Here is a 144179-nt window from a genome sequence, read left to right on the forward strand (position 1 = left end):
AGCAAGAGCAGAACTGGAATGTTTAGGCTCATGAAGAAATGTTGATCAATAATGGAATATCAGCTTACAGATCTGTAATTGCTTTTATTCTTTCCTTCCTGTTAGAAATGTGCAGTCCCAGAGCTGGTTATTCTAAATGGAAAGGGGGTTCAGATTCACACATGTTGGGCTAGTAAACTAAATGCTGTCAAAATTGTCTTAACTTATATTTTATCGGTTGTTGCATATAGATATACTTGTGTAAGGACAAACCAAATAAAACACTGCATCCAGTTTACATGTGGAAGGACTAACCATAAGGTAATGTTTTCTTCAGGTCCGACTTGTAGGAAAAAAATGACCTTGCTAATGATTCTGCATGTAAACACTTTTCCACTGTGCTCCCAACCTTCTATCTCATCCTTATTAAATATCCAGCTATCTCATCCCCTCCCACATGACCTGCTTCAGTTCCACTTTGCAGACATCCCTGAAATCTTAACCATCATTATATTGATATTGACTCAGCTAGCCCTTTCAGCCTGCAGAAGTATGTCCCATCTTCTCTGTTATCATCTGTTAATTTTTCCTGTCCTCTTCTCTTCTACATGTTCTGCTTTTGTCATCAGTACATCTGTGTGGGGATTAATAATCACCATGATCAATACCCTCATTTTTTTCACCCAGATTCAAAAATTATGTAAGTAAAAGCCATGTGAAGCAACAATGCTAAGTACAGCCTTGAAACTCTAAAGCTACCCACTGCCATAATACAGCTCCCAAATCAAATATTAAGAAAACCATTGTCACATCTCTAATGATTATTTCCTAAAAGCTGCACATTAAAAACACAAGTTACAGCAGTACTTCATGCTTGAAAACTATTACTGAAACAATTCACATCAGAGAGAGGCTTATTTTACTAAGAAATGTCACTACTGCACGATTTCTGGACACAGATTGCCTTCACTCATTTGGTAATTAAATGGTTAATCTATCTGGCTGTGTTACCCTTTCTCCTTGTATATAAATATTAATCAAGGCATTCAAATTGTTTCCAAAAGTAGCACATTCAATTACCAATTTTATATGTTTCATTCTGTTTCTTCTGTAAATCTTTTCCAAATGTTTTTTGTGAACTTCTGTTCATGCTTTTTGGCCTATAAAGGGTCTGTGTACTTGGTCACCTACCCTGTTAACTAACTCACTAAAACTTTCTCGAACACTACAGAATGACACGCTTGTGATTCCTAAGGACGGAAAGGACTTTTGCCTGTATTGTACTCCAGCTTTGGCGTACAGATATGAGCAGTGAACGCAGAGCAAAAAGGAGATGAAATTATGTTACTTATGGGGTGGCAGTATATAGCTGCTCAGGAACTACAGTAAGTCTTATAAAGCAGGTAGAATAATTACTGAATATTAACTTATCAAATGAAATGAATATGTATTTAAAAACAAATGTCTCTCACTCTCTCCTTTTTGGTTATATAATGTTTGGGAAAACTGTTGGTAAACCAATGATAGCTTCAGTTATATTCTGTAAAATAAATAGCACAGCAATGGATCACATTGTTTAAATTCTTTGAATGTTGCAACTACCCCACCTTAAACTCTGATGTGAAACATGATAGTTATTACCACACTGCATCTTCTCAGACCACCCAGCTGTCTGCAGAGGCAGAGACTTTGTGATTTGGTTATTCCGATATGTATATCAACAATGCTTTAAGAAAATGAGCACGGAAACAGTCTGACCACAGTGAGGTACAATCAGTTAGGCCACCTCATTAGTGCATGTCTAGGTTCTCAGGCTGAGATCTGTGAAAAAAGAGATTGCTGAGAATTGACTACTGTTTTTATGCAGTCTGTTATTTAAAGTAAATATTTCAGTGGCAATATAGCTAGAATTTCAGTCAGAAAACTATGATGTGTCACATGAAGTGAGAATTTTAATAAGACATGGACCAGAACTCATTGCGTACTAGACATAAATAACCTGTGCATCTTTTAATGGTATTGCAAATGAGTTTTAAAACTTAAGCATTTTCTTTAGGGTACAGACACCATTGCCAACATATATATTTATTCTTACGTGTTCAGTGCAGGTGTGTGTCACTTAATGTCCAGGATATGTTCTGTGCAGTAGGACATTAGGCAACTAGGATGTTATATGAACATCATACAGTATACTATACTGTACAGGTGTATTGTACTGTACTGTTCTACTTCTACTGACTAAATAGTCAATATTCTTTATTGTATTTCAACTAATAGCATACTGTACTGTTGTAGTGTATATAGCTATGTAATAAAAGGGTTATGTAATGTGCATAATATACACAATATACGTACAGTAATACACAATACTGAGTACACATAGTACAGGTATACACTACTTACTTTGGAGCTTGCATGGATAATGTAGTGTTGGGTGAGTATATGTACACGATAATGAACTTACTGTACACTACAGTAAATTAAATTAACCTAAGTTTGTAGACTTTGTTGTTTGTATTTTTTTTACATTTTTTATGTTTTTTCTTTTAACCTTTCTTATACAGTATCACACACTTTAAACTTTCTTATATCACACACAGGTTACGCAGGATCAGGATCATCCACATCGTCATCACTGTCATCCACTTGCACATTTTGTCCCACTGGAATGGTCTCATGTTCGACTATCTGCATGGATCCATCACCACCAAAAATGTCAATATCACCTTCTGCAATGCCTTAAGGACCTGGCTGAGGCTCTTCTTGGGCAGGTGTTTGCTTCTTCAGGAATATATCCAATGTGGCTTGTTTACTTTGCTTCTTTTTTCCTTTTTTCTTCATAGATTTCTTTCTATGCAGCAAATGCAGCATGGGAATTTCTCTCCATCAGTGAAAAGCATTCAGTGTCTGGGTCCATGTCTTCTGCACGCTAAAGCAAATTATCTAGGTCTGCAAAAGATGTTGCTACTCCTTTCACAATGAATCTTTTTTTATCCTGTTCTTTTTCCTTTTCCCTTGCCTCTTCTTCAGCTATATGGCTCTGTTCCAGCTCCAGCAACTCCTCATTTGTTGATCCTTCAGGAACCACTTCTATGTCTTCAACATCCACCTCCAGGCGAAGGTTGTTTGCCATCTCAACAACAGCTTTATTCATCCTTGCAACCTCCTTATCCATAGCAAATCCTTCAAAGACATGGATAAACCCCTTCAAAGTCTTCTTCCAGATGCCATTCATGCATTCTTTGGTGGCATCCTCCCAAGCCCAAGCAAGGTTCTTGATGCAGTAGCAGATGTTGTATTCCTTCCAGAAATGTACCAGTGTCTTGGCAGTACCTTCATTAACTGCATCAATAGCCTGAGCAAAGGTTCTCCTCAGGTAGTAGGCCTTAAAAGCAGCAATAACCACTTGATCCATTGGTTGGGTTAAAGAAGATGTGTTTAGAGGGAGAAACACCACTTTGATATTGGGACTGAGGTCACCAATAAAAGGAGGATATCCTGTAGTATTGTCAGCAGTCGTTAAGATTTTGAAAGGTATACATTTTCTAGACAGTACTTCTTCATTTCAGTGGTATAACAATTCAAAAGGGCTTCCTGGAAGAGTTGTCAGGTCATTCATAACTTCCTATTGCTTCTATAGTACACAGGTAAAGTGTGCTTATTGATGTTCTTGAAAGCCCTGGTGTTTTTCCTGTGCCAGATCACAAATGATTTCAATTTGTAGTCTGCAACATTGCCTCATAACAAAACTGTTAACCTGTCCTTAAAAGCCTTAAAACCTGGCATTGTCTTGGCCTTCTAATGGATGAATGTCCTTTCAGGCATACATTTCCAGAATAGGGAGGTTTCATCCATATTGAAGATGTGCTGGGGACATATTCACTCCCTACGATAAGCTTATCCAGAACTTCCACAGATTCCTCCACAGGCTTCACATCAACACTCACAGACCCACCACTCACTTTCACATTATGTTCTGAAAAACTCTGAAGTGTTTAAACCACCCAAAGCTAGTACTAAACTCAACATCAGAGTCTGGTCCTGCTTTTTCTTTAAGCATCTGGAACAAGCTTTGTACCTTGGCAGTGATCTTTATGATGCTGCAGGGGATATGGTTCTAAGTCTCGTCCTCAATCCATGTCATTAAGAATTTCTTCATATCAGATGTAGGCCCTTTTCACATTTTAGCTAACCTTGTAGTTTTCAGTGGAGCAGATCCTTTCACAGCTTGGGTCACTTTTTCTTTGTTTTTCAGGATGGTCATGATTGTCGAGTGAGACATGCCTAAATCACAAGCAATAATATTCACTTATTTTCCACCTTCATGTTGTTTATGTTTCTAAATCAATAATCCTCTTTTGCCTCTTGTTGGCATCACAAGGACCAGTTTTGGTATTTTTGTGGGCCGTGATGCACTTGACCTGGATGCATATGCAGATGGATGTTGTGCGGAAGGACGTTAAGTGAAGCACACCTGTACATTGTAAATTTATTTCTTATTTACTGATTTAAGTTTTGTTGAGCAGTTTAGTTTCTCTTGGTTTGGGGCTCATTTTCAGAGGAAATCTGATGTGGTATTTATACTGACTAGGGGAGATTTGGGCAGGACACTAAGGAAATGTCTAAGATATTATAGCAAAGGCATTTTATGTGGATGGTGGAAACATTTAAAAAATTTAAATGTGCATAAAAAGTAGACAAAGGAAATTGTGGAATGAGAAGATTTTTATGGAGACTGTTGTTGAATAAACTACCCAATAAAAGTCAAATGAGACAGAAAAAATATGAATAGAAAATGTAAGTAGAAAGAAAATAAAGACAGTGAATAGAAAGAGACTGGAGAGCATGCCTTTATACACTATATGAGCATAAAACGTTTCTGGGGATGGACAGCAAATAAGATTAATGAAAAAATAGGTATACATATGAGTACATGGACAGTGCAAACTATTGTGATGGACATTGGTGGAAACAGAATTACAATAGGATGCATTTAATTTTTGTAGAGAGAGAGAGAGAGACGTAGTGTTGTTTTATATAATGAGATTTGCAATATCCAGTAAATGTTAAAAGTATTATATTGATTTAAACTATTTTCTTTTGAGAGTTCAAAGGGATTTTATATACTTAAATATGTAAATGTATATATATATATATATATATATATATATATATATATATATATATAAATTATCCAATTATTTCTTCAGTAATTGCTGTGCAATCTTTTTCATCCGCCTGAGTTATCACCCGCTCAAGCAGGCTGGCTCTTGATTTAATGTTTCATCCAAAGGACATCATCTAAGGAATGCATTGCCCCCTTATGCTGTGCTAGAGTGTCAGCAGTGGAAAAGGAATCAAAGCATTTCTTTTGAAATTAGAACTCATGGTATTCTAATATGCTAGCTTCAAAAGCAAGTGTGCTACTTGTGCCACTGAAACCTTGTGACTGGAAATGACATGCACATTCTTTACATATGAACTGGTTGTCCTGGTTGTCAGAAGTATACCTATTACTGTTAAAAGTAATACGATTCAGGGATAACAGACCACCATAACACCAGCAATGTTTCTAAATAAACTATATGAAAATCCAGAGTAAATTCTTCCAGCCCTAGGCAGCTCTGGTGAAATATGGAGTCTAAACTCTGACTGTGGCCCAGGCAACCTTAGTTTAATTAGCAGGTTGAGTATCTGTTGAATATGACATGAAGAAGATGAGCGTGTCTATCCTGGAGGGGGGAGGCGATGGATCAGGACATCAGAATGCCTAGAATCCTTTGGAAGAGAATAGGGATGCAGAAAGATGGTTCTGGGATATGTGTTTGCTGTATTAAGCCACCAGTGCAGTAGCCTTCAATGTGGTTGTATGGGAGAATGCAGTCACATGGGGGAAGGCATAGTGATCCCTTGTGGTGTTGTGAGTTGCATGTCCTCCACCCAGGGGTGTGGTTATGGTCATATTGACGATGCTTTCAATGCTGGGATGGCAGCAAGTGCACAAGCTCTTGCATGGCCTCCTGGGTGATGACTCTTCCAGACAGCTCTCACCTCTGTACTGGGGATACCTAAATATGGGGAAATTAATGGGATCTACTCCCATGAGGAGAGGCTTGATGGCTGGGAGACATGTTGGGAAAAAGATATAAAAACAATTGTTCTGTCCCAAAGGAATATGTCGTAATCATGTAGGGCACGAATAATTAAAAAATAATGACTGTGTTTGCTGTGAATTTGGTATAGTCACTGTACTACTAGTGCATGACATGTTATGCCATTATTTTTCTGACATAACTCTTTTGCTAGGAATTTAGTTTCTAAGAACTTTGTTATCATTGCTAAAGACATCACACAATAATGCTAAAATAATAATAATGTTAAAATGTATGTTGTGGTGTGACTCTGTCCCACAGATTCCTGGATGTTGTGTCTAGAGATTGCAGTGAAAGGAGTCTTTTTCAGCTTGCTGCAGGAAGATCTGACCATGACTGACCATGCTTCAGGATACCTGTCAGTATTACAGGAGGGTCTGACCATGCCTATATGTGCTACAGGACAGTTTGATCATGATTAGCAGCATACAGGGAGAGGGGGGGGACCTCATCTTGCTTATCTGAGCTACAGCATGGTCTAACCATACTGGTATTACTGCAGGATGGTCTGATCATGCCTGGCAGTAAATCATGAGAGCCTGACCATGCCTGGAAGTAACACAGGTTGGTCTGACCATTCCTAGCAGCAATACATGGAGGTCTAACCATGCCCAACAGTAATGCAGAAGGGTTTTACCATGCCTTGGAGTAATACATGATAGTCTAACCATTTCTAGTAGCAGTACACAAAGGTCTGACCATGCCTAGCAGTAATACCATGCCTGAGAGTAATACAGGAGGGTCTGACCTTGCCTGGCAGTAGTAGAGGAGGGTCTGACCATGCCTCACAGTAACACAAGAGGATCTGACCATGCCTGGCAGTAGAGTAGCAGAACTTGGTCATGCCTGTCAGTGCTGCAGGAAAGTTTGACCCTGCCTCATGTAGGAAGGTCTGACCATGTGTGGTAGTATTGTAGGAGGGACTGAATATGCATATTTGTGCTGCATATGGGTCTGGCCATGCCTCCATAAATTGCAGGAGAGTATGATGATACCCACCAGTATGTTGTTTCTCTATATTGTAGAAAGGTCCAGATGTTCATCATTCACACTACCTCAGTGGTATATGGGTTCTATGCCTGCCCAAACCCACAGTGTCAGCTTTCCAGAGCTCAGAATTCCTTTGTCTGAGTCTGTGTGATAGGGGATTGGCTAAGTCCCTCCCATTGGGGATGCCTAACCCCTGTTGCAGAAAGTTAGTTATTCAGTCTTTTAGTGCCAGATGTAAGACTCACACAGATGAATCTCCCCAGCAGCCTGCATGGGTAGATTACAGCTTCCAGACTCAGATAATATCCCTTTGAGAACTTCCCTTCCTCTTTGTTATTATAGAGTTTTGATTTCTTTCTGTTTCACTAAAATATATATATATATATATATATATATATATATATATATATGTGTGTGTGTGTGTGTGTGCCAGTTAACATTATATTTTATTATTATTGCTATTTACGACTACTATTAATTCCTCTGGGAATTCTAACTTACTGTTGTGTTACATGCATACTTAACACTGTTTATCTGCAGTTATGGAGCTTTTCTAAAGTTTTTATAAGCTGCAGTGGAAAACTGAAGTTCTGTGCTGTCAGTTGAACATGCTTACTTATGCTGTTCTAAAATATTTCAGTTTTATTTAAGGGCATATATTTGATTTTGGTCTGTATTTACACTATTTGGACAAGTGAATTTTACTTGGTACTGTGACTGTGTGTTAGACCTTCCGCAGTGGTGCAGCGGTAGCGTTGTAGCCTCACAGCAAGAGGTTCTCCCGTTCGATTCTCGGCTGGAGTGCGGGGAGTGCCTTCTGTGTGGAGTCTGCATGTCCTCCCCGCGGTTGGGCCGGCGTTCGAAAGACATGCGTAAATGGGCGTGCCTTCGTCGAAGGTTGAACGTCGAGCTGGCACCTCGGCGTTCGTGAAAATCTACTGCCAATAATTAGCGGACCGGAGTTCCGCTGTGGCGACCCCTAACCGGGAAAAGCCGAAAGACAACAACAACAACTGTGACTGTGTTGTTGTTTACTACACTGTGCAGGTTGTAGAAAAAGGCTTAACACAAGTTAAACTGTTTCTGTTATATTTTATGTAATTTAAACCTATTTAATGTCTGGGAACATAGTTTATGTTGTCTATTATTGCTGCCCTTAGTCATCCCTTAATAGTCTTACTGTATTATCCGGTCTGGTGTTTTCACCCCTGACTTGATAAATCCTGAGACAGTTATCTCCCATCAAATCCACTTGCACCTAAAAAAAAAAAAAATCAACAAAAACATGCTTTAGCCTACAGTTTATAAATATGTTGTTGCTTAAAGCCAGCCTGCAAACCACTTACCTTTTTCCCTGTCACACTCTGGTGTCAAGCATATCCTCTGGGAGTGTTCTAGTACCTGGTTCAGGTAAGAAAGAACAAAACCCTTTAGGTGCAGGAAATGAATGGAGTAAGAGATCCCTTGCCAGACATAATATTCTCTCTCCAGATATTTTGTCCTCTAATGTAGTTCATAGTAAGAACAAAAAGAAACTTCTCTACATGACAGACAGTCAGGTTATTACCATGTATAGGGCTGATGTGGTTTCCTTAGATGAGTGTTTTACAGTCAGCTAATCTCACAGACTATGATCCTATTCAGAATGATTACGGGGTTAGCTTCTCTAGAGATCAGTCTATGATGGCAGATTTTGATGGGGACTCTGATACAGACAGTAGTGAACATTGAGTTCGCCCTACCTTGATTCTTTGGAATGTGAATAGGTTCAAATACCCAAGCAAGTGTTCACCTTTCCACAGATGGTAACTACGTTTAGAGATGTATTTGGAAGCAATCTGGAGCTACACCAGAGATTGGTAGAGGTTATGATCTTATTTAGACTGAGATTTCAAATGTTTTGGTTTTCCTCTTCTGTTACCAGCTTTGAAAGATGTCTATAAAACTGTATGTAAAACCCCTTTAACTGGTGATCTATTTGCTAAAAAAACAAAAGGCTATGAGAATAGACAAGGTGTACTCTGATCTCTTTGCTCCTTATCAGCTGACCAAACCGAAGTTTTTCCAGCTGCCAACTCTAATAATTGAGCCTGGCCTTCTTCTAATCCTACGCCGCTGTTTAAAATTGGCAAGTGGTTAGAATCTCAGGGAAAAAGGTTGGCTCAGACTAGTAATTTAGTTTTTAGAATTTTAAATTATCAGGGCTTTATATGTACATTTATTTTGCAATGTGCTTAAAGTTTAGATTATCTAGTTGTATATTTGCCCACAGAACAGAAGTGTCATATGACTGAGATTGTTTCTAATGTGACTCAGGTTTCAAAGCATGCATTGAGGAGTGTTTTGGAAGGTGTGGACACAATTTCTAGATATGCAGTCACTTTTTTTGTATTGAAAACCTATGCTTGGTTACATAGCCAGAATTCTTCTGAGGATTTAAAGAAATTATATTTTGAATCCTCCTTTAAGTTCTGAATTTGTATTTGCTTGGTCCTGCTGCTACCCAGATTCTCAAACAATGGGCTGATAGAGTTAAATTGGTGCACGGGGTATCTAAAATGTTTCATATTCTCATGTTCTTCCTAACAAGGTATCCGACTTCAAAGGACGGAAAAAACAAAAATCCCACCCTAACAAGAGTCAGGGTACCTCAAGGAAACAGCAGGAGGGTAATGCTTCCAAACCACATAAAAGAGGTTATTTTTTCAAAAACTATCATTCCCCTGTTTAAAAATGTTTATGTCAGGATTCATGGCATCATGTCCCTTCATTCTGTCCCTCCTCCCTTTCCCCTTCCTCCAGGCTTTCACTTAATCCAGCAGCCTGGTCACAAAATAATCTCAGACAAGTGAATGCTGAGAATAATTTAGTGAAAATGCTCTTAGCAGTGGACAGAAAATCCTCCCCTCTTAGGGGGAAAGTCCCCCTTCACCCCACTAGCTCAGTCATATCTGCTCTCTCTGGTTCTCCTTCACATGTTTCAAACACAGGTTATAGAACCAGCTCTTGCATCACAAAAAGAAAAAGGTTTTACTCCAGAATATTTTTGGTATCCAAAAATGAGCTATCATGTAGACCTATGTTAGATTTGTCATACCTAAATATCTTTTTGAAATGACCCAAATTCAAAATACTCATCCTGTAGACAGTCCTACCCCTTCTTCCAGACCACTGCTTTATAATGACTTGACATCTGAAGGACGCTAATTATTGCATTTCAATTGTCCCCAGTTTCAAGCTGAACCTATAAAAGTCTTGTCTCACACCCTCACAAAGAATTATCTTCTTGGGGTGTAAGATGGATGCAGAAGAAAGTATGGCTTTTCTATTAGAAGACAAAGTCCTGACTTTTCAGAACATTTTCAGGGATTTTTCTCCTCAAGAAGCTGCCTTCACAAGAGAGTTTCTGAAAATTCTAGGTCACATGGCATCAGTGATCTTTATGGCACCACTGGCCAGTCTCCACTTGAGAAAGCTTCATTAGCACTTAAAAATTTGTTAGACCTAGTACCTACATCCCTTGGAGTTAATGTACAAGTACTGGATTTTCTGAAGTGAGAATTACAGTGGTGGAGGGATCACATGCTTCTCAATGCAGACCTAGCCTTTTCCCACCATATCCCAGGTCATTTAGTCCAGACGGACTTGTCAGATTTTGCATGGGGAGCTGTGTCCAGGGGAGTTCAAGTCCAAGGTAAATGAAGTCATTCAGACTCTACAAAGCACATAAATGTCAAAGAAATGTTCTTCACTGCTTATAGTATCCAGGTCCCTTTTTATTGGTCACAGACAACACTATAGTTATGTGGTACAAAGTCATTTCTTCTTTGTCTGTTGCCTGTTGGCAGTGATGGACCTGGTTGCTATCCTTACAGCATTCTCTAGCACATCAGGTCTCATACATCCCATCAGAGCAAAACACAGTGACAGACAGATCAGTCAGATCCTAAATGGACCCTCACTAGTGGAAACTCAAGTCAGCGGTCTTGCTGGCTTTGGTTCATATGTGGAGAACACTTCAAATAGATCTGTTTGCCTCACTTCAGAAAAGGCAATTGGAAAAATTCTGTTTGAGACATCCTTGCAGCCATGCTTGGAGGACAGCGGCACCTCTTTCTCTTAGACAGGAATGTTCCTTTATGCATTTCCACTCTTTTCATTGATACCCAATGTATTTTTGAAGATTCAGAAAGAATTACCAAGGTCCATTTTGGTGATCTCATTTTTGCCCAGGGAAAGTTGGTTCTTTCTTTTCATGGAATTGGCCAAGGGCAATTACTGCAAACTTTGTCACACTCTGTATCCGCTCACACAATGTCAGGTGTGACTGGTACACACCATCTTAGAACAATTGCTGCTTACAGCCTGGATGATTCTATCATGATACCTTTTAGACACTTGTTCCATGAGGATGTACAACAGGTATTGAAGGAGGCAAGAAAACCTGCAACTAGAAAATCTTATGTTTACGAGGTTTTTTAGGTGGTGCCTAACTGATATCAGAGGGCCCGGTATGGTGTCTTTCCTTCTGGTTTTGAAATATTTTTGTGAGCTACTCAATAATGGCTTATCTTATACATCTATAGAGGTGCTTCTTGTGGCTGTCCCACCTTGTCTGCCCATGGATCCTCCTCTTTCATCTCTTTTTGTGGTCAAACATTTTATGAGAGGAGTGTTGCATTTGAGACCATCTTGGAAGCAAATACCTCCCCTTGGGATCTCAACTTTGTTCTTGAAAAAGTGACCTTTTCTCCTTTAGACATTTGAAGTTCATCACTTGGAAAACTATTTTGCTTATTGCTCTGAAATCTGCAGGGTGAGTCTGAGCTGCAAGCTCTCATGATACACCAACATTATCTGATTTTCCAAAAGGACATGGTTGTTTCATGCACTAATCCATCTTTCCTTGCCAAAAGTTGTTTCTGAATATACCCTGAGTCAAGCTATCAGTCTCATAGTTTTCTTTCTGTATTCTAAAAACATGGGAGAGAGGATTCTATGTGCCTTGGATATGCACAGGTAGCTCATGTAATACATTGACAGAACAAAGTCCTTCAGGAAAGCTGAACAGCTGTTTATTTCCTATTCTGGGGCCAAGAAGGGTCAACTGTCTCTAAAAAATTATTGCTTATTGGCTGTCCTCTGCTGTTATTTTTTTGTTAACTCCACCATGGTAAATCTATTCCAGGGAAGGATAAGGCACATTCCACCAGAGCCTTATCTGCTTATCAAGCATATTGGAAAGGAGTGGACTATAGAGGCATTCTAGATGTAGCAACCTAGTTCTCTCATGATACCTTTTCAAGACACTACAGACTAGATTGTTTCTCAAGTTCTAGAGTATACTTTGTGAGGACCATTCTCCAGGGGCTCCTAGATCTTTATCATTCACTCCTCCCAGGTAGGGTAAGCTTTGGGAGTCTACCCATAGGCCACTGAGACAGGGTAAATGATAAACATAGTACTTTGCATAAGTCCTACTTACCTGTAACAGTAGATGTTCAAATTTCACACTGCTTCAGAAGCAGCACCCATCCACCATCGCCCTTATTTTGTATATAGTTTGATGGTTTCCAACCCTGTTGTTTTGTTGGTTATCTTTGGTTGTTTGTGCTGGTGTTTTCTGGCTGTGAATTGGTTGGTTTCAGACAATTCTTGCTTTTGGTTCTTCTTGGTTCTTCGTACTTAGCACTAAAAGCCTGAATAACTGACTTTCTGTGACAAGGGTTAGGCTTCCCTGATGGTAGGGGCTTAGCCAATCCCCTATCACAAGGAGTCAGAGGATATAAATCTGAGCTCTGGAAATCTGCCAGAGTGTGTGTCTGTGCTGGTACAGAACCTATATGCCACTGAGGCATGTGAAATTTAAATAACTACTGTTACAGGTGAGTAGGACATACAAAACTGTCATTTTGTCTGATAGTACTATGGAAATGTATGACCATGCCTTTCTTTGCTGGCAGTGGGTCTGACCATGCCTAGCAGTAATGCAGAAGTGGCTTACCATGCCTGCCTGTGCTGCAGCAAGCATGTCTGTGCTGTAGTTGGCTTCTTCTGCCTGATTGTACACTAGGAGAGTCCTGTCATATTTAGTTGTACTGCAGGAGAGCCCAACTGTATTTTCAGATAGGTTTCAACATGATTAACAGTTACAAGAAGGTTCAGCCCTGTCTGGCTGCAATCCAGCCAGATCCAAGCATTTTGGCTGTTTTGCAGAATGGTCCAATTATGCTTTGCTATCCTGCAGTTGGAGCCATCTATACCTGGCTGTGCTGCATGCTCCATGAGGGTATAACTATAAGTGACTGATGTACAATGGTCTAACAGTGTCTGAGTGCAGCAAGTCCTTATGATACAGAAGTATCTGTCACAATTGAAATGGGTCCATGGACTAGCTCACTTCCCAACTTATCAAACAAATAAGTATATAATGTCATCTGTTCAAGTATCAGTCTCTGCTCCTTCAGTTTCAGTTCTTCCATCTGTCTGAACAAAGCAGTTCTCGTGAGTTCAGTGAAAAAGGAAAAGACTCTAAGTACCACAGAAAAGCCTCCTCATACACTCGAGTTAAGCAAGTTTTTGAAGCACTTTGTACAATTAGGTTATCCAGAATACAGAGATGGATTTGTTTTCTTGGAGCTGGAAACAAAGTTAAAGTGGATGCCCACTAGTACAAAGTAAGACAAAGAACAATGAAGCCACTTTGCAATTTTACTTGTAAAAGTACCACAAGATGGAAGATAGGTAAGCAGACATGATTGCTACTTGGTCCTTGACTTCAATAATGAAAATTTAATTTAAAATTAAACCTTGGCTCCATAGTGCAGAGGGATAGAATCCTTAGTGCAAGCTAGGAGACAAGGGTTCAGTTAGCGGTCCCATCTCTAGATAAGCTGAGCATGGAGAAAGAGGAATGAAAGGGTCACCCCTCCCAAAGGTGGAGTGGGAAGGATAGTAGGTGCTCTGGGAGCACATAAGGAAGTTCAGTTTCTCTGTTGGAGACAAGGGAAAACACTTCCTGTTCTTGTGAGGGTGGGGCTATCTGTTGGCAAAATGCCTTGCAGATGTGAAGGATTTCCTCACTACAAATCCCCCTTTAGCACCACCAGCCAAAGATGTGTGGGAGAATGTAGGACTAAAAGAAAAAAAGTGTACAACTTAGAACCAAGATCTCAGACTGTTTCCAAATGACTGAGCCATTTTCAAATCCACTTCTGGTGTAGAATCCATCCAGCAAGAGCTTAAACTTATAAATATCTGGTTATTGAAATTGGGCTTAAATTAAATGCTAAAACATATAATATTGTTGCATTTGTTAAACAACCTCTGTCCTTTGTCATATAGTATGGACACTAGCCCACTTCAAAATGAAAATGTAGTTACAGACCTAGGAATCTGGTTTGAAAATTTTCTCTTCTTTGAAAACCATGTAGCAACAATTGCCAGGAAGTCCTGTTTGGAGTAGCTTATCACCAAAGAAGTATCCTCCAAATAAATCGTAAGAAGTTAGTGCACCCATTTGTTCAGAACTCGTAAGCTAATTGTAGAATTCAGTGCCCCTTTACAATGTACCTCACCAGACAAATCATATAGTTGGAAGGACCCCAGAGGTGCCTAACAAAGAAGATCACAGGTTTAAAACCCCTAAACTGTGAGAGAAGACTAGAAGCACAGTCTCTCTTTTCTGTGTTTTACAGACTCCTCTGAGGAGACCTATTCTCTGCCTTTCATGCAATGAGAGATCCAGTGGTCCAGGATCTCTTGTACGTTCACAAGTTCAAACAGTTCCAGTAATATCAGCACAGGGGATCTAAACCTGCTTCAGTTGATTAGTAAAACAAGGTGGAGACAGATTGATTTCTCAGTGTCTACCCTACCTCTGGAATAAACTCCATCTGTACACTAAGCAGTGTGGTATGGTGTGATAGATGGACCCTGGATAACTGGATGGATATTCCTAAATTCATCCTGGGCTTGGCTGGCCAGGCCCTCCTTGACAGAGACAGTATAGTACAGAGTGGGATCTGGCAAGAAGTGGTGGTTGTAAGATTTAGTTGCCTTGAATTTCCTATGATGTTGTTCAGTATACATTGAACGTACACGTGATGTGTATTAGAAAAGAGAATACAACTGAACAATTTTCATATAGTATACCACAATAAACTCAATATAAGTAATTCAACTGACTGAATCTGTTCTTTAGAGTTGAAGATTTTGTTTCATTCACTGATCGGAAGAAGGTTGGCTGCTGTGCATGAAAAATCTGTACCATAAACCATAGAAAGAAAACTAGCAACCAACATTTTCTTTTTGTTGCTCATCAGCAAACTAAACATGAAATATATATCAGACCTTATATCTTTAACTCCCACCAGAATGCTTACTGTTCCATTGAAAGTTTTCCATGTTTACTGATTAAATCAAGTCATTGCACTAACCACTCCTGTATATCTAAACGTTTCATCATTTCATTTCCCCACAAAAAGCTCGCAACAAAATAAGTATATCTCTTATATTTTGCACACTTGGTTTGGTATCATACATAGCACTACAAACGTAAAATGTGGCATGCTAACATTTGCAAAACTACAGTGTTCCAAACACTTCAGAGTAAGTTTTGTTTATATTGTGTACTTAGATCACCCAGTCATTTGATTTCTAGCCACATATTCCTATTAAAATGAACCAGTTCTCACTTATAAAAATGTTTACCTTTAGAATTTTTTCCCTAGTACCATTTAAATGAAAGAGCCAGGATACTCAGTCTATATGTTATAGTAGCTTTACTCATTTAGTTAATTATTAACAGCTGACTTGCTGTTTGAATCATTTCCATCCTACTTTGTAATACAACTAGTATTTTAATCGATCTCAGTAACTTTAAGAATTTCATTGGAGGTTTTCTTGCAGTGGGTCTCAGAATTCCTTTATTCATTCCTTCATGCACTTGAATCTTATGGATATATTATTCACTATCTTGCAATAACAAACTTTATAAAAGACACATACAACTAGACAGAAAGAAGCATTATTTTCAAAAGAAATGCAACTATATCACTGTTACCTGACAACACATGTAAAACCCATAAGCATCAGACTTGCAATTGTTTTATCATGCAAATAAAAAACAAAATATAATAAATGCAGACTTCAAAAGGAACTATATTACAGCATTAGTAGTTAAAGATGTGTGGTCAAAACTGATTAAGAGAAAATCACATACAAAACTTTGGACTTTTTTTAAACAAGAAACATCTTTATTAAATTATGACTTATGACATATGCAATCATGCATTTATATCAATGAAAACAAACCATATTGACATTTTTAGTTGCAAACATTATACACCATGTATAACATATCCAATCATTGTTAGTGAAAATAAATGGAGGTGCAATATGACCACATGTTGGATACTGGCAGTTGAAATTTGATTTTGGCTCAGGTGGTGTTTTGAATGACATTAGTCATATGTGGCATGCTTAGAATTTCTCAGAATAAATTTATGTATTGAAAATCTGTACTATATGTTGTGAAGGTATTAGTGTTTATATGGGGTCAGAATCCAAAAGAATCAGGGAAGCATTCAATGATCATCTACCTTCCTATGATACTAGCCTGATCCTAGTTTTCAAATCTTCATATCATAGCAGGAGGCAAAGTCTACTTTTTAAAGACTTCTGATGCTACACCAGAATTTCCTCTCTCTAGACAGAATGCTATGCCATATACAGATAATATAATTCAGAAACATTATTTCTTAATCCTATTACATGTACATGACATAGTCTGACTCTTCATGAGTACACTGTGCAGTCCCTGATGATCCCCAAATTTGCCCAACCCTATAATGCCTCCAGTATGCCAGCCAGTATACTGCATATGCAACAGTCAAGTCCCGTCATGTATGTAGTATTAGTGCTGACACAGAATGGGTGTTATGCTGTAAGTTAGACAACCAGTCCACAGTGCATGTCTGTCCTTAGAAACCTATTCTGTTTATCCCCTGTGTCGACAGGGGATGACTGAAACTATGGCTCATGTGCATGACTATCACAGAACAGGGGATAACTGATACAGTAACACTATGTCTCATGTGCATGACTATCACAGAACAGGGGATAACTGATACAGTAACACTATGGCTCATGTGCATGACTATCACAGAACAGGGAATAACTGATACAGTAACACTATGGCTCATGTGCATGACTATCACAGAACAGGGGATAACTGATACAGTAACACTATGGCTCATGTGCATGACTATCACAGAACAGGGAATAACTGATACAGTAACACTATGGCTCATGTGCATGACTATCACAGAACAGGGGATAACTGATACAGTAACACTATGGCTCATGTGCATGACTATCACAGAACAGGGGATAACTGATACAGTAACACTATGGCTCATGTGCATGACTATCAGAACACATCCACAAGTTCAGGACAATTCTACCTGTATACTGTTAAAGCATATGGGCTTTCCATTCATATAATGCCTGCTGTTACATTGCCAGGATACAGATGAAGTTATAATAACTTCAGCATACTTTTAACTTGGCCACCTAAGAATGACTGCAGAATTGCAAATAAGGCTCTTCAATTCATAAGCCTGTGCGGCTTGATATAGATTTATAAAGTTGATAAAGATGCTGTAATAGCAATGGCATAGCTAAAAACTACAGCCAAAATCCTTTTATTTTTATCTTTTAAATGAAATCTAAAATAAGTTCTGGTATTCCTTTCATTTCAATGTAAACGCAGCACAACATTTAATACCCTATTCCATGATGTTATTCTCATGACATCACAGAGAATGGTGCAACATTCTTCTTTACTTTTTATTCATTATCCAAGTATAATGTAACAGGTATACAGAATGCACAATTTTCTGCATTGCAATGTTATACTAGCATTTTTAAATAAAAATGAGTTTTAATAGTGGTAAGCATTTGGATTTTCTACAATTTCTGTATGAGAAAATTCTTGCCTACTATAAAACACTCCATGTCTTCCTGAGACAAACAAGTTTAACATGGAGTCATAAAATACTGCCACTCATCTAACAAATGCTTTAATTTTGTATAAATATGTCTTGTAGACTGTATTTATGTGACATAAAAATTGGCTTTAGGTATCCCACAGACACAGATATAACATGACCATCTTCACTGCCAACAACCACTGTGCAGGGACAGATTCTGATTATCAGAGGTTCATCTGGGAAGATAAGGGAAGCACTCTACTGAAAGTTCTTTTCCTGGGAAAGAAGCAGGAAGAAAGTTTGGTTCTGACTAACTGTTGCTGTAAGGCCAGCAGTTTAGCAAACATTAACAGCAGAAATGACACTGTTGTATATAAACTGTATACAAATCTTGTTAATGCCACTGTGTACTATACCTCACAACCAAGAAAAGTGAAAATAATGTTCACATCCACTGCTAGGCACCTCAAACAACTAGTATGTTTGTAGGCAGACCTTTTCGAGCCAATAAAGGAAATTCCAGATGAACAGTTATGTAGACTGAAATGGGGCTTTGATGGCCTGATGTACTGCCAGATTATATTAGAAATGGAAGGATAAAAAGACAATATATGGCTATATTATGTGCCTTCACAGAACACATCCACAACCTCAGGACAATTCTACCTGTATACTATTATTATTTTATAATCAGAAGTGGAATTGTAATATCTGTTCATGTTTCTGGTGCTGTGTTTAAAGTTTTATTTTTCTTTATTGTTGGTGCTAAATATATCGAGAAAGATTTTTCCTCCCAAAAGATATATTTTAGACTTATTAATGGGCTAAAATGATTAGAAATTGAATCCTAGATTTAATCAACAGGCAGAGTACCAACAGTATTTGTCTGATGTGTAAGTGCCAACAGACACATGAGAATGACAGTACTTAATGGGTGATGCCTGCTCCGTGTTCATATGGGTACCCTTAGTAGTGTTAGTACAGAATTAGAAGTAATAACCTTTAACTAGACTGATTTAATACTGGCATTCTGTAAGATGCTACTACAGGAAATAAGTAAATAAGATTTACTCTTTTTGGACAGATGTGATTGTGACCTGTGCACAGTAATGTCCACGCACATTTATTTCTGTCAAATGATGATGGTCTGAGAGTGTTCAGTGCTAATGCTCTGGTTATGCACACAGGCAGATGTAGACAGGGATGGCTAGGTATAGTGCAGAATCCTTTCAAAGAATAGATGTTTATCAGAGCTAAGGGCATGTTGTTTGTCTTTAACAGGGAAGACATTATATGTCTGATGGCAGCAATAATAAGAACAGCAACAAATAAATAAACAAAGGTCATTTTTTCCTAAACAAGTCAACTGTAAAAGTGAGCATTTTTGGAGAAAATGCTAGTCTCATTTATGGAGCACAAAGTAAATGTTATAAGCTCAGAATAATCAGCAGTAAAAATGAACACATAAGGCTGCACATTCTTATAAGAACTGCACTGATGAGTAGAAGAGACTTCAAATATCTCTGTGCTGAAGTCATGAAATGGTACCGAAATGGTACTGAAACTCAATGACTTCACTTTGAGAAATGCTGCTTTTGAAAATAAAGCTGAAATAATATTAACTTACTCAAACTAAGGTCTATTAAAACAGTATAATAATGATCTCTGGCTTGATGGCAGACAGAAAGCTTATTTAATTCCATTTATTTATTTATTTTGTTAACTCTGGCAGAACACTGATCCAGTTGGACCTTTTTCATGTTTAGTCTATTGTTACAAGTCATAGATAAAATAGCAGACACTTCATCTGGCTGGCATCAAAATAACATACATGTCACCTTTTGCATTGTCCCCGTTACTCCAACACAGTAGTGTTGTCTCCTGCTCCCCCTGTTTTAACACTATTATTATCAGGACCAGATCAAAGGAACATTTGAACAGTCTTTTTTAGGGTTCAGTCATTTTGCTGACTGACAAAACTTTTGTCTATTTACTCATATGAAACATTTAAATCAACTGAAAAACAGGCCTGAAAAGCAAACTGTCAGATCCCAAGTGTGATACTAAATTATAATAGTGAGATAGGGTATCCCCCAATTTACAAAAAACTGGGATTTTGTAAGATAGCTAAATTGACTCCTGCTAAAGAACTCTATTGGAAGAAGGCCCTTGAATGGCAAAGCTAATAATGAAAGTTTCATAGCACATGGAAAAATACTAAAAAGTAAGATATAGATTGCCTAGAAACCTTAGAGAGACATAAAACTTTACTTTCCACGATTTATATTTTGCAGTGATTTCTCTCTCTTCTCCCATACCCAAAAACTTTAAACTCTGGTATCTGTAAATGATTCCTCCTGCCATTTTTCATTATCAGCAGTGTCTCAGTACCGTTTATCTGAAGGCTGATTCCCCTGCTCCCATGAATTTGGGGTGTTCCTCAATTCATGGTACACATCCCTATCAAAATGCCAGGTTTTATGATATAAAAAATGAGACCACAATAAATAATTTCAAAACTTTTCCACCTTTAATGTAACCTATAACCTGTACAATTCAATTGAAAAACAAACAAATTTGTTAGGGGAAAAATATAAAAAATAAAAAACGTACAATATGCTGGTTGCATAAGTGTGCACACCCTTAAACTAATACTTTGTTGTGTGTGAACACCCTTAGACTAATACTTTGTTGAAGCACCTTTTGATTTAATTACAGCATTCAGTCTTCTTGGGTACACACTTGCCATCAATTAAAGAGACTCTGATTAACCCGAAATAGAGTCCAGCTGTCCTAGTAGGATTTTCCTGAAGTTTACTCAGTTGCCTTCTACAGCAAAAGCCATGGTTCACAGAGAGCTTACAAAGCATCAAAGGATCTCATTGTTTAAAGGTATCAGTCAGGAGAAGGGTACAAAAAAATTTCCACAGCATTGGATATACCATGGAACACAGTGAAGAAAGTCATCAAAAAGTGGAGAGAAAATATAGGACAACAGTTATGTTGCAAAGGACTGGACATCCCTCCAAAATTGATGAAAAGACAAGACGAAAACTGGTCAGGGAGGCTGCTAAGAGACCTACAGCAATACTGAAGGAGCTGCAGGAATTTCTGGCAAGTACTGGTTGTGTACTACATGTGACAAAAGTCTCCCGTAGTCTCCATATGTCTGGACTATGGGATAGGGCTGCAAGACGGAAGCCTTTTCTTACACAGAAAAACATCCAGGCTTGGCTAAAATTTGCAAAACAATACATTGTCTCCCAAAAGCATGTGGGAAAATGTGTTATGGTCTGATGAGACCAAGGTTGAACTTTTTGGCTACAATTCCAAAAGGTACGTTTGGCGCAAAAACAACACTTCACATCACCAAAAGAACACCATCCCCACGGTGAAGCATGGTGGTGGCAGTATCATGCTTTGGGGTTGCTTTTCTTCAACTGGAACTGGGGCTTTAGTCAAGGTGGAGGGAATTATGAACAGTTCCAAATACCAGTCACTTTTGGCCCAAAATCTTCAGATGTCTGCTAGAAAGCTGAAGATGAAGAGGAATTTCATATTTCAACACGGCAGTGACCCCAAGCATACATCCAAATCGATTTGGAGAGCTTTTGCAAGGAAGATTGGGCAAATATTGCCAAGTCAAGATGTGCCATGCTGATAGACTCCTACCCAAGAAGACTGAGTGCTGTAATTAAATCAAAAGGTGCTTCAACAAAGTATTAGTCTAAGGGTGTGCACACATAAGAAAGTATTAGTTTAAGGGTGTGCACACTTATGCAACCAGCATATTGTACGCTTTTTATTTTTTATATTTTCCCCCAACTGGTTTGTTTGTTTTTCAATTGAATTGTGCAGGTTATACGTCAAATTAAAGGTGGGAAAAGTTTTGAAATGATTTATTGTGGTCTCATTGTTTTATATCACAAAAACCTGGCATTTTAACAGGGGTGTGTAAACTTTTTATATCCACTGTATATATACTAACTGTCAGTTTATGCTACCTCAGAGCAATGGAAAAGCTGGTTTTGCTGAAAAAAAAACCCAGTGTAGCATAACATCAGGCTTGATATATTTAGTATATGGGGGGGACACAACTCCCCTGACCAGAATGCAGGGAATGCAGACCTTTTCAAAATATTTAATGCTTTTGTTAAAATTACTTCCTGTATTTTCTGTATTACTTTGAATAGTCATTTTTTTATTTAATTATTTTCTATTGTGTGGATTTGACTCTGGATTAATTTTGTAAGTTATTTATGTCTCAGGTACTCATGTCCACACACACACACACGTAGTTATATTACTATATAATAAAAAATTGAAGTGTGTGTGTGTGTGGTTTTGTGTGTGTGTGTGTGTGTGTGTGTGTGTGTGTGTGTGTGTGTGTGTGTGTGTGTGTGTGTGTGTGTGTGTGTGTGTGTGCTATAAATTCAATGTTCACCACACTGGCAGAATGAGTTGTGATACTGAGATCAAATCTACTGAGATATATGGGGGAGGGTATTCTATAAATTCTAACTATTGGGAGAAGAAAAAAAGAGACAGAGACTTGGGTTACTACTATTAAAATTCTGTTTGTAGAAGGTCACAGCATTTAAAAAATATGGACATTACAAAAGCATACAAAGTGCAATTTAAAATGAAGTTAACTTATTCAGAATTATGCAGCTCTACTTCGGGATGTACGGAATGATGAAATAGTTCAATTCCTGCTGGGCTATGCAAGGCATGGTTACAGCTGACATGGTACTTGCTCTTCCATAAGAGTGTTGGTCTGAAACAACGTCGAGTTGACAGGTGCAGGCCAATCTGAAAAAAAAAATAATAATAATTAGCTTTGATTGTTGGTGATCAGTACCTGATCAGCAAATGACCTTCCAATTCTTATAAGGAAATATAAATGAAAATTCACTCCTCAGTTATGACTTTGGTATGCTGTCTTTGTGACCTCAGCTACAGATATTGCATAAGTGTGACACTAGAAAATGACAGATTTTCCATCTAGTTTACATCTTCATACTGGTAACACTATGGGATCCACAATAAGTTCTTAGAAAATAAAGCACCCCTCCAAACAATCCACCTGATAAAACCTGATAAAAACTTCCTGAAAACATATCTACCAAGAGAAAAGGGTAGGAAAAAAATTTTTTTCTGCAGGGCAAGTTCCTCCTGCACCTCCTATATAGGGGATTTTGCCCCCTCTTCCTGTAAGTACTAACTCCACAATCACCAAAATATCAGGGGAACGAAAAAATCACTCACCAAGGGTGAAACGTGAATCACACAACCACAATCCTTGCTATGTGCAGAAGATATTCTGATAGCTGGATTTCAGGGACTTCTCTTCTGGCAGTATTCTTGCAGTCATTTATACTTTGACCTCATGTTGGTATTCCAACACAGTATTGCTTCTGTTTGGGTCATCAGAACTGTGTACAGTGTTCCTGCTCTGACCTGACCATTGACCAGTAGAGGGGTAAGATTACCCCTCTACTCCTTCAACTGATTATTCTCGGGATGCATCCCGGCATCTTGTTTGCACTTACCACAGCCTTCTCACTCAGGGATTGATGGCTTATTACTGTACTGACTGGGACTCTCAAGATTTTCCTTTTGGTTAATGGTGCCTTGTATGTCATCCTCCCTAGCCTATATTAATTTCTGAAATCCTTGTTCCCTTGGAGTAAGGCTTTGTACTTGTAATATTTAACATCTGCCACTTCTAAGCAAACCTAGGTGGTCTTCTGAGGTCCTTCTGAGAGCTCTTCTTCTCCCTCTAACATCATCCACGTAATTCTGGTATCATCCACTAACAGATTGATTGTGTTTTGCATACCTTTGGTGAAATACTAATATCTCAAACAGTATGAGGACCACGAACAAGTGCTTTGAGACTCCATTAGCTCCTTCTCTATTTCCTGACAGTGATTCATTTACCACCACCTGTTTCATTTGCTTTACCAATACTTTCATTCATTATCTTTTTCATATTCTTAGCTGTTTGTAGTCAACAAATTCATGTTTTTTTGCAAAGGCTAGTGTGTATCACATCCTCGGAGTTTCCACTGTCCAGTTCCAGGGTTATCCACTCATAAAACTGGATAAGAATGTATTTACAGGTAAAGATCCTTATAACCCAAGGTTGTATAGACCAATTCCGTTCTTAAACCATAACTATAAGACTTTTCTGCTGATTTTAGCTGAAAGAATAGCACAAATTCTTCCAGGCATGATTCAAAGAGACTAAAATGGATTTATAAAAGGGAGACAGACATCTGACATTTTATTGGTCAACTTAATACATGCTGAAGCAGAAAGGACAGGAAAGGCATTGATGATGCTGGGGTTAGACACAAAAATTTTTTGATCAGGTAGGCTGGGACTATTTATGGATGATCCTTAAGAAAATGAGATTCCCTCAGAATGAATTCAACCATTAGAAAATTTATATAGGGGATCCAAGTCAAGAATTAAGATTAATGGGAGGGCAATGCAAACATTAAAATAGGAAGAGGTACCAAACAGAGATGCCCTCTCTTTCCACTTCTGTTTTGCCCTGTATCTAGAGCTCCTGGCCATCAAAATCAGACAAACCACCCTAATGGCATAGCCACAAGCTGTGATCCAATATAAGTTAGCTGTGTTTGCAGATGATGTAATATTTTTTTTCTCATTGACCCAGACAAAGACTTATCTACTTTATTTGAGATTTTGAGGCAATTCCAGGTGGTAGTGGAATATAAGATAAATGGAGATAAGTCTAATGCTATGTGTATAAATTATAAATCCTCATTTCAACTGGTGCAGCAAAATTATGGTGACAGCATAGCATGAGATACCTAAGCATATGGATCATGGGACAAGTACAAGATTCCCCAATGGAAACTTGCAGGAGATACATAATAACATAAAACGTATTATAAAAAGGTGGGAAGTGACTAAAATGGGGATACATCAGAAAATGCAAGCAATTAAAATGTTTGTAGTCCCCTTGAGTCTACATTTCAGGCAATCTTTTATGTGTACACTGGTAGGTGAGAAATGGAAAACTCTTGAAAAGGCTGTAGCCAAATTCCTTTGAGAAGGAAAGAAACCCAGGGTAGAATGGAAGATAATGAAGTCTCCATCAGAAGAAGTGGGGTTGGAATTCCTCAGTCTAGAAGATTATCATCTACCTATCTAATTACGGATAATATGGAAAATACTTCGAGTAGACACGATTCCCAATTAGAAATACTTATTCCCATCTAAGATGCATTTTATAACATAAGATCAAACGGAGAATCTCACCCTGGTGGCTATTTATGTTAAGACTCTCTGGGTTAAGTAAACCAGTTTTTCAAAATAGATATTAACATATTGAAAAACTAGCACTTAGGAAATAGGCCTATCAAATATTGGAAACAACCTAAGCAGGGGAACGAGAAGTGACAGTTGAGGTATATTATTGATGCCTATAAGATTAAGAAAAAGGACTGGATGGAATACTGAGAGGTATTATTAATACTGAAAAAATATGACGTAGGACTTATAAAGTAGGAAAGTCCCCCTTAATTTAATTTTTTTTAGTAGCTAAAGCTGCTGAACCCATCAAAGTTATACTTATTAGTAAAATGTATAAGGCACTAGGTATGACTAACAGTGGTAAATGCAAAGAAAAATATTTAAATGGGGAAAGTATCTTGAAACAAAATGGTTATGTGACAAATGGCTTGAGATATGTACAAACCCAAAAAGAGTAACAAAAGCAAGAACATTCTAAATATTTGGCTGGAAATGTCTCTGCAAGTATTTTTACACACCACATAGATTACTAGCGATTTTTCCTAATGTTGAGCAAAAATGCTGGAGATATCAGCAGTCAGCAACAGAGCCGTGGAAACACGTTTTGAGACTGTGAAAGGCTACAAGAGTTTCATAGCATGTTACATCAAAAAATATAAAAGATTTTTGGGAACATGCATCATATGAGAATGGATGATTACTTATTAAATTATGTAAATGTCTCATCCTAAGCAAAGTATAAACAGGATCTAGTGTACTTATTTTGGTTGGTATCTAAAAAGGGCATTACTAGAAAGTAGAAGCCCACTCTACCTCCTACAATAGAAGGTGTAGTGAAACTGATGGAATGTCTGAAAGACCAGGAGTTAATGTTGATAAAACACAGTAATGGCAAGTATCACAGATGCAAATGGCAGCTGTGTGGTCAGTGTTATAACAACTGGCAGTGAGAAACAACTCCATGAAATTAGATTAAAGGGACCATGCCACGTAAGAGGAATTGGTATCTCCATACCTCTCAACTTCTTAGAGCAAGAAATCTGGACAAAGCCATAAATAAAAGTGGGACAAAGGCCAAAAATAGGGACAAGTTTTAAATATTGCTCTTACAAACTTACAAAGCTGATAGAACAGGTTTTGCATTAGCATAAAATGCATTAGCATAAAATTTCTGAAGGATATGAAGTCTGAAACTCAAATACATGTCATTATTTTCTAACTTTAATCTTTAATGATTTACCACTAATTTGCCAGAAAACCACAATTTTATGAAAAAAATGGATCAAAAATATGACACCAAAATCTGGACATTCTGCAAAAACCTGTACAGTTGAGAGGTATGGGTATCTCTTTCCTACATTACTACTTTATTTTTCAGATCTGTTTGGTGGAGGAAAAATCCTTTTAATGTACTTTCATCATATGTTTTGTCTTTTCTTCCTTGTTCTGTAATGTGTGGTCTTGAATTTAATCTTCTTCATTTAAATAAATGATAACCCCACTTTACACTGAGTTAGTTAAGAGCCAATTGCCAGAGGACCGTTGACGTTCTGTATTGCACTTCTTAAACTGATAAGTGACTCAGCTGCTAATAAAGCTGCATTTTTTTCTTTAAAAAAGAAAGAAAGAATAGATTGACAGTATCTGCTGGCTATGAATACATGCTGGCATTCATCCTGGAGGTTGCAGGCCTGTAAGGCTCCCACTACTGTTTCCTTCATTATTTTCTTCATAGATTTATCTGCTAATGGACTAGGGCTGGCAGCGTAATTACCCATAACTGGTCTAGCTTGTGCACTGTTGAATGGAGCGCAGTGACCACATTCTAGTCCCTTGGCTCCTCTCAACTGTCATGGGATCAGCTGAAGAGTGCTTTGAGAAGAGCTGAGAGCAACCCCATGAGATTCTTCAGAATTACTGGAGGTATGCCATCTAAGTCTTGTATCTTATCTTCTGTCACCTTTACCATCACCTTTCTATGGTCTCCCTTTCTAGTCTACTGCCTGTTATCATTCCCAATGGACATTTTATTCATACCAACCCATTCTGGCATCTGATCTGTGCCTTATATTTACTGTAGTCCCTTTCCTGCTTGTTGAGCCTAGTTAATTCTCTAGATTTGATATTGCTTTCTCTCCTTTAAATGCTTTCATTGTAGCTTCCTCAAGCTCCTTCTTCCTTCTTTAATCTGTAACAGGCTTTCATCTTTCCTCTCTGTACTTATCTTTCTGCTAAACCACATTGGGTTTCACTTTTCTATCTTTCTTCATACTCGGACTCATTTCTTATGCTTTAAGAATACTTGCCTCAGCCTTATCCTGGAGTAAGTTGGTTCCATCATTTAGCAACCAACTGCTCATCTGCTGTTCAAACAGCCCTTCTATCTTAGTGTGGTCAGATGTCATTTAATCCCAACCCTTGGCTTTACTCTATTGCTAGGTGTAGATATTTAAAGATGCTTTTACACCTAGGTGTTCATCATGTTGATTACTGCTGTAGTAGCCTTAGCTATATGGTCATATCCTGACAGTGGTTTAACAGATAGCCAGCTTTAAAGCTTCAGGGCACCTTCCATGCACCCAAACCATCAGTCAGCTTGAGCTGAGCTGAATAAAAAGACAGGTTTTGTGCCAAACCCTTCAAAGCTTTTCTGCAGTTGAAGAGAGCACTCATTTGCAGGTTTTTGAGGATCAGTGGTCAGCTTATGCTGTTCCTTTGCTATTCCCTTTGAGGAAAGAACTTCCACATTAAAAAATAAATGTTTGTTTTATTATACTTTCCTGTTTAGGTGTTTAAGAATGTTATTTTTAAGACAGGAGTTTGTTTTAATGAATTGTAATAAAACTTAACAGTACTTTTAAAGCAGAGTGCACTTTTTCTGTCAGTTTAAAAGTTGTTTAAAATTGAAAAACATTTTTCTGTGGAGAAATTGTGCTTATCTTACTTTTTGGGGATGGCAAAGTATTTTAATAAAGTCCCTTCCACTGCGTTAAGACTTTAAATCTTTGCTGGCTTTTTCTGCTTCTTTTCCCTGGGAAAAAAGACCATTTGTGGCTTGACCATTGAACAAACTACTGGTCTCACAATCCTTCTTCCAGGCCACAAAAAAAAAGTTAAGCAAACAGATTTTGCCACTCCAGCATGCTAGCAGTTTGTCTCAGCCCCAGGTGGGTGACTCTGCTGTGGCCATACCTTGTTCCTCTGACTACTCATCTTTTACCCTGGATCCCTCTGTATAACACCTACAGCCACTGTGGACTGGGGGTTAGCCATGCCCTCTGTAGCTGTTGGGGTACCCTTAATGGGCAAGGGAGAGCCACTAGTCAGTCCTGGGAGAACGAATTGGGAAGACTTCTCTGTTTGGTTAGAATATTATTTCCATTCATAGGAAAGTTACTGTTGTCATTAATAACAATGTCGGCTCCATTTTTCCTGTCAAAAAGAAACAGAAAACTAAACGTATCTACTTTTCCTCCAGATTTCCTTAGGAGTAATTTACTGAGCCTGGCTCAGAGTTTAATTCAGGCTGTTGTTGCTTCTTATAAAGTGGTTTCTGGTAAAATGGAGAGAGACTTCTATTTCTTGAAGAAAGTCAAGATTCTGAATCAGGGGTTGGAAGGAACAAATACAGGGATTTTTTTCCTCAGTTTTCTGATTTAGACTCAGTAGAGAGCTCAGTTTCTGATTCTCTCTGGGGGGGGGGGGGTCTCTTTTTTTGTAATATTTCCAGAATGTGCTAGTATTTCAATGGGAGAACACTCAGTTTTTTCAGTCCCTCAGAAAATACCGAGCTGTTACAGAAGGAATTTCCAGAACCTTCGCCCATTCCTACATTTCTGTCAGATCTTGAGGATGTGTGTATCCCTGCCTGTTGCCCCTAAAAAGGCAGTCATATGTAATAAGTTCCTCAATCTTTTAAGATTTTATACTGTCTTCCTAAATGGGAGAACACTCAGTTTTTTCAGTCCCTCAGAAAATACCGAGCTGTTACAGAAGGAATTTCCAGAACCTTTGCCCATTCCTACATTCTGTCAGATCTTGAGGATGTGTGTATCCCTGCCTGTTGCCCCTAAAAAGGCAGTCATATGTAATAAGTTCCTCAATCTTTTAAGATTTGATACTGTCTTCCTAAACCTGACCCAACAGCTATAGCTGTAGTTAATCCTTCTGCTGCTAAACATTTGGTTGATTCTAATCCTACTCTTTCTGATAAGGAAGGAAATGGTATTGATATGTATTAGAAAATTGTACGTTTCTGTAACTTTGATTTTTAGAATTTTTAATTCAGACTTTGTATGTTAAAGTTTATTCTAATTGTGAACGTATGAGGAATATTTTGTCTGTAGTTTCTTCATGTGAGGAAAAATCTGCTTTAAATAATTTAGTTTCTTCTATTTTACAAGTCACCACTCCTTGTTTACAGTGTGTGTATGACTCGGTTGATGCTTCTTCCTGGGCTATGGCCACTGGTACTGTTTTGAGGAAGTTTTCCTGTTTGCATTCTCAGAACATCCCAGATGATGTAAAAAATAAGATTTAAAATTCTACTTTGGATAAACATTTATAAAAAATGTGTTTTTCTGGCAAATTAGAGGCAGATCATTAAAGTTAAAAAAATAATGACAGAGATTTGAGTTTCAGACTTCATACAATTCAGAAAATTCATGCTAATGTAAAACCTGTTATTCTGTTAACTTTATAAGTTTGTAAGAGCAATATTTAAAAATTGCCCCTATTTTTGGGCCTTTGCCCCACTTTTTTTTGCCTTTGTCCAGATTTCTAGGTCTAAGAGGTTGAGAGATATAACCAGAGGCTGTATGTTCAAGTCCCAAATGCCCAGCATCAGAACTCTAAAGTACCAGAAAACTGAAAATCCAGAATACTAAATGCAAAAAGATCAAATTATCTTAACACTTTTGGAATAAAATGCAAATTCAATATTTGCTGTGCACAGACTCAAAACATATACAAAGCAGCTACATGCTGCATCTAGTGATGTAAGTTTAATGTTGCTATATTATCTCGTGCTGGAGACTAGTGTCTGTATACATCTCTTTATTTGATATCTCATTCTGAGGTTGCACACCCTCAGAGATTAGTGCAAGACATGATGATATGTGCATAGTGCAAAATCTTCATTCTTTCTTTGACAACATTTAGGTGCTAATATGGAATAATTAAATACAAGGGTGTGTTGGGGGGTGCAGCAGGGTTTGCAATAAATAATAATAGTATATTCTGTGTCTTCTATATGAGCTACAATATTGTCTGTTTCAGCAAATGCGCAGTCCATTTTTTTTGTAGTGCCTGTACTTTTCTAATGCCTGTGTGTTTCCTAACAGTCTACATGTTAAAAAGTAAACTGAACAGGATTCAAAGTATTACATGTAGTATATTAAATTATGTTTTAAATATGAAGGCATTATAGACATATTTATTACATTACTATCCATAAATACTTTTTCACTCATTTTATCTTAATATGGTAAGCTGCTACTCCACACTTGCAATGTTTTACCATGTCCTGTAACACTCAGACAAATATACTTTTGTTTCTTTTTTTCTGATTTTGGGCATTGTGCATTCTGGCATATGATCTTCAGTCATATGTTGTAACAATATATAGTTTTTATAGAGGTCTACAGCCATGGATAAGAATGTTTTTTTAAGATGAAGTAAAAAGATTTCAAAACATTTTTTCTTGAGTAAGACAATACCCTAACCTTACAAAAGTAAATAAAACTTAAACGATTCTGGTAGATAGAAAAGAAAAGTTGTTCAGGCATCCATGGACAGTCTTACAGCTACACTTGATTCCAAAAGAATTGGAGAATTCACTAACCCAGGTCTATAGCACTTATAAATTGGTAGACCATGCCTATAATTACAGGTGTGCCCTAGTGGTGTAACCCAACCAATACGGCACCATATTTTGACAACCGCAATATAAAAAGGATGTAGGCATTCATAGTCTAAAGTCAAACATCTGCATTTTTGATAGACATGCAGTACTCTGTTTATAAGTTATTACTAGGCACCTTGGATACTTTATCTTAGTTTTATGTCCCATGTTATTCCACCCAACATGCAAAAATACAGAGGAGGACATTGCAGAAACTTTTATATTCTTATATGCCAGCACTGTTAACTGCAGCAATTGTGTTTTGCTCTCTCTGTTTTTTTTCAGTGTTATACAATCCCCTGTCCCATCTACTCAATGTGTTATAGAGCATGGTCATACATAATATGGTGTTCACATTTTCCACTGACTCCATTCCACCATAGCGATTTATCCAGCACATACTCTCTGGCTATCACTACTTATAGTGGTCAGTGCTATGTGAGCAGTTATGCATGAAATGCTAGATGACAAGCCACTGCTGTGCCCTAAGTGATACACACAGAAGTTGACTGCCTCCTGTTTTCCAGTTAACAAACCACGTAATCACTCCCATATTCTTACATGCTTATTACTTCTGGAATCCACTGTGATGTGTGTATTCTTCAATCTTTGTTAGGTGCACCCTTCCTCTTGCTTAAACTTACTCAAACTAACTTTATTCACTGAGAAATAACATGATTCATTAACACAGAATGTTCTAGAACCCCATTTTCAGTAATGCAAACTGCAGGTGTGGAAGAAGCCATCACAGGTAGTATTCCAAGGAGCATTGACTGCCTTTGCTGTCCTCTGCTGTACTCTATTTCAGGGCATGCTTTTTGGAACTTATCACTGTAGCATACATGCCACAACACCTTTCATACAATGTAAAATTGTACAGACTGCAGCAGAGGACTTCTGTAGCTCTGCCCTTTTCTTTTGCACTCTGGATAAAGGGTTTAGAAAATTAGTATGTTAAAAGTTACAAAGAAATCCAGGATGATTTTTATGGTCAAGTATATATTCTGAAGTTAAAACATGAGAAGGTAAGACTGGACAAGACATTACATTTTAAAACTAAGATATAAAAATGTGATTGCACAAAAAAGTATCCAAGTTTACTTTACCTGAGAAACCTTTTAATGTGAAGTTGTTAAATCTCGCCGTTTATTCTCACTGATGAGTTCGGAGCCGAGGACACGGCTGATAGCAAAGCTCAAGGTTTAGCAATAGCTCGAGACCAAGCCCTTATCCCATGATGCACTGCTGGAATTACCTCAGATCTAGTTTGCCACGGCACGGATCTCTTGGTTTCAGCGTTGCTCGAGACTGTTTTCATCTATTAGCAAGTTTTTACAAACTTTTTTCTATTTTCTTATAGTGTTAGTTTGGTGCTACCTTAGTGTGATTTAGACTGTTAGCCCCTTCCTTATTAACTGTTGTTCTGGCAGTTTTTGGCCTTGGCCTTTAGTGGATAGTTGTGATATAATTTATTAGATAGTTTTATATATATATATATATATATATATATATATATATATATATATATATATATATATATAGTGTGTTAAAACTGTTTCATATTTGCTATTAGTTGTGATAGAGTTTAAGCATTAGCATAATTATATCTGAAGTTAAAGAAAAATCTAAGTCTGGCTTCAAGAAATGTCCAGACTGTGGACAAAAGATGTCAGTCACTGATGGGCACGTTCAGTGTGTATACTGTTTGGGTGCAAAGCACCTACAAGAATCTTGTAGTATTTGTCATTCCTTCTCTTCTAGAGTGCTGTTAGAAAGGAAGAGAAAATTGGTGGATCAGAGCTTGCTTAAGCATCCCTTCTTTGAAGCTTTGAGTGACCAGGATGGTGCCAGCAAATCATCTAAGTCTTCAAAATCTTCTGCGGATTCCAGGGAATTTAAGAAGGCTAAGAAAGTGGACAATTCAGGACCATCAGTTCCATTGACCTTGGAGCCGAGTGTGCCTTCCTGTCGGAGCCAGCTCACAGCCATGGAGCCGGTCTCTGAGACTCCTTCATCTCCTTTGCTTCAAATGGCACCATCTGTGCATTCATCAAAGTCTTCTGTCAGCCTCTCTGATCTGGATATGGACCGTTTGATGCAGAAGCTCTTAAGAGCACCAGGCCTTGCCCAATTGTTGTTGGCTCCGACACTCCAGTTGGAGCCGAAGACCATCACCCTGGACTTGACTGCTCCTCCTTTGAGCTGTACCAGACCTTCGGAGCTGGAGGAGGTCAACCTGATGTTTGTTGATCCTGTGGAGCCAAGACCTGTCCCAGTATCTTCGGTTCCATCCACTTGGATGTCCACGGTGCCGACCGGTGACTCTAGGAGCCAACATTCTCCTGTCGGGTCCATTGAGGGTAATCGTACCGACTTGTCGGTGCCAACTCTTCCTCTCGGGGCTTTGGCTCCTACCTTGGGTCCGTCTACTCCTCATCAGAGCCGTGGTGCTTTCAAAGCTATGAGGAGAGCCATGTCTCCAAGGATATCTTCAACATCAGGTCCGGCTTCCTCCTCCCCTCAAGTGCCTGTGTCTGCTTCTGTTTCCATTGGCCAACCCAAGCATATAGATCCTGAGCCTCAGGTAGCCCCACAGGGTGCCCCTTGCTCTTCTGAGACCTCTCCAGAGGTTCCCGCTGAGGAGGTCCCCAGGAAGAGGTTGTGTTAGAGAAGACACTAAATTTGGACTCTCCACAGGCGTCTTTGACATCTGACACTGACTTGGATGAGTCAGAAGGGTCCCCTCGATCCCCCTCTGAGGATATCTCCTTTGCGGAGATACTAGAGCTCCTTAGGCAGAGGGGTGATTGGCAGTCCAAAAGCCCTACCGAGGATGAGTCAGTGCTTCTGAAGGCTTTCGGGTCTCAACCTTCCACCTCTTGGGAGTCTCCACCTTACAACAAGCTCATGGATCTGATCTCTCGTAGGGTGTGGGAGTCACCAAAGTTCATGGAACCTGTCCCTCGGAGGCCGAATAAGTTCATCTCCACCCCCATGGATAAACCTTTATTGACTAAGGGAGTGCCTGTTGATGCCATGGTGGTGGTGGCGGCCACCAAGAAGGAAATGTCTGAGACTTCCTCATCTATCCATCCTCCTAACAGAGATTCTAGGATCATGGATAGATATGGGAAACGCATGTATAGTTCAGCGACTTTTTCTTCGATCACTGAACTATTTAACCCACTTCACCAGACTCCAAAGAGATCTCCTGAAAGAGCTAGGAGATACTCTTCAGAGTACGGTAGCTGCAGGGGTTTCTGATAAAGTTACCAACCAGCTCGCTACTCGATTATGAACTCGTCCATGCATCTCATATCTTACACAGCTGATGGTTCGAGTAGGACCGCAAGTTCAGGCATTGTTCTACATAGACATGCCTGGATGCATCTCTGTTCCTTTGCAGAGCCTTTCAAGTCTTCATTTATCAACACCCCATTTGATGGCTCATCCTTATTTGGGCCCAAGTTCAAGGAAACTTTGACCAGGTGTGAGCAGGAAGGAAAGACTCTGTCTGCCATTGCAGTCTGCTTTTCTAACCCTACTCGGCCTTATCCTAAAGGCCCTAGGGGCAGAAAGATGTGGTTCTGAAAAGCCCAAGGAGCCTTTCAGGACACACGTGGCAAAACCCCCTCTAGAGGCAGAGGAGGGGATTATAATGGAAGATTCCTCCCGCCGTGGCAGAGGGGGTCCGCAACAGCAGGGTGACAGAGGTCAATTCTCTGGTCAGCCGTACCAGCGCTCCTGAAAGGAGGCCCAGCTGTCCTGCACTGGAGGCAGTCGGGGTCGCTTGTCTTTATACCCAGAAGCCTGGCTAGACATAACATCTGATACCTGGGTACAAAGCATCATCTCCAGAGGGTATTTCATACCCTTCTCTTTCCCCCCTATTCCTGTCAAGAGAATCCCGGATGTTCCACCCAGTCTCAGGGAACAAGCAACTATAGAGGTCCACAAGTTGCTAGAAAAAAAGAGTCATCCAGCCAGTCCCAGCAGACCAAACAGGATTCAGAACTTACTCAAGATTCTTTTTGGTTCCAAAGAAAACATGGGATTGGAGACCTATCTTGGACCTCAGCAGACTCAACCAATTTGTAAAGAAAGAGAAGTTCCGAATGGACATGCTTCAGTCCATACTTCCCTTTTTAGGGAAAGGTGATTGGATGCGCTCCCTCAATCTCAAGGATGTATACTACCACATAAAGATGGACAGACACTCCAGAGATCACCTGCATTTCCGGCTGGGAGCCAATCACTATCAGTTTTGAGCCCTGCCCTTTGGTCTCACTACAGCCCCCAGAGTTTTCACCAAATGCATGGCAGTAGTCACGGCTTCCCTGAGGCGTCTAGGATTCCAGGTGTTTCCATTCCTAGACGATTGGCTCCTTACCTCCACCACCAGGCATCAACTGATTCCGGCAACTGAATCCACTCTGACACTCTGCAACCAATTAGGCATTACGGTCAACTTCGAAAATTCTGTCTTGTTGCCATCACAGCATTTCGTCTTTATAGGAATAGAGTTAGATACCTCAACCACCACTCTATGTCTTCCAGCCAAAAGGGTCTCACTGCTTCGCCATCACATCACCTCATTGGTGTCAAAGAACAGAGCTCCAGCCGCAGAGGTCTTGAAAGTATTAGGTTTGATGGTGGCAGCAATATTAGCCATTCCTCTCACAAGGCTGCATATGCGAATTCTTCAATGGCTTCTGTTCACCCAATGGTCTTACCAGGAATTGCCAATGAACCATATGATCCTCATCACAAACTCATGCAAGAGGGACCTTTAGTGGTGGTTGACATCTCTTCATATCACAATGGGATGACCCTTCGTGCCCCCCTCGTAGCCACTGTGACCACAAACGCTTCCCTGGGGGGGGGGCATTTTCAGGGAAAGACTGCCCAAGGCACATGGATGGATCAAGAGTCACATCTGCATATCAGTGTTCTAGAGATGAGAGCAGTACTTCTGGCATTGCAGTATTTTCAGGACTCTCTTCCTCTAGGGATGATTGCAATTCCAACAGACAACATGTTAGTGGCCTGGTACTTGAACAAACAGGGCAGAACCAAGTCTTACCCCCTTTGTCGGGAAGCCCTCAGAGTATGGCAATGGGCTGTGTCATCCCAGTGTTTTCTGTTAGCAAAGCACATCCTGGGGAAATCCAACGTGATAGCGGACAAGCTGAGCAGGGCAATTTTGTTGCCTCACGAGTGGTCTCTCAACCAAGACATTGCGGACAGGATTTTCCGCAAATGGGGCCAGCCTTGCTGCAACCTTTTTGCCAGTCATATCAATACCAAATGCAGAAGCTACTTTGCCCTGATACTACCTCCGGGACATCCACTGAAAGACGCACTCGTACACGATTGGCCTCCAGGTCTCCTATACGCATTTCCTCCAATCCCACTGATACCCAGATTTTTACAGAAAGCGAAGTCGCTGGGAAGGACTGTCATTCTTATAGCCCCCCATTGGCCTCAACAGATTTGGTTTCCCTTTCTACACCATCACCTGCTGGAGGATCCATGGATCCTGGACCCAGTTCCAGATCTGCTGACACACACCCGTCAGGGGACCTTCATCCTTCATTGCAGTCACTGAAGCTAACTGCTTGGCTGATTCAGTTCCCCACATAGCCAGGCTTCATTCCCTGTCATACGACACAAGACAAATTCTATTGTCTTCCCATAAGCCTTCCACCAGAAAATTATATCGCAGTAAGTGGAAGAGGTTCTCCATTTGGGCCGGCAAACAAAACATTGATCCTTTTCAAGCTCCATTGCCGTCCATTCTAGATTTTTTTACTATACTTTTTAAGGAGGGAGCAGTGGCTGCTACAGTTTGGGTTCAGTTAGCTGCTATATCCAATTTCCATCTTGGAATTGATGGTTTAAATATTATGGTCCATAAGTTATCTAAGGCTTTTCTCAAAGGTACTTTTCACATGAGTCCCCCATTGAAATCTCCTTATTCTCCTTGGAGTTTGAATTTTATGCTATCATAAATAATTTTTTCCCCCTTTGAACCAGCATCATCTTGTGATCTTAGATTTCTGTCCTGGACAACTATTTTTCTAGTGGTCATTACTTCTGCCTGTAGAATGTCAGAACTTCAAGCATTATCTATCAGACCTCCTTATATGATTTTCCATGCTGATAGAGTATCTCTCAGAACAAACCGCTCCTTTTTGCCTAAAGTCTGTTCTGAGTCTAATATCATTCAGGTCATTGAGTTGCCAGTCTTCTTTCCCAACCATTCCAACAAAATAGAATACATGCTGCACAAACTTGACGTGCACAGACAAAGGAATGGCATCTAAGTCCAAGGAGGTTATTGTTCCACTGTTTTCAGCACTTGTCAGACTTATCATTGAATACAGTGTCCTCTTTGGTATGTACCTAACCAAGCACATTCAACAATTGTAATGTCCAAAGAAGTTCTTCACTAAAAGAATACAGGGTGTAAATAGCATGTCCTATGTAGACCACCTCAAATATTTAACCCTGTATTCTGTCTCCTACAGGCTGTTGAGGGAAGACATATGCCTAGTGTACAAGACATGTTTTTACCCCACTTTGATAAGGCTCCTTCATTCTAAAGACTTAAACCTTGTCTGTGATATAAATAGGACCTGTTGTAGAGATACTTATGCATTCCAGAGACTACCCTCTCTCTGTAACAGACTCCCCATCCATGTTAACAGAGTTCCACCCTAACCCAATTCAAGTTTAACATGGACAACTGGATGGAGAACCAGAAATTCACCCTTGGTTTGGCACCTATGTCACTAATGGACACAGGTAGCTTGTAAATGTTTTGTCTCCCAAGTCCCTGTTGTAAATGCTTTTCATCACCCAGGCCCCTGCTTACACTGCTAAGAGTACCAGAACTTGTCAGGGATTTGGGATGCATGACTAAGCTTAAAAAAGCCCCAGTGGTTCTTAGACTAGTACACACCTAGGAACATATGAACCTGTGAATGAAATACTTGTGATCTACCAGTCTTTTAACATAGAAGCAACTTTGACATCAAATTACCTCCACAGAAGATCTGTGAAATTACAAATTTACTTTGTAACACTTGCTATAAAATTGCAAGAAGGACCCAACCAAGCTAGAGTATATTAACGTATATTTCCTGTAGTAGAGGCACGTGGGATATATGCAAATGAACCATTACAAACACAACAGTGTTTCAACTACATGGCTTCTTAAAGCCCATGACTTCTTTACTTTTTAAGTCTTTATGGATACATTCAGGCCAGTACAGCCAAATCCCAGTAGCTGTAGACATGCATGTTTTGGCCTTTTTTTCCCTTTTTTTTTATCTCATCAGTACAGACTAAGTAGACTGTTTGGCTATACTTTAGAAACACAGAACTTAAAATCAAGTCTGGTATCCATAAACATTAGGATGCCTGCAAAATATCGCAAATAACATCCAAACCAAAGAGTAAGAAGGTCACACAGACAAGCCATTCAATAAAAACTGAAAGAAAGACCCAGGCAAACTGTGTGTGTAATACTTGTAACCTAGGCCCATATGTTATGTTTCAGCTACATGGCTTCTGAATATCCATGACTTTTTACATCTTTATGAGTATATTCAGGCCAATAAAGCCAAACCCTACTAGTGGTAGACCTGGACGTTTTGGCCTTTTTACCTCCTCAGTATTGCGTAAGTGGATTTGTGGCTATATTTTAAAAACACAGAGCACAAAATCAAGCTTGAGGTCCATAAACATTAAGGTACCTGGAAAATATCTCAAATAACATCCTAACCAAATAGAAAATAGGTCACACAAACAAACCATTCAGTAAAAACAGCAAGAAAGTCCCATCAAAGCTAGCATCTTCACAGCGTAGTACATTAAACTTCCTGTAATGGAAGCCCATGGTGTGTGTATGTATATATATATATATATATATATATATATATATATATATATATATATATATATATATATATAAATAATCCCTTAAGGATATAACAGTGTTTCAGCTGCATGGCTTCTAAATGCCCATGACATTTTACTTTTTAAGTCTTTACAAGTACATTCAGGCCAGTAAAGTCAAACCATACTAGCTGTAGACATGCATGGTTTGGTCTTTTTACCTTGTCAGTACAGTATAAGTGGATTGTTTGGCTATAGTTTATAAATAGAGAGCTTAAAATCAAGTCTGATGTCCATAAACATTAGGGTATGTGCAAAATATCCCAAATAACATCTGAACCAAAAGGTATAAAGGTCACCTAGACAAACCATTCAGTAATATGCTTGGATGGAATCACCTGTGATATCACATTTTGTAGCCATACTAACTCATATGGTGTTACATATTTACTAATTTTTTACAAGCCTAGTAATGGTTATATCATCATAAGTTAGTTTATTAGCTCAGTTGTGTCTTTAATAAGTTTAATCATATTTAATTCACTTGTTTAGAACTGGTCCAATTTACAAGTAATGTCTTGATAATAGAATATTTTCTTAGGTTCATAGGTAGGTTTATAGGTAGGTACTAGGCTATTGGCCCTGGGCCTATATACGCCTAGCCAAAAAGGTACCCTGGCTTTTGCCACCCAAGAAAATTATTTTCCTGTGCCCCTGTCGAGCAGAGCCACAGAGGTGATCCCCGGGGTGAATTTCCTATTTCCCATCCAATCATCAAGATTGTTCTTGAAGAGTGCTAATGAGGAGCTTTGTTTGATATAGATAGGTAGTTTATTCTAGAGTATGGGAAGTCTCTGGGACAGGAATCTATACCTCCAGCATGTTCTGTTTATTGTGGTGACAAGGTTTAGGTCCCCAGAGCATGTAGCTTGGAGGGATTGGGATTTCTTTAAGTGGAGCATGTCCAACAGCTCTGGGTTTGATATAGCTTTGTATGTTAGGCAGAGATCGCCTCTGAGTAGGCGATATGCGACAGAGTAAAGCTAGAGTTTTTTTAGATGGTCTGCGTAGGGCATCTGTTTGAGGCCAGTAATCCTCTTTGTGAGGCATTTCTGCACCCTTTCCAGTTGTTGTAGATGTCTTGTGAGGTACATACCAAAAGGGGCGTTGCACTCTATAATGGGTCTAGTAAGTAATGAGTAGAGGGGAACAATGACCTCTTTTTTCTTGGATGAGAAATCCTTTGTGATGAGGTGTGCCATGTAGAAGGATTTCCTGACTACTGTGGCAATGTGATTATCAAAGGAGAGACTACTGTCCACCTGTGTCCCAAGGTCTCATCACATTTTCAGTGTTAAGTTGACTACCATCTATGTGGTAGCTCATGGGTACAGAGTTTTTACCAAAGGGGATGACAGTGCACTTTTTGGGATTGAGTTTGAGGCCATGGCTTTGACACCAGGCATCTGTCTCCGTGAGGCCCTTTTGTAGGATGTCCACATCGTTCACAGTTTCGATTATGGCTCCTAGTTTGCAGTCATCTGCGAACTTCGATAGCCAAAGACCTTCTGTGTTAGCCTGTACTTCAGAAAAGTAGATACCAAACAGGAGAGGACCCAGGACTGAACCCTGTGTACTCCACTTGTCACTGGTCTGAAGTTGGATTTGGAGTTTGCTACTTTCACATTGTGGGTTCTGTCAGTGAGCCAGTTGGCAACCCATCTTGCGACATATGGATTTATACCTAGTTTAGTGAGTTTATCTATAATTCCAGAGTGGGGGATGATGTCAAAAGCCATGGCAAGATCTAGATAGGCTGTGTGAATCACCTTACCCTTGTCTATGGCTTTGGTGACTGCTTCAAAGAAGTTTATCAGGTTTAGGAGACATGATCTGCCTTTTACAAACCTGAACTGGGTGGGATCCAGAGTTTGGAGATTACCAATGTCTTTGTTTATAAGATCCATGATGATACATTCCATGGCCTTGCAGACCAATCTCATTAGGTTAATGGGACGGTAGTTCCCGGGGTCCATGGTGGCTCCCCCTTTGTGGAGTGGGATAACCATCACTGTGCACCATTCAGTGGGCACAACGCCTGAGGTGAGGCTATGATTGAATATGGTGCTTAGGTGGGGTGCCCTTCATTCTGCAGTTCATGTAATAAGCAGCCTGGGATGTTGTCAGGTCCTGTGGATGCTGTTTTCTTGGCTTTGGAGAGTGTGGATTTTACCTGTGCAGCTGTGATTACAGGAACTTTGCATTCTTCCGGTATAGAGATAGGCTCTTTAGGGGATGAGAGGGGGGTAAAGTTAGCACTGAACCTATCTGCTAGGATGTTGGCAATATCAGTTTGTTCTTTATATTTAGTGCCATTGTGCTGTAACTCAGAGCAGATCTGAATGTTGCCATTGAGATTTTTGACATAGCTATAGAATGCTTTGTAGTTGTCTATAGAATCAGTGGTGATTTTGTTTTCGTAATTAGCTTTGGAGGATGTTATGAGGGATCTCTTCTTCTTACTGAGGCTGACCAGGGAGTTCCTCCAATCATGGGATTTTACTCTTTTTTACAACAGTTTCTTTCTTCTGTTGTAGAGTTTGTTTATGGCAGGGGACCACCAGATTGGTTTAATTCTTTTGGAGGATAGCATCTTGGTTCTGTTAGGGATAGCACAATCCATAAACTTGTGTAAGTGCTTATAAAGTGCATTTGTGTTGGGTTCTGCAGTCATACCTCTATTGTCCATCTGCATGGGTGTCATGAAGTTTGCCACTTCTGTCTTAAAAAGCGTGAAGTTGGCTTTGGAGAAATTTTTTACTGTGGTTTCTCTAACGGGGGTGGGGGCGGGATGTGGATGGTCTAGGGTGATTAGCTTGTGGTCGGATCTGACCAACGAGGAATTGACCTCTGGTGTGGAACATTGGTCGCCCATGTTGGTAATGACCAGGTCTAGGTTATTGCTGCCCCTGGTGGGGGTGTGGATAAGTTAATCCAAGGCTTTCGAATTTAGGAATTCCAGAAAACGTTGGGCAAAAGAGTTGGTACATGAGTAGTTTTCCCAGTTAATGGTGGGGTAGTTGAGATCGCCCATTATTAGGGTGTTGGGTTGTACCCTAATATTTTCCAGTGTATCAAGAAATGAGGAGTGGGAATCCTGGGGCATGGTGGGGGATCTGTAGCAAGTTACAATTTGGATTGTGGTCTTGCCCAGAGTTAGTTGCCCTTGGATAATTTCGGATGCATTATGCTGAGCAACTAGCCTGGAGGTGTGGATAACCTTAATGAATATGGACACATCTCCGCCTTTAGTGTTTTGGTCCAGGTTAGGTAGCCGAAAAGTGTGGTATGAATTATAGCCTGGTAATATAGGGGCACTCTCTGGAGCCTTGAACCAGGTCTCTGTCACTGCACAGATGTTGATGTTCTCCATTTTGAGGAGTGCCTCGAGTGAATGCAGTTTGAGGTCTAGACTTCTAGCATTGAGTAGCATTACCCTCAGATTTTGCTTGCTTGTACATGTTAAGGTGGTAAATTTGTCATTTGAACCTTGCCTAAAAAGGCACTATAGGGGTGGCAAGAGCCTTAGCCAGTATCCGGAATCCCAAGGGCGACAAGTGCAGGCCATCTCTGGCAAAGCATCGTGGTCTGTCGATCATGTCATCCCAGTCAGACAGATACTGGATTCCCTTAGAATGATACCAGAAGCTTAGCCAATTGTTGAAGTCAATCATTTTATCTTTGTCCTGTGGTATCATTCTGGGTGATGGCAGGATGCTACTCAGGGCTAGGGTCATACCTGTCTGGGCTACAAGATCGGAGATCTCCTCCATGTCTCTCTTCATGTAGTCCAGGGAGGTGCATCTCAGGTCATTCACACCAACATGGACAATGACAGAGTTATATTTGTACTTATTGTGGAGTGATCTGAGTGTGTGCATTATGTGGCAGATCCTGGCACCAGACAGGCAACTGGCAGTAACTTCCTCCTTGTTTAGCCTGGTGAGTGGAACATCAGTGTGCCTAACTATAGAGTCACCTATGATTAGAGTGTTGGGTACATTGTTATGCCGTATGTGCTGTGGTTGAGTAGTTTGTGGGCTATGTGTCATTTGGATTGTGTTGGGGGTGGAAGTTGCTTACGTTTTTGCTTTGGAGGTCTCGGTTGCTTGAACAGATTTTTATTGATAGCCTCTGCAAATCTAGGTGTGTGTTTCATGTTTCTATGTGTGTGTTTTGGTGGTGTAGGTTTTGAGGGGCTATGTGATGAGTGTGGTGTGGTGCAAGTGTTTACCTTCCCCTCTTGACTGACTAGTCCAGTCTTGGGTGAAGAGAGCTTTGCTTTCAGTTTGGCTATATAAGTGCATCTCTCACACGTTGTAGTGTTGGGTGGTAGGAGGAGAGGTTTTGTCTGTGTACATGAGGAAATTGCTGCATTGCCCCAAGATGCCCAGATTTATCAGGTAGACAGGAGAAAACACCAAGAAACTAAACACGTCCAGGGAGGCAAGGTAAAACTGCTGTGAGAACAATACCACTGAGAACAAATAGCGTATACTATTTTATTAGCCGCTTTCGTACAAAAACTTCTTCAGAATGATAACATTAAAACAACTGACCTCTTAAATACCATATAATAATCATGTGACTAATTAATCAATTAAGACAAAAATTAATACAAATTTAACATAAATCACTTTAAAAACTCCTAAACAGTCTTAACAAATCATTAAAAAAAACTTAATAAAAATGAGAAAAAATAGAATGTCCTGTTTTATTTACATTTAACCTACGCTTGTTCAAAAAACATTTAATATTAATGGTCTCATTGAGTCCAGGGGGGGTATCTGACTTTAATTTTATTTGCCAGTAAGTTTCTCTTTGTAAGAGAAAATTCTTAAAATCCCCTTCCCTCATGTCCTTCCGCCCCACTTCAAGTATGGAAAATAAAAATTTTTTGAAAAATGAACAATTCAGTGAATGTTTAAACAGGGCATTCCTTTCGTCCCTAGACTTAATACTATAAATGTGCTCCCTTATACGAATTCTAAATTCCCTGGTGGTCATCCCGATGTAAAAGGCATCACAAGTGGAACACAGGGCGATGTAAACAACTCCCCTGGTTCCACAATTCACAAAACCTGGGACCTCCTGGGTTCTGTTAAGGGTGCTGACTGGAATATAAGGTCCAGTAAAAATAAAACGACAAAAATTGCAATTATTGCAAGGGTGCATTCCCCTTTTCTGGGTAGCTGGCTTAGGAACACTATTTTGCTGGTTCTCAAAAATTCTTTTTAAATTTAAACCACTCTTTTGAACAAAAACTGGCTTCTCACCCAAAACCTGAAAAATGTCCTTGTTACCTTTGATAATACCCCAATTTCTCCTTATAATATTTTGAATCTCCCTACAATCAGAACTCATTTCCAATGAACAAATCAAATTGGCATCCAACTTATTTACCGTCCCCTTACTACATGCAATGTCCGCCTCATTATTTATGAGATTTAACAATGGAAAATATTTACTTTCCCTTTTGGACCAAATTTCCTTCTTAGTCCGGTCCAGAATAATTACTTCATAACCTCTGTTAATAAATAAAGATGATATGAAGGCAAATTCAGCATCCAAATCAGTATCTTTGGAAGTCATACGGCTCGCCCGTATGAATTGCCCCCTAGGAATGTTATTAGTAATAAATTTGGGGTGACCACTTTTATAGTGTAAATATCCATTGTTAAAAGTTTTTTTACGAAAAATAGAACTATGCATTCGATTTTCTATAAAATCCCATTTTAAAGTAACATCCAAAAAATTCACCGTGGGCCCCTGACATCCTCTGGTAAATTTTAAATAATCAGACAGAGTATTGATTTCCATAAAAAATTGGTCAATGGTGGTACTGTCCCCATCAATGATAAAAAACAAATCGTCCATAAAACGACAAAAAAAGCGGATGTTAAATTTATCCGTCAAGGTGGGCAGAAATTGTTTTTCCCACCAGGCCATAACCAAATTAGCAAATGCTGGGGCTGCTGAAGAACCCATAGCCATGTCTCAAGTCATTCACTCCAACATGGACAATGACAGAGTCATATTTGTACTTGTTGTGGAGTGACATGAGTGCATGAGTTATGTGGTGGATCCTGGCACCCGACAGTCAGCTGACTGTAATGTTCTCCTTGTTTAGCCTGGTGAGTGGAACATCAGTGTGCCTAACTATAGAGTCACCTATGATTAGAGTGTTGGGTACATTGTTATGCCGTATGTGCTGTGGTTGAGTAGTTTGTGGGCTATGTGTCATTTGGATTGTGTTGGGGGTGGAAGTTGCTTACGTTTTTGCTTTGGAGGTCTCGGTTGCTTGAACAGATTTTTATTGATAGCCTCTGCAAATCTAGGTGTGTGTTTCGTGTTTCTATGTGTGTGTTTTGGTGGTGTAGGTTTTGAGGGGCTATGTGATGAGTGTGGTGTGGTGCAAGTGTTTACCTTCCCCTCTTGACTGACTAGTCCAGTCTTGGGTGAAGAGAGCTTTGCTTTCAGTTTGGCTATATAAGTGCATCTCTCACACGTTGTAGTGTTGGGTGGTAGGAGAAGAGGTTTTGTCTGTGTACATGAGGAAATTGCTGCATTGCCCCAAGATGCCCAGATTTATCAGGTAGACAGGAGAAAACACCAAGAGCTGACCCTTAGACATGCCTGGATAGGTGCTTATTTATTAAGTACTAAAATTGTTTTTCTCTAGACAAGTGAGGAAAGTTGAGTGCTGTAGTAATTTGTAGCTTATTTCGTGCTTACAACGAGTTCTGAACAAGTGCTGAGCTCAAAGAAACAGATTTTACTGTTAAAACTAAAAAAACTGACTAGATCTAAGGGAAATTTTGAAGACCAGACTTTATGGCGCCGGGAATAGTTTAACCCTTGCTAAGCGGCGATGCATAAAGTGTATTTTTTTAATATAACAGTAGTAAATGAGCAAACTGATTTAAGCAAATTAACCAATTAACCAATAAAAAGCTAAAAACTGAGCCCCGTTCCAGCAGTCTTCGATCAGACAAGTTCTAACTGCACACTCCTGCCACTAGGGTGCAGGGGAACCTTCTCCAAAAAAAGATGGTCTGGATTAGTGCTCAAGTTATACAAACAAAGCTAGATTCAGCAGGTCTGAATTTAGTCTATGCTACAATTTCAGAAATAAACTGTTCAAATAAGCAGGCACAATAAGCCTTTAACCAGAAACGCCCAGCTCAGAAGGGCAGAATCTACCCTCTCCTCCCACAAGAGTGCAGACCACACCTTCTTAATGTAAAATAACTGGCCCAAAGCCCAAGTGGTTAAACCAGAAGTAATACACTTTTAGAATAACAGACACTAAGCCTTCAATCAGCAACTCCCAACTTAGAAGGATGTAAGCTGCCTGTCCTGCCACAGCGTGCAGACCACAAACCTTCTTAATGTAAAACAACTGGTCTGAAGCCCAAGTGCTTCAACCAAAGGCTTAGGATAACAGTTACAGTTTAATCAGGCTACTAACAAGCAGTAATAAATGCAGCAGAATAAATGCAATTAAGTACTTTTAAGAACAAGCAGCAAAAGCAAAATAAAGTAATAAAGTAGGAAGAAACACAAATACAATAAATGCAGATGAATAAAGTGCAATTTTTTTTAATATAACAATAGAAAATGAGCAAACTGATTTAACCAAATTACCCAATTAACTAGTAAAAAAGCTCAAAACTGAGCCCTGTTCCAGCAGTCTTCAATCAGACAAGTTCTAACTGCACACTGCCGCTACTAGGGTGCAGGGGAACCTTCTCCAAAAGAGATGGCCTGGATTAGTGCTCAAGTTATACAAACAAAATTAGATTCAGGATGCCTGAATCTAGTCTATGCTACAGCAACCAAGGCGCACTAATTTCAGAAAGAAACAGTTCATTTGTGAACTGAGGGGGTGGAGCTAGGAACTAAACCTTCTACTTAAGAGGTAAAATAAAACATTTCAGAGCTTAATTAGAAAGGCTCACCCAGACTCTGCTACACTTTCCTGTGAAGGAAAGGTTAGCTTGCTTTTTATTTGTTGTACTTTGTATTAGTTTATTGCCTTTCATATTTTGAATACTGTGATTTGTTTTCTTTACCTTGTGTTTTACTTGTATTCTGCTTTTAAATACATATTAAAACTTCAAAAGACACCACAGCTCTGTCTCTTGTGAGTCAGGCAGATATTCCCCCCCCCCACCCTGTCAGTGTTGTGTTCTTAAATACCACTGTCTTTCTAGTTGCCTGCGTCTTATGTTAATTTGACCATATATCTCATTTCCTCTCTGCTTTCACTGGCTTGTGTGAGTAAGCACAAAATTATAATTTTGTGAAATCACTCCCCTTCAACTGTTTAAATTTATTGGCCATTCTACTGTATTCCATAGTACCAGAATACAAAAGCGATCACCCCCTTTCAATCTATCTTGCTGTTTTAAAAATGACTCTCCACTAAAACTTAACTTTTTAGACAGGTAAAACTTAAGTTACCTGCCTTCACATCTAACTTCTCTAGTGCACACTGCAGTGTTTAGGATAAACCATTTTTTTCATCTTACCTTTAAGCATCCCTGTGACTAGCACTTGCTCTAATACCTGTTGGAAAGCACTAGGAAGCCTTAAACTGATACAAGCACTCAACTCTCCTTATTAATAAGGAGAAATTAATTATAGGCACTAAACAGCCTATAATTGCAGAGTACCTTGCTAAGGTAAGGGAAAACAGCTCCTGTACTTTTCAAAAAAAAAGCACCAAACCTGGCATGTCCAAGGGTCAGCTTCCAGTGATTTGTCCTGTCCACCTGGTGAATCTGGGCATACTGGGGCAATGCAGCAATTGCCTCATGTACACAGACAACCCTTTCCTCCTACCACCCAACACTACAACCTGTGAGAGATGCACTTACATAGCCAAACTGGAAGCAAAGCTCTCTTCCTCCAAGATTGTGCTAGACAGTCAAGAGGAGAAGGTTAACACCCGCACTACACCTCAAGCAACACATAGCCCTTCTAAACTCACACCACCAACACCCACACATAGCAGCACTAAATCCACATATGTGGAGGCCCTTAACTGTAACCTGCCCAAGCAACAAGGACCTCCGAAGCTGAAATGCAAACAAACACCAATCACAACCACAACACCAGTGTGCCACGCAGCAACAATCTTTAAGGCAAGACAACGTACCTAACACTTTAGTCATAGGTGACTCTATAGTCAGGCACACTGATGTCCCACTCATCAGGCTGAACAAGGAGAACATTACAGTCAGCTGACTGTCGGGTGCCAGGATCCACCACATAACTCATGCACTCATGTCACTCCACAACAAGTACAAATATGACTCTGTCATTGTCCATGTTGGAGTGAATGACTTGAGACATACCTCCCTGGACTACATGAAAAGAGACATGGAAGAGCTCTCAGATCATGTGGCCCAGGCAGGTATGACCCTAGCCCTGAGTAGCATCCTGCCTTCTCCCAGAATCATAGCACAATATAAGGACAAAATGATTGACTCCAACAATTGGCTAAGCTTCTGGTGTCATTCAAAGGGGATCCAGTATCTGTCTGCCTGGGATGACATGATCGACAGACCACGATGCTTTGCCAGAGATGGTCTGCACCAGTCGCCCCTGGGATTCAGGTTACTGGCTAAGGCTCTTGCCACCCCTATAGTGCCTTTTTTAGGCAAAGTACAAAGGACAAAACCACCACCGTAACAGGTACAAGCACGCAAAATCTGAAGGTAATGCTACTCAATGCTAGAAGTCTAATCCTCAAGATGCACTCTCTCAAGGCACTCCTAAAAATGGAGAACATCAATATCTGTGCAGTAACTGAGACCTGGTTCAAGGCTCCAGAGAGCACCCCTGCAATACCAGGCTACAACTCTTATCACACTTTTCGGCCACCAAACCAGGATCAAAACACTAAAGGTGGAGGAGTGTTCATATTCACCAAGGATATTCACACCACCAGGTTAGTTGCCCAACACAATGCGTCTGAAATTCTCCAGGTGCAACTAGCATTAGGTAAGACTGCAATCCAAATTGTAGCTTGCTACAGATCCTCCACCATGCCCCAAGAATCTTACTACACCTTTCTAAACATACTGGAAAATATTAATATACAACCAAACACCCTAATACTGGGTGATTTCAACTACCCTGCCATTAAATGGGAAACTACTCATGTACCAACACCTTTGCCCGATGGTTCTTGGAATTCATAAATTCCAATGCCATGGATCAACTAATCCATAGTCCCACCAGGAGCGCCAATATCATAGACCTGGTCATTACCAACATGGCAAATCAATGCTCCACACCTATGGTCACCCCCTCATTGGTCAGGTCAGACCATAAGCTAATCACCCTTAACATCCACATCCTACCCCACCCCCCAGTAAGGAAACCCCCATAAAAAACTTCTCCAAAGCCAACTTCTTGCTACTCAAGTCAGAAGTTACAAACTTCATGACACCCATGCAGACGGGAACTGAAAGTTTGACTGCTGAGTCCTACACTAAGGCACTGTACGAGCACATCCACTCTTGCATGAATCGTGCCATCCCAAATAGAACCAAGATGCTCTCCTCCAAAAAAAGGAAGCCAATCTGGTGGTCCCCTGCCATAAACAAACTTTACAACAAAAGGAAGAAACTGTTGCAGAAAAGAGGAAAATCCCAGGATGCAAAAAACTCCCTTACCAGCCTCAGTAAGAAGCTGAGATCCCTCATAAAATCCTCCCAAGCTAGTTATGAAAATAAAATTGCCAAAGATTCCAAAGACAACCACAAGGCATTCAATAACTATGTCAAGAATCTAAATGGCAATTCTCAGATCTGCTCTGAGCTACAACAGAATGGCATTAAATATACTGATCCCAAGGATATTGCCAATATCCTGGCAGATCGATTCAGTGCCAACTTACCCCGCTCTCACCCCCTAAATGTCTCATCTCAATACCGGAAGATTGCCAAATTCCGGTAATAACGGCCACACAGGTAAAAAACGCACTCTCCATAGCTAAGAATACAGCAGCCATGGGACCAGATGACATCCCGGGCTGTGTACTACATGAACTACAAAATGAACTGGCACCTCACCTCAGTGTCATGTTTAATCATACCTTCACCTCAGGCTTCGTGCCCACTGAGTGGCGCACAGCTACAGTTATTCCACTCCACAAGGGGGGATCCACCTTGGATCTCGGGAACTACCGCCCCATCAGTCTGACGAGCCTGATCTGCAAGGCCATGAAACAACATTGGCAACCTTCAAACACTGGACCCCACCCAGTTTGGGTTTGTGAAGGGCCGATCTTATCTCCTGAACCTGATTGACTTCTTCGAATCAGTCTCCAGAGCCGTGGACGAGGGCAAGACAGTCCACACAGCCTATCTGGACCTCACCAAGGCCTTTGACACCATTCCCCACTCTGGAATCATAGACAAACTTACTAAGCTGGGCATTAATCCCTACGTCACTCAATGCGTTGCCAACTGGCTTACTGACAGAACCCACACTGTAAAAGTAGCTGACTCCAAATCCAGCTCCAGACAAGTGACAAGTGGAGTACCTCAGGGTTCATTCCTGGGACCTCTCTTGTTTGGCGTCTACTTTCTCTGAAGTACAGGCCAACACTAAGGGACTCTGGCTAACAAAGTTCACAGATGACTGCAAACTGGGAGCCATTATTGAATCACCAAATTATGTGGATACTCTACAAAAGGGCCTTACAGAAACAGATGCTTGGTGCCAGAACCATGGGCTCAAGCTCAATGCCAAGAAATGTGTAGTTATCCCCTTTGGGAAAAAACATGTACCTGTGAATTACCACATAGGTGGCAGTACACTAAACAACAAAAATGTGATAAGAGACATAGGGACAGTGGTCTCACCTTCAATAACCACATCGCCACAACAGTCAGGAAATCCATCTATGTGGCACACCTCATCACTAAGGGCTTTTCATCCAGAAAAAAGGAGGTCATTGTCCCACTGTACTCATCCCTTACCAACGTCAAAGGTAAAAAACAGAAGAAATTACAAAACGAGGTCCTTGCCAGCACGGAAAACACCACAGAGAAGTCCTTAACGCACTTTTATTCTCATAAAAAACAAGCGTTTTCGCCACAGGAAACTGTAGCTTCATCAGAGGAAGTATGAACAACAAGAATTACACTCCGTATTTAACATGTAAAATACAGGAAGTGACATACTACAAGCTTCCAAAGTTAGTGCACACATTTCAATTTTAAAATAATTTCTAATACATGTATTTTATACACCATAGATTAGTGAAAACCAAGGGTACACTACACATACTAAAAAAACCTTATGTACCTTTAGTACATTCGGAATCCATTTTATAAAATGTTATATATATAAAATTCTTTTTGTAAATTTCTTTTTTATATAAAAAACATAGCAGTAAAACCACTTTTTTGGCAAGATCAAAGACCAGCTTGAACATCGGATGTCTAAGATATGGTGGTATTAGTACTCATCCCTTATTAGACCAATTATATAATACAATGCCCTATTTGGTATGTACCTCTCAAGACATCTGCAACAACTGGAAAGGCCGCAGAAATACCTCACTAAAAGAATCACAGGCCTAAAGCAGATGCCCTATGCTGACCACCTTAAAGAACTCCAGCTATACTCTGTCACATATCGTCTACTCCGAGGCGATCTCTGCTTAACATACAAGGCCATGTCAAACCCAGAGCTGTTGGACATGCTAGACTTAAAGAAATCCCAATCCCTCAGAGCACACGCTCCAGGGATCTAAACCTTGTCATCACAATAAACAAAACATGCTGGAGGGATAGGTTACTGACCCAGAGACTCCCCATACTCTGGAATAGACTACCATGTCAAGTAGAGCGCCTCTTTGGCCCTCTTCAAAACGAACCTTGATGATTGGATGGGAGAAAGGAAATTCACCTCGGGGATCACATCAGTCACCCTGCTAAAAAGGGGTCCAGGGAAGTAAATAGTGTGGGAAGAAATAGCCAGGGAATTGTTATTGCTAGGCTTGTATAGGCCCTAGGGCTGATAGCCTAGTACCAACCTATGAACCTATGAATAAGTAGGCACAATAAGCCTTTAACCAGAAATTCCCAGCTCAGAAGGGCAGAATCTAGCCTCTCCTCCCAGAAGAGTGCAGACCCAAACCTTAATGAAAAACAGCTGGCCTGAAGCCCACGTGCTTTAACCAGAACAAATACACTTTTAGAATAACAGGCACTGAGCCTTCAATCAGCAGTTCCCAACTTAGAAGGATGTAAGCTACCTGTCCTGCCACAACAGTGCAGACCGCAAACCTTCTTAATGTAAAACAACTGGTCTGGAGCCCAAGTGCTTAAACCAAAAGGCTTAGAGTAAAAGTTACAATTTAATCAGGCTACTACCAAGCAGTAATACATTGTAGTATTCATATTGTAGTACATGAAATTGGGCAAAATATAAGCGTATCATGCATCTTTCAAAGCATACTCTAGTCTTGTGCTAGCAGACATATGAAAATCACCACAGAACAGCACCAGAAAGCTTCAGTAGTTTTATAAGGTGTAAGGCCTTAACAATACAGCACAGACACAAAGATACACACACAAAAAAAGTGTTGTAGAATGAAGTGTCCGTCAGTTTTTAAAGGTGTTGGTTAACAAACATACACTATTTCGTGTCTGTCTTTACAGCTTTTTAATCTGTAAAACATTTTGCGCTCCTACTCTTTTCTTGCTTTTCTTTTTCTATAAATCATAGTACATTGGAACAGCTAAAACTATATGTACCTCAACAAATTCTGATCAGATTTCTCCCATCATAACCCGCTAGTTATCTTTTTTGAAATGGATGTCAGTATTCACCTTGACTACAGATTACTTGATATCCATTTCTTTTGGAGACCACTCATAACCTTCTGCATTATAAATTTATGTTACTGGAATACTTGTTTTGTATTATCATGGTAACACCTGGCTGGAATACCTGTTTGTTTTACTGAAAATGGTGATATAATTCATGGTCTGTTGCTATGGAAGCTGTCACAATATCGACCTTCTGAAAAAATGTGATGCCATTGCAGTGCCACTATTATCACTGTTTACAGCCACATAAATGCTTGTGCTATATCAGTCTGCTGCTGCCTAGAAATGTCTGTGATATTACATTGCACTGATATGGGAACATGTAATATGTAATTTGCTACTTCAGAAACTTCCATAATGTCATCATCTGGTGCTGTGGATTTGTTTGGGATAATGCAGATAGCAGTATACAAATTTAAGAGGACAGACCATCACCTTTCTGACAATAATCTTCATACCTCTCAACTTCTTTGCTGAAGAATTTGAGACAAAGCCAAAAAAAAAAAAAAAGGATAAAGACCTAAAATTAGGTACACATTTTAAACATTGCTATAATGTACTTAAGAACTTAATAGAACAACAGGTTTTACATAAACATACATGTATGAAACTCTAATGGCTGGTGTTAACTGACCAGCTGTAATCATTGGTGATTTACTAAAACATCAAAAATTTTACATGGGACAGAGCAAAAATCTAATGCAAAATCTAGAATCTTCTGCAAAATCAGGGACAGTTGAGAGGTGTGATGCTTTTTATTGCAGCAAACTGAAAAGAAGGTTATATTATATAAAATATGGAAGGCAGGAACCTTAAAAGTTATAGTTTTGTACATCTTACAATCTGTTGTTTCTTACCTTGCCTCCTCTGACAATCCCCATTCTGTAGTTATCTTCTCAGAACTATCATGTGACATCCCTGAAACTACATCTGTAAATTTAATCTGCTCATCAAACATGGGCAAATGTTTCTGATTGACATTGCTCTATCTGTGAACATTATCTGGTCATTAGATGTGGTGGAAGTTGCTTAATGACTTAAGAAAAGCCTGTATAAGTGGCCATGCCTTCATCAGCTTATAGTGGGAGGTCCTTAATGATTGAAGCCAAGCCTGTAAGTGGCCATGCCTTCATCATGCTGTAGTGAGAGGTGCTTAATGACTGAAGCCAAGCCTGGAAGTGGCCATGCCTTCATCAGGTTTTAGTGGCACATGCCTAATGATTGAAATCAAGCAAAGAAAACTTGGTGGTGGCAAGGAGCTCACTGAGGACTGGAAAAATAAAGATATTAAATTATTACTTTAGTTTAGTCCTCCCAAAGCAAAGCAAAGAAAAGCTTTCCATGCTGAGAGGAAGGTAACAGCAGAGTGGAGAGCACACAGGATGTATAGCAGGGTAGACAGGCTGGTGGTGGAGATGATCTGGTTGGCCTTAGACAGAATAAAGTACAAGGGTATGATGGGCTATGTCCAAGAGTCTTCTGTATTCTAGCTTGTTTGCTGACAGGTCCTTTGACAGACATGTTTTATAAATTACTGGCTAGTGCACAAGTGTCTGAGGACTGTAGGACAGCAGGTGTTATAAATGTGTACAGAAGGATAGCAGGAAAAATATAGCAAAATACTATTTGCTTAGCAGCAGTGGCAGGGAAAGTCATGGAGATAATCTCAAGGTAAAAACTGGTTACTCTAGAGGGGTGCAACAATTTCCAGGATGACATCCATTATGGGTTCATAAAATAGAATGAGCTGTCAATCAAACACAGGTAAAAAAGAATGATGAGATACATTTGACTGTAATGAAAGGACAAGGTCTGGAATAAACCGGAAAGAAACTAGTGAAATCTGTAGTGCTCAGCTTGTGTCAAGTATTCTTTATAGTATTTCCTACAGACATATCTGAGGGAAGAAAACTGGATCAGATTCTGCACATGACACAAACATGTGTGAAGCAGTAGAGGATGGCGTAAGAGTCTAAGGAAGGGTCCAGAAGACTGATCAAGGGTGCATAACTGTGGTAGTTAAGGTTCATTCCAGACAAATGCAAAGTACTGCACTCAGGTAATAGGAATCCTAGTGGGAAAAGTTAGCTGGGAGAAGTGAAACTAATGGTATAACAGTGGGAAAGAGGATCTGTGAGTCGTGATCACTCCTGCTTTGGATCACCAGGAGCAGCTTGAGAGGCAGTGGCAGAAGAAACAGAAAGCTAATGTATACCCTAAGGGTGGCAAACAATAGAAAGAAAGAGATAAGGCTCTTACTCTACTGTTTCCTTGTCAGCTACACCTTGAGTACTGTGCATGGTTGTAAATGCCATATGAGGAAATTATATCAGTCTGCTAGAAGAAATCTAGAAAAAAGCCATTAGAAAGGTACATGGGATGAAGGAGAAAGGATATGACCACAGTTATCAGAAAAAAAACCCAGAATATATGCTGTGGGTGCACAAGGTCATATCATGGATCATCCTGAACAGGAAGGAGAGAGGGAGGAGGAGAGGGGCAAAGGGATAGACTGTAGGGACTAACTAATCCCTGAATCTCCTGCATCTGAAGAAGTTTATCTTTACAGAAGGGGTTGTGGACCCATGTAACGTAGTAATGAAATGGGTACTGGATAAGACATCCACAAAGACATTCAGCAGGTTATGGGACTAGTGAAGAAATGGTGAAGGGAGACGGTAGGAATGGAGAGGAGATAGGAGCTAAATGAACTGAAATGGCAGACTAGATAGGGTTGCTGTCTTCTTTTGTTGAGTGAATGTATGTATGGATGTAATTTGTTTGTTTTTAACAGTACTGCTGTTAGACTTAGACATAATTTTGAATTACCATGGACATGCACAGAGCAGTCAAATAGCTGCAAATGGCATCGTTTTGGGATTTTCTAGAGCAGAAAAGCATTAGCCATAGACATGGAATTCATATGCCCTACAGTGTAATAGAAAAGTTATTTCAACTACTGTATTACCTTGCGTGGCTTATCAGTATATCTGCCACCATGGCATAGTTGGTCAACCAGACAAGAGTTCTTGCTGACGAAACGTAAAAAGTTGCGTATGCATGCTGCTCTGCAGAACTGCTTTACCCTCCTGGTACAAAATAACATCCTCTTGGTCTTGATTGTTTCAAAAATATAAAGACGTTGTTTGGGAATATTGTAGGAGTTAAGGCTGACAATTTCACAGTAGCACCTAAAAGAGATAGAGCACAGCATTATGGATTCATGCATTCTATATGAAACTACTTGGCAAAAAGAAAGTAACAGGCAGTTAATATTGTCCATGCCATAACATGAGAACATGCTTTTACTAACACTACACACACACACACACACACACACACACACACACACACACACACACACACACACACACACACACACACACACACACACACACACACACACACACACACACACACACACACACATACATACACACACAAACATACAAACTGCCATATGAACTCTTACAGAAAAAAATCTTCAAAGGAATAAACAAAGATCAACTCTCAGGTGCCATATTTGCTGAACTTACCAAAGTATTTGACCTAGTATATCACAAAATGCTATTATACCACCTACTTCATATAGTCAGCAGCCATGATGCCCTATCATGGTTCAGACATTATCTGTCGAACAGTTACTTTAGTGTCAAGGTCCAGTCCTCACGACTGCCCTTAGCCAAACTGAACAAGGTGTTGCACAAAGTATCCTTGACATGCTTCTTTTCTCTGTCTACATCAACTAGGGTTGCCTCCTTCTGTTGTGGCCAAAACTGGACCAAGGCCACATCCCTCACCCCTCTGATAACCCTGCCCATCTCCTCCCCTCCTCGCCCACTTTCCTCTCATTTCATGACATCATCATCATAATATCAGTTGAGGAGGAATGCCCTCTTTTTCCATTTACGAAGGCTTTTTTCTGCTGAATGTAAAAAACATAGTAAATCTGCTGATTTAACAAGCTCTGATAGTCGTTTTTTTCTGAAACAGTATATTGGAGTTTGTACAGTGTTTTCTGGACTACCAGACAATCAGTCTGATTTCTGGACAGTCAAAAAAAACAGATAGGTGTTGACGCTAACATCAACAAGCTGCCCCTTCATCTCCCTCACCTTCCAGTCTTACTTTACAAGATGACATGCTGCTATACCACTCAAATTATCCATCTCAAGACTGCAACAACTATAGTCTGACTTTCACTCTTTAACCCAGTGGAATAGTAACAAAAAAAGAAAATACTTAAATAACCCAAAACATAAACAATATTGTCTGGTACTAAAAGCAAACGGAGCAAAACTTGTGCATTACAAATTATTGATAACAGCAATTCTCCTGTAGGAACTACCAACACATTTAAATATTTAGGACTCTAGCTAGCTCCATCGCTCTCCTTCTCCCTCCACTTAGACAGCACAAGGAAGAAAATTTACTCATTACTATTCTGGGCCAACAAAATATTGTCGTTCCTCTCAAAGGTTTCCAGAGTAACAATAGGGAATGGCATTCCCTTCTTCCATCTAGAATATGGGCTTCCATTAATAGCTTACTTATCAAAAATGAAACTACACACTCATTAACTCACCAACAAAATCTGTTGGTTCATAATTTCACCAAAACAAGAACACCACTGCAAAACTCTACAAAAAGCAAAACGGATGCCAGCCCAGCCAAACAAAGTGCAGACATTCTGCTTAGCTCACAATTATTCAAACTCCCACAAAACTAAACCTTCTCACTATTAGCAACAAGATTAATATGATTGTTCCCATCCTACAACCTTAGAAACATAGATAATTCATGTCACACATAGCAGGACCTTAAAACAAAACTTGAGTGTGCAAATCAATGCTTCTCTATACTAGGCCCTAAACTTTGGGAATCTATGCCATCTCTTCTTAAACAAACAACACTTTACTCAAAATTTCATTCACAAGTAAAAGCACACCTTCAGAGAACAGCTAAATACCGGTGCCATATCTCCACCAACATAACCTAATTACACCATGGTCTTTTTAGCTTGCATACTTCCATCCCTGGTCTCTCAACTTTAATGCCTTCATTTTTGTTCACTGAGAATCCTCTTTTACCCTATTGTACAGTAGAAGTTGAATGTAGTCAAATGGCAGGCTAGATAGGTTTGCTGTCTTTTTCTGTTGAGTTAGCATATGTATACATGTAATGTGTTTGTTTTAACAGTGCTGCTATTTAGACTTAGCCATACTTTTAAATTTCCACGAAGATACTGCTGTTAAACTTAGCCATACTTTTGAGTTGCCACAGAGACCCAGAGCACAGTAGAAAAGATACAAATTGCTTACTTCTGGGGTTTTCACCAGCAGAAAGGCATTAGCCGTAGACATAATTGTTTACATATGACTGTATAATGACAACTTTCTGTCTTTTCTCAAATCTTACATTTGGAATCTTTTTGTAATTGTCGAATTACCTTTCTTCTTTAAAATACGCTGCCAAGCTGAGACTGAAATTGGTCATTTGTGAACAGCTATCTAACCCAGTGAACAAACTAACTCAGGTCATTGAACCATGGGTACCAGTATGACACTGTTGTACTCCATATGGGTGTTAATGAGCTGATAAATACTTTATTTATTTATTTTATTTTACATTTGTTGACCGGGATAGTCCGACTGGATACATATCCATTTTCAGCGGAGGCCCGGGGAGAAAAGCTCCATAAACACAATACAGTCAGAATAGCTCAGTCAAAAAACATACAGTCAGAAAAGGTAATAAAAAACATGTAGCAATATTTACATAGAAACATTTATAAGCAGAAGACGTCTAAAAGGTAATAATAACATCATGTAGTGTACTTTACATAAAAAAAACTTTATTTGTGCCAGATAAGGTTATGCCAGCTAGTGATACAGGTAAAAAAACAACAAAAAAAAATGCTGGTTTCGAATAAGTTTATAAAAACATTTCCTTCTGATGAGATTCCATATTACATACTTCAGTTAAAAAAATTGTATACTTTGTGACAAAGGCAACTTTTACAGTCTGAGAACAAGTTGTTGTGTACAGAGTAGGCATTAAAAATTAGGAGATAGGTAACTCACGGAGTAGTTAGAAATTAGAGGAAGGCATTTAATCAGGGCTTGAGCATGGACATAACCAGTGTGATCTGAAATGAAGTTTGAGTCTTTTCTTAAATTGGGCTAATGAGGTGGTAAGAGTTAGGTGGTCAGGGAGGGAGTTCCATATTTTACCAACGGCATTTACAAATAGTGAGTGTCCAGATTTATTATTAGTTTTGACTGTTTGGACAAGCAGTCTATTTGTTGAGCAGAGTGAGCTTAGATTACTGTATGGGGTAATAATATTTTCCAGTGCAAGGGTGTTGTTTGGATGCCTAAGAAATGTATGAGTTTTTATAAGTTGATTTAGTTGTAGGAGGCTTTGCAGCTCTAACCAGCCTCGTTCTTTTAGGTTAAGGCAGTGGTGAGGTCTATAAGGTGAGCCAGTGGCAAATCTGACAATGTTATTATAGCAGCTGGAGAGCTTATTGAGGTCAGATTTGTTTAGGTTAGTAAGTATGGGAGATGCTTGTAGGAGGGAAGAAAGAAGATGGGATTGGGCTATGTCTACAGTGGTTGGTAGTGTAAGGAAAGAGTTTATCCTGTAAAGTGACCCTAGTTTTTTATTCATGGATTTGATGGATTGATTTACATGGATATCAAAAGTGAGATTATTGTCAATAATAACTCCTAGGAGTTTGGTGATGGGGTCTGGGGTGATGATGGTGCCATTTTTAGATGTTATGGTAAAGGATGCTGCTGGGGACTTACAGGTGGGTGAGAAAAGTAGCAGCTTGGTTTTATTTGGGTTTAGGATCAGACACCTATTTGAGAGTCAGTTTTCAACTGTGGTAAAAGTAGTCTGGGTTTTTAGGAGCTAGTTACGAAAATAAAATTGACAAAGATTCCAAAGACAACCACAAGGCATTCTATAACTATGTCAAGAATCTAAATGGCAATGCTCAGATCTGCTCTGAGCTAAAACAGAATGACATTAAATATACTGATCCCAAGGATATTGGCAATATCCTGGCAGATCAATTCAGTGCCAACTTCACCCCCCTCTCACCCCCTAAATGGCCCATCTCAATACTGGAAGATTGCCAAATTCCGGTAAAAACGGCCACACAGGTAAAAAATGCACTCTCCAAAGCTAAGAATACAGCATCCATGGGACCAGATGACATCCCGGGCTGTGTACTACATGAACTACAATATGAACTGGCACCTCACCTAAGTGTCATGTTTAATCATAGCCTCATCTCAGGTTTCGTGCCCACTGAGTGGTGCAGAGCTACAGTTATCCCACTCCACAAGGGGGGATCCACCTTGGATCCCGGAATCTACTGTCCCATCAGTCTGACAAGCCTTATCTGCAAGGCCATGGAGCGTATTATCATGGAACTTATAAACAAAGACATTGGCAACCTTCAAACACTAGACCCCACCCAGTTTGGGTCCGTGAAGGGCCGATCTTGTCTCCTGAACCTGATTGACTTCTTCGAATCAGTCTCCAGAGCCATGGACAAGGGTAAAGTGGTCCACACAGCCTATCTAGACCTTGCCAAGGCCTTTGACACCATCCCCCACTCTGGAATCATAGATAAACTTACTAAGCTGGGCATTAATCCCTACGTCACCCAATGGGTTGCTAACTGGCTTACTGATAGAACCCACACTGTAAAAGTAGCCGACTCCAAATCCAGCTCCAGACAAGTGACAAGTGGAGTACCTCAGGGTTCAGTCCTGGGACCGCTCTTGTTTGGTATCTACTTCTCTGAAGTACAGGCCAACACTAAGGGACTCTAGATAACAAAATTCGCAGATGACTGCAAACTGGGAGCCATTATTTAATCCCCAAATGATGTGGACACTCTACAAAAGGGCCTTACAGAAACAAATGCTTGGTGCCAGAGCCATGGGCTCAAGCTCAATGCCAAGAAATGTATAGTTATCCCCTTTGGGAAAAAACATGTATCTGTAAATTACCATATAGGTGGCAGTACACTAAACACCGAAAGTGTGATAAGAGACTTCGGGACACAGGTGGACAGTGGTCTCACCTTCGATAACCACATTGCCACAACAGTCAGGAAATCCTTCTATGTGGCACACCTCATCACTAAGGGCTTTTCATCCAGAAGAAAGGAGGTCATTGTCCCACTGTACTCATCCCTCATTAGACCCATTATAGAATACAACGCCCCGTTTGGTATGTACCTCTCAAGATATCTGCAACAACTGGAAAGGCCGCAGAAATACCTCACTAAAAGAATCACAGGCCTAAAGCAGATGCCCTATGCTGACCGCCTTAAAAAACTCCAGCTATACACTGTCGCTTATCGTCTACTCAGAGGCGATCTCTGCTTAACATACAAGGCCATGTCAAACCCAGAGCTGTTGGACATGCTACACTTAAAGAAATCCCAATCCCTCAGGGCCACACGCTCCAGGGATCTAAACCTTGTCATCACAATAAACAAAGCATGCTGGAGGGATAGGTTCCTGACCCAGAGACTCCCCAGACTCTGGAATAGATTGCCCATACATGTCAAGCAGAGTGCCTCTTTGGTCCTCTTCAAAAGGAACCTTGACGATTGGATGGGAGAAAGGAAATTCACCCCGGGGATCACATCAGTCGCCCTGCTAGACAGGGGTCCAGGGAAGTAAATAGTGTGGGAAAAAATAGCCAGGGAATTGTTATGGCTAGGCTTGTATAGGCCCTAAGGCTGATAGCCTAGTACCAACCTATGAACCTATGAACCTAGATTAGTTGGAGATGTGTCAGAGCAGAACAATGTGAAGTTGTTTGCATACTAAATGCAGGTAGTATCTGGGATGGCTGTGGGGAGGTCATTTATGAAGATTAGGAAGAGAAGAGGTCCTAATATGGAGCCTTGGGGAACCCCCATGGTATTGGGTAACAGGCAAGAGAGCTTGTTCTGCCATAAAACGGCTTGTTTCCTGTCATCCAGATAGGCTTGGAATCATTGGAGGGCTTGGTTATCAAAGGATAGGGTTTTCATAGTGTGTATTAGTAGTTGATGATTTACCATATCAAAAGCTTTCGACAGAACTAGAAAGAGGGCTGAGGAAATTTTGTTACTATTCCGGTTGAAGTTGATAACATTGGTGAAGGAAAGGAGGGTTGTGGAGGTACTGTGATAGGGTCAAAAGCCATGCTGAGAGTTGGTCAGCAGTTTATTCTGAGTGAGGTAGTGAAGAAGTTGTTTGTGCACGCACCTTTCCATGGTTTTGGCCAGTGGGGACAGGATTGCTATAGGTCGATAGTTAGACAGTTCAGTGGATTTGCTGCCTTTATGGAGAGGTATGACATGGGATATTTTCCAGATGGAGGGGATGGTGGCTTCTGATATGATTCTGTTGATTAGTATTTAGCTGGGGAGTGCTATGCCATCTGCTGTGATTTGCAGATATTCAGCTGGGAGGAGGTCCCCTGAAAGGGCAGTTGGTTTTAGATTTTTTATTAGGGATTGGATGAGGGATGTAGAGACTGGTTGGAGGCTGAAAGAAAGCAGAGAATTTGGTATAGGAGTATTTGTAATGGAGGCACCAGGAGATGATTGACTGGCTAGGGCCTGAATAGTTTCAGTGAAGAAACTGTTAAAGGTATCTGCCACATCTTCGGCACTTTTTTCAGAGGAAGCTGCAGGTGGAGGGGTAGAGGATCGGCCTGGGTGGAGGAGATTGTTTAGGCCTGCCCAAAACTTGCGGGGGTTATTTTGATTGTTTTGTTGCAGGTGGCAGTAGTACTTTTTTTTGTCAAGAAAGATGGATTTTTGTCTCATTTCTTAGTTGTTGGAAATTAATTTGGTCTAGAGAGGCTTTGGTAGTATGCCACTTGGCTCATGCCTTATTTCTGAGTAAGATTTTAGATTTGGAGGCTTGTGAAAGCCATGGGGCGATTTTTGTTTTAATTCTAATTGATTGTTTTGGAGCATGAGAATCAAGTATGTGTAGGAATTTGGTATTAAAGTAATCAACAGCTTCGTCCAGGGGAAGGTTTTTTTAGTACTGACCAATTACAAGCTTTGAGTTTGGATAGAAATTTAATGGAGCTGAAGTTTTTTATACTTCTGACAGACTTATAGGTGGGTAGGTGTGTGTTATCTGTTCTGTTTTTAAGTACATATGTGATAAGGTGATCACTGAGGTCATTTGGGAGAGTTCCTGACTCATATAGGTGAGGTGACAGTTGATGAGTATCCAGTCAAGAATGCTCTCTTTTTGATTGGGTTTACCTAATCTGGTTGGGGGGTTTATGAGCTGGGAGAACCCAAAGAGGTTAATATGGGTGGAGGGAGAGTCAGAAGAACATGAGCCCCAGTCAATATTGAAGTCTCCCATGATGATAGTCTCTTGAGGGAAACTAGTCGATAGCCAGCTAAGAATGGCTTCTTGGGTGCTTATATTGTTACCTGGGGGGATGTATATGCAAATTAAGTTTAGGCATTTACTTTTATTAACTTGTAGTTTGGTAACCAGGATTTCCACATTTTGGGCTTGGGGTGGTTGAGAGGGGACAATTGTAACGTTAAGTGTGCTTTTATGCAGTACAGCTACCCCGCCTCCCTTTCTGGTTGAGCGATCAGCTCTAAGTATATTATACCCTGGTGGTAGTATTACATTATCTGAGGTTGATGGTTTAAGCCAGGTTTCTGTTAAACACAGTATGTCAGGGGAGTTGACAGCTAAGAGGGCATGTAGGTTGTGTACTTTATTATTCAGGCTTCTTATGTTTAGGTGGCAGGCCAGGATGGATTTAGAGGGTCTATTTATGGTAGATGGGTTGGAAGGGCCTTGATTAGGGGATGGTCCAGGGTTAGGGTGGATATCCCTGTCCTCAGTCAGTTTTTCTTTGTAGTTTATTTAGATACTTCATGACTTTATACAGTAGCTTATGATGGTACTTGTATTTGGAGTAAGTTAGTCTTAACCTAGTAAGATGCATCGTGGTAGGGATTGAGATAAAGGCTGGGTAGTAAGTTAGTTGTTCAAGTGGAGATGAGATTACGGGGGAACTGGTTTGATGTAAAGGAAGTTGGAGCCCTAGGCATTGCTGGTTCTCATAGAAAGTAAGGAGGCGAGGGATTATTAAGAAGGGTAGAAGGAGAGTTGGGATTTTGAGTGTTATAGTTAGTTTTGTGAGTGGGAGAGTCATTGTTAGCAGAGGGGATGATTCTAATTAATATGTAAGTAGTGGGTGGATAGAGAGATGGGGTTTTTGCTACAGCAGAGATTTTGTATGACTAGTATGAATAGGGGAGGGGCTTTGATAGATTTAAATTTAGAGGTACTGGGGGCGGGTGGAATATGGGTGCAGGGTGGGGCGCATAGCGAACATGAGTGCAGCAAGGGTGAGTGGAGCAGGGCTAAACCCTTCCACAAACTTTCCAGGTTCCAGTGAAAACAAAGTAAGTATATAGTATTTCTGTGGAAATACAGATACTTAATGCAGGTTCACTGACCTTGTCTTAATTTTCTAGCTGGAGACGTTTTATTTCTGGTTTGTAAGCCAATTTGTTTAGGAGAGGTAAGAAATTAAAGGACTAGGATGGCAAAACTACCATGCTAAAGACCCAGTACGCTTAAACAGGAAATAGACTAAACTTTAAGTTAATGTGAGATTATAACCTTGGCAAGTTTTGATTTTTTATGGAGTGGCAGGAGAGTTTAGGCTTATCTTTGCATTCATGGAAGCAGGCAGATTCTTGCTAGTGTAGGGAGCCTTTCAGGGGGTTCGGAGCTGGTACCTTGGCAAGTTTTGATTTTGTTATGGAGTGGCAGGAGAGTTTAGGCTTATCCTTGCGTTTGTGGAAGCGGGCAGATTCTTGCTAGTGTAGGGAGTCTTTCAGGGGGTATGGAGCTGGTACCTTGGCAAGTTTTGATTTTGTTATGGAGTGGCAGGAGAGTTTAGGCTTATCCTTGCGTTCATGGAAGCGGGCAGATTCCTGCTATGGTAGGGTTTGATTTTGTTATGGAGTGGCAGGAGAGTTTAGGCTTATCCTTGCGTTCATGGAAGCGGGCAGATTCCTGCTAGTATAGGGAGCCTTCCAGGGGGTACAGAGCTGGTACCTTGGCAAGTTTTGATTTTTCTATGGTGTGGCAGGAGAGTTTAGGCTTATCCTTGTGTTCGTGAAAGCGGGCAGATTCCTGCTAGTATAGGGAGCCTTTCAGGGGGTACGGAGCTGGTACCTTGCTGGGATACCTCCCTTGACTATATGAAGTGCGATATGATTGAACTCATTGATTATGTGTCTCAGGCAGGTATGAGCCTAGCATTGAGCAGTGTACTACTTTTTGCAAGGATTTTGCCAAATTACCAACAGGAAAATGATTGATTTTAACAACTGGCATAGCTTCTGGTGTCAATCCAAGGGGGTACAATATTTGACAACCCTGGAGGACATGGTTGACAGACCATACTGCTTTGCCAGGGATGGTCTCTACTTATCCCCTCTAGATTTTCAGATATTGGAAAAGACCTTTTCCACCCTCATAGTGCCTTTTTTAGGCAATGCCAAACTGATAAACCTCCTGACTTAACTGAACCTATGAAGGAATATCTGAAAGTGGTACTACTGAATGCTAAGAGTCAATAAGAAACTCCATCTCTGCAAGCCTTCCTCTCCTTAGAGGTTGTAGACATCTGTGTAGCAATGGAGGCATGGTTTAAATTCGCAGAGAGTATCCCAGCAATCCAAAGTTATAATGCCTTTCATACTTTAGACGGGCTACTGCACAGGAGGGAACTAAAGGTAAATTAATCTAAGTCTGTATTAAAACCAACCTCACATCCAGACTAGTTAAATGTGTATGACCCACTGGAACTCATACATGTGCAACTCACCATAAAGAAGGTCTCGTACCATAACCTTGCAACCTATAGGTCCCCTTATGTGTCTCAGGAAACCCATACTACCTATCCCAATGTACTAGAGTCACTCACTGTTGAACCCAGTATGATATTCATGGGGGATCTGAACTACCACTCTATAAATTGAGAGCCCTAGACCACTTCTAATGCACAAGGCCAGTGATTCCTAAACGTTGTTAATACCAACATCCTGGAACAGTTGGTACATTCTGCTACCAGGGGGGTACAAACATTCTTGACCTTGTACTCACAAGCATTGGGGGCTGATGTTACTCAGCCAATGTAATGTCTTCACTTGTCAGATCTGACCATAAGGCAGTATTGCTTGAAATAAAAATTAAATCTGAGGTGCAGTGAATTCAAAAACCTTTAGGAACTATTTCAAGGCTAATGTCTCTTTACTAAGTGGCACTTTGGCTTGGAACCCTCCATGTCAGCCAGTACTGACCTCTTCGGTATCTCTAGCACCCCTTTCATGGCTGCAGCCCTGTGCTGTGCTATAAGGTAGCTGTTGTTAACCTGAATCACAGTGTAAGAGCTCTGGGTATATGAACCATGTTTTCTGTTTTCTGCACTTGCAGTAGTATGATGTGTTCCTTCTGTACTAGTGGTCCAACCTGTCCTGTTGTCTGTGTACATATTCAACAGTGTATAGATACTGACATGACAGGACTGTAATTGAGCCTGTCTATTCCCTGTGTGCTGGATGGACACACATCGCTTGTGTGACTGCAACATGATGCATACTTTCCCCCACAGGACGGTAACCTATCTTACCAGTTTCCTGGCTGCATGAACCCCCTCCACAGGATTGTAAATTATCCATTCTCTTTTCTTTGTGTCGTGTCAGTTTGTGCCAGTGCAGTGTTACCACACATACACATTGTACAGCTGTGTGACAGTGTTTAGAGCTGTGACTGTAATCCTGGGTACCATTACCAATTATTTTTTGTGTTGTCACTTTCCCGCTGTGACAGAACACTTCAATACCTACTTTCTTCAGATTCTTTGTGTTGCTGATGGTAGTGTGGTCTTCCACAAAATAGGAACCATGTCTTTTTATTTCACTAACATGGGGGTTGTTGCACAGCTATTATGTAGTGAGATGATTAAGTATGATTGTGTCTGGATTGCACCAATAATGCAATGTTTTATAACCCCTACTCTGTGCTACAGAGCCTGGTCCTGGCTGTACATGGACTGTATGTCAGATATGGTGTGTTTGGATGGGTAGCTCAGCCATGCTAATTACAGGTTGCAGCATTTTAATGACCATGGCCATTACACTATCTGGCTGCCTGTAATGTTTCTACATGGGCATGGTGGTCTCGTGTGTGTGTGTGTACCTGTGGAGCCTGGCTATGCTTATGGCTCCCTTACTTATGCAACTGACCACATGTATTTATGCTACCAAATATTTACATTAACCTAGTGTGCAACCCATCAAAGTCTTGTCACTATTTGCCCCAGCTACCATTTTTATTCCAGGACATTCTTTTACATTTGCTGCACATGCAGAATAGGGATCACCGGATGAGAGAATATGAAGGTCATCTATATAAAGTGGATTCCTGGCATGTGTTTGCTAGAGTGGCATGTGATGCCACTGGCATCACCCATTTTGTGAGCATTGCCAGCATAAATTCAGTGACTAGAAAGGTGTCACTTAGATCTCCTGTAGCGGTGGGAAGCATAAGTTTGGGAGACAGAGCCTCAGCATTACAGTATGCAGTCTGTTTTTATTATTATGTTACTCCACTACGCTTGGCACCTATAGCTATAAATGTCTTCTGCTGTCATGGATATGCTCTTCGCATTCTGAATTTTTATTATATTTTTCAGTGTGCAGGAAATTGAAGGGAACAGGATCGCCTGCCAGAGGAGGCAGGCTAGCCTGTCCAGGCAGTGGGGAAAGTTGTTCTACTGTAGAACTGTGCATAGCTGGTTACTACATTAAGCAACTGTATTTGTATTTGTATTTTAATATTTATCCACTGCTTAGTTCTTCAATGGACTTGTAGATTAATTTTTCCTCCAGTTACTATGCTGCTGTCCTAAACTGTTCCAGTTATACGTGCATTGACGTTACTGTGTTATCATTTGTTGCATCACAGTGTGCTCCATTGCCATTATTTTACAATGCTTTTACTGTCTGTTTTTACATCTTTCTGTTTTTGTGCTAATACACTAACCATTGTATTTCTGTCCTGTTTTTTTCATTCTTTTTAATTATGCTTTTCTTTTGTTTTGTTTTTCTACAATTATTTTTTTTTCTCCAGGACCAGCTAAGGAACAGGTAGAAGTAAGATGGCATCCACCACTTCCCACGTTGGCCACCATGTCTATCACTGAGATCCCATTAGTCCCTGTGCTTAATATACTGCATGCAGGGTGCTGAATATCACCTTGTTAAAGGCACCCCTGGGGAACTTGCTGGTGGCCTGTATTGCTGCTTCTCCAGTGGGTGACATTGCTCCTCAGCAGACAGTAGTGTGGAGGAGCTGTTGTGGGTCACCTGGTGTGAGGTTTCCAAGGCTTGTGAGAACAGGGTGAACTGGTGCCCTGGTGCCTGTATTGGTATCCTGGGGTGCATGTAATTGGCAAAATCATGTAGCCCCCTGACCATTGGACCACCAGAGCCAGAGCCTGCCCATGATGTCTGCCACTAGTGTGACTAACTTCTGGGTGGGTTCCCCTTTGAGTCATCTTGGCAGGCAACCCCCCCAAGCTATCTACCAACATAGTGTTCCTCCTCCTTGTGTGTCACGCCTTATCCCCTGTTTGTAATTCAATCCTCCTTATAACCCAATCTCCACCCTCTGTCAGTCTGCATATCTCCATTGTCACCCCTTTGCATTTCTACCTCCCCTGTCAGTCATTGTTATATGTATGAGTGCCATCTCTATACCTTTCATCCTAGCCACACTTCCCCTCTACTCATTTGGATGGTGCAGTGGTGCAGCGGTTTGCATTGTTGCCTCACAGCAAGAGGTTCTCTGGTTCAATTCTTAGCTGGGGTGCCTTCTGTGCAGAGTCTGCATGTCCTCCCTGCATTCATGTGGATTTCCTCTGGCTGCTCCAGTTTCCTCCCACATTACAAGACTATGAATCTGGAGCATTTCTCCCTGGGCCTCCGCTGAAAATTGGCTCGTTGCAAGTCTGACTTTCCTGGTAAAATAAATGAGAAATAAATAAATAAAATTTTATAATAATAAAAAAGGCCCCTGTCCCACTGTGTATATATATTTCTTTCCTTCCTTCCACTTGTCCTTCCATGTATTCCTTTGCTTGCTCACATCCACTCTGATTGTCCCATCACCACCTCTTCTTCCCATTTATATAACAGCAGAAGGTATAGATTACCAGCTGTGTCTGTTTAGCAGCTATGCAGTGCTTTGATGTGCATGTGAATGCACATAGTATCAAGCATTCTACCTCCATGCTGCTGTCGCCAGATCATGTGACCTCACATAACATAGGTTCATAGGTGTGTACTAGACTAATGGCCCTGGAGCTTTTACAAGCCTAGCCCATAGGATTACTCTGGCATCGTGCCACCCAACCTTAGTTCCCAGTGCCTCTGTTGAGTATAGCCACTAGAGTGATCCCGGGGTGACTTTTCTATTTCCCATCCACTCATCAAGATTTCTCTTGAAGAGGCCAGTGAGGTGCTCTGCTTGACATGTATGGGAAGTCTGTTCCATAGCATGGGCAGTCTCAGGGTTATGAACCTGTCCCTCCAGCATGTTCTGTTGTTTGTGGTAATGAGGTAGAGGTCTCTGGAGCATGTGGTGTGGAGGGATTGGGATTTCTTTAGGTGTAGCATTTCTAACGGAGCTGGGTCAGACATGGCCTTGTAAGTCAAGCAGAGATCGCCTATAATTAGGTGATATGAGACAGAGAATAGTTGGGGGGTTTTGAGTCTGTCCATATAGGATAAGTGTTTAAGGCCTAAGATCCTCTTTGTGAGGTACTTTTGCAGCCTGTCCAGTTGTTGCAGGTGTCTGGTGAGGTACATGCCAAATGGGGCATTGTACTCAATGACTGGCCTAATGAGGGAAGAGTAGAGGGAGACAATGACCTCTTTCTTCCTGGAGGCAAAACCCTTAGTAATGAGATGTGCCACATAGAAGGACTTTCTGACCACAGAGGCAATGTGGCGGTCAAAAGAGAGGTTGCTGTCAACTTGTGTTCCCAGATCTCTTATAACGCCTTCTGTGTTCAGTGGACTACCATTGATGTGGTAATTCATGGGAACTGGGGTTTTCCCAAAGGGAATGATGGCACATTTTTTTGGCATTGAGCTTAAGGCCATGGTTCTGACACCAGTCGTTGGTCTTAGTGAGACCTTTCTGTAGGAAGTCAACATCACTTGAGGAGTTAATAATACCTCCCAACTTGCAATCGTCTGCGAACTTTTTCAGCCAGAGTCCCTTCATGTTGTCCTGGACTTCAGAGAAGTAGATACCAAACAGGAGAGGACCCAGGACCGAAGCCTGTGGGACTCCACTTGAGACTGGTCGGCAGTCTGATTTGGAGTCAGCTACTTTCACACCGTGGGTTCTATTTGTGAGCCAGTTTGCAACCCACCTAGTGATATACAGGTTGATGCCTAGCTTAGTGAGTTGGATTCCTGAGTGGGGAGTGGTATCAAAGGCCTTGGGCAGATCAAGGTAGGCTGTATGAACCACCTTGTCTTCATCCACAGCTCTAGTGACTACTCAAAGAAGTCGACCAGGTTGAGCAGGCATGATCTACCCTTCACAAAACCAAATTGTGTGGGATCCAGAGTTTGGAGATTCCCTATATCCTTGTTTATTAGGTCCATGATGATGCATTTCATAGCTTTGCATATCAGACTCATCAGGCTAATGGGGCAATAGTTCCCAGGGTCTGTAATTGCTCCTCCTTTGTGGAGAGGGTTGATTGTAGCAGTGTGCCATTCAGTAGGGACAAAGCCTGAGGTGAGACTGTGGTTGAACAGGGCACACAGGTGAGGTGCCAGTTCACTCTGTAGTTCATGTAGAACACAACCAGGGATATTGTCAGGTCCCATAGAAGCTGTATTTTTGGTCTTGGACAGTGCTGTTTTAACCTGTGCAGCAGTAATACTGGGTGCCTGGCAATTTACTGGTATTGTGATTGGTCCTTTGGGGGGGGTAAAGTTGGTACTGAATCTGTCAGCCAGTATATTGGCATTATCTGTTAGCTCGATATAAGAGGTAACATTGTGCAGTAGCTCAGAGAAAATCTGGGTATTGCCGTGGAGATTCTTTACATAACTATAGAAGGCCTTGTGGTTGTCTTTACTATCTGCTGCAATCATGTTTTCATAGCTAGTTATAGAGGATTTGATGAGGGATCTCAACTTTTTGTTGAGGCTGATAAGGGAGTTTTTCCAGTCTTGGGGCTTCACCTTATTCCACACCAGTTTCCTCCTTCTGTTGCAGAGTTTGTTTATGGCAGGGTACCACCAGATTGGCTTCCTTTTTATTTGAGGAGAGCATCTTGGTTCTATTGGGTATGGCAAGATCCATGCATTTATGTATGTGTTCGTACAGTGCACTGGTGTATGATTTGGCGGTCATGCAACTATTCTCCATTTGCATGGGTGCCGTGAAGTTAGCCACCTCTGTTTTAGGAGCCCAAAGTTAGCTTTGGAGAAGTTTTTCATGGCGGTTACCTTTGGGGGGGGGGGGTTTCCAAGGTGATTAGTTTGTGGTCGGATCTAACTAGGGAGGAGTTGACTATTGGTGTAGAGCAACGGTCGCCCATGTTAGTAATGACCAGTTCAAGGATGTTGCTACCTCTAGTGGGGGTAAGAATGAGCTTGTCCAGGGCACTGGAATTAATGAATTCCAGGAAACATTGGGCAGGTGTATTGGTACATGAGTATTTTTCCCAGTTAATGAAGGGGTAGTTGAAGTCACCCAGTATGAGAGTGTTAGGTTGGACCCTAATATTCTCCAGGGTGTTTAGGAATGTGGAGTGTGAGTCTTGGGACATGATTAGGGACCTATAGCAGGCTACAACCTGAATTGCTGTCTTACCCAGTGTTAGCTGCACCTGAAGTATCTCTGATGCATTATGTTGGGCTACCAGTCTGGAGTTGTGTGCATCCTTTATGAATATGGAAACACTGCCACCTTTGGGGCTTTGGTCCAAGTTCTGGGGCCGAAAGGTGTGGAATGAGTTATAGCCTGGTAGTGCAGGGGTGCTTTCTGCTGCTTTAAATCAGGTCTCTGTTACAGTACAAATGTCGATGTTCTCCATTTTGAGGAGTGCTTCGAGCGAGTGCATTTTGAGATTTAGACTTCTAGTGTTGAGCAGCATGACCCTCAGATTGCATTTGTTTCTAGCTGTTACTGTGGTAATTTGGCATGGTCCACATACTTGCATAGTGACTGTCATTTTCATGTGTGTGATGCTTCCGTATGAAGCACTGTCTCAGGCATGTCCACACTGTGCCTTCCTAATTCCCATAATTCCGTAGTGCTTTGTCTTCACCTCAGTATTTATTACAGCATGATTATATTATGCTTCTTTCTGAACAGCCCCCCATAGTTGCTGTATTTTTCACAATATGATTGATTATTTTATTTGATTATTCAGCTATCTATGCATTCACTATTGTATACTCAATCAAATCATATTCTTCTTTTGTCACTCATACTTACAGCAGGTATCTATATATGTTTGTGTGTGTGTGTGTGTGTGTGTGTGTGTGTGTGTGTGTGTGTGTGTGTGTGTGTGTGTGTGTGTGTGTGTGTGTGTGTGGTGTTAGTACAAGCATATTCTCATGTTATGGCATGGACAATACTAACCAGCCATTACTTTATTTTTGCCAAGTACACACACACAGATATGTATATAGACAGAGAGTTAAAGAGAGTTAATCAAAACTTTGGTATGCACTCTAAATTTCAACATAAAATGATCAACAAAAAACATAGACAGACAAGTGTACATGCCCCAAGACATAACCTCACAGCATGCAATACACAAATCATGTTTTTATGGGGGTGGCAAGCCTCTTGCACCCCACTCCATAAGTGGAGGATGCAGCCCCCTCACACCCCCTACTACTTTAATATACCATCTCTGAGATAGCACAATACTGGGGAAAATGCATATTCCCCAACCTAGCACCAATTCTCATAGCTTTCCTGTCAACCAAATGCAAAAAGCAGGAATGTCGACACTACCACCAGTCAACCGATTTATCCAAAACCATATATATGCAGAAACACACACGTAAATAGTTGTTCATGTGTATTTGTGTGTCTAATGTGTCTGTAATAGTCATCCCGCCATGCCCAAGTGTGACTAAAATTTTTATAAGCAACCTGGACATTCCTGATCACAGCTGGTTGAGAATTACATGTGAACTGTTTTGCCAGAAGCAGCCTATTCACTCAGTGATAGCTGCGTAATGAGAAATATCATAGGATCACAGGAAGTTACTTTGCTAATGGGCCTAGGGCCCTTACAAGCCTAGCTGAGTTCTACCCTTATTTCCATGATCCGCACCTATTGCCTTTGTCCAAGAACCACCAGGGTGAATTTACGTTTACCCATCCAATTGTCCGGATTGTGTTTGAAGAGGTCTAGTGAGGTGCTCTGTTTGACATGAAGTGGGAGTCTGTTCCAAAGGTGTGGTAAGCTGTGGGAGACAAATTTGTCCCTCCAGCAGGTTCTATTAATGTCACATACCAGGTTATGGTCTTTAGAGCGAGTAACCCGTGTACCATTTGACTTGCGGATATACAGCATTTCCAATAAAGCAGGGTCAGAGAGTGCCTTATATTCAAGGCAGAGATCAACTCTGAGTAGTCTGTATGAAACAGAATAAAGTGACAGTGACTTCAGAAGATCCACATAGGACAGATGCTTAAGACCTTGACTTTTCCTTGTGAAGGAACCTTTGTGGCCTCTCTAATTGCTGCAGGTGCTTGGAAAGGTACATACCAAAAGGGGCATTTTACTCACTTATTGGCCTGATGAGGAAAGAGTACAGGGAGGTTATAACTTCTTTTTTTCTGGAAGCAATGCCCTTACTTATGAGATGAGCAATACAGAATGCCTTTCTTACCACTGTGGAGACATGGTTATCAAAGGTAAGGTTGTTGTCAACCTGTGTGCCAGGTCTCTCACCACTGAGTGTGTACTTAGGGTATTGCTATTGATGTGGTAGTTAGCAGTAACATCACTGTTACTGAAAGGGATGATAATACATTTTTTGCATTGATTTTAAGGCCATGACATTGGCACCAATCATTTGTTTGAGTAATACCCTCCTGTAGGATGTTGACATAATTTGGAGATTCTATGACCACTCTCAATTTGCAGTCATCAGCAAACTTTGTCAGCCACAGACCTTTATTTTTGTTTTTACTTTGGCAAAATAGATTTCAAACAGTAGAGGTCTCAGGACTGATCCCTGTGGAACATCACTGGTTACATGTCTGCTGTTGGAGGTGGATTCCCCTATTTTGACTATATGTGTTTTATCAGTGAGCCAGTTAGTGACCCATCTAATGATATAAGGATTGATACTTAGATGGGTGAGTTTGTCAATGATGTCTGTGTCAGGGATAGTGTCAAAAGTTTTGGCTTAGTCTAGGCAGGCTGTATGCACAGATTTCCCCTTGTCCAGGGCCTTGGTGACTCTCTCTCGAAGTCCACCAGATTTAACAGACATGATCTCCCTTTGAAAAATCCAAACTGGGTAGGGTCAAGTGTTTGGTGATTACTTGTATCTTTGTTGATAAGGTCCATGATGATTCGCTCCATGACCTTGCAGATAAGGCTAGTCAGACTAATAGGTCTATAGTTCCCAGTCAGCGAATGCACCACCTTTGCACAAAGGAATAATGGTGGCCATTTTTCATTTAGCTGGGACAAAGGTGGTGCTTAGACTTTGATTCAAAAGAGTACCCAATGGTGTTGCCATTTCTTGTTGGAACCCATGTAGGAAGCAGCCTGGGATGTTATCAGGTCCCATAGATGCTGTGTTTTTGGCCTTAGAGATGGCGTTTATGACCTGCTTTTTAGAGATACAAGATATGTTCTTCTTTGAGTTGAAGTTATCTTAGAAATGGTTATTTAAAGCAGTGGGGACTCGGGAGTTTAGGATGCAACCTTTCCCTGGTTGCCCTTGGGGCTTTCTCCTGAAAAAAAGAACATTTTTGCTGATTTAAATGAAATATTCTTTTTGTTTGGAGAATTGTGATTGGAATTTAGGCATTTAACCAACTGAACCAACAGTTATTCTGCTAATTAATACTTGTTTAACAAGTCTCAGACCATCACCAGAGAAAGATCATGGGATCTTGTAGTAAATGTTTCAGTATGTCAGATGAAGTGTCTTAGTTGCAAATATTGTGCCTTCAGTTTTGGATTTGCAGTATGTGGAAAAGAGGGAAAAGGTAGAAAACTAATTTTTTACATTTTCTCCAAGTTTTTCTGATCTGTGACTTCACATCTGCAGTGATCAGGACAGTGGGGTGGGGCTTGGGCAGTACACACACAAAATGTATCATTCTTCTTTGAGTGCCACTATCTTGGAGTCTAACATTTTGCATTTTTTGCTGCTGTGTTTCAATGAATTGCATATCAATTAAATGAGATGTGATTAATTATAGTGAATCCCTATCCTCAGACCTGGTCTCAGAATACTACACATATTCATAAGCCTGTGTTGTAGCTGCTCACTGAGCATTCCAGAGAAAAACAGAAACAGTGTTTGGCAACATTCAGAGACATTTAACTTTCTTTGCCAACAGAGGACTTCAAACAAATTGAAGATTTCACCTTCACAGCTGAAGAAACAAAGAAATACATAAAGAAAAGTCAAAGAATTATGTCTTTATGAGGTCTGAACCCTGTGCTAACAAATATATCTGTACCAAAAAAATAAGACTAGTATTCATAGTCATTTGCTGAACTGAAGTAGGGGTATCCCTGATGTTTGCGAGTGGGTGTAGCTAAGGCACGATTCACAGAGGCCATTTACACTAGTGTGCAATGCCTTAAGAATAATGAGATGTAAATATGAATTTTTAATGCAGTGTATGCTAATGAAGTGTTATTGCAATTCATAGTCCAATATCTATGCCATATGCACATCCATGTTGAAAGCATTGTTATACCTCTGATATTTGATTTGCAATCCATGAACTTGCCCCCAATGATCCTTTCAGTAGTTTCTCCCAGTATCCATGGGCACTAAAAAGACACCAAAATGAATTATTTTCCTCAGCAATCACTTCAGCAGTCTGACCATGTATACCCAACACTTCACTGACTCACAAATGAATGATTTTCCTCAGTGCCCCTTCAGTAGTTTCTCCATGTATGCACAAGCGCTTCATTGGTGAATAAATGCATAATTTTTCCCAGTGACCCCATTCACTAGTTTATGCAAATATGCACAAGCACTAAAATGACACAAAATAAATTATTTTCCTCCGCAATCACTTCAACAATCTGACCACGTATGAACAAGCACTTCACTGACACATAAATGAATAATTTTTCCCAGTGACCCCTTCAGTAGTTTGACAATGTATGCACAAGCACTGAAATACAATAAAACAAATATTTCTTTAAGTGAAGTAAATAATTGTATCTCCTTTTAAAAAGTATGGTAGTAAATATTTTTTTCCCCTTCCAGTCAGCTAATTCAGTTGCTACATAACTCACATATTCCACAGGTAAAATGATGCTTACTGACATATGTTCAGGGTCCTTTATGTGTTTATTTATACAAATAGAGACCTTTTACGTAAATCATTTTGAATCATAGTAATATGTAAACTTGTAATGCATCTTATCCTCATAATAACTCTCACCCTAATGCTTATGCCTTAAGCATGTTCCACTTTTGCCTTAGTGAGGCATGTTTATCAAAACGCCCCTGTATTTCCATAGTCAGCCTGAATGACCTTTTTTGCATAAGGACATAGTACCGCTCTTCATGGATTACCGCTATGAATTTAAGAAGGACAGGATTATGAATACCGCCATAAAACTTTCCAGATTAATCCCAGTTACATTAGATCTTAAAAATGGAGCTTGACAAGCTGCCGAGTCCCATTTCAGCAGAACTGGTATTCTGTGAAAAAAAGTTTGACAAATCAAGTGGACTTTGAATCTATCCCCCTAAGGAGATATAAACTGCTCTAAGGTGTTATGAACTTGGGATAGGTTTTATTTGATGTTGGAACTAGTCTTCACAGTTTGCTGGAATCATTTTTAAAAAAATAGTAGTTTTGCTGAACTATGATTTAATAAACTGACCCTTGAAGGGCCAGATTAATACATGTTGCTCAGTCAGGGCATGTTATATAAACAAAGTAATATAAACATGCAAAAACATACCTACCCATACCCACACACACACACACACACACACACACACACACACACACACACACACACACACACACACACACACACACACACACACACACACACGCACATGCACACGCACACGCACACGCACACACACACAGGAGCACATTAGGGCTACAGCTTACCTGTTACAAGGTACCAAGTCTGGCTGTCTGTGGTGCGCAGAACTTATACAAATGAGCAGGAGCAAATGAATAGCACTGCTAAGGCAATTGAGGGTTAGCTGTACTGTGTAGGTCTGTACATATGTAGCTCTGTACAGCCCGTGAATAAACATGTACACAAAGTTATACAATAAGGGCACACTACACACACAACTGCTATTCATCCTTGTTGAAGAAGATTGATAGAAAGATGCTGATTCCTATAATATTGACAATACTAAATATTAATGGCATTGTAGATTCAAAACTTCACTTAAGAGATATGTGTCCATCTAATGCTTTTAGTGTGAGGGAGGAAATAGCCTTTTCACTCTTGATATGGAAACTGCCTCCATATGCCTGTTTTTTTGTTAAACAAGAAACTGCTTTATTGAATTATCACTAATGACATAGGCAATCATACATTTGTATAAATGAAAATAAACCATTCTGACATATTTTTATTTGCAAACATTATACATCACATATAATCTTCTATACAGTCATTATCCATCTGATATTACATAGTTCATTTAATTCCTACATTCCCTTAAACCTCATTCCTTCTCCAAAGCATGTATTGTTTCCACAATTCCCCATTTTTTATGTAATTTGGTCCTACCCTTTTCTAAAGATCCCACCTCCAATTTTTTTCTCTCTGTTACTATATTCACTACTTCTAGTATGCTTGGTTTCTACTTTTACATTTTCTAGTAATTTTTTTTTTTTTGGCAGCTACCAAAATTAAAATCAGCAAGGCTTTACTATGTCTAGGCAATTCCAATTCTGTATCATAGCTCAGAAAATCATTTCCTTGGTTATACCAGTTTGGTTACCCAGTATTTCTGACAGAGTAGTCTGCAGGGAATTTTAAAAGTCTGCCAACTCATTACACTCCCAAAAATAAGTTTCCAATTGCCTCTTTCTTCCCCATCACACCTCCAACAAGTGTAATCTACCTGTGGAAAAAATTCTTGGAGTCTACTTGGCATATAAAAATACCCATGTAAACACTTCCAAGCAAAGGTCTTAAATTGTCTAGACTCTGTTGCATATTTGGGTGTCATACATATATCATGTCATTGTTTTTTTGTGAATTGCTTATCCTAATCCTGTCTAACCTCCTCTAATTGATTCCTATAGTTATTATGTAATATTTTATATGCCCTACTAATTATCCCCTTTTAACAGCAGCTTCTGTTCTAGATTCTACTAAAAACTGTACCAGTGCTGATCTTTCACTTAGGATCCCCCTATTTCTTTCTCTTTTTCTATACTCTAATATCAGTCCTTGATGGTTTAGGCAATCTCTAGCTTGTGATCCAAATGTTTTCTTGGCCTCTTCCCATTCTATTATATTTCCCTCTCTGATTATTTGCTCGCAATACCTTGGTTCCTTTGCCAGCTTTCTCCAGTAAATTCCAACCCCTCTTTCCTACTCATTGTTCCCCTAATTGCAGTCATCCCTATCGGCAGACTCTCCTTTTTCCATTCCCATGTTGGTTTAGTTCTTAGAATATTTTCTGCTACTTTATGAATATAATATTATGTATGGTTATTGTTATTCTGCTAAAAGTTCTGCAGCCAAAATCCCAATCTGTCCTTATTTCTTGAGCTTCCCCCCATTTCATTATCATCCCTTTCCACTTCAAATTATAGCTTTCTGCTTGTACTGTGTATAGGAGCCTTAACTGTGTAGTACTGAAATACCCCTTCAAATCAGGTAGTCCCAAACCACCTTGCTCTACTGGAAGGATCATCTTATTTCACTTGACTCTTGCCCTCTTCCCCTCCCAGATAAAATCTTTCAACTGCTTATTAATTGCTGTCTACAACTTCTCTGGTTGATATAAATATGCTTGACCTCTGTATAAAACTAAAGGGACAAAACATTTTCACTGCTTGTATCTTGCTATCCATATCCATAAAAGAGAGCTTCCAATTTCTTAGTTGTTGTATTATTTTTTTATCCTCTTCCTACATATCCTTAGCTATCATAACAGAATCCTTTTAACCCATACTCCTAAGTACTTCATTTTACATATCTCCATAAATATGGATATTGCTGAACCAATTTGTGTGTAGGTACATAGTTTACAGATATTGCCTTTGTTTTATATTCATTACTTTTGTATCCTGAAAAGGCTTGAAACTGTCTCAGAATGCTCCACAATACTGAAATATTCTTTTCTGGTTTTATCAGGTAATAAATAATATCATCTGCATATATAGCCAATTTTCCTTGATTACCATACCAATTATATCCTTGAATGTTTGAGTTCCTTATTTTCTTTGCCAGTGGTTCTAAATATAACACAAATAACAAAGGGGAAAGAGTACACCCCTGCCTGGTTCCTCTTTTCAAACAGAACCTGTCAGAGAGGAACTCCCACACTTTAATTTTCACCTCCAATGTCTCATATATCACATGCCTGCTATTTTATTATTCTCACTCAAAGAGATTAGTGCAATATTCAGAATATCAGAATTTGAGTATTGTGTTCTTCTCTAAAGTTATGCAACCTCAAAGTGAGAAGAGTACAGTATTAGATATGTGGAAGGGGTGCAGAGGTACTGGTGTCCCCCCAAAAAATCTTAGATTTTATTCAAATGATATTTATCTGTTTTATTTTACACTTCTGTATCCATCCATCCTCAACCCCTTTTCCCATTTCTGCACATGGGCTCGGGGTGTCACTTCAACAGTGACTGCCATCTAGATCCAAGGTTTACATCTCTGGGTGGCTAGCCCTGCCACGGTAGTTAAGTAATATTCCTAAATGGAATGCCACACAGAGTATTTAGTTTAAAAAGCATAAGATAAATTGATGAGAGAACTTGAAGCATTTTACATCAGGTAAATTACATACACATAACTTGTATCATTAGGCTTTTCTGCCTTTCATTATTATTCCACATTTTGGGAATGTTTATTTATAACTAGTCAAATTTTAATTTTATTGATGGTATGCATTTTGGCTTGTTAGACTCTATGGCCACGGTGGTGCAGTGGTTAGCATTGCCACCTCACAGCAAGAGGTTCTCCGGTTCGATCTTCGGCTGGGGTGCCTTCTGTGCAAAGTCTGCATGTCCTCCCTGTAGTCGCGTGGGTTTCCTCCTGGTGCTCCAGTTTCCTCCCACATCCCAAAGACATGCTGTAGGTGGATTGAATACTCTAAATTGGCCATGCGTGCATGTGTGTGCCTTCTGTGAAAGGTTGGGCGCCGGGCTGGCAACTCAACACCTTAAAACTCCACTGCCAATCATGAGCGGACAGGTGATCCGCTGTGGCGACCCCTAACCAGGAAAAGCCGAAAGAAGAAGAAGACTCTGTCTTCAATGTAGTCATTACCAGTAAAGTATTCTTTGTATAAGCCTGACCACAGACTATGTGGAAAAATATTTCTGTAACCTGATACTGCATTGTTGTAGCACAGTTGCTAAGTCAAGCAGGTGTAGGCTGTTCTTCCTGCTGGAAAAGTCAATAGGGCCTAGAAATGCTGTAGCACAGTAATGTTGTGCATAAGTCCATAATGGGATGCTGATGATACTCAGTATGTACAAGTAAGTAATGAGCTTTATGCAGGATCAAAAATGTATGGATCATGCTGTGTATTTTTGTGCACCAAGGATCATACAGTGATGTAGTGCTTGTTCTGTATGTTAGAAAGCACAAACACTGTGGAACACACACACAGACAGACAGACACACACACACACACACACACACACACACACACACACACACACACACACACACACACACACACACACACACACACACACACACACACGCCTATACCTGTAAAAACACATAGACATACATACCTGTATTGACAAACTCACATACACATGCCTATACCTGCACAAACACATAGACATACATACCTACACACACACACACACACACACACACACACACACACACACACACACACACACACACACACACACACACACACACACTTGACAGTATGTATATGCTGCATACACGTGGTAAGTATATGCAGATGTTACCATGCACTTCACACTATTTTCAAATTTGGGAGCCTTTCTGTTTGTCACTAATCAGTTGACTGATGCTCAGAATGTTGTCAGTGAAGTATTAGCAGTGTCTTGTAATGGAGGTTAAACTTGCAAAAAGATGAGTGTTGCATTTGTACCACTTTCTCCATATTCTCCAAGATTATGTGATCTATGACTTGGTATATATGTAATTCATGTTTGTGGGGGCTTGCATGTGCCCCCTACATAAAAAAATATATATTTTTGTGTTTTGCAACCTTGGGAGGTTTACCATTTTGAGTAGCAACCTTCCATGATTTTATATGTTTTGTGGTCAAATAACTGTGTGTTTATTCATAGTAAATCGATCAAATTTATTTGTTTTCACCATGCTGCTTGCAGTGCAATCAGTGATAAGTATGCGGCATAGCATCTGTGTGCACCTACTATACACTACAATGTACCCCAGCAGACACATCATACCTGTACTTTTTGGAAAAAATGCCTGTTCTAGCACAAGAAAACGAGAGATGCAGGCAGTTCATAACCAAAGATTAAGCTGAGCAAAGCATGATTCCATTCACTGCACTATACATAAGCCCATTGGCTCATTAAACAAAAAAAATATAGACCATACCTTTTGGCTGTCCCTGGTTTTTCAGAATATCCTTGATTTTTTGCACTGTCCTTTATAAAATGTTTAATTTTCAGTTAAATGACAGAGAATTACAGTTAGTTACTAATGGCATACATTAAACGTTAATGTTTCTTGTTCTGAAAATGCGTGTTGATCCAAAACATGCTGTTTTATTAACTTTTTAAATGAAATTGAGCAATATTTAAAAACTGCCCCTGATTTTGGGCCTTTTCTTCCTGTTACTGGGAGCCACAGCACAGAGGAGGGTTTTCTTGGTAGAGCTGCATGCTAATGCTAATGTTAATGTGGCAGTCTGTGAGAGCATCTAATACTAATTGCTCGGCAGCATAATGTTTCATTATTGGAGGGAAAAGTGAATGCCATCAAAAGATAGCAGTTACCTATTCACATTCCCATGGAAGCAGTTGCAGTGCAGGTAAGTTCAGCGAAGACAACGGGGGTGGAAGATATGTTAGTGTGTGCATGTATGTGCACATGTCTGTGGGGGCATGAATGAAGATGCATAAATTTATGTGTCTGTGTGTGTGTGGTCACGTGAGTGTATGTCTGCCTAGGTGGCAACACTTTAGGAGTTTAGCGAGTTGAGAGTCTAGATGTGTATATGTGTTGAAAAATGTGTGTGGGTGGAAGGGGGAGTGTTACTGTGACTGTGATTGACTGGGGTGGGGGCTTGTTTTATGCATGTTGTGTGTGTGTGTGTGTGTGTGTGTGTGTGTGTGTGTGTGTGTGTGTGTGTGTGTGTGTGTGTGTGTGTGTGTGTGGTGTGTAAATGTGAGTATCTGGGTGGTGTGTGGGGTGTGGATCTATTTATACACATGTGCATATGTGTGTGTGTGTGTGTGTGTGTGTGTGTGTGTGTATACACGTAAGGGTTGCCTTTGCCAATATGATGCATGGACCACCACAAAGAACACTACCGCTATCAGGTCTGACAGCATTACTGTTAGCTAAAGTGTAATTCAGAGACATCCTAATGCGCTGATAACGAGGTCTTTCTCAGTTTGACCAGAGCTGAATCTGAATTACATTTGCTTACTGTCATGGAAATTGACCTGCCTGCAGTAGGCAAATTTCACAAAAGATGGGCACTTTCCAAATTTCAGGGTTTGTCTCATTTATTGATGAGTAATGAATTACCTTTCAAGTATTTAATTGCCTAAGTTCTTCAGAATCTTGACTGACATATCTTTTGATTAGTATTTTTTTAAGGTATTTGTCTGGTTATGTCGAGTACAAGGCTTATACAGTGGAGACACTAATATACTCTTTATATTTTGGGTTTGTAAAAAAGTTGAAATTTTAATTTCTAATCGTCATCCTAAGGGTATTATATGGTATGCATAGTTTCTTCCAGCTGACACAAGGTGAGATAACAAACTAATGAACTAATTGCTATGTGCCCTGATCTGCTAAAACCACAGAATTTTTACAGAGCATAAGAACTAGGAGGTTAAAAAAAATAAAGGCTGCTATGTGCAGATTCACAGTGTTGGGTCTTACACATGCTGAGAATTTTACCATGTCCACTGTTGTTTCAGGGGGAATATCTTAGCCTTTTCCCTGTAGGAAATGATTAGTGGCACTCCAGTGTACCTCCCAGACTCTACAGCATGATGCTCCTTTGGCACCCAGCTGCACCAGAGGAAGGAGAGATCGACTTTGTCATTCATCTTACATCTTCACCTGAATTCCTACTTTGAGCCTGCTACTCAAACCTGGGACACAGGGTTGCAGTGATACACTGACACTGCACCAATCGGCTGCATCCCAGAATTTGTAGCTCCTGTTGGCTATCTATCAACAAATCTTAAAACTTTACTAAATAAAAGGAGAAAGTAGATCAGAAGGAAATTGAGGAAATAACTATTAAATGAATGACTGAGGTTAATGACTGACAACATTTTCTTCATTTTAAGCTGAAAATTCATGCTATAGTCAGCAAACAAAAATATAAATTATGATTATGAATGACTGCAAGAATAAAAATAAAACTACATAGTAAATAGACTTATTGTAGCAGACATCAGTTTGAAGAACATTATGCAAGCTCTGGAGGCATACATCGATAAAGTCCAGACTATGGCCCATGTGACCTAGGTTCAGTTAGCTGCTTATGCATCTGTTGGAAATGATGGGTAAACGATAGGGGTCCTCATCCAGGAAGGATGGAGTGGAGCAGACTGTAGACTATCCTATTCCTTGGATAAGGGGAGGAGTAGATGCAGATCTGGCCTAGGTGTGGCCATTTCTCACCAAACCACCACTTGCTGAAGGTCTTCATTCACAGATGCACAAAAGCATACACATAAATAGGGATGCCTCTGTGATCACACAGGGCATAATCCTACCTCCAGGAGGGTTTGAGGTCATGTAATACAATGCCTTTTTCCTAGAGTGCCAGCAAAGGTTACAAACAAGTTTTGTGACTGCCTATTTGATAGCCTTTTCATTCAGCATTCACCTCATACTAGTAATAACTTGAACAGGGGAGAACACTGACTTAAAACCAATTGGTAGAGGCTTGATGATCAGCACAATGGGAAAAACATACAGAAAAAACAAACAAACAAAAAAATTGTTTACAGTAAAAAATAAAATCACATAAGTTGTTTATACTTCAAAGGTATGTAAACGATTAATTGTCTTCTAACAGAATCAAACTGAGGCAGTATGCAGATAAATATTATAAAATTAATGGTTCATTCTTGCTATATGATAACCAGTTGTTTAATTTAATACTTTACCAAGTATATGTTTGTTAACTTGTTGTTTATTAGTTATTATTTTCCCATCAAACCACTTTGCACACTCATGGATAACTCTGATGTTTTCCCTTCACTGGTTGTACATATTCCTGTATAGAATAGCTGACCTTTTCCATAGTGAGACCTGTCACTGTCTTTAGCCTGATTTTGGTATTCTATTTCTGTTGGCTGCTCGTCTTCTTTTTGTAATTCCATGGGAACAAAAGGACATGTTTGCATTCCCTTTAACTGTTAGATATCACATGCATCTATACCTCTCAACCTTTAAGCACAAGACTCAGGAACAAAGACAAAAATAATGGGAGAACAAAGGCCCGAAACTAGGAACATATTTTAAAAAAATTTTATTATAAGCGTAGAAAGTTTCTAGCATAACAAATTTTGCATTGGGATGCATTTTCTGAAGAATATGAGTCTGCAACTCAAATGTTTGCAATGATTTACTGATTGCAGTCTTCACTGAATTGCCAGAAAATCACAATTTTTACAAGGGCAAGACTAAAAATATAAAGCAAAAATATGGCCATTCTGTAAAATTCTAGACAGTTGAAAGGTATGCATATGACCCTTCTCTTTTCTTTCAGCTTTTATCTGTTGTACCTTTTAGATGCCATGCTGTGCCCTCTCTCATTTTGTTTCCAGTAACTATATTCTTTATAATGGTTCCCAACAAGGTCTTATATCTTTGTTATAACACTCATCCTACTGTCACAATCTTTCATGCAATTACCAGCTTGGAACCCCTTCAAAGTCATTTAGTAATGCATATCTTGTCAGCTTATTCATACGTTTTTAGATTCATAGATTCATAGGTTAGTACTAAGCTAACTGCCTTTGTGGGCCATTTTAAGCCTAGCCATTTACCCCATCTGAAAATCAAACCTTGGACCTTGTGTTTGTAAGGTGAACACCTTAACCATTGTGCCAACCTCCCACCCACATGAAGATTCTCATCACCTCTGCTTTTGTAACTTCATATATTTTGAGCTTTCCAATTTATCATGTTTCCCTTACCCCCAGTCTCCTGTTCCTTATGCCTCCTTACCCCAAACCATGATGCTTAACATTCTGATTCTGTTCTTCTGTTTCCCAAATTTATGATCACTCATTTGTGACATTACTTTTCACCTTTATATACTACCTCTTCAGAGTGCCACTACAAATACTCCATTACTCGTTGTGTCCAAACTTCCATAAGTTACTAAATCCCAAGCATATCATCTAGCCCCTCTTTCTCTACTCAGAAGAGACCTCCATATAGTTGTGTTGCATCTCAGACATATTTATGTCAGTTTTAAGTTTTTTTTCCCCATCTACTATTCTATCATTCTGGACTTCCACGTTAGCTGCACACTGATCAACAGCTTAGCTTATTCTCTCACAGTGTGAAAGCAGAAATTGAGAAAAAGGAGTGCCATTGAAACTGTTTTTGGGGTAAAATTGAGTTAATGGTTCGTAAGTACATTACCTGGATGCCAGCAAAAAAAAAAAAAAAAGGTGGAATACCTGAAAGAAAATCAACCAGAAAAGGTGAGGAGAAAACATTGTCTGGGAAGGATTCTGCAGCTATTCAGCAAAAAGCAGTTCATGCTTCAACTTTGGTTCAAGAGATGACTTCCATTAATGTAGAGGAAAAAATAAATTAAATGTACTCAGATATGATTAAAATAAATGAAACATAGAAGGAATATACTAACTCAAATAACAAAAGGCTGGAAATAATAGAAAAGGCTTTTGGTAGCTGTTCAGATGAACTGATAAAACAAAAATCAGAGGTTAAAATGAAGAAAAGGCTGGCTGTGTATGAGGCTTCTCAAGAAGGGAAGGTAGAGTTAGAAGACAGAGCATGCAGAGATAACATGAGCTCTTCTGCTGTGCAAGGGATATTGAGTGAAAAGACTGTATTCATTTTATGAAAGCACAAATAAGCAAGTAGACTAGCAGGAGTTGTTAATTGAAAGGGCACTTCATGTGCTTGCTCCAAACCTGGCCATGATAAAGCAGCAACGACCTATACTAGTAAAGATGCAGTCATGCAAACTGTAGCCAAAGGGAAAGTATTAATAATTGGGGATAGCAGTGTTTTTGTTGAAAAATCACTGTACTCCAAGCAGAAGAGAAGCAAATTTATCAGAGCAATCAGTGAATATCAAGAGGCAGGTGTGAAATTCAAGCATCTGTATCCAGCTGTCTTCAGAATATTTTTTCCTGGAAAATCAGATATTTTTGGATGGAGTAGAGGCTAAGGAGGAAATAAAAAAGTTTATCCAACAAAAACCAAGCCATCAAACAGAAGGGGACTGTGCTTCTTGTTCTTTTGACAATAAAGCTCATATAGAAACTTTTCTAGTGAAACCTTTTCCAGTGTTTCAATAGAAAATTCTTGAGGGATAGTAGATAACTAGAAGAATCAGGAGTACCTTGGACTTGAACCAGAGTCTGGTGTTGGGAGGTGGAAATGAACATGAAGATGGCTAGCAAAACTGAAATTAGTGAATAAATGGGAAGATTATAAAGCATCAATCACATTTGTGAAATATGGTTTTGCAAGAAAAATTGCTTAAGAAAATGGGACTTTTGACTTTGTTAAAGTTATGGGTGGACTGGACTGTAAAGCAAATGCCCCACTTTATGTTATTAATGTTTAAAAGGACACTAAAATAGGGAAAAAGTAACTGCAAATTAAACAATATTTATTCTTATTAGTATTTCTATAAAACATGTCATGATATAATCTACATATTTTATATAATAGAACAGTATTGTGTAGTGTGTAGTCAGCAGTGTTTTAAATGTGGGGGAATCTTTTTATTGACTGTTTGTATTAAAGATATTAAAGTAAACTGGTACATTTTAGTTGTAAGAAATATAACAGTATAACAGGAGAATAAAGTGTGGAGAAAAGCAAGTTTAGTGATAACATATTATGATAGTCCTCTGGTGGGGTAGGGTGTAAAAGTGCAATGATTGTATTATATTATATTATATTATATTAGATATGAAATTAAGATATTTTATTTTATTTTTACAAAAGTGAATGTCTTAAGCTATAAGCAAATATTTTTGAAAGCAGGTAGGCTTTAAAAAAGACAAAATGATGAAAGCCATGAAAAATGCTAAGTTTCTTATAACTGCAAAGATATTAGCTTGTTTTTAATGCATCAACAAATGTTCAGTGGGAGTCAATATATCTGCAGCTGTACAGTGCGTTTTGAGTGAAATTTACAAAGATTCATTGCTGAGTTGAGCATATTTCCCTGGAGATAAGCTGCCTGCAGGTGCAAGCAATTAATCATGAGAGTCCTGAGCATTCTTTGCTGATGAAAATGTAAAATGTAATGGTACAATGGGAAGTAGTTCAGTGAAAAATAAAAATAAAGTATGAAATTATGATAAGAGAATAAGAGATAGCCTCTGTAGCAGTGTTAATACTTTAATGCATTTAACACAACAGTATGCAACTTAATTTTAAAGAAAGTCACTGCACTTTTTCTTAGCACTAAAAGTTAATGTGTTCAGAAAACATATAAACTGTTTTTCACATCTGGAAGGGGAATAATGAAAAGAAAAGAACATACAGCAATCAGTATATGTAGGAACTCAGGCTGTAGCATGCTGTTTAGCATGGGTAACCTTAATTTTAGGTTATGTAATGCCTATGGGTGCAGCTGTTAATGTAGGCCAGTTGTCCCTATCTGCAGGGTTAAACTTCATTTTTGAATATGTACAACGTTTTGTGTGTTTGTCCTAAGTTAATAGGGCATGGGGTATTTTGAAAATATATTTAGTTTTTGTTTGAGTATTTTCATTAAAAGAAAAAGTAATATAGGTTCAAACTGAGATGAGGAGAAGCAACTATAAAAAAAGATCAGCCTGCTTAACATTAGGGTATACATGTAACACAAAAGATGAAAATACACATTCAAAAATATCATGTATAATAGGGTGGAACAGCAGCATTTTATAACAATGGCTATTCTATCCATATTATCTTGGAATGTAAATGAACTTATAAACAAAAATATAACAGTATTGAATTATATTAAAAATCCAGAATGCAAATAGCAATGCTACAGGAGTTACATTTGGGAAGAAATAAGTGTGGATATTTAGAAGAATATCAATGACAAAGGAAAATGGGAGTGGTTATACTAATTGCTAGAGTGACTCTAGTAGTGATAGAAGAGGAAAGAAGACAATAATGGTAGATTTGTGGTAATAAGAAGCTTTTCATAAGGGAGGAGGATTACAACAGCATATATTTATATTGCATCAAAAACTCCTATTATGGATCTTGAGAAAATCTTGGGAGAAATAATCAGTTTTTACCAGGAAATATAACTTACAGGTAGAGACTTGAACTTGATTTGCAATAGTAAGGATGTATCAGGAGGACCTAGAAGGGGAATATATAACAAAAAAAGGATAGATTTCTGGAGAAATTTATGAAAATATTACATATGAAATATATGAATTCAGTAGTATTAAACATAATTTACATGTTATTCCCCTAGGTACAATAACTGGGCTAGACTAGATAGAAATTATGTTTTACAGGATCATTTGTGTTTAACTGAAAGCTTCAACACTCATCTAATATCTGTTTCAGATCATGCACCAATAAAAACGGAGATAAAAATGCAGCATAATAAAGTAAAAATGAGACACCATAACTTTTCCACTTACCTGTTAAAAACAGAAGAATTTAAAGAATAGGTAGTAGAAATTACTCGAGTTATTACAAAAGAGAAAAGGTATAAATAGTAGCTGGGATAAAATGAACGTGGAGTTTAAAAACAAGGTAGAAATAGAAGGAATAGGCATTACTTAGAGGGGCTGTCAATAAAGTTCACAGAATAAAGGGAACCACACAGAATAAGAAAAGATACAAATGCAGAGTGCTAAAGAGAAAATAAAAAGATTATCTGGATAATATTCATGTGCTTAGAAAAATTGCTGTTAAGCAAACTATTTTTCGATAATAATTCCAGAGCACAAAAATGTTTAGCACAACATATTAGGCAGCAGAAAGTAGAAAAAGTTGTTGCCAAACTTAGGAAGCCTGTAACAAGAAAAATGACCAGAGATCCTGTAGAGGTTTAGAGATGTTTTGGAAATGTTATGAAAATTTGTGTAAAGCAGAGGAATGTGGAAATCAAGAAAGAGTAAAAATGGATGGAAGACTTAATTATGCCAAGGTTAAAAGTAGATGCGGCTGAATAACTAACAGTTAAGATAGGAGGGGATCAGGTAAAAAAATCTACTATTCCATCATTCATTGGAAACCACTCATGTATTCATGCATATCTGACTTTTGTATTAACCTTTAAGAAGTCTAATAATTTCCAAACTTACATTAAAGTAGAAAGGGAATATTCTGTACATCCACTATACTAAACAATAACCCTCTCTTAAACTAAGCAGACACTTGCTTTGTACTTAATTTGGTAATAACAAATATCTTACTGTCTATAAATAAATGTAAATGATTCTAATGTACCACTTTGCAAATAAAGTGCATTAGTCATTATTCTTCTCCTAATATCTGACATGCATTCTCCTATGTATTTCTTAAATTTTCTGTCAGACTTTCCTACATAAAAGCACAGCCAAATAGAGAACATTTTGTAAGCATATTCTTGACAAAGACAGCATGAGTTAAAGCTTACAGTGTTGGAGAATGTCTTTGAAAATAGAGGGGGAGAAGATTTGATTACTGAAATTGCAAAATGTGAATATAAGTCGATAAATAATTAAAAACCCAAGTGTTCATACCTCTCAAACTGTCGGCATTGCAAACAGGTACAAAGGCCCCTGAAAAGCAGGAATATCTTGCTAAAACTCTGGACGTTTAATTAGCATAAAATTTGAATGCCAAATAGTACAGAACTTTTCCTGCTTCCGTTAGGAGTGTGGGATACTACTCCGATTTAAAAACAGAGAGTGAGAAAATGATTAAACAATCTAAGCACATTATCAAAGAGACAGTGTAAAATCTGTAGACTTTAATTAACTATTTTGCAAAATCCAATCACACAAGGGTCATTATGAACTATTTTGCAAAATCTTATCACACAAGGGTAATTTATTTTTGCTTCAGAAAAAAGGACAGGTAAGATATGTGTCCTCTTTTAAAATTTTTTTTGCCACTTGTATGTTAGTCATGTAGTGTGGTTTTCTGTGTACTAGACAGCTTCAAAAATTGCATGTGAAGAGGGGAATTCAGAAAATTGTGAGAAGAGGTAAATTAAGCCTGAAAATATAGAAGTATCTCCAAAAAATAGGGATATCCTGTTCAGGGGTAAACCAGACCTGGAAATAGGAGCACTCATCTAAAATAGGTGTAGTTAAAGGTCTGCAAATGCTTCTCCTAGTCTTAATGGCCAGGTCAGCATGAAACCTGTGTTTAAATCAGGAACCATTAAATAAATGTGGTAAGTGGATAGTATAACTTAAAGAGCTTAAAATTATTTTATTCATGTGACTGACTACTACTATGTTTCATTTCCTTTTCTCTGGTTTCATACATCTAAAGATGTACTTTTTGTGTGAAAACGTATGAGTTGTTGCTGTTGTTGATTTTTATTTTAACAAATTGCAGGTTTTACTGATACCTTTCAGACAGTGGAGTTTTTATCGACTTTATCCAGAAAACTGTCTTGGATTTTGCTTGCTTGGGTTACTTAGCTTCTAGAACATTAATATACATCGTCAGGGTATTCAGTGGCATTAACATTCTTAAGCTCACTGGACCATTGTTGCTTAAAATTCCCAGATGAGAAAATGTATCTCAGTGTCTCCTGCACACATCATTTAGAGCAGACCAAAGCATTGTGTGCTTACCTTCTTTTTGTCCCAAAACCAAACCACCGAGTGTTGACTGATTTTGAGTCCTCTACACTGTTTTCGTATCCCAGAGTCTCTTTGCCTGTGATGTGTCCTAGCTCCCTTTTTTCCTGGTTATCCTCATGCTTCAGGTCTCCTTTTTCTATACTCTCTTCATTTTCCACAGCTTCAACTAGATTGTCATCTCCCTTCAGATCTTTTTTATCAAACTCATTCTCACGGTCCTCTTCTTCCAGGCTGTCATCTACATTCCATCCATATCTTTCCATAAGTGCATCCATGTCTAGATCTTCTTCATCGGCTTGGATGTCGGAATCTCCAGACCCAATCAGCAGCAGTAGGAGATACATTTGCCCTAATGTGTGGAAGAAAATGAGATTGCAGTACTGCCAGCAACTGATACTCAATTAACAGTGCACCACATATTGGTAACTACCAGAAAGTTCTTAAATATTTTAAACAAATGCCACTGATAATAAATAAAGAACATTTAAAATAAAATTTTCCATTTTTAAAGTACAAATGTGAATTTATACCTGTTATTATTTTTGCCATTTCTCAGCGGAACTTCATTCTCCAAGTTTAAACAGCAGTCTTAGCAGCCCATATTCACATTCTTGCTGTGTAAACACAAAACTGCTTATTTTTCATTCTCTAAATTTATTAATAATTATGTTATTTGATTTTTTTTTCTCATTTGTTGTGAAATCTGTGAACCTTCTTAGAAAAAGTCAAAACTTTATTATGTGAGACATCAGGAGTATGTATATATGTGTATGTGTGTGTGTGTATATATATATATATATATATATATATATATATATATAGACAGAAAACAGATGTGTGTTATGTGTGTGTATATATATATATATATATATATATATATATATATATATATATATATATATATAGGAGCACTACAGAATCCTGAAATCCCAAAATCCTGAAGAACAAAATCCTGAGACCAAAATCTCGAATGTTCAAAATACTGAAAAGACACAGGATACCAACACTTACTATATACTTCTGCACAAGTACATACAGAAACAAATACAACACAAACCATATTACTCTTCTGTAAGTATAAGCAGAGGGGCACACCACCCTGCAGCCCCACACCCCCTGCTACTTAAATATATCAACTCCGAGATTGCATATAGTGTAGTGAAGTGCAGTCTCGGAGTTGATATATTTAAGTAGCAGGGGGTGTGGGGGGCACAGCCCTGCACATGGGGGTGCAGGGGGGCTTTCCCCCTGTGTATAGTTGAAGGGTAATATGTTTCTGTATGTACTTGTGCTGGAATATAGTAAGTGTTGGTATCCTGTGTGTTTTCAGTATTTTGAGTTTTCAGTATTTTGAACTTTCGAGATTTTGGTCTCAGGATTTTGGGCTTTCAGGATTCTGTAGCACTTATATATATATATATATATATATATATATATATATATATATATATATATATATAAAACACACAAGTTTGTTTTATGTCTCTCAGAAAGCCCTGTATTCATTTATGTCTCTCAGAAATCTCTCTATTCATACCTCTCAACTCTACTTATTTTAGAGGTCCATTCCTATTTTCAGGCTTCATTTACTCATTCACGATTTTCTGTAAGTTCTACTATGAAATATTGAAAGGCACAACCCTGACCTTCTGAAACACCAAAAAATAATGCCTACAAAACAGAAGTGCAAAAAAAAAATCAACTTTAAGCACCTGCAACCCTGATGGGGCAAGCCCCCCCTCCCCGAGTTTATACAAACCAACTCCACAGTTACATGCACTCAAACAAGGGAGAAATCATCCTAAAGAAATGAATCATTACTGACACACACTTAGAAATTGCTCTGGCAATGATTTCTTATGGGAAACAGCAATCAGCATTCTGACTCTCAAGTTTTTTTTCCTGTGGGCAAATGAAGATCGAAGAATTTCACCTCAACCAATTGTAGGAATGCCTTTTTTGTATTCCCACCTCTGTCACACAAGAACACAGATTCGTAATATAAATCCTAGCTCTTGGGTTAAAGGCCGTGATAAAAAGGTCATTTTTCCATGATATTATACAAGCAGATTCAGGAAAGACCTCATTTTATCTAATTTGCATGTCTCTGAATTGCTGCTTATTACCACAAGTGCATAGTACTTCCTGATGTAGTTAACAGTGGCAATGGCTGCATAGTGGTTGCACAGGGAACCCCATCATTCACTCTCTCACATACAATGAAAACATTTAGACACTTACATGTACACCCTTGCTCCCACAAATGCACACCCACATATCACGTACCCCATACCTGTCCCTGTATTGCCAGAATTTCTATGATGTCTCCTTTTTCCTGCCCTTGTAAATTACAGATGATTTCTGTCTGTCATTAATGGCAGACAGTAGAGCTTCACACTTCTTATGTTTCAGTAAATCCAGAGAAGTACAAAAGCTATTAGGCTAGCAACTTTCTAATTTGTAAGATGCATAATTGAAATCCATCCCTGCTGTTGTCCTGTCTTGTACTACAACGTTGTGAGGGATGCCTACTGTTCCCTGTTCCTCTCCCCTAGTACATCATGATGAACTGCTGCAGCCATAGAATAATGCCTGGCATCCTCAATACATGTTTAAAAGGCTTCTGCTGACCTAACTTATTAGTGCAGCGGATTAGTGCCAAGCTTTATTGTTGCAAGGGCACAGGAATCAGTTTCCTTTTAGTGCCTTTAAGGCATGCTACTTGATAGTATCCCTGGTGTCTAATGGTTCCCTGCACTGCATTTTATTTATTTTATTTTATTTTTTTAGATTAAGTGCCTTTAAGGCACACTATATGCAGTAAACGTGTAACCCAGGCATACAAAGGTTTTAATGAAGAAAGAATGCTTTTGTCCAACTTTATATCACAACTAAACAATTCCAACTATAAATACTATTACAAGTACTGTATACATAATTGCAACAAAATCTAATGGCCCATATTTTTAATAACAGACCATTAGTAATTGTGTTATCACTCAAAAAAGTATGCACGAAGCACCAAATAACAGGACAGCTGGAATCCAGACAGTTAATTTCCTTTATTCTTTCAACCAGAGCGAGATAAAAAAAAAGTTATTTCATCATTCATCCTAGATAACTAGACTTCCTCAGATTATTATAACATTTTCTCCTCCACCTATATACTAACCGCCATTTACATCAATCATTCAATTATATATAAAAATGTCTATCCAGTTTAAAATGAATATATAATATATAATATACTTGTATCTATCATTTTACCTTAAAAAAAAAACACATATCTTGAAAACTAACACAATAAACAATTAAAAAACTGCAATTTGTTGTATATATATATATATAAAAAATTAAAAAAAACTAAATTGTTTCCCTAACAAGATGAATTCCATATAGAGATACAAATGTTAAAATTCTACAAATTTTGTAAATTGTAACATTTTTGTATTTTGTAGTAGTCCTGTTTGTTATTGATGATTGTTACCTCTGTAACCTGCAGGGTCAAGTGTAACAAAGTGTAATAACAACAAACAACAATTTACATAATACATTTATTTATTATAATTATTGTGTAGGGAAGGATAATGCTTGTATCAACAACATTTAATTGATTTTTTACAAAAGTTAAGTTTTTTTTTAGTTTTTATTTTTTGTATTTTTTCATTCTTTGTGTCTAAATAGATTAGAACACAATTTAGTTTTAATTTATATAAAGTGTATATAATAATTTAAAAATTTTTGAATAAAATTATGCGTTGTTATATGTCATTATATGTGTTTTTTTTTATAAAAGTAAAAAATGTTATAAATTATATTATAACATAATGATTTTAATTTAGATGAAACATTGAATTTGAGAAATAAAATTGAATGATTGATATAAAGAAAAAATACTAAATATATTATTGGAGAAATGTTATTAATAATATATCTAGGGAAAGTTTGTATTTCTCATTGAAAGGTCAGTGTTCGTCTGAAACTTTCTTTTAGTAATTGTGTTATCACACCTGATGACATAATTGAATTTAATTTAATCTGCCACACTAATTCCTTATACAGTAAAACATTCTCCAAATCTCTGCCCCTAGTACAAACTTTTGTATGTTTAAAAGTAGAATTGTTACCATCAGTGCTTTTAACTGCCATAATATGTCAATATATACATCTCTGGAAATTCCTTTAAGTTTTTCCCACACATACAACCCTACTAGTATTGCAGTTATAACAGACTAAACATGCAATAACTGGAATCTTGGGGATAAGGAAATTTCTTATTATCTAGCAGGTTGTGGGGTGCAGATGGCAAGGTGTGGAGTGTGTAACTGTTTTTCTATTTTCTATTTTAGTTGATCATGTGAAATGTTAACTTTTTTATTGCTGCTGGTTTCACTGTTTACTATTTTAGTATATATCTATGTAGTCCCTCCACTCCAGATAGTACATGTATCTGGTTAGCATAACTTTCCAAAAGTGAAAAAAAGAAAATATATGTAACAAGTTTAGGCAAAAGATTTGGCCACCCTATAATCCAGAAGAACAATGTTTAGCAATATCTATAACTTAATAAAATAAAAACATGGTAAATATACAAGTTTTTTTAAATTAAATTCTAGCACATTTCATGGAATATAAATAAACCAAAACAAACAACCAAACAAACAAACAAAACAAATAATTTCCATGGCATACATGGAGTATGTCTAGTTAAACCCTTTGGGTGAAATTAAGTTAAAACTAAATGCAGAAAATAACAAGTTACAACATTAAATATACATTTTTCTTCCTAAAACTATAAAAGTTAGCACTGGCAAAAAGGGAGGGAGGAGACAGCAGACAGTGTAAAAGAAATAAGAAGAAAAGAGATGACATTGTAGCAAACAAAAGACAACAGGAGAAAAATAGACTATCATTTGCCAGGAGTCTCTGTTTTCCAAATTGAACTGTACAGGTCCAGAAACTAGTGTAAAGCACAGAAAAAGCAACTCATACTGAAGAAGGTCTCATAAGGATGTATTTGGATAGCTTCACAGTTTCTCTCACATATAAGTAGTGATGAGTAATGCATTCTAAAAGCCTGATGATAAGTTGAAACTGTAAGGAGACAAATTATACATGGAAGAATGTCATTCCATATTTTGAGAGCTAAATACAAAACAAGTTTTACACTTAGATATTTGGGGAGTGAGGAATGGCAGTGTAAAGGAGTCTTGGTGTTTTAATGCAAACATCATAGGTTCATATGTGTGTACTAGGCTAATGGTCCTGGAGCCTTTACAAGCCTAGCCCATAGAAGTGCCTCGACATTGTTCCACCCAACGTTAGTTCCCAATGCCTCTATCAAGTAGAACCACTGGAGTGATCCTTGGGGTGAACTTTCTATTTCCCATCCACTTATCAAGACTTCTCTTAAAGAGGCCCAGTGAGGTGCTCTGCTTGATATGTATGAGAAGTCTATTCCAGAGCATGGGCAGTCTCTGGGTTATGAACCTGTCCCTCCAGCATGTTCTGTTGATTGTAGTAATGAGGTTGAGGTCTCTGGATCGTGTGGTGCGGAGGGATTGGGATTTCTTTAGATGTAGCATTTCTAACAGAGCTGGGTCAGACATGGCTTTGTAAGTCAAGCAGAGATCACCTCTAAGTAGGAGATATGAGACAGAGAACAGCTGGAGTTTTTTGAGTCTGTCCATGTAGGACATGTGTTTAAGGTCTAGGATCCTCTTTGTGAGGTACTTTTGTGGCCTTTCCAGCTGTTGCATGTAGCTAGAGAGGTACATGCCAAATTGGGCATTATACTGGATGATTGGCCTAATGACGGAATAGTAGAGAGAGAGATGATGACCTCTTTCTTCCTGGATGTAAAACCCTTGGTAATGAGATGTGCCACATAGAAGGACTTTCTGACCACAGTGAAATGTGGTGGTCGAAGTAGAGTTTGCTGTCAACCTGTGTCCCCAGATCTCTTATAAAGCCGTCAGTGTTCAGTGGGCTCCCATTGATGTGGTAATTAGTGGGAACTGAGTTTTTCCCAAGGGGGATGATGATGCATTTTTTGGCATTAAGCTTAAGGCCATGGTTTCGATACCAGTCATTAATGAGGCCTTTCTGTAGGATGTCTACATCACTTGGGGAGTTAATAATGGCTCCCAGCTTGCAGTTGTCTGTGAACTTTGTCAGCTAGAGTCCCTCCATGTTGGCTTGGATTTCTGAGAAGTAGATGCCAAATAGGAGAGGATCCAGGACTGATCCCTGTGGGACTCCACTCATGACTGGTTGGCAGTCTGACTTGGAGTCTGCCACTTTCACACCATGGGTTCTATCTGTGAGCCAATTTACAACCCACCTAGTGATATTAGGGTTGATGCCTAGTTTGGTGAGTTTATTAATAATTCCTGAGTGGGGAATGGTATCAAAGGCCTTGGCCAGATCATATGAACTTCCTTGCCCTCATCCACAGCTCTGGTATCTGACTCAAAGAAATCATCCAGGTTGAGCAGGCATGATCTACATTTCACAAAACCAAATTGCGTGGGATCTAGAGTTTGGAGATTCCCTATATCCTTGTTAATGTTGATGCACTCCATAGGCTTACATATCAGACTTGTCAGGCTAATGGGGTGATAATTCCCAGGGTCTGTAGTCGCTCCCCCCTTTATGAAGAGGGATGACTGTAGCAGTGCGCCATTCAGTAGTACAAAGCCTGAGGTGAGGCTGTGATTCAACAGGGCACACAGATGTGGTGCCAGTTCACCTTGTAGGTCATGTAGAACACATCCAGGGATATTGTCGGGTCCCATGGAAGTTGTATTCTTGGCCTTGGACAATGCAGCTTTAACCTGTGCTGCAGTAATGCTGGATGCCTGGCATTCCTCCGGTATTGTGATTGGTCCTTTAGGGGGGGAGAGAGGAGTAAAGTTGGCACTGAATCTGTCAGCCAGCATGTTGGCAATATCTGTTGACTCAGTATAGGAGATACAAAAACTCCAAAACTTAAAGACCAACCAATAAACCAAAAACGAGCTTAAAGAAGTGGTTCACTCGAAGTTATTTGATGAAATTATTGTTTAATAATGTTAGCACATGCTTTCGGAGAGCTCTATGTCCCTCCTTCCTCAGACACAAAGATAAAAGTATGATTAAATGGGTACATTTTATACACTCAAATTCAATGAATTAATTATGCTAAACAGATACAATTACACAAACCTACACACTAAACAGGAAGCAACTACAAGTACACCATGTACCACTATTACTGAAATCAATCATATAATCTATAATACCTTTTAAACAATCAATAATTTATAATTTATAATTTAAATAATTTCAAAACAAAATATATAATTATATGAATATAAGTGTAAATATACATAAAAATATATATATATATATATATATATATATATATATATATATATTTGTTTACTAAAAATATACATATATGAATACGACTTCATTTAAAACATGCATTAAAATTTCTTCTAAAACCCCAATCACCTTTTTAAGGCAAGGTTTTTTAACACACAACTAATAGACACATGATCGTTCAAACCAGGAAAAATATATGAAGCAGTACGAATTTGCCAAAAAAGTTCATCCACTTCTAACTTATTCTGCCAAGGACCACCCCTAATATCGAAATTGATTTTCTTAAGGACCGTAAATTTAAAGTGATGGTCCGGAAAATCATTAACAGTCCAAAAATGATATTTAAGAGAGGTTATAACTTGAAGGCACTTTTGGAGAGTAAGCCTAAACTCAGCGGTCACCGTAACCCCGGGATGAGTAAATGTGGAGCATGTAAGCAGTGTAGGTACGTGTGTACAGACCCTAAAGTTAAACTAAGAGACCAAATGTATAATGTGACAGGTAAATACAACTGTGAAACTAGAAGTGTTGTGTATGCCGCTGTTTTCCAAAAATGCGCTGCTTTTTATATCGGTAAGACCGAAAGGAAAGTGAAGCAGCGCATTTATGAACATGTTTATGCTATAAATAGGCTTGATCTTAATAACGCCCTGGCAAGGCACATTAATGCTTTTCAAGACCATCATTTTAAATTTACGGTCCTTAAGAAAATCAATTTCAATATTAGGGGTGGTCCTTGGCAGAATAAGTTAGAAGTGGATGAACTTTTTTGGCAAATTCGTACTGCTTCATATATTTTTCCTGGTTTGAACGATCATGTGTCTATTACTTGTGTGTTAAAAAACCTTGCATTAAAAAGGTGATTGGGGTTTTAGAAGAATTTTTAATGCATGTTTTAAATGAAGTCGTATTCATATATGTATATTTTTAGTAAACAAATATATATACATATATATTTTTTATGTATATTTACACTTATATTCATATAATTATATATTTTGTTTTGAAATTATTTAAATTATAAATTATAAATTATTGATTGTTTAAAAGGTATTATAGATTATATGATTGATTTTAGTAGTAGTGGTACATGGTATACTTGTAGTTGCTTCCGGTTTAGTGTGTAGGTTTGTGTAATTGTATCTGTTTAGCATAATTAATTAATTGAATTTGAGTGTATAAAATGTACCCATTTAATCATACTTTTATTTTTGTGTCTGAGGAAGGAGGGACATAGAGCTCTCCGAAAGCGTGTGCTAATATTATTAAACAATAATTTCATCAAATAACTTCGAGTGAACCGCTTCTTTAAGCTCGTTTTTGGTTTATCAGTATAGGAGATACTATTATGCAGTAACTCAGAGTAAACCTGGGTATTGCCGTGGAGATTCTTCATATAACTATAGAAGGCTTTGTGGTTGTTTTTAGTATCTGCCACAATTCTGCCTTCATAGAGGTTTTGATGAGGGATCTCAACTTTTTGTTGAGGCTAATAAGGGAGTTTTTCCTGCCTTGGGACTTCACCTTTTTCCTGCAACAGTTTCTTCCTTCTGTTGTAGAGTTTATTAATGGTAGGGGACCACCAGATTGGCTTCCTTTTTTTCAGAGGAGAGTGTCTTGGTTCTGTTGGGTATGGCTAGTTTCATGCATTTATGTACGTGTTCGTACAGTGCATTGGAGTATGATTTGTCAGTCCTGCATCTATTTTCCATTAACATGGATGCTGTGAAGTTAGCCACCTCTGTTTTTAGGAGCCCAAAGTCAGCTTTTAAGAAGTTTTTCATGGTGGTTACCTTTGCTGGGAGTGTGGGTGAAATGTGGATTCACATGGTGATTTGTTTGTGGTCAGATCTAACCAGGGAGGAATTGACTATTGGTGTAGAGCAACGGTTGCCCATATTTGTAATAACCAGGTCAAGGATGTTGCTTCCTCTAGTGGGGATAAGAATGAGGTGGTCCAGGGCATTGGATTGATGAATTCCAGGAAGCGTTGGGTCAGTGTATTGTAGTTTTCCCAGTTGATGGAGGGGTAGTTGAAGTCACCTAGTATGAGAGTGTTGGGTTGGACCCTAATAGCTTCCAGGGTGCTTAGGAATGTGGAGTGAGAGTCTTGGGACGTGGTTTGGGACCTATAGCAGGCTATAACCTGAATCACCGTCTTACCCAATGTTAGTTGTACCTGAAGTATCTCAGATGCATTATGCTGGGCTACTAGTCTGGAGGTGTGCATATCCTTTATGAATATGGAGACACCACTGCCTTTGGAGCTTCGGTCCATGTTCTGTGGCTGAAAGGTGTGGAATGAATTATAGCCTGGTAGTGCAGGGGTGCTTTCTGATGCTTTAAACCACGTCTCTGTTACAGCACAAATGTCGATGTTCTCCATTTTGAGGAGTGGTTCGAGCAAGTGCATCTTGAGATTTAGACTTCTAGTGTTGAGCAGCATGACCCTCATATTACATTTATTTAATAGCTGTTACAGTGGTAATTTGGTCTTTGGAACATCACATAAAAAAGGCACTATAGGGTTGGCAAGATCCTTAGCCAGTATCTGGAAACCCAGGGGTGACAGATGCAGGCCATCTCTGGCAAAGCATCGAGGTCTGTCAATCGTGTCAAGCCAAGCAGACATATACTGCATCCCCTTAGAATGACACCAGAAACTTAGCCAGTTGTTGAAGTCAATCATTTTCTGCTTGTACTTAGGTATCATTCTTGGCGACGGTAGGATGCTGCTCTGGGCTAGGGTCATACCTGCCTGGGCCACATAATCCAAGAGCTCCTCCATGTCTCTTTTCATGTAGTCCAGGGAGGTGCATCTCATGTCATTCACACCCACATGGACAGTGACAGAGTCATACTTGCACTTGTTGTGGAGTGACCTGAGTGCATGTGTTATGTGTCAGATTCTGGCACCTGATAGACAGCTGACTGTTGCTTTCTCCTTATTCAGCCTAGTTAGTGGGACATCAGTGTGTCTCACTATCGAGTCACCTATGATTAGTGTATTGGGAAAGCTGTTTTGCCTTAGAGGCTTAGGTTGAGGGGCACACTGTGTAGGTGAGCTATGTGTCTTGTGGTTTGTACAGTGTTGTGGTGGTCTAGTGCGTTTCTACCTTGAAGGTCTCTGCTGTTTGGGTAGATTTCTGTTGAGAGCCTCCATGAAGGTGAGTGTGTGGTTTGTGTTTTTATGTGAGAGCTGTGATGGTGGGTGTTCTGGAGGGCTATGTGTTGTATGTGGTGTGGTGAAGGTGTTGACCTTCTCCTCTTGACTAGCTATTCTGGTCTTGGCTTGAGAGTGCATGGCTTCCAATTTGGATATATAATTGCATCTCTCACAAGTCTGAGTGCTGGGAGTTAAATGAAGAGGGTTGTCTGTGTACATGAAGCAGTTGCTACACTGCCTCAGAATGCCCAAGTTCACCAGGTTAATAGGAGAAAACACAGGGAACTGACCTTTAGACATGCCAGAAGGGTGATCATTATTACTAAGTACTGGAGCTGTTTCCTTATATATTTCTTTTACAGGAAAAATGTCACTCAAGGTGTATGAGTCTGTACAGAGCACTGCCAAACACTTGAGGGGAAACTAATATGTAGACCCTGAAAATTTAAGGATGAATATTTAGGCAGATATTCTGAAGTTAGAAAGAGATCAAGCAGTACTTACTGAAAAATAAAGAATTAGCTTGTCAAGAGCGATGAAAAGAGGGGAGTCACATGAATGGCTACTGCCTGGCTACTACTAATGTTGGTCTCAGCATAGCTTCACTTCACTCTGTTGGGATGCAATACTCCTTTGCTTCTTCTCTTACCAGAAGAAAAATTTTAGCACCAATCCCAAGAAGAGAAGCAGGCCACGGCCTGTTTGGTGATTCACAGTCTTGTGCCAGATGATGCATGGGTCTGCAGGCTTGTAGCCTTTTTCTGGTAGATGCCTCGAATAGCAACCAGACCAATCAGATACGTTAAGCACAGACACTCACTCTCCAACCAGAAAGAGTTAGGAATCAATGCACTCTGCTCCTACTCTCACCAGAATATAAGCACAGATTTCAAACTGTCACATATAAAGCAGTTATTAAGCTTTCTGGTGATCAGCAATCCCTAGGAAATAATGTAACTGCACTCCTCTCTCAACAGGAGAAAACAGAAGCACTAATCCCAAGATGACTATTGAGAGGCAGAATGTGGGCTCTCCAATAACTGGTGGTCTTGCAATAGATACTTAAAGGTAAGATAAAAAATGATTTATCCTAAACACTGCAGTGTGCACTAGAGGAGTTAGATGTAAAAGTAGGTAACTTAAGTTTTACCTGTCAAAAAAGTTAAGTTTTAGTGGAGAGTCACTATTTTTAAAACAGCAAGATAGATTGAAAGGGGGTGGTCACTTTTGTATTCTGGTACTATGGAATACAGTAGGATGGCCAATAGGTTTAAATAATTGAAGGGGAGTGATTTCATAAAATGATAATGTTGTGCTTACTCACACCAGCCAGTAAAAGCAGAAAGGAAATGAGATATATGGTCAAATTAACATAAGGGGCTGGCAACTAGAAAGACAGTGGTGTTTAAGAACACAACAGTAACCGGGTGGGAGAGTGGCAAAAATTTCTGTCTGACTCACAAGAGACAGAGCTGTGGTCTATTTTCAAGTTTTGATGTGCAGTTAAAAGCAGAATACAAGTAAAACACAGTGTAAAGAAAACAAATCAATGTATACAAAATAGAAAAAGGCACTAAAGTAATACAAAATACAACAAATAAAAAACAAACTAACCTTTCCCTCACAGCAAACTGTAGCAGAGTCTGGATGAGCCTTTTCAGTAAAAGCCCTTGCCCATACACATGCATGAGAGTATTTGGCTGACCAAGCCCACTATCTCCCATGAGGATGGCAAGCCAGTGTAAGCCACTCACTCTCACCCTACTCTGCTTGGCTACTAATGCATTGTCAGTCATCTAGGAAACAGTCAGTGCTGTATCTCTGTATGCCACAGACCTGGGGTTAAAATAAAGTCATTTGATTTGTTTGAAGCCTGTGCTCCAAAGGCAGTGGTATATGTTTCCAGTCAACAATGGCTGAGGTGATTGCAGTTTTCATTCCTTAGTATTTAACTGAGATACTTCCTGGAACAGATATGGCAATATATATACTACATATCTGATGTTCTGAATATTCTGCTTAACTGAAACAATTGATCAGTTAGTAACATTGCAAGTAATTTATACACAGAATCTCTGGTTTACATATTTATTTTTTGCTAAGAATTTTTTCTGAAAGGTTTCTAGAAGATTCCTTAACAAAGATAAGCAGGCATCTGAGTTGGTTAGAATAAGCAGAATACCATCTATAGGTAGTACTAGTTTAATATCCCTGATGATTTACTAGAAAGTCCTTTTCAGTCAGGTGGCAGATGAATATGTAGACCTAACAGATCTGTGGTAATAGCAAATAATAGAGGAAATGGTAGGTATCACTGCTTACCTCACTCATTCTGTCCATGTTTCCCTAATAATTTTAAGAAAGTTGAAGTATTTTGTGAATACCTTATTAAACCACCACATAGTATGTAATGGTGGTATAAGATTACTTACAATTAAATATAGTTGGTTATTGTCACTTGCAGATGGTGATTTGAAAGTAAAGAGGAAGCTGCAGGAAGCAACTGAATGGATGGGGCTCTGTTATGGCAGGTCCATGACCATTATCTGTGATTAAACAGCATATGGTGTCAGTCACTTTCATCTGCAGATTGCTTCAGTACGCACTCATTATAGCTGCAATAATTAAATCTATATACATCAGATGTCTGACTGCAGTTAATGAGGCCAGTCTGCATACTGGTCCCCCTGCAACTCCCCTGTTTTCCCTCATCCTAGCACCACACCATGCAAATGGAATGCTTGTTTCTTGTTTTTTTTTTTCACACTTTCTTACTTTTTCAGTTTTTTTCCTCCATCCTTTTAACAGACCCATACTGACCAAAATACCACTGTAATAAGTGCGGAGGAATAATTGAATTAAGCTGTTGGGTCTAGGGGCTGCTTGGAAACAAGAAGTCATAGGATTCTAGATGCCCTGAAGTGCATCTTAGAGCCTTGTTTACAGTATTTTGATTCAGTGGCAGCCTGAAAAAAATGTCATGACTAAGGAGGGAAATTTAGTCTTAGTTTTTCTTTCATGGAAACATAAGTTGTGTCTAAAGCTTAATGTTCAAAGATAACAAAATAATAGTTGCTAATAAACTGAGAAGACAAATGATTACAAGGATGTATAAATCATGTATGGGAATAGTGTCTGCTTTGCTACCCCTTCAGAAAAGAATGCTACTCTCTTTGTTCCCTTTTGGCATTAAAGTAGGACGGAAGTAACAGCATAGATGGCAGCAGGCATACATTATAGAGCTAATGGTCTTTGGCAGGAAACCAGAACGCCTAGATAAAACCTACACAGAGACAAGGGAGTACGTTCAGACTTCACACAAAAGGAATCACAGACAAAAACTCAACCAGAGAACCAAGCAGTGTGACATAGCAATGCTACTCAGTGCACCACTGCAAAAAAAAATTGCAGTCACATATAACTGGCTTAGACTATCACAGAGAACCACCTATTATGTACAATGCTGATGTCTGACTGGGAAAGAAAATGAAAAAAAATGTAAGGACAACTTGATGCTTTTAGATGCACAACAACCCCTCCTCACATGTGCAGTCCTTTTTATCACAGACAACTTCCATATCCATCATTACAACATTGTCTTAACTGTATGCACTCCAGATGTCTGGTGTTGTTTAAAATAGCCACAGTAAATAATTTCAGCTGATCATACAGAAATGTACACTAGTTAAGAAAAGCCAGAATAATAACTACTTAACTTGAACAAGTGACAGTAGTGTCAGTAACTTTTACCCAGTCCCTGTACCCAGGAATAAATCCAAATCTGTTGAATGTGTACACCTCAGATATTGGATTATAATAAAATAACAATTAGCCACAGTAATTTATTTTACCCCCCCCCCCACACACACACACACACACACACGTGCCCACCAGTTACAGGAAATTGTATAGCTGTGTACAATTCAGATGTCTGTCTGAGATGAAATGAATGAATACATACATAATTAATTGCTACATGTATTTTAGCTTAATGCTGTCAGAACCATACAGTGTAACCTGTTGCAAATTCCCACCCAGACACTTTCAGTTTTAGCTACTTATATGACTGTCACTGAAGACCTCTGGAGTCTGATTGTAACCAAATGAACTAATAAATACATAAACAGTTCCCATACAGGAATGCATCTTCTCAGCTTACTGCTGTCAGAATATGGTGTAAAATCCACCATGTGATTTATGCTTCAATGCACTTCTGTTGATAGCTACCACATATGCTTATTGGGGGTCTATATTATATGGTAGAAAGCTGACAAAATCGATTCTGATATTGTCGACAAGACAATAGCTAATGTTCAGAATATCAAACATGTAAACGGAAATCTCTGTAAGGGGAGATTTCCATTTACTTCAATGTAGTGCGGTCTCAGAGCTGGTATATTTAAGTAGCGGGGGTGGGGGGTGCAGGGGGGCTTGCCCCACTGCCTACACCCTTTAGTTTTTCTTTTTTGGTTTTGAATTATTTTTTTAGGAACATTCGATGTTTTAATAGTTCGATCATTGAAGGTTGACCTTTAGTGATTCGAACTATTAAACATTCGATGTTCTAATATAGACCCCTTATTGGTAGTTGAATGTCTACCCTAGGGCCATTCTTGCATTACCACTCTTCCTCCAAGGAATTGTGACATTGGGTGGTCCCAGTTCAGTGCCTCAGCCAGGCATGTCATTCCTTCCCACACTATCTCCAATAGATTCCAGAACTGATTATTGAACCTACAACACTTCAGTTGCAGTTAGGGCTTTATCCCCTCACACAAACTAAATATCAACTGCGTATCAGCTTGCTACAGAATGCTCTGGGTAGTTGTGTTACAGACCTTTCTGTCAAACTGTTGAGTACCATTGTGCAATTCTATTTGTAAACATAATTTTAAAGTTGCTTTCATAAATAATGACTTGGATCCAAGTCGTACAAACTTATTGTCATTGTTTAAGTAGTGATCCATAGGTAGTTGGGTGAAATGTTTGGTTAAAATGTTATGTGTTGACAGAGTTATGGGCATTTTCTTGAAAAAATACTCTTAAGAATGATGTTCTTTTTTCCTGTTTTATTAGCTTTCTATTGGAGCCATGCGCTCATAGTTAAATATAGGTAAATATTTTAGTTTTGAACTATCTTCTATTTGTCCCATTTTTGGAAGATGCTTTTCTCCTTTTTTGTTAAAGCTGCCTGTTAGATGAGTGCAGAGTTCGCTTCCATTGCATATCAGAGTTAGTGTTGAGAAAGATAATGGTTGCCAGTGAAAACTGTGAAGACTGTGAGGCAGGAGGTATGTCTGACTGAAAGTATGGTCTGAGAGGACTGGACCAGTTTTCTGCCATGTATGGAATACATTAGTACACAGATCACTAGTAACCTGACTAGCCAGTTTTCCTTGCCCTTTTCATAAAGTATATAGCCTTCCCTGAAAATATATTTGCCTAGTGGAATTAACACAGTCAAGAATCACACACACACACACACACACACACACACACACACGCACACACACACACACACACACACACACACACACACACACGCACACGCACACGCACACGCACACGCACACACACATAGAGAGGCATATATAGAAAGATTTTCCTTATGAGAGTTATATACATACATTTATTTGATATTTAATTATTAAAAATAAGGCAAACAAGCTGATTGACTTATTTTGCCTCTAAATACAGTAATAGCAATTTGCTGGGTTGGTAAGACTACACAATACCTCTCTCAGTTTCTTAAAACTATGTACTGGTGATACAAAAACATGCATTATCAGGAATACTTTAAGCAATGAAAGATACTTAGTCCAACTGAAGGTTATAAGTATATTTTACTAGGAAGGCATCTGGATAGGGCATTAATAATTTTCTGCTCGGTGAGGAAAAAAGAAGTTAACATAAACATACTGAGTGGGGCAAACTCAGACTCAGTCAGTGCAAAACTGTCAGTTCTGCTTAGGTTTCTGCATAAGCAGTAATTGAGTGTGGCAAAGAAACAGATCCTGACTACATTAGCTGGAAAGCATTGCTAAGGATCTCATTCCACTGCAACGTGTAACATAATGTACATATTCATATTTTATGGGGAATAATCCAACCAAGCTTGACCTTCAAATATTCATATAAGTCTGTAGTAGAAAAAAAGGGCTACAAGATTTGTGGTATTAGGGGTAGGTCACATATTTCTCACAGATCCTGTGACAAAAAAACATCCATCCATCCATTCACAACCCCGTTTTCCCACTTTTGCACATGGGGTCAGGGTACCACTCAAATAGTAACTATCATCTAGAGTCAAGGTTCACACTGCTGGGTGGCTGGTTTACTCAGTTCTTCCATCCTTGCTAAAGTGTTTCAGAAATACAAGTGACAACTGAGATTAAAGACCTTTAGGCCATATTTGGTTATTTGAACAAATATTTACTACTTGAAGAAACTTAGAAACTGTAGTTATATTTAAACCAATGCTTATGGACAAAGTATGTGGTTACAGCAGTAAAGTGTAAATGAATGCTGCCTTCCAACTGACACACTAGAGGTAGGTCAACAAAGGATATTTTTACAAATTTTAGTTATTTCCTGTTTGTCCTCCTTTCTGTATCGGCAGTGTTCACTTTGGTTTGGAACATGGTGTGTTTCATACTTAAGGCTAGTATATTTTTATTAATGTTATAGGCCTTCTTTCCATAAAATAATGTTGGATACACACCATTTTAAGTTATATGAGACAAGATAATGAATTCAATATGGGATTGTTGAATTTACATATTTACAACCTCTAAAAAAACTCAAGAAAATGTTTTTGCAATGGTATACAATTTTAGATGAGAAACATATTTACAATATGAACATTCTTCATTTTATTTCAGCAGATAGACACACATACATTGTTAGTCTGAGATATATTAGGCAATGAACCCCATTTAAACCTACTTAGAAACCTTATATATATATATGTGTATATATATATATATATATATATATATATATATATATATATATATATATATATATATATATATATATATATATATATATATGTATATATATATATATATATATATATATATATATATATATATATATATATATATATATATATATATATCATGGTGTAGTTGCAATCAGAAAATCAGTCACGGAGCTGTAATTTTGGAATCCATGTAGGATCCTTGATAACAGCGTTCTTTACTACATGTAATTTATAAAGTTTGATCTAATTTAGTCATTGTTAATCCCCTTAATAAGCTGGAATAATGTTAAACTTCCATCTTTAGAGATAATGTACTTCTGCTGAAGGACTCAGCTATGGTTGCACAAATTCCAAATAGCCTTTCTAAGTCATGAATAATGCGCATCACATTTTGCAGTTTCCTGATCCCTCGAAACACATAGACAGAGACTCCAAACCTATCATCATCATCACAACCATCGCCTGAGCAATAGTCAGTAATGGCAATTAATTGCTCAGGCAATGGTCAATTATGGCAATTTCAAATAAAGCTTACAAGCAACATAAAATATATAAAGTACTTACATATCATTAAAGGGACTCCGAAGTTCTTCATGGCCTCAGTTTTGCAATCCTCCAGTCTTTCTGTCTATGCTCATGAAAAAAAGTAAATTCTAGACAAAAGCACTTTTTAAATATATACCATTATCTGGATACATAATTTGATTATAAGGAACAAGATAGCATTGCTAACAAAGTAGTATCCCAGATAAAGTGGTACAAAATTTTGTTATACAGTGTCACCTTTGTTTCTAAAGCTTTGTTATTATTGCGTTAAAGCAGCATTTTCCTATAACTGATAGTGGTTAGCAGGCAAAAGAAAAAAAATCCTGCTTTACTATGCAGTCACTATTAACACTGTGAACTTTTAACAACTATCAAGTTCATCTGTTGTGGCTCATGGCATGCATTTACAGCAGTTTTGAGAGAGCTATGGCATTATTATATTGGAATCATATAGTGCTATATCACCTTCCTGCATTTCTCACAAGAAACTTATACTGAGTGAATATGTGTGAGTGGAGACTCTCTCTCTCTCGCTTTCTTTGCCTGTGTATCAGTTATCCCCACCCTGAAAAACATCAGTGCCAGGAATGTTTATTAATAAATAATATCATATTGTATTTATTTGTTTGTCTGGTAACAGACTCAGTGTGTGAATTCACACATACCACTTTCAGACTTGGCCCTGCAAGAATAAAGCTAGCAAACATCTCTATGTATCTGTATTTCATCTATACCTTCCTACGAAGCCTAGGCAAGAAATCTGATCACTTGTATAACACTTGTTTGATCACGTGTATATAACTTGTTTGTACATATATATATATATATATATATATATATATATATATAACAAAAAAAAGAGTTTATATTCTTATTTCTTTGAAACAACCATCTTACAGTAATCTAAATATGTTTGATTCATATTTCTATTAATATGTTTTGGAGTTATACTTGGTTATGGTACTTTTTTTGTTACCTATGTAATCCTAAAATTGTTTTGTAACTGGAGCTTTTCTCCTCAGGTCTCCACTGAAAACGGGCTGCTGGCCCAGCTGGACAAACCCGGCTAACAAATATCAAATAAAATAAATAATAAATAAAATAAAATAAAAACAAAGAATGAAAATGTATACCATTAGAAAGTAATATTGTATTCATGAAACTTGCTTAATATTTCACATTTTAGTCAGTAACCATATATAATTAATATGTGCATGCACAATAAAATAAGTTGTAGTAAGTCACAACAGTAAATAACTTCAGAGTGTACCTCCTCTAAGATACAGAGCAAATAAAACAAATGATCAAAGGCATAAAATAAGGAAAATTAAGCACTCTTTGTAGTATCATGTACCAAAAATAAAAAAGAAGAAAATCTCCTAATAACCCTTAGGATTTCCCTTCACTTCTACCTTTGTTTACCATTTTTATTATCACTTTGTAACTGAAGTTTGCTAAATGGGTAAGTAGATTAGTCCATGAAGGACCTTTTTTTGGACAAGACTTCAATATGCAGCAAGGAGATGTAAAGTGCAGGCAAATTATAACATGGATTCATATCACTGGTGTATCCAAGATGGAGATTATATAAGGTATAATATCACTTATTTATTCCACTAGAATCCTGAATGTCTTGCCTCATCCACCCCACTGTTAAGTACCCTTTCAACTTGCTCTGTTGTTACCTGCACTTTTGTCAGGCTAGTTTTATCATCTTGCTATCTTGTATTGGCCACTCAGGCGGTTGACTCCTCTCTAGCCGCCTGTTGTTTTTCATTGCATTAACATAGGAGCAAACATCACTAGACGGAGTTTAACCCTACTGGAATTCTCTTCTACAGACTTCGCAGAAAGCTGTGCTTGTTCAGCAAGTCACTCATGTTACCCTTGTTTGATGACAGTTTCTGTGAGATTCTGAGTGGAGATGTTCTGAGTTTACTAAGTACTGACATGACAGCACTGACAGAATGCTTAGGGATGTGATGCCTAGATTCATAATTTTCCCTCATCCCCTTTTATTCTCTTCCGTATACTCTGTATAACAAGTGGACATGTTCATGCATAGTGAGCTACTAAACCTAAACTAACTAGCAGAGCTGATTTTGATGTGCTTTTTACACTGAGCTTCCAGGGTCAGACATCTTGCGGCAGAAGGCATTTACCTGGACTCTTGGAGTTGGGAAGCACTTGAGGAAGCTCAAAGTCTGGTTGTTTATTGGCTAGAGGGCATAGGAGTCAGTTTACAAGCCTATTTCTCTGCTATAAGTCAGGCAAGTTGCAAAGCTCTTTATTCACTCACAGAGAGCTGTGCAACACTTTCCCGGTGTTTCAAGTGTATCCAGAGCCATCCCAGGTAAGATAAGAATATGTTCTTGATTAACTGCACTTGTACTTGCTTTATACTGTGATCACTACTGCTCTTTTAAAGACACTTATTTAATTATCACTTAAGACACAGGCAAACATACATTAACAGAAAATAAAACAAACCATTTTAACATTTTTCCATTTAAATACAACATACATCACACATATTTACTTTGTTACTATCATAGGTCCAACATTACAAAAAATTGCTGAATTCCTGCCTTCCCTTAAATTTCATTCCTCCTCCTCCTGAACACTATTATACATGTATTGTTCCCTCAATTTCCATTTGCTTCTATGTAATTTGCTTCTTTCCTTTTTTTATAGATCCTTCTTCCAGTTCTTGTATCTCTTTTATAATATTCAGTACCTCAAATTCACTTGGTGTAGTCTGTAATTTCCATTTTCTAGTAACTGATTTTTTGGCAGCCAGCAAAATTAAACTTAATAAGATCTTACTATGTCTAAGCAATTTAGATCCTGTATCCCAGCTAAAAAGAATAATTTCCTTCCTTACAACCATTTGCTTACCCAGTATTTCTGATAGAGGACTCTGTAGGGAATTTTTAAATCTGCCACCCCATTACACTCCCAAAGCATATGTTCCCAGTCATATCTTTCTTCTCCATCATACCTGCAGCATTTGCTATCTACCTGAGGAAAATTATTTGAAGTCTGCTTGCTGTATAAAAATACCCATGCAAACACTTTTGAGCAAAGAGCCTTCTGGATCTGGATGCATACTTGGGAGCCATACATACGTCTTCCCATTGTTTTCTTGTAGATTGCTTTTCTAGTCCGTCTTCCCAATCTTTTCTAACCTCCTCTGATTGATTCTTATAGATATAATGCAATATTGTATATGCCCTACTAATTATCCCCTTTTATAACAGCTGCTGCTGTACTACATTTATTTACTTAACATTTGTTTACTGGGAAAGTCCGATTGGGACAGAGCCCACTTTCAACTAAGGCCTGGGGAGAAACACTCCAGATGCATGTGTTTGGAATATATTTAACTGCAAACTCTACCACAGCAGGTCTTTCAATTAAAATTCTCTATCCCTTTCTCTTTGCCTATACTCTGAGATTAAGCCGTGGGAGGGAAGGCAGTGTCTAGCCTGCAATCCAAATGTCTTCTAGGTCTCTTCCCACTCTTTCCTGCTTGAGTTATTTGCTCCCAATATATTAGTTCCTTTGCCAGGTTTTTCCAGTAAATTCCAGTCCCCTCTTGTCTATTTTCTGTACCCCTGCTTGATTCATCCCAATTGGCAAAATCTCCTTTCTTCATTCTAGTCTTGGCTTAGTTGTTAGAATACTTTCTACTACTTTATGAATTTAATATTCTGCATTTTTGTTATTCTCTTTAAAGATCTGCATCCATAATCCCTTTCTCTTTTTCTTGAACTTCCCCCTTGCTTCATCATCATCCCTTTTCACATTGAATTATAACCTTTTTGTGTTATGTATATAAGCCTTAACTGTGTAGCTCTAAAATATCTCTTCAAATCAGGTCAACCTTAAACACCTTGTTCTATTGGAAGGCTCAGTTTATCCTACTTAACTCTTGACATCTTTCCCTCCCAGATAAATTCCTTCAATTCTTTATCAATTATTGTCCACAACTTATCTTCAGGTTGATAAAAGTATGCTTAGCCAGTTTAGTCTCTTCCCACATATCCTTAGCTGCTATAACAGAAGCCTTTTTAATCTATACTGCTAAATACTTCATCTTATGTCCCAATAAATATGGGTATTGCTGAACCAATTTGTGTGTGGGTACATAATTTATAGTTACAGCATTTGTTTTATCTTCATTAATTTTATATCCTAAAAAGACTTGAAACTGCCTCAGAATGTTCCACAATGCTGAGACGTCCTTTTCTGGATTCATCAGGTACAAAATAATGTAATCTGTAGATAAAGCCCACTTTTCCTGATTACCATACCAGTTATATCATTGTATTTCTGAGTCCTTTATTTTCTTTGCCAGTAGCTCTAAAGATAAAGAAAACAACAAAGAAGAAAGAGGACACCCATGCCTGGTTCCTCTGTTCAAACACAACTTATCTGAGAGCAACCCTACAACTTTAATTCTTGCCTCTGATCCTTCAGATATCCTTCTAATAATCCTTATCGTTATATTGCAGAATGCAAATGCTGCAAATGCCCTCCTTATAAGTTCAAGCTTACTTTATCAAATGCTTTCTCTGCATCAAGACCCACCAACAACAGACACATTTTCTTACAGTCTGCTTCCCTCTGGATCATTATTGTTCTATTAATGTTGTCAAATGTTTGCCTTCCCTACACAAAACCAACTATCTACCAATTTTGGCAATACCTTTGCCATTGTTTTAGCTAGTATAGGCATAAACACTTTATAATCATGGCTTAAAATTGAAATGGGTCCATATGAATATGGGTCTGAAGGTTCTTTGTCATCTTTAGGTAACATAACCATCGCAGCATTATTCCAAGATGTTGGTGATTCTCTTCATTTAAAATACTGTTAAACAAAATATTCCAGATCTTTATCACATTCTTCCCTCCTAATTTCCAAACTTCCATAGGAATACCATCTGTTCCTGGAGACTTATTTGAAGATTAATTATACACACTGTTTTTTATCTCATCACTGCCTGTCTTAACTGTTAGTCATTGAGCGTCATATACTACTGACCTTGGCATAGGTAAGTCTTCCATAAATATTTCCATTTGTACTCTTTCTTGATTTCAACATTTCTCTGCTTTATAAAAGAAAATCCTAAAATTTCCAGAATATTTCTAAAACCTCTACAGGATCTCTGGTTATTATTATAATTTTTTTTTTGTTATATGTTCGCTGTATTTGGCAACAACCCTTTCATCATTCTGTTGCCTAAGTCATTGTGTTAAAAGTTTTTGTGCTCTGGAGTTATTATTAAAAATTAGTTGCTTAACTGCAGTCTTTCTAAAATCATGCATATTATCCAGATAATCCCTTATTTTCTCTTTAGCACTCTGCATTTGCTCTTCCTCTTGTTCTGTGAGAGTGCCCTTATTCTGTAATAATTTAACCTTTGTCAGCCCCAGTAAGTCATTTTTATTACGTTTTAACAATGTCTGTTTCTCTTTTATGTCAACCTTATTTTTAAACTCCATCTTCATTTTATCCCAGACATTAGCTATAAAGTTTGAAGATATTTCTGTCTTCCCTGATAACTCTTGAATAATTTCCACTACCCATTCTTTGAATTCCCTTCTTTTTAACAGGTAGGTGGGAAAGTACCAGTGTTGTATTTTTACTTCATTACCCTGATTTTTATCTACGTTTTTATTAGTGCATGATCAGAAATAGTTATTGGATGTGTGTCGAAATTTTCAATTAAATGGACATATTCCTATGAAATCTAATTTCTATCTAGTCTAACCCAGTTATTGTACCTTGGGAATAATATGTAAATTCTGAGTTCCTACTACTGAATTTATCTTCCATACTAAATATTTTCATAAATTTCTTCAGAAATCTTCCCTGTTTTGTTATGCTGTAATCCTCCTCCCTTGCCAGTAACTCCTAACTACCACACATCTATCATTTTTGTAATTTCTTTCCTCATCTATCACTATTGGAGCCCCTCTAGCAATTAGCATAAGTCCCCATTTCCTCCATCCCAGATATTCTGCTGAGTATCCATTCTGAAATCCTCTCTTTGTCAAATCCACATGCTCATTTCTTTCCAAATAGGTCTCCTGCAGCATTGCTATTTGCATTCTGCATTTCTTAACATAATTCAATACTCTTTCCTTTTTGTCTATACCTGTAAGGCCATGCACATGCCAGGATAATATGAACAGCATAGCCATCATGATAAAAAGCTATTGTTCCCACCTATTATACATGACAGTTTTTTGAATGTGTATTTTCAGCTTTTGTGTTACATGCATATAGCAATGTTTGTCAGGCTGATCTTTTGTACAGTTGTTTGTTCTCATCTCCATTTGAACTTATGTCACATTTTCAAGTCTTTTCATTTTTGCGAAACCCTTAAACAAGAAACTAAATACAAAACACTCCCATCCCCTATGAACTTGAAACAAACACACAAAACTATGTACATCTTCAAAACATGAAGTTTAACCCCAGACAAGGGAACTATTGCCCCAAATTGATGGCTGTACCTACAGGCATTATCTAACCTAAAATTAAGTTTACCCATGTTAACATGCATGCAACAGCATGTACTCCCACTTACACTGATTGCTGGCTGTTCTTTTTTATCAATCTTTCCCTCCCAGATATGAAAAACAGCTTTTAGAACACATTAACGTTTAGCTCTAAGAAAACATGTACAGGCTATCTTTAAATGAAACTAAATTGAGCACTTTTCTGTTAACTGCATTAAAGTATTAAGGCTGCTGAGGAGGTTGTTACTTCTTATTCACTTCCCATAATTTCAAACTTAATTTTTCACCCAGCTGCTTGCTGCTGTACCTTAAAATTGTGCATTTCCTTCTGCAAAGAATATTGACGTTTACATGCAAAGAATACTGAAGTTCAACTACTTGCACCTGACAACTTGTATCCATGGAAATGTACTCAGCAATGAGTCCTTGTACATTTCACTCAGAAAAGAAGGATGTATATCATAAGTCTGAATGCACAAATGTCCGAATGCTGAAACTTCTAACTGGGAAGTTCGAAGTCTAAAAATAGCGAAGCTGCAGAACATAGAATTCTTTCCCAGGGAAATAATTTGGTGGGCCGTTTCCGCGGCTTTGTTATTTCCTCCACTGTGATGCGATCTCAGAGTTGGTATATTTAAGTAGGGGGTGTGGAGGGCACTGACCCCCACATTGGGGGGTGTGGGGGCGAAGCCCCCCCACAATAGCAACAGTATGTAGTGTTCGTGTGTTTCCGCGTTTTGTACCAGTACAGCAAGTTTTTTCCCTGGGAAAAAAAATCGCTGTTCTGAGTGTTCAGAATTTTCAGTTTTCGAACTTCTGGGAATTGATATTTACATATTCAAACTTATGACAGTTTGATTATGTGATATAGACCCGAAAAGAATGCACAGCTGCCCTCAGCTGCAGACATCTCAACTCTTCTGAACATCCACAGATGGAAAACAAACAAGCCAGTATCACCATAGCTGCAAGAAACCTAGCATCTTCATAGCCCTTACCATTCTGACCCATCCCCAAAGCCCACATGCCTTCAAAACACCTGTCTACAGCCCAAGACAAAGGCAGTAATCTAGATGTTCACACCTGCAAATCAAAAAGAGAAAACTTCCTAATTCCACATATGATAGAATCAGTGCACCCATACACCCCACCCCAGCAGCCCAAGACCACAGCTTATGAACACTAAAGTTGCCCTCGTCCAGCCCCTCTTCTCCTACAAAACCCATACCCCCATCCAAAAAATACATCTGCACGTCAGCATTCCCAAAACACAGGAGCCACAGAAAAGACACCCCACATATCCAAAATACCCCCAACCATACACTGCACAAGACTGTCCCACTGTACACAGCATCCAGCTTATATCATGAAACACTCCATATAAACACCAACAAGAATAAAAATTGTCTTACCCACAGCCAGCTTTCCACTTTAGTGTCCTTCCAAACATCGTGATCACTACTGCTTTTGAGGATTTTTTACAGCCTTTATTTAATTTTGTGGCAAAAATAGTAATTTCACTATTTGTTGGTGTTTCTAGTCTGTGTGTCTTCAAATCTCTTTGCAGGAGGGTGAATTAGCCAGTGACTTTATTTATTTTTATTTATTTATTTTACATTTATTTTACATTTGTTGACCGGGCTAGTCCAGCTGGATAATTTCCATTTTCAGTGGAGGTCCACAATTAAAACAAGGTTAAACATTTAAGCAACAATGCATACATTTTAGTGTAGTAGAAAACAAATAGCCTAAGCTATATATTCATATATTTTTTTTTTTTTTTTAGAACAGTACAGTAATTTAGTCATTTGAAATAGCAGGGAAAGATAGTGATTTTACGTAGGGAGGTATGGCTGAAGAGCTAAGAGTCATTTAGTCTGGATTGGTACAGGAGCAGAGCCAGAAGTTGTTAAGATGTAATAGAAGTTGTTTTTGAAAAGTTGAAAGGAGTGTAGTGAGGTAATGTGTGGGGAGGTTATTCCATATTTTCCTATGGAGTTTGAAAATAGACAGTTACCTGCTGAATTTGTAATTCTAGTTGTGGTGACTTGTATCTTTACTGTTTCAAGTTTTGTAGGGAGTAAGGAGGTTACTGAGAGCTGGTGTTTTTGGTTGATAAAGAATGTTATGTGTAATTAAGAGTTGTTGATAGATAAGCTTGTTAGGTAGTTCTAACCATTGTAATTGTTTTAAGTTATTACAGTGGTGAGTTCTGTACTGGGATGCTGTGGCAAAACGGGCTATATTATGATAGGATGTAGTTAGTTTTTCAGGTTACCTTTAGAGAGATTGGTGTAAATAGAGGAAGCATACAGTAGGGTGGAGATAAGATGTGATTGAGCTAAGGTGGTCCGTGCTTCTGGAGTAAGGAAGGGTTTTATTCTGTACAGTGAACCTATCTTTTATTTACTGCTTTTATAGTGTTATTGATATGACAATCATAGTTAAGATTATTATCAATAGTAACACCAAGCAGTTTGGTAGTAGAGTCTGGGGAGATAAGAGAATTGTCAGCTGCAGTAATAGTAAAATTTAGTTGAGGAGATTTGTGGGTAGGTGAGAATAGTAATAGTTTTGTTTTCTTGGAGTTGAGAAGGAGACATCTTTGAGAACCATTGTTCAACGGTTGAAAAGGTAGATTGTGTGAGTGACTGGAGTTCAGATTGGGTGGGAGCTGTACAGATGATGGTAGAATCATCTGCATATTGTATGCAGGTAGTGTTATGGATAGATGATTGAAGATCATTAATAAAGATAGAGAATAAGAGTGGGCCTAATATTGATCCTTGTGGTACTCCTAAGGAGATGGGTAGTAGAGCAGATAGAGAAGGATGAGAACCACGTTAAGGAGGAAAAATCCAAGGCAAGTGAGTTTAGTATGTGTAGGAGAAGTTTATGGTTGACCATGTCGACAGGTCTAGGAAAAGAGAAGCAGTTAGTTTGTTATTATTACGGTTACAGTTTATTGTGTTAGTAAAGGAAAGTAGTGCAGTGGTCGTACTATGTGAGGGTCTAAATCCATGTTGAGTGTTTGCTAGTAGGTTATTTTGAAGGAGATGGTTAAGTAGTTGTTTGTGTATACATTTTTCCATGATTTTAGCTAGTGGAGATAATAGTGCTATTAGTTAGAGAGGTCAGTGGATTTGCCTCCTTTATGTAAGGGTATGATGTGTGATATCTTCCAGATTGCTGGAAAATCATTTTCTTTTATGGATCTGTTAATTAGGATCGAAACAGGGTAGGCAATAGCTTTTGCTGCTACCTGAAGGAATTCAGCAGGAAGCTTATCTGCTGAGGGTAGTGGGTTTAAGTTTTTGTAAGAGAGATTGTATGTAGGAGGTGGGTATGGGTTGAAGTTGAAGGGAAGGAAGGACATTGTTGGTGTTACTTAAGATCAGTTGGGAAGCATCAGGGGATAAATGGCTTGCTAGTGTTTGTATGGAAGTAGTAAAGAAGCTATTGAAGTTATTGGCTATTAAAGAGGGATTATCAGGGTCTAGATTCTGTGGGTTAGGTGTTACTATTTTACCTGGGGTAAGTAGATGATTGATAGTAGACCAGAACCTTTTGGTTCTTTTTTGTGGATTGCTGAAGTTCTACATAGTAGTTCTTTTGTCTGAAATAATAGCATTTTGGTTTTGTTTCTCAGCTCTCTAAAGGTTTGATAGTCTGTTGGGTTTCTAGAGGCATTTCTTCCAAGATTTATTTTTAAGCCTGATCTTTGTTTAGTATTAGAGGTAAGCCAGGGTGCTGTTCTGGTCTTTATTCTAATACTTGGGGCATGGTGGTTTAGGATTGTAAGGAATGCTGAGTTGAAATATTCTATGGCTTTGTTGAGAGAGAGGTGCTTTAGAGGTCCAATTGTATTGTGAGAGTTCTGTTTGAAATCTTTGGGGATTAAATTGTTTCTTTGAATATAGTGTTCTATGTGAGGTAGGTAAGTTTTGATGAGTTTTAGCTCTAATGACATATGTGAGGGAGTGATCGCTAAGGTCATCAGGAAGGATGCCAGTTTTGTAGCTTTGTGAGGAGTTTGTAAGAACCCAGTCTATGCTTGTTTTATTTATTCTAGTGGCACTATCAATTAGTTGTTTGAAACCAAAAAGGTTTAAATGGGAAGTAGGGTTAGCATTGTTACAAGATTTCCAGTCAATGTTAAAGTCTCCAAGAAGTAGTGTTTCTTGGGGAGGTAATTTTGAGTTGTTCAAGAAGTTGTTCTAATGTGGGGATATTATTTCCTGGAGGCAGATAAGCACAGATGATGTTTATTGATTTAGTAGTATTAATTTGAACTCTAGAGCAGATTATTTCGACATTATTGTTTTGGGTAAGAGCAAGGTCAAGAAGAGTAAGCTTCAGGTTAGATTTATATAGGATAGCTACTCCACCTCCTTTCTTGGAGGTGCGATCAAGTCTAACAATGTTATATCCAGGTGGGGTAATTTCAATATCTTTAATAGATGGTTTTAGCCAGGTTTCTGATAAGCATAGAATGTCAAAGTTGTGTACTTCTAGTAGGGTGTATTTGACTAACTTTATTACAGATACTTATTTAGGTGGGCCAAGGATAGTATGTTTGTAGTTATAGTTGATGGAGGAAGGAGAGCTTTTATATGGTGACTGTGTGTTTCAGTAGTTGTAGGTTGAGGGCCTGGATTGGGGTGTATGTCACCGTCCTGAAGTAGATGGAGTAGTAGACCATAGTTTTGGATATGTGTTTTAGAGATGTGTCAAATACTTTCTTTGATTTAGTTTTTAGTAGTTTACAATGAAATAGTCTATGGTATTTGGGAAGTAGATATATGGTTTGTGATGAGGTAGGTAAATAGGATGAAGGTAGGTATGTTGTAGGTGTACTAGTATGTTTTGAGAGAAATAGTTAAGGAGTGTTCATAGGAGGTTAAGAAGTAGGTAGTAATGAGAAGGAATAATAGTAAGAAGGTGATAGGTAGTTTAAGTTGTGAGTGGAGGATAGTTGTAGACATGATAAGATAGTTGTATGTGAAGTAGGGTTTCCTGATATGTTGTAGAGGGGTGTGTGGTGGGAGTAGGGGTAGAGTGGAAGGGGCTGTAATGGTATAGGACTTTAGTGAGATAGTGGTGGGTTGGTTAAAGTGGTATGTAGGTGTGACTAAGAGAAGGAAGTTACACAATCTGTGAGACTGTGAATTGGATAGGATAGCAGTAGTAGGAGGTGTGGCTTGTAGAAATGTAAATGTAGGACCCCTGGGGTGGGTGGGATGGGGTAGGGTGGGGAAGTAGACCAGAGGAGAGTGGAAAAAGTATCAGGGAAGGAAGGGGAATCAAGGCAAGAGAAAGTATCCTCGGGGAGAGGATGAGACAGAGAGGTAAAGGAGGAAAAGGATTAGTATAAGGAGGGAGAATAAAAGTGTAAGGCAGAAGTCAGTACTAATATCCCAAATAGGGATGAGAAAAGTATAACATCTAGTGGACAAAGTAGTAGTGCAGTAAGCAAACAAGGGAGCTACCAGGCGTGGAGCTGTACTAGAAGGGAAGAGAGGATAGCCTATGTGGCCATCCGAGGAGACTGTGAGGGAAATGAAGGAGTAAGGAGGGGTAGCTGCTGGCTGCTTAGCTAGTGGCAGTCTGAAAGTTTAGCAGGAACATTTAGTTAAAACGTAATATAGCATGACTAGGTAGACATACTCTCTTTTTCCTGGTGGTAGAGGGTGGTAGAAGTAGACAATGTCCTGACCCAGTCCAAGGGTATTCTGTGGGGAACACCCTAATAGTGAAATTAGAGGGTACAACCCAGGCAAAGACACAGGGTCGTGGAGGGGATAGCTGTTAGAGGAGGGAGAGAGGACAAAAAGATAATGTTAGAGTACAATATTAACATAAAGGGTTACAATTCAGAGTCAAAATGCAATAAAAGACAGGTTATGCAACTGGTAAGCAAAGCAACGTTACACATAGTTGATATAACTCTTTAGGATGTACATATTAATGGTGAAAAGTACATTTCAAATAAATAACTGTATAGCTAATAATATATAGAGCCTAGTGTTACAGCAAATCACCACACACACCAGAGTAATGCAGTGAACGATTCACGTTAACATAAACAATTCAATTGAAACACTTTCCAGTCTCTTTAGGAGGTGTAGATGGTGTAAATAGCAAGTCATAACATACAGAAATATGATATGTGAAAGCAATAGGTGTGAGGACTAGGATAGGAGCAGTCCCAATGTAAGGCAAACCTAATAACTAAACGCATTCACTTCTAAGTTAGCAACAAAGTCAAGAGCAGTCACTTTAAAAGCTAGCCAAACTATCTAAAATTATTCACGTTTGCACAGCCCGTAAGTACTCATAGGTTGGAACAGCACAGCATACAAAACCAGCATTTGCGTGAGATGTAAAGGGTTCCTATACCAGCTTAAGCAGTATCAGAGGGGTCCCACTTATGTAGCGCTACCTGAAAGCTAAACGCGCTGAGCAAAGATCCACGTGCTACAGAATCAATGCAGACAGTAGCGGAGTAGCATTACAAGATAGACTATACTAAAAATCTGTCCACCAACAATATTATTGCAATCCTACCAATTTAGTGCCACCTTAAGGCTGAACGCATTCGCGTTTGGATTAGTAATAGTAAACACGCTGTTCTATCAGTATCAGAGGTAGATGAGTAGTCTTATATCAGAGGCTGCATCAACGCAACTCCCACCAACCTGAACACAACAGTACTAGAGCCGTCCCATGTATTCAGTACCACCCAAGTGCTAAACACATTCACACTTACACTAGAAAGAGTACACACACTATAGCACAAATCCAGACAGTAAAAGAGCAGTCCTACACTAGAAAAAGTACACACGCTATAGCACAAATCCAGACAGTAAAAGAGCGGTCCTTCAACTAAGGCTATACTAAACACAGTCGTTAACCTGAACATAAGCTGGAATAGCATATAATCATCAGTTTCACCTGACTTGGAGTGTTATAGGTAGATAGCAGGTTACTACAGCAATATGGCACAAGCTAAACACATTTAACATAAACAGCAGTTAAACACCGACTTCTAGAAATGTTACAATACAATTCCTGAAAACTGGAGTGCAATATACAGCTTAAAACTTACTTCAGAGCTGTCGACACAGCCAAGCAGACTCAGCAGCAGCGAGGAGGGCAGATTTAAAGATGGCCTTTGGGACATGGGCAGTCTTTAAAAACTTCCACAGGAAGTCCCTAGGGAGGAGGAGGCGGAGATAGTAGGGGGTAGGTATAGACCGGAAAAGGAGGAGTGAAGAAACCTGGCTGAAGAAAGGATAGGATAATAAGGTTGCAGTAGGAAGATTAATAGAAGGGGAGGGGAGGGAAGATAGCAGGGAGGCAGGTATAGACCGGAAAGGAAGGGGTGCAGAGATCTGGCTGAAAAGGGATAGAATAGTAATAGGTTCAGTAAAGAGAACAATAGGCTAGGGAAGGAGATAAGAGGCTAAGTGGGTAGGATGTGGAACAGGAGTAATATCTAAGGGTAATAAAGCATACAGATATTGGGGCCTAGTAAATACAATAGTATGTGAAAAGGGTAAAACAGGAGTACAGACCTGGGCTCAAAGGAGACAGGAGAAGCAAGTAGGGAGCCCAAGGAGAAAGGGTGTGAGCAAAACACAAAGTAGACCAGAGGAGAGTGGAAAAGTATCAGGAAGGAAGGGGAATCAAGGCAAGAGAAAGTATCCTCGGGGAGAGGATGAGACAGAGAGGTAAAGGAGGAAAAGGATTAGTATAAGGAGGGGAGAATAAAAGTGTAAGGCAGAAGTCAGTACTAATATCCCAAATAGGGATGAGAAAAGTATAACATCTAGTGGACAAAGTAGTAGTGCAGTAAGCAAACAAGGGAGCTACCAGGCGTGGAGCTGTACTAGAAGGGGAGAGAGGATAGCCTATGTGGCCATCCGAGGAGACTGTGAGAAATGAAGGAGTAAGGAGGGTAGCTGCTGGCTGCTTAGCTAGTGGCAGTCTGAAAGTTTAGCAGGAACATTTAGTTAAAACGTAATATAGCATGACTAGGTAGACATACTCTCTTTTTTCTGGTGGTAGAGGGTGGTAGAAGAAGTCCAAGGGTATTCTGTGGGGAACACCCTAATAGTGAAATTAGAGGGATACAACCCAGGCAAAGACACAGGGTCGTGGAGGGATAGTCTCTTTTTTCTGGTGGTAGAGAGTGGTAGAAGAAGACAATGTCCTGACGAGTCCAAGGGTATTCTGTGGGGAACACCCTAATAGTGAAATTAGAGGGATACAACCCAGGCAAAGACACAGGGTCGTGGAGGGATAGTCTCTTTTTCTGGTGGTAGAGGGTGGTAGAAGAAGACAATGTCCTGACCGAGTCCAAGGGTATTCTGTGGGGAACACCCTAATAGTGAAATTAGAGGGATACAACCCAGGCAAAGACACAGGGTCGTGGAGGGATAGTCTCTTTTTCTGGTGGTAGAGGGTGGTAGAAGAAGACAATGTCCTGACGAGTCCAAGGGTATTCTGTGGGGAACACCCTAATAGTGAAATTAGAGGGATACAACCCAGGCAAAGACACAGGGTCGTGGAGGGATAGTCTCTTTTCTGGTGGTAGAGGGTGGTAGAAGAAGACAATGTCCTGACCGAGTCCAAGGGTATTCTGTGGGGAACACCCTAATAGTGAAATTAGAGGGATACAACCCAGGCAAAGACACAGGGTCGTGGAGGGATAGTCTCTTTTCTGGTGGTAGAGGGTGGTAGAAGAAGACAATGTCCTGACCGAGTCCAAGGGTATTCTGTGGGGAACACCCTAATAGTGAAATTAGAGGGATACAACCCAGGCAAAGACACAGGGTCGTGGAGGGATTTTTCTGGTGGTAGAGGGTGGTAGAAGAAGACAATGTCCTGACTGAGTCCAAGGGTATTCTGTGGGAACACCCTAATAGTGAAATTAGAGGGATACAACCCAGGCAAAGACACAGGGTCGTGGAGGGATAGTCTCTTTTCTGGTGGTAGAGGGTGGTAGAAGAAGACAATGTCCTGACAAGGGTATTCTGTGGGGAACACCCTAATAGTGAAATTAGAGGGATACAACCCAGGCAAAGACACAGGGTCGTGGAGGGGATAGTTCAGAGCTGTCGCACACAGCCAAGCAGACTCAGCAGCAGCGAGGAGGGCAGATTTAAAGACTTAGTTGTGTAGTATTTGTTTGTTGTTTATTCTGCACTAGAGAGCTACTTTTCCTGTGCTTTTACATTAAGAAATTCCAGGATCAGACATCTTGTGGCAGAAGGTGTTTACCTGGCCTCTCTGAGTTGGAAAGCACTGCAATTTGTTCATTGTTTAATCTGCATTTGAGATCTATGTTTGATGTTCTTTTACATTAAAAAAATCCAGGGTCAGATATCTTGTGGCAGAATGTGTTTGCCTGGTCTCTCTGTGTTGGGAATCACTGCTATTTATTTGTTGTTTAATCTGCACTTGAGAGCTGCTTTTGCTGTGCTTTTACATTAAAGGATTCCAGGGTCAGACATCTTGTGGCAGAAGGTATTTACCTGGGCTCTCTGAGTTGTGAGCTGAGAAGCACTGGTGGAAGCTCAGTGTGGTTGTTTATTGGCTAGAGAGCATAGGTGTCAGTTTATAAGCTTCTTTTCTCTACTATAAACCAAGCAAGATGAAGGGCACTTTCTTTTCACTTACAGAGAACTCGGCATTGATTTTTTTCCAGAGCCATCCAAGCTAAAATAAGTCTATTTGCTTCATTAACTGCACTTATACTTGTTTATACAGTAATCACTACTATTTTTGAGCATTTTTTAAGCATTTATTTAATTTTGTGGTAAAATATTCATTTCTCTGTGTTGGCTGTTCTAGTCTGTGTGCCTCCAGTTCTCTTTGCAGAAAGGTGAATTAGCCAGGGACTTAGTCGTTTAGTACTTGTTTCCTGTTTAATCTGCACTTGAGAGCTACTTTTGCTGTGCTTTTACATTAAGAAATTCCAGAAGGTGTTTACCTGGTCTCTCTGAGTTGGGAATCACTGCAGGAAGCTTAGAGTGTGATTATTTATTGGCTTGAGGGCATAGGAGTCAGTTTTCTCTGCTGTAATTCAGGCCGGTTTACACAGAACTGCCCACTGGGTAGTGGAAGTTAGCAATACCCTGTATAGTAGTAAATGCCTAGACAGTAAAATTTACCTATATAGTTAGGATTAGATCCTAAACCTGTTAAACAGTGTGACATTGTGAGGAAATAAGCTTAGAGCAGCTACCTTGTACATTGAATAATACTACCATATCCTAGTATTATATAGCATCTCGCCCTTAACCCCAGAAAGTAGCCTGCATATTGAACAGCACTGCCATATCTTACCACCTTATAGCATCTTGCCCTTAACCTCAGAAACTACCCTAGGATACCCCTGTTAAAATCTAATCTTTAATCCTAAACAACTATCCCTATTACAGGACCAGACAACATGGATATGCAATTTCCAAATGTCTCTGTAGCCAGCTTGGAAGATTTGGGCATCTTAAGGCAATGTAGCAATTGTCTCATGTTCTAAGACAAATAGTTAATCATTAAAGAAAATAACATGCTATGCAAGAGATGTAAAACACAACTTCCTTGGAGTCAAAAATCTTGCATACAAATGAGGTTGTCAGGCATACCCACACTATATTCCTTACCATTCAATAGATGCACAGATTGTCTTATGCTGAGGTGCTTAAAAGAAATCTTCCCAAATCTTAACGATTTCCAAAGTGGCAACAGTGCTCCTCAGCAGTCACTAAAGCACACAGTAAAAACACCACCAAATATCTCAAGAAGTACTTGGCTAGCTTGGACTTCCAAGATGGCTGCACACTGAGTAACAGCTTAATTTTAGCTCTCCCAGTGTGAAAACAGAAACACACAGAGAAGCCCAGAAGACTTGTGTTTATGGGTAACTTTCAGTAACTAGCAACAAAATGCACTTCCTGGATGCCAGGAATAAAGAAATACAAAAGACCTGGAAACAAATAGCTACAAAAAGTGAGAAATAAACACTGACTAGGGAAAGTTTTGCAGCTATTCAGCAAAAAGGAATGCAACCTTCAGACATGACTTCCAATAACTTACATGAAGATATAAGACAACTGCATACAGACCTATTTTAGACAAACAAAACACTGATGGAGTATGTCAACACAAACAACAAAAGGCTGGAAAAATGGAAGAAGCTTTAAACAGATATTCAGATGAGATGATAAAGCTACAAAAATCAGAGGTCAAAATGAAGAAAAGGCTGGATGAATATAATACTGCTCAGGAAGAGATGTTTAAAAAATAATAGAATTAGAGAGACAGAGCATGTAGGGAAATCCTGAGATTTTCAGCTATACCAGAGAAGCTGGAAGGAACAGACTGCATTAATTTTATGGAAGCACAAATAAGCAACTGGACTGGTATTCCCTGGAGGGTCAAAATAATTTTTTGGTGAAGTGCATGCTAAGGAGTAAATACAAAAGTTTGTCCAACAAAAAACAGAAGGAGATTCTGCTTCTTGTTCCTCTGGTAATAAAGACCACAGAGAGACTATACCTGTGAAACTTTGTCCAGTATTTCAATAGTAGATGTTGGTTAAAAGGAAGGGAGCACGAGAGTTGACTAGAAGAATCAAGAGTACACTGGAAATGAAGGAGAGACGGGATTTACATGATGGAGATGAGCAGTAATAAAATCAGTACTTTAATGTGGGATTACAATGCAATAATTATATTTGTGAAATATGACAGAACAAGAAAATTCTAGAAATATTGGACTTTTTCAAAATGTATTGGATTTGTGAGGCACTTTAAAGTATATGCCCTACTTCATGTCATTAATGTTCAGAACAATGCTTTGGGGAGTGGAAGAGAGGGGAGAAAGCTAACTGTAAATAAAGAAAACTCTTTTCCTAATAGTACTGTATTTGTGATGCATGGTTTTCTTTGCATGCTACTTCTAAGTGTAATGTGGATTGTAAACAGATGTTTTTTTCTCTCCCTTCTTTTCTCTTTCTTCTTGTACAGTTTTGAGAAATATAGGCAATGCAATGATAAAAAGGGAGCCTGACTAAAAAGGCATAACAAAGTTAAAATTAATGTGCTTTTTTCATTCTTGCATGGAGAAATGACTGGCTTAAGGACCTTGGATTGATTGGATTTGAGAGAGAGAGAGAGCAGATAAGTGAAGGGGAATACTAAATATTATGAGGCTTTTTTGAGCAGATGCATGTATACTAGGACATAATTTTATCTGAAAACAATCAAGGGTTTTCCCAGATGTGAGAGCTTTAAAGATAATATAAAACCAATTATACGTGAAGTAAAGTTTTCTCAGTTTTTTAAATGTAATGGGGATACTAATATACATAGGTGCTTTTTCTCCCTTTTCTCTTTTTCTTTGTTCATCTTTAAGAAATGTAGGCACTGCAATGAAAAAAGAAAAAAAAAGAGGAGGGGAAGAGAAGGGGAGAGATGAAGGGTCTGGTTAAGAGAGTATGACAGAACAAAAATCAGTGTACTTTTTCCCATGCTTGCATAGTTAAATAACTGAGTTATGACCCCAGGCATTAACCTGTAGCAAGTTTATTACAAAGCATGTAAATGAAAAAAGAATACTGAATATTATAAGGCTTTTTCTGATAAACAAGGTACCAGTTTTGTATCTGTTTTGCATGTCACTAGAAGGCAATTTTGATAAAGAGAAATGCCTTGGAGAAAGTGTTTACTGAAAGCATTCAAGTATTTTCTCAGCGGGGACAGCTATAAAGACAGACAAAATCAAATAGCACAGGCTGTATCATGCATCTTAACATGACTAACCTTTCTTTTTGGTTAACTCTAGCCTGTCTGTGTGCCTATCATTTTAGAACTTTTGTTCTTATTAAGAAGCAAAAACTTCAATATTTGAAGATGTACATAGTTTGTGTCCTATTATTAAGTTAATAGTTTTTTTTTGGGGGGGGGATTTGTTTGTTGTGTTTGAGAGCTTTCAAAAAAGACAAAAAGTTTTGTAAGATGTACCATAGGCTCAAATGGATATGACAAGAAACAACTGTATAAAAGACCAACCTGTTGAACAGTATATGCAGGTAACATAAAAGTTAGAACTTGACATTTAACAAAAAAGTAGTTATACATAAAAGGTGGTAATAATAACTATATAAGAAAATGATGCTTTCTGTAATGTCTTTAAATCTGAATGGTCTTACAGATAAATATAAAAAAGGAAGAGTAGTGAGCTATATTAAAAAATGTAGAGTACAAATAGCTGTGCCACAAGACACACACCTGGAAAGAACTGAACATGTGAAGTTGATAAAGACAGGTTTTCAGGATGGTTATTCAGTGGAATATCTGGGTCAAAGGAAAACAGGAGTACTTATATTAATTGTAAGAGCAGCTCCAATAGTGATAGAAGAGGGGAAAAAAGATAATAATGGAAGATACGTAGTACTAAGGGGCTACTTGCTAGGGAGGAGGATTACACTGGCACAAATTTACATTCCACTTAAAACTGATATAATGGAGCTGAAGAAAATTCTGGAAGAAATAATCAGCTTTTAGCAAGGAATATTACTTATAGGTTGAGACCGGAATTTGGTTTCAACAGTGAAGATGTGTCTGGGAGGTCTAGAAGGGAAAATATAACAATGGAGGGTAGATATTTGGAGAACTTTATGAAAATGTTTGGCATGGAAGATGTGAATTCAGTACTAGGAGTTTGGAGTGAATTTACTTATTATTCACAGAGATACAAAAACTGGGCTAGGCTAGATAGATTTTATATCTCACAGGAACATGTGCCTTTAATTGAAAGTCTTGAAATGCACCCAATAACTATTTCAGATCATATGCCAATAATAACTAAAATAAAAGTGCAAGGTAATGAAATAAAAGTGAGGCAGTGGCACTTTCCCACCTATCAGTTGAAAAGAGAGTTATTTAAGGAATGGGTTTTGGAATTAATTTAGGAGCTACTAGAGAAGATAGATTGTTCTTCTGAAAATATAGCTAGAGTGTGGGATAAAATTAAAGTAGAGTTTAAAACTAGGGTGGAAATAAATGAAAGGGTGATATGGTTAAGGAGTAACAATAATTATTTAGAAGCACTGACAAATGTTAAAGTATTGCAAACAGAGGCAGCTCGTCCTATCGGGCTGCCGGTCTGCAGCCCTCCCACCTACAAAAAAAAAAGAAAAACAGTCCATGAAACAGAAAATCTATTCAGACTGCCTTTATCGGCAGTCTGAATGCAGAATAACTGGTACCCAGCAACCTGTGCTGTAGGATACCCAGAAATCTGTGCAGTCAACAACCGCACAGAACAGAGGAGCTCCAGACTGCTTCCCTTGCAGTCAGAACCAATGAGGAGTGAGCTGAGAGCTCTCTCTCAGCTCTCACAGGGATTTCGCTGTGCGGGCGTCGTGTAGAGCGATCAGTTCTGTTGGATTATGTGGCTTCCCTGCAGGTCGGTTGTCGCTGGATTTAGAAGGTAAGTGCAGACATGGTTGGAAGGTCACTGGCTTCAGAAGGGGTGTGTGTGTATGGTCGGAAGGTCGCTGGCTTCAGAAAGGGTGTGTGTGTTGGATTCAGCCTGAGTGGTTACTTTAAACGGGTAGGTAGGTTATTGATATTGTAGATATGTGTGTGCGTGCACGCGTGTGTGCTGGATTCAGCCTGAGTGGTCACTTTAAATGGTTAGGTAGGCTATTGATATTGTAGATATGTGTGTGTGTGTGTGTGTGTGTGTGTGTGTGTGTGTGCGTGACTTTGGGAGTGAATATGTCAATTACATTAGGTTATGCTATCACTGTCACAGGGCTGACAGCACTAGAGGCAGAAAAGTTGTGATTCAGTGGGTAAAGCTATTGACCTGCTTAGCATATGCAATTTACATTAAGTGCTAGCAAGTTTTGTGAATTTTAGGGGTCATCTGAAAACATCATTTGTATGTGTAGTTTTTCTTCCTGGTTCTTCCATGCTCAGAAGAGAGTAAATTATTTAATGGAATCTTAACACCAGAGAACCTCGCATCTGCACAGCCATAGTGCACACCCATAAAGGTTCAGTCAGGGTGACAAATTAACATTCAAACACTTTAATGTCCTCCTACCACCAAATATGCAGAGCTGTTGGAAGGAAATGCTCTATAAACCCTAGAATACCTCAGATTCATTTCTGGGCTATGAATTCTGTTATCTGAGGCAGGTTCATGAGTGCTTCTAATCTCAGTTTACTTAAACTGGTGAAACAGAGTTTGCTTGTTTCTTTCTTTTTTCCAAATAAGCAAGTTATTTTTAGAGCTACAGCAGAATAATGCATATGTTCTTATAAATTTCTGTGGTGTGGCATTATTTATATATGTACACCCAAATGACAAGAAACAGATAAAGCAGTATGGAATTGGCAATGCATACAGATCAGGGAGCAGACGTGTGTAAGTATAATCAGTCACTGGAATCATTTTAAGCAACTCAAATTGATGGCCCTGTCAAATGAGTTTTAGATCAATGTTAAAGTATTTGACAAGACCAATTAGCTATATGTGATGGGAAATCAAGTTCCTAGCACTCATGCAGAAATAAGCAAATGTGTATTTGCTAGCATGAAAAAATGCACCCTAAAGGTATCAGTGCAGTTTCCTTCAGAAGCTGTTTTTGCATGCTAAAAAGATAAATGGCATGATTCATTTCAACTTAAAATAATTTTGTTTAAATAGCACAAGTACAAAGAGCACAAGTCCTCAAATGTACATATTGTTGTTCAAAAAGTATACCTGTGCTGTGGTTCCTATTGATGAACACTCCGCATAAGATAATAAAACAGCTACAGTTCCTAAATCAAATAACAAGGCAAGGTATACAGCATTGTGTTTTATATTTCAAGTTACTTATATACATCACGCCTATACACATATACACACATACATACAGTGCATTGTAGAATCCTTTTTTTCCCTTAAACAAATGAAAAAGAAAACAATCCCTTCTTTTCTTATGAATCATGAATATAATCTGAAAAATAATCTGTTTTGCTGTGGTGTAACTATATTACAAATATCCTTCTTCTTTGTAATATAACATTAAATTGCAAAGAACATCTATTTGACATCACTGAGTCATAAACTATAAATTGTGATATAATTTGAAATTATACACCTTAACTTTAATACCCAGTAATATAAAGCAGATAAACTGCCTGCCTGTTACTGAAATTAAAAACAATCTTGAACATTTGCTTATCTCTTAGTATTTTTATCATCACGGTGTAGCTCTGTTCAGATTATTCCCCTAAAATAATCTAATTTAACAAATTGTTTTATTAATTCTCTATCTCTCAAATCTAGTGTTTCCTAACAACTTATTTTAAAGTCCTCAGTCAGCAAACATGCCTGCTCTAATACTATATGTTGTAAAACACATCCATGATTCACCTGCCTCTCCCTCCCTTAAGTATGGTACATTTTCAGGTAACTGGCGGAAAGGAAACAAATTCCACAGATGATATATCTCAAAGGGTAAGCATAACCCTCTCTGCTGACTTATCCCCCCATATTGCTGATACTGTACTTTCAGTCTGCAGCTAGAACACAACTGTTTAAAATAGTGGATTTTTATTTTTACTTTTGATGTATAACTTTCTGATATTAGAGAACAGATGGTGGTGGGTAGAGATACTCAGGCTTGAATCCTGTACCTTGTATGCAGGTGTTAAGGACCTGAATTCCCTACCCACCACCATTTGTAAAAAAATTGCAGATTTTTGCCTCATATTTGATCTGATCTGTTCCTCATAATATCTGTGGTTTCTAAATATTGTAATACTTGATATTTCATGGTGCACTGGTAGCATTGTTACTTTACAGCTGCAGGTTCTTGGGTTTGATTATTGGCTGGGGTGCCTTCTGTGTGGGGTCTGCATCTTCTCTCTGTGTTTGTGTGGGTTTGCTTTTGTGTCCTCCCATGTTATAAAGACATGTCTGCATTATTTCTTCCTGGGCCTCTGCTGAAAATTGTTTTTTTATTCCAAGTCAGATTGTCCTGATTAACAAATGTTAAATAAAATTGACAGGCATTTGAATTTCAGACTTCAGGTTTCTGAATGTTTAATTCCTTACATATTTGATGGTGCAGTGGTAGTATTGTTGCCTTACAGCTATAGGTTTTCTGGTTTGATTCTTGGCTGGGCTGCCTTCTGTGTGGAGTCTGCATCTCATCCCTGTGTTTGTGTGGATTTGCTCTGGTGTCCTGCCATTTTACAAAGACATGTGTCTGCAGTATTTCTCCTTGGGCCTCGGCTGAAAATTGTTTTTATTCCGTCAGAAGTAAAATTGACAGGCATTTGAATTTCAGACTTCATATTCTTCAGAAAATACATAGTAACACAACCTTACACAACCTTTTATTCTAGCAATTTTCTAAGTTTATAAGATGAATATTTGAAATTTGTCCTTATTTTTGGACTGTATTACCCCATTATTGGCTTTGTCCAGGTTTTTTGTGCTAAGGTTGACAACTATGGCAAGAACTGAATTCACTGAATATGTCTGAGGGCTGTATTCCCTCATTACTGGGTTTGTTCAGGTGTTTTGTGCTAAGAGGTTGACAGCTATGGTGAGAAATGAATTCATTAAATGATAGCCAATTAAGTTTCAGTCTTCCTCTCTTTCACAAAGCAGCTGATCTGGTGTAGTGGTATGTTGCTCTGACTGTTTTGCACAGGGACCTTGGCAGTAAAATGTATGGTGGTAACACAGCATTTTTCTTTCACAAAGCAGGTGATTTGGCATAGTGGTATGTTGCTCTGACTCTTTTGCACAGGGACCTTGGCAGTAAAATGTATGGTGGTAACACAGCATTTTTCTTTCACAAAGCAGGTGATTTGGCATAGTGCTATGTTGCTCTGACTCTTTTGCACAGGGACCTTGGCAGTAAAATGTATGGTGGTAACACAGCATTTTATTCTAGCAACTTTCCAAGATTATGCAAGCAATGTTTAATGTGTCCCTGGTTTTTGGCCTTTTGAACCCCCCCCCCAATAAATTTGGCTTTTTCCAGATTTCTTGTGCTACGAAGTTGAGATGCAGTTGAGTATTAAGTAGATTTTACAAGGAGCTGAGATCTGCAGGTGAAGAGAAGTTTAGTGCTGCTTATGCTAAGTCAGCAATACCACTATGTCAAGTTGTGTACTTGCTTTTGATGCAGAAGGTTGTTGGTTCTACTCCCACAAGGGGTGAATGCTGCCGTACTGAAAAAGTTAAGATACTAACTATGAGCCTGTTATTAGTTTTCCATCCATTTCCTATTGCAATATTACTAGCTTATCATTTTTAATGTAATGTAGGCAATTTATTCCTCAGGGGCATCAGACACTTTATTTTTCGATGAAACCATGAAATATAAAGGTGTTTGCTAGCAGCAACCTCTTCATTAGTTACAGATTTATTTAATGTGGAATTATTTAGATGACTTTTTTACTTCTTCAGAGATTGTGCATATTTACTGATAATGGTGGACTGTAAAATTGTGCATATTTACTGATAATGGTGGACTGTAGAATTGTGCATATTTACTGATAATGGTGGACTGTAGAATTGTGCATATTTACTGATAATGGTGGACTGTAGAAGTCTGAGTAGACTTTTATGATGGAAATGTTCTGAATTGGGCAGTTTTGTCATTATTGGTGCATGCGTTTTGTTTCATTGTTTACTGGAAAAATGTTCAAAACAATAGGAAGGTGTATTAAAGAGCACATGTATGTTTCATATGCAAGGGGCCTATGATTCATTTTGTCTTGATTGGACTCATAATGATGGTTTGGCACCCACGGCAGTGTATTTAGTTAGTTTTTGTGGTTTTGAGCATAGCACCTCCCCTTTCTAGTTGGCCACACCCCTTCCCATTGACCCCACCCATTCAGCTGTCTACTGCAGCCCCCCTTTGATTTGAAGTCACTAGCCGCCACTGATTGCAAAATAGGGGGAATATCTCAGAACAAGAAAAGTAGCAACTGCAGAATGGTAAACAGAAAATAAGGGATCTTAAACCTCAATAATATGCACGAGTTTAGAAAGATTGCTGTTAAGCAACTGTTTTTTGATAATAATTCCAGAGCGCAAAAACTTTTAGCACAACTCAGGCAACAGAAAGTCGAAAGGGCTGTCACCAAGCTTAGGGAGCCTATAACAAGGAACATAACAAGAGATCCTGTAGCAGTATTAGAAATATGTCTGAAATTTTATGAAAGTTTGTATAAAGCAGAGAAATATGAAAATCAAGAAAAGGTACACATGGAAATGTTTATTGAAGAATTAAATATGCCAAGGTTAGAGGTAGATCAGGCTCAATTACTAACAGATAGGACAGGAAGAAATGAGATAAAAATGGTGATGTATAATCAATCTACATGAAGGTCCCCAGGAATAGATGGTATTCCTGTGGAAGTTTAGAAGCTAGGAGGGAAATAAACTGATAAAGATCTGGAAGGTTTTGTTTAACAGTGTTGTAAGAGGAGGAGACGTACCAGCATCCTGGAAGAAGGTGGTGGTAATGGTAATACCTAAAGAGGGTAAAGATCCTTCAGATCCAGCTTCATATAGGCCCATTTCAATACTAAACCATGATTATAAAGTCCAATAAGGCAAAAAAACTTGTAGAGACCAGGCTCCAGTTTCAAAAAAACAGTTTTAATTGTAGTCAGACTGACACACACAAGCGCTTTCACAATCAGCTTCTTCGGGTGAATCTGGGATAAGCTGATTCTTCCACTAGAACAAGGTGGACTAGGATAACCCAATTTGAGGGGGTATTTTAGAGCAACACAGTTAAGGCTCTTATACTTGGCACAAGCAGAAAACTGTAATTCAGAGTGGAAAGGAATGATGTTGATACAGGAAGGAAGCTCAAGAAATAAAGAAAGATTGGGATTTTGGATACAGACTCTTAAGGAGAACAGGGTCACAGAGGCAATGGATTAAAGTAAAACAGTGCATGCTGTGTATCTTGACTTGGCTAAGGCATTTGATACAATACCCACTCAGACATTTTTGACAAGCTTTCTGAGCTAGGTGTAAACCCTTACATAACTCAATGGATTGTTAGCTGGCTCACAGACAGGATCCAAGAAGTCAGAATCGGTTTGACCATTTCCACCAAGAGACCAGTCACCAGTGAAGTACCCAGGATTCTGTGCTGGGCCTGCTCCTGTTTAGCATCTACAGTTCCGAAGACAAGCCTAATGTTAAAGGCTTCTGGCTCACCAAGTTCACAGATGACTATAAATTGGGAACTATTATAGATTCACCCAAGACACAAATATCTTGAAATGGGTTTAACACAGACAAATGGCTGGTGCCAAAGCCATCGCCTACACTGAATGAGAAAAAATGTATTATAATGCCCTAATGGCTGGTGCCAAAGCCATGGCCTACACTCAGTGACAAAAATGTATTATAATGCCCTTTGTGAAATTATCAACCCAAGTTAATTACTTGGTTGATAAATACCCCTAAGACTCAACCCAGTAGTAAGGGATCTGGGAACATATGTAGACAGCAATCTAGTCTTTGACCAACATTTAGCTAAGATATTAAGAAAATTATTCCATGTTGCCCATCTTATAGTAAATGGTATGGCATCCATGTCCAAGGAAGTTATAGTACTATTGTACTTGGCCCTTATCAGACCTATCATTAAATACAGTGCCCCCTTTCGCATGTATTTAACCAGACAGTTGCAACAGCTGGAATGTCCTCAAAGGTTTCTCTTCAGGAGAATTCAGGACATGAATAGCCTGTCCTAGACTGATTGCCTAAAGGCTCCATCTCTGTTTTCAGTCTCCTTAAGGCTGTTGTGAGGGGATTTTTGCTTGGCTTACAGGGCTTCCTCAGACCCAACCCTGATGGATCTGTTACACATGTGCAAAACAAAGAGCACCAGAAATACTAGATTCAGGGATCTGACCTTCACTTATGACATAAACTGTACTTTCTAGAGAGAGACATATATGTGTCCCAAAGGATCCCCGCACTATGGAATAGATTTCCCAAACATGTAAAACAGTTCATCCCTGACCCTATTCAAACAAAATCTTGATAATTTAATGTGAAATTGTAAATTTACCCCTGGTTTGACCCCTTGTCCATTATGGACAGAGACAGTCAATAAGAAAAGTATTATCCTAACACCCCCCTACAAATTCTTAGCTACCCGTCTACTAACATAGGTTCATAGGTAGGTACTAGGCTATCTGCCAAAGGGCATTTATATACCTAGCCAGAGTGTGTCAACTTTCGCCACCCCATTGATTAATTAACTGATCCTCTGTCAAGCAGAGCCAATGAAGTGATCTCAGGGGTGTATTTTCTGTTACCCATCCACTCAACAAGGTTTCTCTTGAAGAGTTTTAGTGAAGGGCTCTGCCTGATGTAATTTGGAATTTTGCTCCAAAGCATGGGGAGTCTCTGTGACAGGAATCTATCCCTCCAGCATGTTCTATTTATTGTTGTGGCAAGGTTTAGCTCACTAGAGGGCGTGGCTCGCAGTGACTTGGATTTCTTTAGGTGGAGCATGTCCATCAATTCTGAGTTGGACATGGCTTTGTAAGTCAGGCAGAGATCACCTCTGAGTAAGCGATATGTCACTGAGTACAGCCGGAGTTTTTTCAGTCGGGCTGCATAGGACATATGTTTGAGGCCAGTAATCCTCTTGGTGAGGTACTTTTGTGGTCTTTCCAGCTATTGGAAGTGTCTTCTGAGGTACATCCCAAATGGGGCATTGTACTCTATGATGGGTCTAATGAGTGATGAGTAGAGGGGCACTATAACCTCTTTATTTCTAGATGCAAACCCTTTAGTAATTAGGGGGGCCACATAGAAGGATTTCCTAACTACTTTGGCAATATGATTGTCAAAAGAGAGATTACTATCTACCTGGGTCCCCACATCTCTTATTACCTCTTCTGTATTAAGGGGGCTGCCACCTATGTGGTAATTTGTGGGTGTTTTGTTTTTCCCAAATGGGATGACTATGCATTTTTTGGCATTTAGCTTGAGGCCATAACTTTGACACCAGGTGTCTGTCTCAGTAAGGCCCTTTTGGAGGACGTCCGTGTCAGCCGGAGAGTCAATTATGGCTCCCAGTTTGCTGTCATTGGTGAACTTGGTTAGATACAGTCCTCCTGTGTTTGCCTGTACTTCTGAGAAGTATATGCTGAACAGTAGGGGTCCCAGGACTGAGCCTTGTGGGACACCACTTGTGACTGGTTTAGAGTTGGACCTGGAGCCCGCTATTCTTACCATGTGAGTTCTGTCTGTAAGCCAGTTGGCAACCCATCTCGTGACATACGAGTTTATGTTCAGGCTGGTGAGTTTTTGTGTCGAAAGCCTTGGTGAGGTCAAGGTAGGCTGTGTGAACCACCTTTCCCTTGTCTATGGCCTTGGTGACTGTCTCAAAGAAGTCAACCAGGTTTAGTAGGCATGATCAGCCCTTAACAAAGCCGAACTGGGTCGGGTCAAGTATTTGGAGGTTCCCAATGTCTTTGTTAATGAGTTCCATGATGATGCTCTCCATAGCCTTGCAGACTAGGCTAGTCAGGCTTATGGGGTGATAGTTATCAGGGTCAGTTATGGCCTCTCCTTTGTGGAGAGGAATAACCGTTGCTGTGCACCATTCTATGGGCACGTAGCCTGTGGAGAGACTGAGGTTAAACAGTGTGTTTAGGTGGGGGGTTAGTTCATTCTGTAGTTCGTACAAGACGCAGCCTGGTACACCATCTGGTCCCATTGACGGTGTGTTTTTGGCTTTTGAAAGGGCTGTTTTCACCTGTCGTCTGTGAATGGCTGCATAGAGGCTGCCCTACCTAACATAAATCAGCCCAAAACAAACATTAAAAACAAACCCCACATAAACAGGGCATATAATAAAAGAACAAAAACTCATGGCCAAAATTAGGAAAAGCAGTGTCCTTAAAGACCTTAAATAAGTCCAACAATGTCAACTGTAAGGTCAGGATACCCTCACAGGCTAAGTACATTCAAAAGGCCTTCAGCTACATCTAGAACCTTAGAGGTAATGCACAAAAGTGTGCTGAACTGGTGGTGAATGATACCATCTTCACCGATCTAGGTGACATAGCAAATCCACTAGCTGATAAATTCAGCTCAAACTCCCCCCCCCCCCAGTTCCAGCAGTTGAAATCCCCTCCAAAATACTTCTCTCAGCACTCCACAGGGACCAGGTGCTAGCAGCACTTGCTAAAACTAAGAACATTACCTCTATACCTATATATTACCTCTATACCTCTATGGGTCCTGACAACATCCCTGGTTGCCTCTTAAACAGTCTAAAACATGACCTATTAGGACCACTTGAGGCACTCTTCAAATGCAGCTTTGAAACAGGCTACTTTCCAAATGAATTGAGGACCACAACAGTCACTTCCCTTCATAAGAGTGGACCATCAACCAACCCAGAGAACTACAGACGCATCAGTATGACAAGCCTAATATGCAAAGCCATGGAACAAATTGTCATGGAAATGATAACAAGGACATTAGCAACCTACTGACACTAGACCCATCCCAGTTTGGCTTTTTCAGGAAAGGTCAGGCTTACTTAACTCGGTAGTCTTCTTTGAGAGGGTCACAGAGGCAATGGATTATAGTAAAACAGTGCATACTGTGTACCTTGACTTGGCTAAGGCATTTGATACAATACCCACTCAGACATTTTTGACAAGCTTTCTGAGCTAGGTGTAAACCCTTACATAACTCAATGGATTGTTAGCTGGCTCACAGACAGGATCCAAGAAGTCAGAATCGGTTTGACCATTTCCACCAAGAGACCAGTCACCAGTGAAGTACTCAGGATTCTGTGCTGGGCCTGCTCCTGTTTAGCATCTACAGTTCCGAAGTCAAGCCTAATGTTAAAGGCTTCTGGCTCACCAAGTTCACAGATGACTATAAATTGTGAACTATTATAGATTCACCCAAGACACAAATATCTTGAAATGGGTTTAACACAGACAAATGGCTGGTGCCAAAGCCATCGCCTACACTGAATGAGAAAAAATGTATTATAATGCCCTAATGGCTGGTGCCAAAGCCATGGCCTACACTCAGTGACAAAAATGTATTATAATGCCCTTTGCGAAATTATCAACCCAAGTTAATTACTTGATTGATAAATACCCCTAAGACTCAACCCAGTAGTAAGGGATCTGGGAACATATGTAGACAGCAATCTAGTCTTTGACCAACATTTAGCTAAGATATTAAGAAAATTATTCCATGTTGCCCATCTTATAGTAAATGGTATGGCATCCATGTCCAAGGAAGTTATAGTACTATTGTACTTGGCCCTTATCAGACCTATCATTAAATACAGTGCCCCCTTTCGCATGTATTTAACCAGACAGTTGCAACAGCTGGAATGTCCTCAAAGGTTTCTCTTCAGGAGAATTCAGGACATGAATAGCCTGTCCTAGACTGATTGCCTAAAGGCTCCATCTCTGTTTTCAGTCTCCTTAAGGCTGTTGTGAGGGGATTTTTGCTTGGCTTACAGGGCTTCCTCAGACCCAACCCTGATGGATCTGTTACACATGTGCAAAACAAAGAGCACCAGAAATACTAGATTCAGGGATCTGACCTTCACTTATGACATAAACTGTACTTACTAGAGAGAGACATATATGTGTCCCAAAGGATCCCCGCACTATGGAATAGACTTCCCAGACATGTAAAACAGAGTTCATCCCTGACCCTATTCAAACAAAATCTTGATAATTTGATGTGAAATTGTAAATTTACCCCTGGTTTGGCCCCTTGTCCATTATGGACAGAGACAGTCAATAAGAAAAGTATTATCCTAACACCCCCCTACAAATTCTTAGCTACCCGTCTACTAACATAGGTTCATAGGTAGGTACTAGGCTATCTGCCCGAGGGCATTTATATACCTAGCCAGAGTGTGTCAACTTTCGCCGACCATTGATTAATTAACTGATCCTCTGTCAAGCAGAGCCAATGAAGTGATCTCAGGGGTGTATTTTCTGTTACCCATCCACTCATCAAGGTTTCTCTTGAAGAGTGTTAGTGAAGGGCTCTGCCTGATGTAATTTGGAATTTTGCTCCAAAGCATGGGGAGTCTCTGTGACAGGAATCTATCCCTCCAGCATGTTCTATTTATTGTTGTGGCAAGGTTTAGCTCACTAGAGGGCGTGGCTCGCAGTGACTTGGATTTCTTTAGGTGGAGCATGTCCATCAATTCTGAGTTGGACATGGCTTTGTAAGTCAGGCAGAGATCACCTCTGAGTAAGTGATATGTCACTGAGTACAGCCGGAGTTTTTTCAGTCGGGCTGCATAGGACATATGTTTGAGGCCAGTAATCCTCTTGGTGAGGTACTTTTGTGGTCTTTCCAGCTATTGAAGTGTCTTCTGAGGTACATCCCAAATGGGGCATTGTACTCATGATGGGTCTAATGAGTGATGAGTAGAGGGGCACTATAACCTCTTTATTTCTAGATGCAAACCCTTTAGTAATTAGGGGGGCCACATAGAAGGATTTCCTAACTACTTTGGCAATATGATTGTCAAAAGAGAGATTACTATCTACCTGGGTCCCCACATCTCTTATTACCTCTTCTGTATTAAGGGGGCTGCCACCTATGTGGTAATTTGTGGGTGTTTTGTTTTTCCCAAATGGGATGACTATGCATTTTTTGGCATTTAGCTTGAGGCCATAACTTTGACACCAGGTGTCTGTCTCAGTAAGGCCCTTTTGGAGGACGTCCGTGTCAGCCGGAGAGTCAATTATGGCTCCCAGTTTGCTGTCATTGGTGAACTTGGTTAGATACAGTCCTCCTGTGTTTGCCTGTACTTCTGAGAAGTATATGCTGAACAGTAGGGGTCCCAGGACTGAGCCTTGTGGGACACCACTTGTGACTGGTTTAGAGTTGGACCTGGAGCCCGCTATTCTTACCATGTGAGTTCTGTCTGTAAGCCAGTTGGCAACCCATCTCGTGACATACGAGTTTATGTTCAGGCTGGTGAGTTTTTGTGTCGAAAGCCTTGGTGAGGTCAAGGTAGGCTGTGTGAACCACCTTTCCCTTGTCTATGGCCTTGGCGACTGTCTCAAAGAAGTCAACCAGGTTTAGTAGGCATGATCAGCCCTTAACAAAGCTGAACTGGGTCGGGTCAAGTATTTGGAGGTTCCCAATGTCTCTGTTAATGAGTTCCATGATGATGCTCTCCATAGCCTTGCAGACTAGGCTAGTCAGGCTTATGGGGTGATAGTTATCAGGGTCAGTTATGGCCTCTCCTTTGTGGAGAGGAATAACCGTTGCTGTGCACCATTCTATGGGCACATAGCCTGTGGAGAGACTGAGGTTAAACAGTGTGTTTAGGTGGGGGGTTAGTTCATTCTGTAGTTCGTACAAGACGCAGCCTGGTACACCATCTGGTCCCATTGACGGTGTGTTTTTGGCTTTTGAAAGGGCTGTTTTCACCTGTGCGTCTGTGATTTGTGGGACACTACACTTTTCCGGTATTGTTGTGGGCCCTTTTGGAGGTGAGAGGGGGGGGTGAAGTTTGCACTGAATCTATCTGCCAGGATTTTGGCAATATCAGTAGGTTCAGTATATTTTGTGTTATTTTGCACTAGTTCAGTGCATATCTGCGAGTTGCCACTTAGATTCTTAACATAGCTAAAGAAGGCTATGTGGTTATCTTTTGAATCCTTGGCTATTTTTCTTTCAAAGTCAGCCTTGGATGATTTCATGAGGGACCTTAGTTTCTTACTGATACTGATCAGGGATGTCTTTCCTTCTTGGGATTTGCTTTTTTTCTGAACTAGTTTCCTCCTTCTATTGTATAGCCTGTTTATGGCAGTGGTCCACCAGACTGGTTTCCTTTTCTTAGAGGAGTGAGTCTTGGTTTTGCTAGGGATGGCACAATCCATGCATCCTTGTAGGTGCTCATAGAGTGCATTTGTAAAGTTTTCTGCATCTTGGGAAGCATTATCCTTTAGCGTGGGGGTTGTGAAACTTACCACCTCTGTTTTAAGTAAGGTGAAGTTTGCTTTAGAAAAGTTTTTTACTGTGGTTTCCTTAGTTGGGGGTGGGGGTGGGGTGTGGACATCCAGAGTGATTAGTTTATGGTCTGATCTAACCAGTGACGCTTGACCTCCGGTGTGGAACACCTGTCGCCCATGTTGGTGATGACCAGGTCCAATATGTTTTCACCTCTGGTAGGGGAGTTTACCAGCTGATCCAGGGCATTGGAGTTGATGAATTCCAGGAAGCACTGAGCCTGGGAATTTGTACTCGAGTAGTTTTCCCAGTGAATGGTAGGGTAATTGAAATTGCCCAATATCAAGGTGTTCGGTAGGATCGTCATGTTTTCCAGTGTCTCCAGAAAGGTGGAGTGGTGGTCCAGGGTCATGGTGGGTGATCTGTAGCAGGCTACAATTTGCACTGCAGATTTGCCCGATGTTAGTTGCACATGGATGATCTCAGAGGTATCATGCTGCACCACTAACCTGGAGGTGTAGGTATCCTTGATGAATATGGATACACCCTCCTTTTGTGTTTCAGTCTGTGTTCTGTGGCTGAAACATGTGGTATGAGTTGTAGCCCGGTAGTGCTGGGGTGCTCTCTGGAGCCTTG

At 39.2% G+C, this 144179-nt stretch overlaps 1 protein-coding gene across 1 annotated transcript; it reads right to left on the minus strand.

Annotated features, from left to right (window-relative positions):
- Positions 1-22489: 22489 nt before the first annotated feature.
- LOC122808093 lies at positions 22490-110061 on the minus strand. The gene is made up of 4 exons (XM_044079066.1): positions 109989-110061; positions 91897-92254; positions 56097-56319; positions 22490-22927 (listed from the first exon to the last, which is right to left on the minus strand). Exons 1-4 carry the CDS (start codon positions 110017-110019, stop codon positions 22769-22771), a joined length of 771 nt encoding a protein of 256 aa, XP_043935001.1. The 5' UTR covers positions 110020-110061; the 3' UTR covers positions 22490-22768.
- Positions 110062-144179: the final 34118 nt, after the last annotated feature.

This window comes from Protopterus annectens, chromosome 8.part0, assembly GCF_019279795.1.
Source record: "Protopterus annectens isolate FY-2018-M chromosome 8.part0, PAN1.0, whole genome shotgun sequence".
In the NCBI taxonomy this organism is placed as follows: domain Eukaryota; kingdom Metazoa; phylum Chordata; order Ceratodontiformes; family Protopteridae; genus Protopterus; species Protopterus annectens.

Coding starts and splice junctions, on each gene's coding strand:
- LOC122808093 (XM_044079066.1), bottom strand. CDS start 110,019: ATGAAGAACTTCGGAGTCCCTTTAATGATAT. Junction 92,255..109,988: donor CGGAGTCCCTTTAATGATAT/GTAAGTACTTTA, acceptor TCCACACATTAG/GGCAAATGTATCTCCTACTG. Junction 22,928..56,096: donor ATACTGATAAGCCACGCAAG/GTAATACAGTAG, acceptor TTTTTTTTTCAG/ATTGGCCTGCACCTGTCAAC.